The 132,332-nt window shown below is 24.2% G+C and overlaps 12 protein-coding genes, 1 non-coding gene and 2 further genes across 19 annotated transcripts; 6 read left to right on the plus strand and 9 right to left on the minus strand.

The window, feature by feature from the left end:
• Window positions 1–4,507: 4,507 nt before the first annotated feature.
• On the plus strand, window positions 4,508–5,710 carry Bm5070 (Uncharacterized protein; the record flags this gene model as incomplete). The annotated part of the gene is made up of 2 exons (XM_043077594.1): window positions 4,508–4,556; window positions 5,619–5,710. The coding sequence occupies 2 exons, from the start codon at window positions 4,508–4,510 to the stop codon at window positions 5,708–5,710; spliced, it is 141 nt and encodes a 46-aa protein (XP_042933528.1).
• Window positions 5,711–6,493: 783 nt separating this feature from the next.
• Window positions 6,494–7,542, minus strand: Bma-nhr-38 (Uncharacterized protein; the record flags this gene model as incomplete). Of its 3 annotated transcripts, XM_043077595.1 has the most annotated exons (3): window positions 6,494–6,633; window positions 6,809–6,900; window positions 7,340–7,542. In XM_043077595.1, the coding sequence occupies 3 exons, from the start codon at window positions 7,540–7,542 to the stop codon at window positions 6,494–6,496; spliced, it is 435 nt and encodes a 144-aa protein (XP_042933529.1). The 3 variants fall into 3 exon arrangements, with proteins under 3 accessions (XP_042933529.1, XP_042933530.1, XP_042933531.1); XM_043077596.1 differs by lacking the exon at window positions 6,809–6,900 and having other exon boundaries at window positions 6,595–6,633; window positions 7,414–7,542; XM_043077597.1 differs by lacking the exon at window positions 6,494–6,633 and having other exon boundaries at window positions 6,789–6,900.
• A 6,877-nt stretch (window positions 7,543–14,419) lies between these two features.
• Bm6567 (iron-sulfur cofactor synthesis protein IscU, putative,NifU-like protein, putative) lies at window positions 14,420–14,797 on the minus strand (the record flags this gene model as incomplete). Its single annotated transcript, XM_001893084.2, has 1 exon — window positions 14,420–14,797. The coding sequence occupies one exon, from the start codon at window positions 14,795–14,797 to the stop codon at window positions 14,420–14,422; it is 378 nt and encodes a 125-aa protein (XP_001893119.2).
• A 647-nt stretch (window positions 14,798–15,444) lies between these two features.
• Window positions 15,445–15,466, plus strand: Bma-mir-5873. Its single transcript, XR_006228176.1, has one exon. The product of XR_006228176.1 is annotated as a pre-microRNA Bma-mir-5873 (primary transcript).
• Window positions 15,467–18,841: 3,375 nt separating this feature from the next.
• On the plus strand, window positions 18,842–19,566 carry Bm1231 (Uncharacterized protein; the record flags this gene model as incomplete). The annotated part of the gene is made up of 2 exons (XM_043077598.1): window positions 18,842–18,973; window positions 19,405–19,566. The coding sequence occupies 2 exons, from the start codon at window positions 18,842–18,844 to the stop codon at window positions 19,564–19,566; spliced, it is 294 nt and encodes a 97-aa protein (XP_042933532.1).
• A 264-nt stretch (window positions 19,567–19,830) lies between these two features.
• On the minus strand, window positions 19,831–53,670 carry Bma-unc-80 (F25C8.3 protein, putative; the record flags this gene model as incomplete). The annotated part of the gene is made up of 68 exons (XM_043077599.1): window positions 19,831–19,925; window positions 20,105–20,187; window positions 20,536–20,617; window positions 21,181–21,276; window positions 21,500–21,676; window positions 21,846–22,017; window positions 22,116–22,300; window positions 22,393–22,515; window positions 22,676–22,822; window positions 23,154–23,277; window positions 23,360–23,530; window positions 23,704–23,923; window positions 24,078–24,157; window positions 24,469–24,682; window positions 25,157–25,282; window positions 25,395–25,555; window positions 25,771–25,890; window positions 26,433–26,540; window positions 26,658–26,855; window positions 27,256–27,435; window positions 27,699–27,851; window positions 28,046–28,214; window positions 28,587–28,819; window positions 29,082–29,234; window positions 29,468–29,554; window positions 30,740–30,840; window positions 31,086–31,223; window positions 31,431–31,641; window positions 31,854–31,994; window positions 32,113–32,294; window positions 32,475–32,694; window positions 32,937–33,104; window positions 33,412–33,624; window positions 33,930–34,144; window positions 34,848–34,909; window positions 35,293–35,398; window positions 37,047–37,247; window positions 37,547–37,645; window positions 37,911–38,088; window positions 38,403–38,506; window positions 38,677–38,806; window positions 38,960–39,117; window positions 39,240–39,479; window positions 39,700–39,817; window positions 40,340–40,428; window positions 40,900–41,062; window positions 41,651–41,786; window positions 43,504–43,611; window positions 43,722–43,852; window positions 44,139–44,335; window positions 44,716–44,939; window positions 45,276–45,475; window positions 45,712–45,835; window positions 46,093–46,218; window positions 46,439–46,581; window positions 46,707–46,934; window positions 47,102–47,229; window positions 47,389–47,545; window positions 47,851–48,029; window positions 48,229–48,352; window positions 48,512–48,774; window positions 49,060–49,180; window positions 49,338–49,517; window positions 51,908–52,045; window positions 52,261–52,380; window positions 52,818–52,866; window positions 53,162–53,284; window positions 53,495–53,670. 68 exons carry the CDS (start codon window positions 53,668–53,670, stop codon window positions 19,831–19,833), a joined length of 10,269 nt encoding a protein of 3,422 aa, XP_042933533.1.
• Window positions 53,671–69,284: 15,614 nt separating this feature from the next.
• Window positions 69,285–74,906, minus strand: Bma-mapk-15 (Serine/threonine-protein kinase C05D10.2 in chromosome III, putative; the record flags this gene model as incomplete). The annotated part of the gene is made up of 9 exons (XM_043077600.1): window positions 69,285–69,439; window positions 69,662–69,978; window positions 70,472–70,714; window positions 71,159–71,286; window positions 71,703–71,894; window positions 72,135–72,261; window positions 72,891–73,040; window positions 74,144–74,302; window positions 74,809–74,906. 9 exons carry the CDS (start codon window positions 74,904–74,906, stop codon window positions 69,285–69,287), a joined length of 1,569 nt encoding a protein of 522 aa, XP_042933534.1.
• An 822-nt stretch (window positions 74,907–75,728) lies between these two features.
• Bm14101 (Uncharacterized protein) lies at window positions 75,729–76,480 on the minus strand (the record flags this gene model as incomplete). The annotated part of the gene is made up of 2 exons (XM_043077601.1): window positions 75,729–75,835; window positions 76,426–76,480. Coding segments are annotated over 2 exons (162 nt in total), but the record flags the coding sequence as incomplete, so codon positions are not given.
• A 6,962-nt stretch (window positions 76,481–83,442) lies between these two features.
• On the plus strand, window positions 83,443–84,358 carry Bm8877 (Uncharacterized protein; the record flags this gene model as incomplete). Its single annotated transcript, XM_043077602.1, has 3 exons — window positions 83,443–83,520; window positions 83,891–83,990; window positions 84,324–84,358. The coding sequence occupies 3 exons, from the start codon at window positions 83,443–83,445 to the stop codon at window positions 84,356–84,358; spliced, it is 213 nt and encodes a 70-aa protein (XP_042933536.1).
• A 1,676-nt stretch (window positions 84,359–86,034) lies between these two features.
• Window positions 86,035–87,501, minus strand: Bm250 (Uncharacterized protein; the record flags this gene model as incomplete). Its single annotated transcript, XM_043077603.1, has 3 exons — window positions 86,035–86,059; window positions 86,388–86,478; window positions 87,432–87,501. 3 exons carry the CDS (start codon window positions 87,499–87,501, stop codon window positions 86,035–86,037), a joined length of 186 nt encoding a protein of 61 aa, XP_042933537.1.
• A 2,302-nt stretch (window positions 87,502–89,803) lies between these two features.
• Bm4278 (Uncharacterized protein) lies at window positions 89,804–93,473 on the minus strand (the record flags this gene model as incomplete). Its single annotated transcript, XM_043077604.1, has 7 exons — window positions 89,804–90,163; window positions 90,526–90,769; window positions 91,024–91,168; window positions 91,496–91,611; window positions 91,951–92,045; window positions 93,078–93,193; window positions 93,440–93,473. 7 exons carry the CDS (start codon window positions 93,471–93,473, stop codon window positions 89,804–89,806), a joined length of 1,110 nt encoding a protein of 369 aa, XP_042933538.1.
• Window positions 93,474–109,319: 15,846 nt separating this feature from the next.
• Window positions 109,320–109,353, minus strand: Bm16676. Its single transcript, XR_006228072.1, has one exon. The product of XR_006228072.1 is annotated as a pre-microRNA Bm16676 (primary transcript).
• Window positions 109,354–109,389: 36 nt separating this feature from the next.
• On the minus strand, window positions 109,390–109,450 carry Bm16675. Its single transcript, XR_006228071.1, has one exon. It is a non-coding gene; the product is annotated as a small nucleolar RNA Bm16675 (small nucleolar RNA).
• A 2,438-nt stretch (window positions 109,451–111,888) lies between these two features.
• Window positions 111,889–116,768, plus strand: Bm6606 (Uncharacterized protein; the record flags this gene model as incomplete). Its single annotated transcript, XM_043077605.1, has 10 exons — window positions 111,889–112,035; window positions 112,217–112,413; window positions 112,988–113,223; window positions 113,925–114,002; window positions 114,215–114,354; window positions 114,643–114,829; window positions 115,223–115,281; window positions 115,470–115,579; window positions 116,001–116,180; window positions 116,609–116,768. 10 exons carry the CDS (start codon window positions 111,889–111,891, stop codon window positions 116,766–116,768), a joined length of 1,494 nt encoding a protein of 497 aa, XP_042933539.1.
• A 1,703-nt stretch (window positions 116,769–118,471) lies between these two features.
• Window positions 118,472–128,608, plus strand: Bma-twk-39 (Uncharacterized protein; the record flags this gene model as incomplete). 3 transcript variants are annotated; one of them, XM_043077606.1, is made up of 18 exons in its annotated part: window positions 118,472–118,525; window positions 119,079–119,223; window positions 120,569–120,691; window positions 120,782–120,871; window positions 121,480–121,598; window positions 122,316–122,442; window positions 122,771–122,984; window positions 123,314–123,483; window positions 124,071–124,215; window positions 124,506–124,577; window positions 124,944–125,031; window positions 125,401–125,470; window positions 125,695–125,827; window positions 126,137–126,334; window positions 126,771–126,952; window positions 127,222–127,323; window positions 128,049–128,152; window positions 128,483–128,608. In XM_043077606.1, the coding sequence occupies 18 exons, from the start codon at window positions 118,472–118,474 to the stop codon at window positions 128,606–128,608; spliced, it is 2,262 nt and encodes a 753-aa protein (XP_042933540.1). The 3 variants fall into 3 exon arrangements, with proteins under 3 accessions (XP_042933540.1, XP_042933541.1, XP_042933542.1); XM_043077607.1 differs by lacking the exon at window positions 127,222–127,323; XM_043077608.1 differs by lacking the exon at window positions 118,472–118,525 and having other exon boundaries at window positions 119,206–119,223; window positions 120,565–120,691.
• Between the last annotated feature and the right edge of the window lie 3,724 nt (window positions 128,609–132,332).

Raw genomic sequence — 132,332 nt, forward strand, 5'->3', positions numbered from 1 at the left:
TTATTTATACTGTCAAATGGTCACAATGTATGTGGCCAGTTCCAGCACTACGCATATAAAATAATCAATTAAATTGAAAAAAAATATATTTTTTAATGAATTGGTATTTTTTAATAGTTTTGACAAAATTTGATAATACTAGGATTTATTTCCTAGTTTAATACACAAAAACTCTTACAAATTGTGAGGTTTTGACTCATCGGCAAGGAAATCCGGATTGATTGGTCTGATGGTACCATTTCAGAAAGTACTTTAGACCGGTTTTATTAAATGATGAATGTGGGAAATTTCAAAGAATTTTAAATTAGTTTACGGAATTTTTGAGAGCTATTGGTACGTACAGTGTTTGCTCTACTCAATTTTTTTCTTTTTTTTTTTTGCTGGCCAATAAATACCAACTGTTTAAAATGTACCAATATCGAATTATTAGGTCACGGAGTAAGAAAAAAATGAAAATGAAAATCAGGTTAAAGATATTTCAAATTTTATTCGATATAACCTTTTTTTTCCTTCAAGGCTCAACATTTGGCTCATTTGGCATATTTGCATTGTTTCTATTTGCCTGCCTGGCTCACCATTTGACTCAAAAATTATAGATTGTTTCATTTAATTTTAGAGAAATTACTTTCAGTATTTTATTCATTCAACCAGTGAGTACACAGCAATTTAAATTCAAGTCAAAAATTAAATGAAACAATCTATAATTATTCTCTTTTTTCAACTATTCGATATATTCTCATAATTCAATTTTTTTGTTTTTTGTGGATGAATTTAAATGACAGTTATATCTCTTTTCTTATACCTTTTATTTAACGGCGAAGTTAGAACCTTTTCATAGAAAGGATTGAATTTCTATTTAAGTTATTACTAATTGTCGTAGATTACAGCAATTAAAAGATAGTTTTGCATTTGTTCGTGATAATAATGAAATTGAAACTGGTGGTCCAAATGATATTGTCTGGTCAACATGAACATCAAATAGACATTCTATTAGCGCTTTTACACCACTAATAGATATAGCGGTAGCAAGATTAGGTAATATGCTAAAATAAAAATGAATTTATTTCAATCATTAAGCTTAACTATAAAGAATTTTAAACTTATCAAGATTAAAAGATTCCGAATTAGGAAATGGTGATTAAATGAAACAGTGATTGAGTAATAATACAACTTTTTCCTTTTTTGTTTTAAGTAAATAATGTTTTACTCATGCATCAGTTATCAAGTAATATATGTAAATGATTCTTTTTATAGTATCAAATTAAAATCTCTAAATCCTTTGCAGTTAAAAGTTAGATGATTTTATGAAATTAACTTTTAGGCTTATATATGGAAGACTAGCCAATTTCACAAATTATGCAAGAAAAAATATGGGAAAGAGTTTTCGGTGTACAACATTCAATAGCACAATTTTTTAGTGTGCTCAAAGTAATTCTTTGCAAAGAATCTTATTTGAACCTTTACAGTATTCGAATTATATATGATAATTGAAATTATATCAACAATTAGAAAGATGAACTCATCTGCAATCTAACAAAATCATAGCGAGATATTTTCTAAGATTTTTAAAACGCTGCAATTAATTAGTGCAAATTATCTGATTGGATGTTCTACTTAAACATAAATATGATTTCCATATATCTTTCATCTTTTTTTTGTATATATAGAAGTCCTCTATTTCAATGCTAAATTGTCAAAATTTGTTAGTTTTTTAGGGTATCCTGAAAGTGCTTTCTTCAGGATGTCTTAAACATAGTATTACGAATAAAATACAAAAAATCTTACAATTAGTAAGACTTTAAAAAAAAAATTAATTTAAATTTTTATTAAAAATTAATTTCAATTGTAGGAATGATTTATCTGCCGTGAATAATTAAAAATTTTACTAATTTCGCTACTGAAATATTGTTCAATACTTCAAGAATCAAGTTCCTTTCATAGTTAACTTTATTATTATTGCTGTGAAGTGACCAAACGGAATATGACCAACACCCAAAAAATGCATATAAAATAATCAATAAAGTTGAAAATATCTATTTTTTAAAATGAATAGATATTTTAAAATAGTTTTCACTCCTAATTAAGATAAAATTTAACATTATTAGGACTTATTTTCTAATTTGATATACAAAAAATCTTACAATTTGTAGGACTTTCAAAAAAAAAAAATAAATAAATAAAATTTAAATTTTTATTAAAAAATAATTTCAATTATAAAATGAATTTGTATTTTCTTAAAGTTTATTTTATTATTATTACTGTGAAGTGACCAAATCGAACATGGCCATCCCCCAAAAAATGCATACAAAATAATCAATAAAGTTGAAAATATCTATTTTTTTTATTGAATTAATATTTTTGAATAGTATTAGCATTTAATTAAAATAAAATTTAATATTATTAGAACTTATTTCTCAGTTTAATATACAAAAAATCTTATAATTTGTAAGATTTTTTAAAAAAAAACAAAATTTAAATATTGGTTTTTATGAAAATCGTATATTTTTTAAAAATTTTCGTGTATTAAACTGTCAGATAAATCCCAGTATTGTCAAATTCCATTTTTTTTTAAGTGTAAAGACTTTTAAAGAATAGCAATTCATTAAAAAAAATTAAAAAATAGAACTTAGTTGATTATTTCATATGCATAGTGTGGAAAGTGTCACATACATTGTGGTTAATTGACATCATTAAATAATAAAATAAACTTTAATAAATAAGTATTGAATGATATTTCAGTAGCGTAATTGATAAAATTTTTAATTATTTGTAGTTTTACGGTTTAAATTAACTTTTATTTGAAATTTAAATATTGATTTTGATGAAAAACCTACAATTTCTATGAGTTTTTGCATATTAAACTGGGAATCAAATCCTAGTTCTATCAAATTTTCTTTTAATTAAGTGCTAAAACTTTTTAGGAATAGCAATTCATTAGAAACAACAGATATTTTCGACTTAATTGATTAATTTGTATGCATTGCATGGGTACTGGTCACATACATTCTTCTCATCTGATCAGCATAAATAATAGAATAAACTTAAATTATTAAGTTTTGATAAATGTTTGAGTACCGAAAATCTAAAAAATATTTAATTAGTCACAGTTTTAATTCATTCTTATATTTAAAATTAATTTTCATTTCAAATTTTAATAGTGGTTATTATGAAAATCGCATAATTTTTAAAAGTTTTTGCATATTAAACTACGAAATAAATCCCATTATTGTCAAATTTCATTTTAATTAAATATTAAAATATTAAAAAAAATCAATTCATACAAAAGAAAATAGATATTTTGAGCTTAACTGATTAATTTATATGCATTGCACAGGTGCTGGCATTTACGTTTGACAACTCAAAATAATAAAATAAACTTTAAAAATTAAGTTTTAATCAATATCTGACATTCAAAATTAATTAAATTTTAAATTTGTCACGGTTTAATTCATTCTTACAATTAAAATTAATTTTTATTTCAAATTTAATTTTTATTTTAATTTTAATTACAGTTCTAGTACGGATATTTAAGAAATTTCGACAATTTTTAAAAGCTTTTATAAATTAAATATTAAAAAATGTTTTAATTTTTCTAAATTCTGTTTTAATTAAGTGTCAAAGATGTTAGAAAAATATTATTCATTTTAAAATAAATATATTTTGAACTTAACTGATTACTTTTATTTGCATTATACTTGATCTGGTTACATTTTGTTAAGGTTTTTTGACATTTTATGCAACTTTAAAGCAAAATTTCAATGATGAATGAAATGTTTTGACATTCCGCTTGTATATGGTATTGTTTTTTGGACGAATGGGAATTAAATTAAGGCACAAATAGAAGTAAGATGAAAACAAAGTTTAGCTATAATGGCTTGATTAACATTGATTAATGCAGTTTTTTTAGTGTAATTATATATATATATATATTTTGTATTGATGAAGGCGAATGTGTGTGCCTAGCCGCTGTGTGCGCCCACCCGCCCCCTTTTGCTCATTTCCGTCCTAACTTTATTGAAACAAAAGACTTTCTTTGTCTACGTGCGCACACAGCCAAAGGCGCAGAAGGCGTTGCACACACAAACAGTCTCATATATAGCTATATATCCTCATTTTGAGTCATCAACGGGTTAGAGCATTTTTTTATTACTTTCCATTAATTTTTTTCAAGTTGGTTTGTAGGAGCAAATTTTTTTTCATTTTTAAGTTATCAGTTATTAAACTTGCACTCTGTTAATTATTAAAAGCGTAAGAACATTTGGTTGGGAAATGCATGAAAGCTTATGTGCTTAAATTTGAATTTTGTTATACTTTAAATTCGGTTTCACTTTTTTTGTATTTTTTTTTTTTTTTTCATTAGCTAATTGGATGCTTTGTGGAACGGTTTTTGGCAAAGTTCTATGTTTTGTTGTATTGCTGCACAAATTTGTTGCGTATTTCGTTGGTGATAACTTAATAACTTATTTAGTGTTGTTGGAGATATTTCATCTGTTTCCTGTTCGACGTAATGGGCAATGAAATCATCAAGCAAGACCTCGAGAAGAAGGAATACCCAAGTTAGTCCATTTCTCATCTTTATGTTAAATTTTCAGTATCTGTTGTACTTAACAGTTAAATGCAGAACTAACAGTTAGGTGGAGATGCTTTAGGTATATCTCATGTCATAATGAACCACTAATTAGACTTTCTTGTTAGGCTTATTATTATTTTATGGTTTTTTATACTTCTGTCCGTTAAGCGTAATGTTTTATAAAATCTTACGCCTTCATTAGTTATTCCAATTATTTTAGTGTATTTCTCTTATATTTTTTTTGTAGTGATGAAGGCGAATGTGTACTCCCACCCGCCCCATTTTGCTCATTTCCGTCCTACCCTCATTGAAGGCGAACGGAGTGTCTGTACTGTACGATTTCTGCAGATGTCTCTGCTCACCCGTTCGTTCCTTCTCACTCATATGCACACAGTCCAACGCCCCAATTCACTCAACCATTGATTAGCACTATACACTCTTAGGGTTTATACAGTTTTTTTAAAATGCCCATCCGCCCCCTTTTGCTCATTTCCGTCCTAACCTTATTGAAATAAAAGACTTTCTTTGTCTACGTGCGCACGCAGCCAAAGGCGCAGAAGGCGTTGCACACACAAACAGTCTCATATATAGCTATATATCCTCATTTTGAGTCATCAACGGGTCGGAGCATTTTTTTATTACTTTCCATTAATTTTTTTCAAGTTGGTTTGTAGCAGCAAATTTTTTTTCATTTTTAAGTTATCAGTTATTAAACTTGCACTCTGTTAATTATTAAAAGCGTAAGAACATTTGGTTGGGAAATGCATGAAAGCTTAAGTGCTTAAATTTGAATTTTGTTATACTCTAAATTCGGTTCCACTTTTTTCGTACTTTTTGATTACAATAACAATCCATATATGATTACAATAACAATCCATCTACAATCTTAAGAAAAAAAATTCACACTTAAATAAATAGTCGTAATCCCAAAACGTTCGTTTGCTCTCTGGTAATTTTTCATATCATTTCAAATTAAAATTTCTCATTTTTTTTTATTTCAAATTTTTTTTCAAACAATTTCAAATTTCAATTTTAATTAAGTTTTCAGCTATTCGCTACTATCATTTGACACATCTAATATACTATCAACTCCTTCCATACCACAACAATCTGCACCACGGACAATTTCTTCAATTATAACAAAGAAAACGACCGGAGAACAACTATGTCAGGTTTGTCTTGATGCTGTTTCAAACGGATCGCATTTTGGAGCAAAAACATGCGCTGCATGTGCTGCATTTTTCAGGTTAACTTATTTTTTTTTTTTGCTAAAAATAATTTAGCAAAATATTATTATTTTATCCAATTTTTCTAAACAATTCGATTTTTTTTATTCGCCATATTTCATAATATCAATTTTTTGATTTCATATCCAATTTTGATTTTTTTGTTCAAAATATTTGATTGTATCAGTTATAAATACTTAATGTTTTTAAAATTTAGCTTAATATTTTATTTTTCTTATACTTTGTCTTATTCATTTTTTTTAATTAGCATTGCATGCAGGAAGATGAAATTACTATGCTTAGTGCTAGACTTTCGTATCAATTCATTTTCAATGACATATTGTCAAGTTTTAAATTGCTGTCTAATTTTAGAATTTCATTTTCGAAAATAATACTAAGAATTTAAAATCATTAAGTATTTATAACTGATACAATCAAATATTTTGAACAAAAAAATCAAAATTGGATATGAAATCAAAAAATTGATATTATGAAATATGGCGAATAAAAAAAATCGAATTGTTTAGAAAAATTGGATAAAATAATAATATTTTGCTAAATTATTTTTAGCAAAAAAAAAAATAAGTTAACCTGAAAAATGCAGCACATGCAGCGCATGTTTTTGCTCCAAAATGCGATCCGTTTGAAACAGCATCAAGACAAACCTGACATAGTTGTTCTCCGGTTGTTTTCTTTGTTATAACTGAAGAAATTGTCCGTGGTGCAGATTGTTGTGGTATGGAAGGAGTTCATAGTGTATTAGATGTGCCAGCAATACAACAATATGAAGACATCGTTTCATGCGACAACTACGGCATATCTTTCGATAGCCAGTGGCTGAAATTTCAATATAAATAGGATAATTGAAATTTGGAAATATACGGTTGTCATATGCTTATATCTTGAAATGCTTCAAAAAAAATTACTTGGAAAATTATGATCTGATTAAAAAATTTTTTTAACAATATTATTCTAAAAATATGTCGTAATGATTAAACATTATCATCCTCACCATCATTCTCATCGTACATACCGTAATTTAACTTTACATAACAACGCTGTGATCGCTCGCAAATGTAGCTCTTTTCGTCGCTAACTGTTCGTCTGAAATAAACATTAATGCTCTGAATTTCTTCAGTATAATGAATATCAAATAATAAATTAGTATTATTTTCGAAAATGAAATTCTAAAATTAGACAGCAATTTAAAACTTAACAATATGTCATTGAAAATGAAATGATACAAAAGTCTAGCACTAGGCATAGTAATTTCATCTTCCTGCATACAATGTTAATTTAAAAAAATGAATAAGACAAAGTATAAGAAAAATAAAATATTAAGCTAAATTTTAAAAACATTAAGTATTTATAACTGATACAATCAAATATTTTGAACAAAAAAAATCAAAATTGGATATGAAATCAAAAAATTGATATTATGAAATATGGCGAATAAAAAAAAAATTGAATTGTTTAGAAAAATTGGATAAAATAATAATATTTTGCTAAATTATTTTTAGCAAAAAAAAAAAAATAAGTTAACCTGAAAAATGCAGCACATGCAGCGCATGTTTTTGCTCCAAAATGCGATCCGTTTGAAACAGCATCAAGACAAACCTGACATAGTTGTTCTCCGGTTGTTTTCTTTGTTATAACTGAAGAAATTGTCCGTGGTGCAGATTGTTGTGGTATGGAAGGAGTTGATAGTGTATTAGATGTGCCAGCAATACAACAATATGAAGACATCGTTTCATGCGACAACTACGGCATATCTTTCGATAGCCAGTGGCTGAAATTTCAATATAAATAGGATAATTGAAATTTGGAAATATACGGTTGTCATATGCTTATATCTTGAAATGCTTCAAAAAAAATTACTTGGAAAATTATGAGCAGAAAAAATAAGTTAACCTGAAAAATGCAGCACATGCAGCGCATGTTTTAGCTCCAAAATGCGATCCGTTTGAAACAGCATCAAGACAAACCTGACATAGTTGTTCTCCGGTCGTTTTCTTTGTTGTAATTGAAGAAATTGTCCGTGGTGCAGATTGTTGTTGTATGGAAGGAGTTGATAGTATATTAGATGTGTCAAATGATAGTAGCGAATAGCTGAAAACTTAATTAAAATTGAAATTTGAAATTGTTTGAAAAAAAATTTGAAATAAAAAAAAATGAGAAATTTTAATTTGAAATGATATGAAAAATTACCAGAGAGCAAACGAACGTTTTGGGATTACGACTACTTATTTAAGTGTGAATTTTTTTTCTTAAGATTGTAGGTGGATTGTTATTGTAATCATATATGGATTGTTATTGTAATCAAAAAGTACGAAAAAAGTGGAACCGAATTTAGAGTATAACAAAATTCAAATTTAAGCACTTAAGCTTTCATGCATTTCCCAACCAAATGTTCTTACGCTTTTAATAATTAACAGAGTGCAAGTTTAATAACTGATAACTTAAAAATGAAAAAAAATTTGCTGCTACAAACCAACTTGAAAAAAATTAATGGAAAGTAATAAAAAAATGCTCCGACCCGTTGATGACTCAAAATGAGGATATATAGCTATATATGAGACTGTTTGTGTGTGCAACGCCTTCTGCGCCTTTGGCTGTGTGCGCACGTAGACAAAGAAAGTCTTTTATTTCAATAAGGTTAGGACGGAAATGAGCAAAAGGGGGCGGATGGGCATTTTAAAAAAACTGTATAAACCCTAAGAGTGTATAGTGCTAATCAATGGTTGAGTGAATTGGGGCGTTGGACTGTGTGCATATGAGTGAGAAGGAACGAACGGGTGAGCAGAGACATCTGCAGAAATCGTACAGTACAGACACTCCGTTCGCCTTCAATGAGGGTAGGACGGAAATGAGCAAAATGGGGCGGGTGGGAGCACACATTCGCCTTCATCACTACAAAAAAAAATATAAGAGAAATACACTAAAATAATTGGAATAACTAATGAAGGCGTAAGATTTTATAAAACATTACGCTTAACGGACAGAAGTATAAAAAACCATAAAATAATAATAAGCCTAACAAGAAAGTCTAATTAGTGGTTCATTATGACATGAGATATACCTAAAGCATCTCCACCTAACTGTTAGTTCTGCATTTAACTGTTAAGTACAACAGATACTGAAAATTTAACATAAAGATGAGAAATGGACTAACTTGGGTATTCCTTCTTCTCGAGGTCTTGCTTGATGATTTCATTGCCCATTACGTCGAACAGGAAACAGATGAAATATCTCCAACAACACTAAATAAGTTATTAAGTTATCACCAACGAAATACGCAACAAATTTGTGCAGCAATACAACAAAACATAGAACTTTGCCAAAAACCGTTCCACAAAGCATCCAATTAGCTAATGAAAAAAAAAAAAAAAATACAAAAAAAGTGAAACCGAATTTAAAGTATAACAAAATTCAAATTTAAGCACATAAGCTTTCATGCATTTCCCAACCAAATGTTCTTACGCTTTTAATAATTAACAGAGTGCAAGTTTAATAACTGATAACTTAAAAATGAAAAAAAATTTGCTCCTACAAACCAACTTGAAAAAAATTAATGGAAAGTAATAAAAAAATGCTCCGACCCGTTGATGACTCAAAATGAGGATATATAGCTATATATGAGACTGTTTGTGTGTGCAACGCCTTCTGCGCCTTTGGCTGTGTGCGCACGTAGACAAAGAAAGTCTTTTGTTTCAATAAAGTTAGGACGGAAATGAGCAAAAGGGGGCGGGTGGGCGCACACAGCGGCTAGGCACACACATTCGCCTTCATCAATACAAAATATATATATATATATAATTACACTAAAAAAACTGCATTAATCAATGTTAATCAAGCCATTATAGCTAAACTTTGTTTTCATCTTACTTCTATTTGTGCCTTAATTTAATTCCCATTCGTCCAAAAAACAATACCATATACAAGCGGAATGTCAAAACATTTCATTCATCATTGAAATTTTGCTTTAAAGTTGCATAAAATGTCAAAAAACCTTAACAAAATGTAACCAGATCAAGTATAATGCAAATAAAAGTAATCAGTTAAGTTCAAAATATATTTATTTTAAAATGAATAATATTTTTCTAACATCTTTGACACTTAATTAAAACAGAATTTAGAAAAATTAAAACATTTTTTAATATTTAATTTATAAAAGCTTTTAAAAATTGTCGAAATTTCTTAGATATCCGTACTAGAACTGTAATTAAAATTAAAATAAAAATTAAATTTGAAATAAAAATTAATTTTAATTGTAAGAATGAATTAAACCGTGACAAATTTAAAATTTAATTAATTTTGAATGTCAGATATTGATTAAAACTTAATTTTTAAAGTTTATTTTATTATTTTGAGTTGTCAAACGTAAATGCCAGCACCTGTGCAATGCATATAAATTAATCAGTTAAGCTCAAAATATCTATTTTCTTTTGTATGAATTGATTTTTTTTAATATTTTAATATTTAATTAAAATGAAATTTGACAATAATGGGATTTATTTCGTAGTTTAATATGCAAAAACTTTTAAAAATTATGCGATTTTCATAATAACCACTATTAAAATTTGAAATGAAAATTAATTTTAAATATAAGAATGAATTAAAACTGTGACTAATTAAATATTTTTTTGATTTTCGGTACTCAAACATTTATCAAAACTTAATAATTTAAGTTTATTCTATTATTTATGCTGATCAGATGAGAAGAATGTATGTGACCAGTACCCATGCAATGCATACAAATTAATCAATTAAGTCGAAAATATCTGTTGTTTCTAATGAATTGCTATTCCTAAAAAGTTTTAGCACTTAATTAAAAGAAAATTTGATAGAACTAGGATTTGATTCCCAGTTTAATATGCAAAAACTCATAGAAATTGTAGGTTTTTCATCAAAATCAATATTTAAATTTCAAATAAAAGTTAATTTAAACCGTAAAACTACAAATAATTAAAAATTTTATCAATTACGCTACTGAAATATCATTCAATACTTATTTATTAAAGTTTATTTTATTATTTAATGATGTCAATTAACCACAATGTATGTGACACTTTCCACACTATGCATATGAAATAATCAACTAAGTTCTATTTTTTAATTTTTTTTAATGAATTGCTATTCTTTAAAAGTCTTTACACTTAAAAAAAAATGGAATTTGACAATACTGGGATTTATCTGACAGTTTAATACACGAAAATTTTTAAAAAATATACGATTTTCATAAAAACCAATATTTAAATTTTGTTTTTTTTAAAAAATCTTACAAATTATAAGATTTTTTGTATATTAAACTGAGAAATAAGTTCTAATAATATTAAATTTTATTTTAATTAAATGCTAATACTATTCAAAAATATTAATTCAATAAAAAAAATAGATATTTTCAACTTTATTGATTATTTTGTATGCATTTTTTGGGGGATGGCCATGTTCGATTTGGTCACTTCACAGTAATAATAATAAAATAAACTTTAAGAAAATACAAATTCATTTTATAATTGAAATTATTTTTTAATAAAAATTTAAATTTTATTTATTTATTTTTTTTTTTTGAAAGTCCTACAAATTGTAAGATTTTTTGTATATCAAACTAGAAAATAAGTCCTAATAATGTTAAATTTTATCTTAATTAGGAGTGAAAACTATTTTAAAATATCTATTCATTTAAAAAAATAGTTATTTTCAACTTCATTGATTATTTTGTAAGCATTTTTTGGGTGATGGTCATATTCAGTTTGGTCACTTCACAGCAGTAATATTACTCCTACTGTTCCAACACCGCAACCGTAGAAGCCAACCCATAACTATTACTATTATTATAATTTGTTATTATATACGACGAAAGTATTTTTTTATTTCAATTTTGCTTGTAAAATATTTAACATTTTAACAGAAACAAATTTTAATTGCTTTGTGTCTATGCTAATATTTTGGTAAATCAATTCAATTAATTCAAACAAAATTTTATACCAGACAAACATCTTCCGATCTCAAACATCTCATCCACAGTATCCGTTCAATTTTAATTTTTCAATCAGCATCTTTTACAGTATTCTTTCGGCTATCGTATCATCTCCATTAGATATTTTCAAGTGCTAGTACAATCATGTTACATTAGGTAGGTTTCCTTCGTGCATATCTGCTACTTTCAGTCGAATTACAACATAAAACTGCTTCATTAAGATTGCTATTCAATAAAACACAAATTTTAATCGTAAATACATAGATATGTACAATAACAATCCATCTACAATCTTAAAAAAAAAAAAATTCACACCTAAGTAAGTAATCGTAATCACAAAATGTTCGTTTGCTCTCTGGTAATTCATCATATCATTTCAAATTAAAATTTCTCATTTCTTTTTTTAATTTCAAGTTTTTTCTATTTTTGTTTCAATTTATCTCTTAAATATTTTCAATTTTAATTAAGTCTTCAGCTATTCACTACTATCATTTGACACATCTAATATACTATCAACTCCTTCCATACCACAACAATCTGCACCACGGACAATTTCTTCAATTATAACAAAGAAAACGACCGGAGAACAACTATGTCAGGTTTGTCTTGATGCTGTTTCAAACGGATCGCATTTTGGAGCAAAAACATGCGCTGCATGTGCTGCATTTTTCAGGTTAACTTATTTTTTTTTTTTGCTAAAAATAATTTAGCAAAATATTATTATTTTATCCAATTTTTCTAAACAATTCGATTTTTTTTATTCGCCATATTTCATAATATCAATTTTTTGATTTCATATCCAATTTTGATTTTTTTGTTCAAAATATTTGATTGTATCAGTTATAAATACTTAATGTTTTTAAAATTTAGCTTAATATTTTATTTTTCTTATACTTTGTCTTATTCATTTTTTTTAATTAGCATTGCATGCAGGAAGATGAAATTACTATGCCTAGTGCTAGACTTTTGTATCATTTCATTTTCAATGACATATTCTCAATTTTTAAATTGCTATCTAATTTTAGGGTTTCATTTTTGAAAATAATACTAATTTATTATTTGATATTCATTATACTGAAGAAATTCAGAGCATTAATGTTTATTTCAGACGAACAGTTAGCGACGAAAAGAGCTACATTTGCGAGCGATCACAGCGTTGTTATGTAAAGTTTTAATTACGGTATGTACGATGAGAATGATGGTGAGGATGATAATGTTTAATCATTACGACATATTTTTAGAATAATATTGTTAAAAAAATTTTTTAATCAGATCATAATTTTCCAAGTAATTTTTTTTGAAGCATTTCAAGATATAAGCATATGACAACCGTATATTTCCAAATTTCAATTATCCTATTTATATTGAAATTTCAGCCACTGGCTATCGAAAGATATGCCGTAGTTGTCGCATGAAACGAACTCTTCATATTGGCATGCTTCCAGAAAGTAAGCAACTTTGTAAATAATTCAAATTTTTATATAATCTTTTAATTTGTCAATAATCCAAAAATCATTACATTATTACCGCAGTTTTCGTGATAAAAGAAAAAAAAGTAAACAAATGGCTATCAAAAACCGGTAAAAGAACTTTTGTTGTTGACAGACTAAAAAAGTTAACAAATATCTAAATAATAATCAAAAAAAAAGGTAGTTAAGAAAGGTAGTTATCTAGTAGCGAAAATCTCTAACTATTCGTTTGAATATGTCATTCTTGTATAATGTTGATTTAAATCATCATAAATTAAAGATTGAATTTTTGAAAAGAAAATTTTTATACTTTTTATGTCACTCCCTATTTCATGTCTTTGTTCCTCCCTCCATCGTTCTCTTCCTCCGCTCATACTAAAAGTATGTTTCGATCTGATTACCTAAATTATTTCAGGCTAAGTTTAGTTGTAATTTAGGAACAATTACGTTCGCTTAACTTTATTTATTTTTTTTTTTTTTTTCTGCTTTCAGATGTACAAAATAAAGGACAAAGGAAAGAATACAATAAAATCGAATAATGTTATCATCAGTTTGTTCTACATTTACCATAATTTTAACAAGATATGTTACAAATTATCCAGTGATATATTACTCTGATAACTGAAATAAAATAGTATTTTTTTTTTTTTGAAATAAATATAATATTTTTAGGTTTCTATGTCAATTATAATTTATTGTCTAAATTTTGAATTTTATTCTCTTTCTATGATATAATAATTAAGATAAAGTAATTTCATTTAAAGTTTTTCAAATGTGTTAAATATCAATAAAATTACTCTAATGGTTAATTTTTTTGATAAATAGTTTTTTGTTGCGATTTCAAAGGAAAAAAAGAAAACAAAAGGAGATTCACAATAGAAGTTTCAATAAATTTCTTAACTTTATCTATTTCTGGTAATTTTTTTCCATTTTTCCTTGAATATTTGCAATATTTGCTAGTGGAAAACACTAATATTTATTCATTTTTAACAAAAAGCGTTTCCTTAGAAAAGAAAAGAGGAAAATAATAAAAACAAAATTATTTTTATAAGAAATAAAATTCTTTGTGCGGTAATTTTTATTATTATTATTATTATTATACATATAAATCCACGATAATTTATTAACTAGGAAAAAAAAAACTCCTTGATATTCACTCATAACTTCTTAGCTTTCATTTTTTACTATGTTTACTTTGATAATCATGAATGGCGGCTGTTATAGTGTCTTCAGCAAGCACTGAGCAGTGTACCTTCACTGGGGGCAAACATAACTCTTCCGTTATTTGGGTGTTCGTTATCTCTGTTGCATCTTCAATAGTTTTGCCTTTGATCATTTCTGTTAATAAAAAGCTTGAGGCAATAGCAGAACCACAACTGAAAGTTTTAAATTTTGCATTTTCAATAACATCTTTGTCATCGACCTTTATCTGCAATTTCATCACATCACCGCATAATAGTGCATCAATCAAACCGGTGCCAACACTCGGATCATTTTTGTCCAAAGAACCAACATTTCTTGGATTTTCATAATGGTTCTCATTATAACTCATAAGATTAACCTATAAATCACCTGCATTTTAATTTAAAAATGCGCATAAAACATTGTATTTAACTTTACAAATACACGTAGTGCATATCATTCTTTATATTGTAATTTCAAAAGGTGCATTTTCTTGAGTTTGTTTAGTAATCTTTATAGAGGCTTATTAAAAACTTCTCGCTTCAGTGGTGGAGTGAAAAGTACTTTTTCTCGGAAAAAAAAAGTTAGATCAATCGCTTTTGAATGAATTAAAGAAATTACTCATTAGCATGGATATTGGTCATAAAACTTCCAAAGTTCGCAAGCATCAAATTTGATACAGAAGTTGAGCATAATATTATCATGACACAGCAGCTAATGAACGAAATAGAAGCGATATTAAACCCTGTTATGCAACCACTAATTTTAAATAAAAAACCACGTATAGTAATGGTGGTATGTGGAGTAATGATGATAAAATCACAACTATAAGTAACGCTTACGTATGAATATAAGAATATGGGATAATCCGTCATGCTCGTTACGTAGGACACGTCTAGGGCTGCTAATAGTGAACGGCTAAACATGTAGGCAGGAGATTCTGATTGCTTTATTGTTACTTGAGAATACGGTAACGATTCTGCAAGTGTGACGTATAGAGCTGTAAGTCAAGCTATAAAAGCATAGATGTTGTTCTGATTGATAGAGTAGGCAGGCTACAAAGTAATGTTAATGTTATGGAGGACTTATCAAAGATATATAGAACGATAAAGAAACTGGATGGCATTGTTCCTCATGATGTTATTTTGGTTCTTGATGCGAATACCGCTCAAAATGCTTATAGCTAATTAGAGGCATTTAGTAAAATGGTTAGTTAGTGCCACAGGATTAATTATTATAACAAAGCTAGATGGTACTGCTAAGGGAGGAGTGGTGATTGGACTTGCAGAAACTTATAAAGTTACACGCTATAGGAACTGGTGAAAGGATAGAGGACTTGAGAGAGTTCACTAATTAAAGAATTTGCTAAAGCGCTATTTCGCTGTTATTAAGGATCTTATTTAATTATGTGGCCAAGTTTAATTATTTTGATATCGTGAGAAAAGTAATTGCCATTTTGAAGCATAATTGCTTTTTTAATTTTTTTTTTTTTTTTTTTTTTTTGCTTCTTTAGCCTCAGATCAGCATATGAGATATATATAATCTTACCTAAAAGTGGAATTTCATGTGCATATTATTGAAGAAGTTGGCAGCGATAAACTTACTATGTTTTAAATAAGAGAGAGATCAACCGATGGTTGTTATATTTTCAATCCTCATACAATGTTCAGACACACTTCTTTTTTATGCAGAGACATTTTGCAACAAGCATTTAGCACTGCAATCATAATAGTCAATAGGTTGATATTTCATCTACTTGTTAACAATTAAACTTCCATTAAAATCGGTCTGGAATCCTCAATTCCTACAAATACAGCACTGTCAGCAACTTTCTTTATGTCTTCTTCATTCAAAAGTGGAATCGAAACGAGCCTAGATCGGATCCACCTTCAGTACTGATTGAATCTATAACTTCTTTAATGAATTCTCTTAGTCCATCAACGGTATTTAAGTGTTCTCTCTTTATGTAAAGGTATAGAGGCCTTACTAATATATATTTCTCCGATGATATATTTTCATAATTTGGCTCAATTTCTGTAACCATACTCCCTTTTATCTTATCTTGGTTCCTTATTAAAAAGCTGAAACCAAATATTTCTGAGGCATTCTTGTTATTTTTCAATTTTTGTATTGCTATGTTCTCATTAATTCCAACTTCTGTATACCTTGCATCATCTTTTATATTACTGAATGTTTTCTTTCTTTTTTTCTTTCTTCTGGATCCTCATAACTTTTTTTAAAAATTCTTGACTTCATGTATGAGTATTGATCAATCAGTAACAAAATTAACCAAAGTTTCGTATGTGCCTGTATTCTGATGTGGATCACAAATTTCAATTCCCGTTTTTGGTAAGGTTTCATTTATATCAGATCAAAGTTTCTTGTTATTTTTTCTCTTGAGAATATGCGGATAAAGTTTCAAATAAATCCTTTTTAAAATCAAATTTATGGCTTTGATCCGAATTTGCAACGACATTCCAGTACAGCTAATAATGATGACGTCTCTTTCTCTCTCTATTTCTGCCTCTTTTACAGGGCGAGATGAAGTAGCGATATCTAGCGCATTTTCTCGTATTCCTGAACAGAAAATTTTAAATTCCGGCCTGATTTCTATTGATTCTACAACCAGAGTCTTAAAAGAGAATATACAATTGAAGTCCTCGGCTATAAATGACATAAAAGGAAAAACGATTGAAGATCCAACAATTCTGACATATTTCCTTGCATCAGGATTTGACAGTCCCTTTAATTTACTTCTTGTAACTTCCATAGTGCATTTGTAATGTGCAAAATATGCTACTTGGCTATAATAGCATATTTTGCAAATAAACAAAACTATTTTACTAGAATTAAGTTTGTTCTACAATTACAATTTATCATTTTTTGAAGTATGGCGTAATTCCAGTAAATAACTTGCAAATTTCACTTTGGCTCTGAAACGAATCAAGCGGTATTTGCTTCAATACTTACTCCATGAGATACAATACTTGGATTATCAGTAAGTTCTGGAGGAAAAAATATATGTTTTTTTAAATGAATTGCAATTCTTTATTAGTCTCAACATTTAATTAAACAAAATTTGATAATATTAAAATCTATCTCCAGGTTTAATTTACAAAACTTATTAGAGGTTGTATGAATTCCATAAATCATACATAAATATCCATACATAAATTTGTACTTAAAATTATTTTCAATGTTCGAAATGAAACAAAACTATTATTAGTTATAATTATTAATTGTAATGTGGTAATAGATCATCTAATTTCCGGTAAAGATTTTTTAGCAATATCAATATAAATCACTAAAAATTTTAATTTTAAATAATAAAATGATAACAAAATAAGTATAAAGATTTCTAGCCTAAAACAAAGGATAAATCAATGAAATCAAGATATTTCTAGTACGAAAAATGAATAATAATTTTAGCTTTTTCTATTTTAAAATTACCACTTTATACCATTTTCTATTACTTTTGACAGTGTATTTGGTAAGTTTAAGGCGCTTTAATAACAGCAAAACTGATTTGTATTTGAATTAGAAAAGAATTTTGGATTTATTTAGTATTTTGCTTGACAATCCATATGATCGTCCAATTTTCGGCAAATAATATTATTATTATTATTATTATAATTACCTGAATTTTTTTTCACGGTATCATTATAAATTATTTGAAGTGTCAATTTTAAATAATGAAATGGTAACGAATGATGAATTTCAAATTTCCTTGTCACTAATCGAGTCATAAATTGGTGAAATTCTACAAATTTCTACTACAAGATTTAGTTTACTTATTAATTTTGGCCTGTTATACTGTAAAATTTGCGTTGATATCATTTTCAATTAATTTCGACAATAAATTTGGTAAAAAATATAATTTTCAAAATACAGGGAAGGTTGGAAAATTGAATTTTTGTTGGATTATGGAAATGTTTGAATTTATTTAGCATTTTGGTTGACAGTCGATTTGATTTTCCATTTTCAGGTAAAAATTTTTTTTTACAATTTGTATTTTTTTCTTGTATTTCGCAGTGCTTACACAAATTATAAATCTGATATTTACTTTTTTTTGATGTTTATAAATTTAATATTTACAATGCGGTCGTTTTGAACATGGTTGGATTAAAAGTTGTTTGAAATTAATAACTGGTTTCGGCATATTCTTATAAGATACTATGAATCAACTATGAATTTTTTTAAATTTTCTTCTAATTAACTCACTAATTAATCACATTTCATAAATTGAAAATTAAATGTATTTTTGATAGTTTTCATTTTTGAACTATTGCTTGTTTTACCATGATGATCTAATTAATCTAATTTTATCTAATAGTGTTTAATAAAAAATTTTATCTAATAATGTTTAATAATAGTTTTTTGTGCTCATTTTATGCTATAATTTTAGAATCAATTAATGCTTGATTCATCCTTTTATGAGATATCAAGTAAAAATGAATTAATGTTTGTTATTGCTATTACATCTACAACTTTGGCATTTATGGCATTGCTGATTAACTTGTGCACGTATGGATATATCATGTTGAAAGTAAGAAATAAATGATTACCTCTTTTCTTGGCTCTAATCTATCGAATTAGCTAAGTAGCCAAGTTTTTCCCGATAATCAGGAAAGTGTCTTTCTTTATTTTATCTTAGTCCGAAATAAGGTAATTGTTGTCAAGATTTCTTTAGGATACTATGTGAATAAATAGGTAAAATGCAACCAGTTATTGTAATGTTTGATATAGACTTCCCTTATTCTGTAATACCTGTATTCGATCACAGTTAACATGGGCAGTAATCCGGAAAATAAAATGGGAACAAATTTTTGCAAGATTTTTTACATATTTACTTGTGACAATTCTTCAATTGCATTAAATATTTCTTGATTTCTGACTGAAATAAATTGCAAACTTGATTGAATTGAAATTTTTACATTCTTTTGCTTTTTTTTTTAATGAATATATTTTTTTATTGAGGTTCATCGTGGCATGTTGTTATTTCGAGAAAAGACAATCTTAGCGGAACAATCACTATCACAACGACGTTTTGCTGATGATTTGATGGGAGAAATGAGTAAAGCTACGCATTTTGATTTTGCATCAAATCAAAGAGAAATAAATTCATTAACTCATGGATAAATAAAAACAATATAAGCTCTTGAAAAAAACTTAATTTTTGAATTGTTAAATAAGCAGAATAGTGAGAAGTTTTTTATTACTATCAGACAATTATATACAAATTATAAACAATAAAACCATTGATCATCACAATTAATATGTTGAATAATTAATTAAATCATACAGTTTGACACTTAATTTGTAAATATTTTCTCGAACACGAGCTTGTCAAATGATACAACCATTATGAGACCGTTAAATACGCAACATGCACGGTAAACAACTTCATACGTAATGATGTCGTGCCGTGATACGATCCACAAAATCTTCGTCATCACTTGAATTACGTCGATGTCCAACTGGAGTTGTAAATGAAACGACTGAAAAGAATGCAAGTGACGTGTCTAAAAATCTCGGAATTTTCAAATTTGACAATCAATCTGATCTCATTATTTAGTGCTGATATAATAATTGTGCAATTATTTCTTATCGTATAAGGAATTGAAAATTCTATGCTTGAATTTTCTTCTGTTTATAAGATAAGTAATCGATTGATTACCTTTTGGTTTCTCTGATTCTGAAGGCGTATTAAGTGGTTCTTCCAACTTTAGTGGAAGCACAAGAGTTTCCAATTTTGATTGCCTACAAAATTTTTGCGATTTTTTAAGCAACGATTTATTTCCTCAAGTTATCACCGAAGCACCTGTTTACTAGCTGTCGATTAGCAGGCGAAATTTATCAAAAACTTTGAAGTAATAACATAATATCTCTTCAAATTTTAACTTCCATTTTTTACTTTGAGAAGTAGCCATTCTTAAATTCTTAATAATTTATATATATATATCGATACAGTTTAAGGTTTTTTTCTCAATATTTAGTATATATGAAAAATCTTTTTTCGACATATATAAATTTTTTTTTCAATATGTTTATAAAAAATTTAAATTTAAGTGGACTAGCTAAACATTTAATCATTACTGCACGATTTACCTTTTCTCGATATTTGGCGATTTACGATATTTCGAAAATAGCGGCAAATCATGCAATTCAACAACTGTACGTTTTTGAGAACCTGAAAAACAAGGATTAGATATTAGTAAGGTTATTTAGCTCTACCAACAACACTTACTTTTCCTTTTAAAACAAAAAGAATTTGGCGGAATAAATTCAAATGATGAGAACAATAATAATGAAAGGAACTACAAAAGTATATTGATAAAAAAAATTATCAAATATACCCCTTTTATCTTTTACCATAAGTTTTTCGCCTAAAAACTTTTTGACCAGTTCGAAGCTACAAATAGCATGTCAGATGAGTTAATTTGGTATAAAAAATGAAAATAAACAGCAGTTAAAGTTGTTTGAAATTCATTTTCTATTCTTTATTTAACAAATTGTTTGATTCAAATTTAGGTTATTTATGATTTTATACGATTAGCATGAATGATACTAAGATTTAATTGCTTACATATTGATACTATTTACACTAGCCTTTCTTTCTCATGCTGATAGCTAATTTATTTTGAATTTTTGCATTCATTTTATAAAAACAATTCATATGGATATCCTTTCTTTGGTATTACTTCACAAACATGTGCATTAATTAAAGGGTTGCTAATTAAATAATATGCTAACCAGTTGAATAACTTTTTGCTGCAGGTGTAGATGAAGATGTCACATGTAAATTGTCCTCTTCCGTACCTTCAACGATGGTTCTTTCAGGTACTGCTTCTAGAAATTCCTTTCCTCAGTTACATTGATTCCCAGATGACTTATTGTGCACTTTGCTAGAGCAACAATAAAGGTTAAAAACTGAATAAAAATAATATTTTAAAAAACTCGCATAACACTTATATTATCATTCTCAAAATTCAATTATCGTAATTTTCAAATAGAAAAAAAAGAAAAAGAAGCTGCTTCATAGGAATTATGAAGCAATATATATGAGGAAAACCTTTACGATGTACTGAAGAAGCAATTCGATGTAATTTTGTAATTGTTGTTGTTGATAAGCGTCTTGGTTCATTAGCATTTGATCTTGTATTTGAATGACGATGTCCAACGGTACTTTGTGAACTACCCGAATCACTATGAAGTTCCGTAATTGTTGGTGTATGAGATCGAGCAATTTCTAATAGAAATATTTTAAATGATTGAGACAAAGTTATTTCATGGATAGCATGAATGAATGAGTGTGAGAATTAAACATTAGATGAAATGAAATATCGAATTATTGGAAAGTACTGACAGAAATTAATTAACCAAACGATAGGAGTAAAATAAAGCTTATGAAAGCATACCAAAAGCTCTTATCGAGAAATCTTCCTTCATTATCTGTAACTCTTGTGACAATTCCGCTAGCAAGGAACCATATCCACGAATTTTATTCCCAGATGCACCTAATAGTTGCATGCGTTCTTTAAATTCTGCTTGCCATGCTGCTTCCTGTTCAGTTAAAACTTTCTGTGCCATCTATAATTATGCGCCAATAAAATAAATTAACAACATAATTGAAATTTGCTAAGACATTTAATGTTCTCTTAATTACTTTAATGAAACAATTAAAGTACTTTGCTTTGCAGGAATGGTAGAATGATTAGTGATATTGGCAAGTTGATATCGATCATAAAATCAATAAATGAATATAATGCAGTGCCACCAATTTTTTTGCCAAGCAATTCACGGATTACTTTAAACATCCGTGGCCAAAGTAATGTTAACTGCTTCTCGAATGCTATTATCATCACTTTGAGAGCTAAAGAAAAAAAATAAATTTAATTTGAAAAATCAAGAAAAGATGATTGGTACATTTCATTCTTTTTTATTTTAATTGCAGGAAAAATATACCCAAAAATATAGCTTGACAAACTGTTTCACGAATAATACGATGCGTTGTTACAGTAGCAGAATGTCCACGTTCTGTTACGGATACTGAACCCTGTCGTCCAGAAACATCAATAATTGTTGAGCCTAGAAGAAAAAAAAAAAAAAACTTTTCAATGTAGAATCTTCAGTTACTCGAGAAATCCCAATTGTTAAAATAGAAAATTGAAAAGTTTTCAATTTGAATTTTTTGTGAAATATTATATTTATAAAAAAGGAAAAAAAAAAAAAAAAAGAAACATTTTACCATGCGCATTGGTTCCTCGTATTAAAGTGGATGCTAAATTTGAACTCATTATTGGTGCGACACTTTGTCGTGCCAATGGAGGATTAATAGCATTTTGCATTAAATTTAAGCAAAATATTAAGTCTTTCGTTTGAAATTGTGGTTTATCTGCAATAAAAGTAATCGAAAAAGCTTAAAATAAATAGAAAGTAAAAATTACTTATAATCACATATAAATGATCTTATTAGTCAGTTAATTAAATATGTAATAGTTGCATCTATTTATTGGTGTATAATGTATAATTACTGCCATAAAGTATTACTGTTGTAGAAAAGAAATACATATAAATTTACTCCTCTCAATTTATTTCCATCTATTTTGTATGAATGATAGCATTTTTCATGATGTAATCGAATGACTAAACATTTTAAATACAAATTCTACTTTAAAAATGTAATAAATTACAATCCGAAATTAAAGTAATAACTGAAATGAAACCATTTTTAGCAACTGCAGCTTGAAGAAATAATGGAATTAAAACATGACACAATACAACTTCTAATCGTTCAGCTATTGGTCCAATTCCTTCACTACTACATAAATATTCCAATGAAAATGTTGCCTAAATAAACTGTAATTTACTATAATTATAATTTTAAAAAAGAAAATTAAAAGTTGAAAAATTTATTATGCAAATTTTGTACCTGACCAAGTGCTTGCATTAAAAAAGAAGCAAGTTTAAGAACTGCATTACAATATGGTTGTGGAGGAGAAGTACCATGCAATACAGTCGAGAAAACAGCATTGGATTGAGTGAAAAGATCATCATTTAATGGATCACCGATCATTATTCGTAAACACATCAATGTTATGGACTGAAAATGAAAAACGAATATAATAAATTAACAATCAAATGATTAATTATTCGTTTATTTGTTTTTTTTTTTCTTTTCTTATACATTTAAAAAAGTGCGATATTAAAGTTTTACTTATCAAGTAGCAAAAGAATTTTTTTTAATTTAATTAAAATATTTAAGTAATAGGATACTTTTAATGGATGTGAATGAGCAATATAAGGATAAGCAACAAGCGTTTGGTGTAAACCATTAAGCCAATTTGTTAATGCAGTCCAGTTTGTTCGCCGTCGAAAGACAAATTTTTTGCCAATCTTTTGAATTGTCTTATCCAAACGTCGCAAAACAAAATTTAAAGTTGGTCGATTACTTTCCACCGACCAATCAGTTATTAATAGAATCACAGAGAAGTATCTGTTAAAATTTTAAAATTGCTATTTCGAAAACAAAATTCATAAAATGAATTTAATGAATTTTAAGCTTAGTGCAAAAATTATAAAAATATTTCGAGAAAAAAAACAGAAAGACATGCGATACAAAAGAGATTGATATAAATGAATAAAATTACTTTTGCAATCCAAGGCAAGCTATTGTGCTTAAATCGTAAGGCGCAATTTTCAATAATGCAAGAGCAATTTCATTCAGTTTCTGAAAAAAAAAGTCAAATTTGTAATGCATTTTATTTTCGACAGATCTTTTAACTCCAAAAATAATGACAAATTATGATAAAACAAATAAATATCTTTGAATTAAGTAAATGTTTCTATATCTACAAAAAACACATTATGTCTTTTTTTTACAGATCTAATTAAGTGCTCATTAATTTTCAACGTTACTAAGAGTCGAAGACATATTTTTCAGTGGAATTTATAAAATTGTCGGTATATATGATGATTGATTTAATAAAACTTTAACATTTATGAATTGTTCTTGAAAATTTTGCATCTTAATTAACCCACCACATAGCATTTATGATCGAATAATTCCGGGATTTTGATATGTTCAATATTTGATGCTAATTTAGTAAGTTCCTTTAGCCGTGGTTTTGCTTTCTCGATAAATGTAGCTGCTAGCACGAGAAGAGCATCACGTGGACGACGAAATACTTCACGTTGTCCCTCAGTATTATCCAAAGCATCTGATCCAACAACATTCTTTTTATCCTTCAGACTTCTACAATATTAGTCTTTCCATTTTCCCAATTAATTAAAATATAGGAATCTTCTTTTTTTTTTTTTTTTTTTTTTTTTTTGTATGAATTAATAATTTTGACCTGAAATTTACTTTACTAAAATTATGGTAGAAATTTTTCTTTTTTTCACTGAAAACTTGTGATTACCTAAAGAATTCTGCTGCAGTAGGCTTTTTATCTTGATGTGAAATAGTCAAAATATCTTTCTTTTGAATCAAAATTTAACATTTTAGTCATCATGTTTTACTTAACTCAATTTTTAATTCGAATGTCTATATCATTATTCCATCACCAGGAAATGGTTGATACTTTGGAGATGGTGTATACTTGAATTACATTTATTTCAGTTATTTAATGAATAAATACCCAGTCGCCTATGTAAAGAAATTCATTTCGATTATTTTTAATTGTTCAATCAGAACAACGACAAATTTTGAAAAAGGAAAAAAGCTTACGAATAATGCATTTTCGTTTCATCTTCGATTAAAGTTGGTGGATCAAAGAATTGAGGTGAATCTGCAATGAAGGATTTTCCACGATCGCTGACACTATTAACAATATCAAACGTTCGCGTTGGTCCTCTAAATTATTAATCAATGAATGTTTATCAAAAATTATTAAAAACAAGAATATTAATTTCTATTATAAATAAATCTGTATTATTCCTCCTACAATTAAATTAACAAAATAAACCTGGCAAGAATATCACAACAATTCACTAATGCTTTCATTTCAATACATAATGTCGTATAGATAGATATTTCATGTTTGACAGCAACCATACTGTTTTCCTCTTCTATCGTATCCTTTTCAATTTGTTCCAAGAAGTATGGTATCGTTGCTTGCATTACTAACTAAAACAATTAACAATAATAAATTAGCATAATTTCATTAAGATATGAATTTTAGGTAAGAAGTTATTTGTTAATAAACTTTTTGTATATTTGTAAATAATTAAACAAGAAATTTCACCATATTTTCCATTTTTATTATCTTATTATAAAGTAATATATGATAAGAAATTGAAATAATTTTTAAAAAAAGTAGAAATGTGAAAGTAAAACATTACCAACATCTGATAACAACGTCGTGATTCAGGCGCAAAAGCACATACCGTTACAGCGCTTGCTAAAGCATCTGTTAGTAAGCTAAACGTATTAGGATCATCACGATAACACAAATCTAACGCCTAGAATTAGTTAAATATCATTAAGTAAAATATTTTTCCTTCTTTACTTTGACTGAAATTATCAAAATATTGTGATATCATTTGATGAATCATAAGAATAATCATAAATATCACAAAAACATGTCAAAAAGATCATTTCCTTTATCAAAATATAGATTCATAATAATTTTATTGCAAGTAGTTATTTCATTTGAATTGTGTTGTTTGATTATTCTACACTAAAAAATTTGAAATAAACGAATAGTTTTTTTTACTTCTTCTAAAAAAAAAAAAAAAAATTGTGCCTATAATTTCTAGTGTAATTGAATGAGAAGCAGATTTTGATGCATTATTAATCAAAAGTTAAGCTGTGCTATAGTTTTATAAAATTTTCAAACCGAAATTTCTTTGATACAAAAGAAAGTAATGAAATACGCATTATATAAGTGGATGATAATGTATTTTATTCTAAAAATACTATCCTCTAAATATTATTTAGTAAAGCAAGAAAAATGAAATTTTATTTTTGAGTTTAAGAGTAAAAAATTCAACTATCAACAAACTTTTAATGGTTTTGTTTCATTAATTAAATCTAATAGATCAATTGGATCATCCATATTATTCATATCTTCCATACTATGCAATAAATTAAACCAATATTTCGGTTTCACCTGTAATAAATTATTAAATGAATTTCAAAAAAGAAAACAAATATTCGACAAATTCATTCTTCATATCGATTAATGAACAGAGTTAAAATATCAGAATGAAATAAATAATACGAATACCTTCATTGGATTTACTTCAAAATTATCATCATTAATATCAAGAATATTTGCCACTGAACCAGCCATTTGTAATAAAAAAGGTTTTCGATGAAGGATATAAAATTGTTTGCAAACATATTCAATAGTACGACAAAGTAATGGATTAGTTTGTCGTTGACTGTAACAAAGTAGTATTGTTGGCATTATCAGGAAAAAACCCTGAAAGAAGGAAATAAGCATTCATAATTTCAATATTGCAATTATTTGTGTAGAAAATTTAATTCTCAAATGAATGACAGATAAGATAAACTTTACAACAATTTTATCAATTTTTCATTTCACTTCATTTCATTAAAAGAAATAAGAATGCAACAATATTATTACAAACGAAAATTTGCTTAATCATTATTTAACTCTCTCTTTCTATCTCTTTCTTTTTTGAAAATTTTTGTATGTGAAAACTCTTAATTTAAATTTTACAACAAACTATCGCATATTATATAAGTTGAAAGTTTCGCGAAAAAAAAAAAAAGATAGAAAGTTAATAATCATAAATATGAATTAACATTACTTTTGAAGGAAAAAAAAAATTTGGTTTTTAAATTTTTAAAGAATTTACCTGATTAGTAAAGAGAGTATTAAAATGTATAGCCATGGATAGATATGTTGCCATACAACGGCGTAAAATTGTTACATTTTCACAATGTAATAAGGTGACACCATTAATAACATTGATAAATAAATGTAAATCACCGAACATGAAAGCATTTTCCATTTTTGCGAACATATCAGACATTAGCTTAAAGTTAAATTCATTTTTAAAAATTTTTGAAATCTAAAATTTGAAACTTTTAAATTCTAATAGTGAAATATAAGATAAAATGAAAATTTGTAATTAGGAAAATATTCATCTTTTTCATTTATATAATGTTATGAAATTTCTCAAATTTTAAAACATTTTTTAACATTTTGTCTTTTATACAACAAAAGCCATTGTTCCAAAGCTTTCTTCAAAGGTGTGAAAAATTTTTAAGGCATAAAAGCAAAGTGTTAAAAATTTACCAAAGCCCAAACAAATTTATGTGTGCTATCGATGGAATATAATTCACGGCCTAATGGGCCATTATACATGCCAAAGCATGTCTCCAAACTTTTTCGTGGAAATGATGGTAAATGGGTAAATTCATCGTGCAAGAAAAATATTCGCTGTGGTATCTGAAAAAATTATACTTTAATTAATTTTTTCTTTTTTCTTTTTCTAAATGGAATTTATCAAAATAAAACTTTTCAGAATTTTTTGAAAATTAAAAAAAAAATTTAACAAAACTTTAAATTTTATAAATAAAAATTCATTTAAAAAAAGAAAAGAAGAAATTAGGAGAAGAATGGAATAAAATTTATTAACTTACAACATTTTCAGGACTATGAGCAAGAGCATTATGCGTTAGTAATACTTTTCCCATTTCTATAAGCTTATACGTAAATGCTATTTGACGCATTCGAAAATGCGCTTCGTCAGGATTTAACTTAACCAACGTCAATTGCGGATACAACGAACGATGAAAAAAGTAAAAATCTCTAAAGGAAAATTAAAATTAGTCTAATATAAACTATTTAATGTAGCATTAATATTTCAAAATCATAAATGAATATTTCATTTTCTCTTTTATTATTTTATCTTTTGATCATTTCCTGTTGATATTTTCATTTAATCTTTGTCTCTCTCTCTCTCTCTCTCTCTCTCGTAAGAGTGTTTCGGAATTGGCATTTACGGAACTGAATTTATTCTGCTATTCACTAAAAATTAAATTTTACAAAATTGCATATGCATTGCTAGCATTGTGATGAGAATATTATTTAGGTTCCTGAAAATGCATATATACCAAATCGATAAACCGGATTATAATTTTATAAAACAGAAAAAAATCAAAGAAATCATGAAATACTTACCGAACGTATGATGAAGGATTATGAACTAGATTTGTTTTAGCATCAATAAGAAAATAATATTGACTATCGTTTTCGGGAATATTAAAAAATTCGATGCTATCCTTAAGTAATTGTTGAAATTGCGTCTCTTCATGAATCGGAAATTGTGATGGAATTCCACCGGAACCGCTATCAGGTCCATGAATAATAATTTTTTTTGCCGATGGAACGTTTGCCGTTATCATTAATGCTTGCTGAAAATGAACAAATTTTTTTTTAAAGGTAAAAAAAAAAAAAACATTGGTCTAATGTATATCATTCGTAGTTAATAACTTTCTTGTCAATTTTATCGTTCTATCAAATTTATTATTTCCATAGCAAATTAGGATAGCATTCAGAAATAAGTGCTTATCCTAAATGAATTAATAATTTTATTAGCTTTGATTCACTAAGTGAATTAATGTTAACATGAAATGCTTCAACTTGAACTTATCAAATAGATTAAGTATTACTTACATCACATTGTTCCTTCTTTAATGTTTGCTTTAAATCTTTAAAATATAATCCATGAACATTTGGAATAATAAGCCATATTATGCTTAATGCCATTGCAATTGCTCGATCACTACCATCGCAAGGGCTTCGCACATAATGCATCACAAAACCGAACTGTAAAAATATTTGTTTATTTTTCAAATAAATAAATAGAATAGAAATAACTAAAGAAAATTTTGATTCTTTGAATTGTAATTATTTGACAGCTATATTTCAAATAATACCTCTCATATTAAAAAAACAGAAAATTTTTTAAATTAGATTAAAACCGAATTATTGTTTCAAATTTTAAATTAATATATTTGTACATAAACTGAAAAAAAAAAAAAAAAAAAACAATAACTTACGAAATAATTCATTAAGGTATAAGCAGTTTGACATGGCAGTGGTTGAAAACGTAATATTAATTTTCGTAAAAGTGATATTAAATGTTCCTAAAAAGTGATTCGTCGCATTGTTTGTCATTATCACTTACTGGTATCAATGTATACAGGAAAAAAAATACGACATGCATTTCTCCAATTAAAAAAAAAGTATCAATTTAAATTTTACAATAAAATGAAAATTCAACCAAATTCTTTCACTACTTTTTTTTTTTTGTAAGCATATTTTATGAATAAAATGTTAAAATGAAATTATTTAATTTTCTTTTGCATGAAATATTTGTTCAAAAATTTTTTATTGTTATCAATGTGTAAATATATATGTGTGTGAGTGATTGGAATATTCATTGCTAGGCACCTTTTATTAATGCTTCACGTACGTATAAAAAATTTTCAACTTCCCTCAAACTTGTTTAAGTTAAATTTTTCACATAGTTAAATTGTAACGAAATGTTTTGATGAAGTTTGTCAGTGACATTTCCCGGATATTTCCTTTTTTTTTGTCATCATAAATTCATGAATTTAAAAAAAAAAAAAAAGAAATTTTAATACATCTGATTTGTTACCTTATCTTTCCAATTTTCATTTCTTTTAAAATGAAATGTCTGATACTAATAAATTTCAATCACACTAATTTCTCTTGCGTACAACACTGTCGTCAAAATACAAACATGCACAATTAACGTAAAGCAAACTACGCTTAAAAAAATGTGCAAAAATAGGTAAAAAGAAAAAAAAAAAACTTTCAAATATTCAAATCTAAATATTGACGATATTCTGACAGATTATCTTAGAATTTGTCAAAATTTATAAAAATCAAACAAGCAAATATGAACTCGTGAAATATTTCTCATCCAGTGAATATTCGTATGAAAGTCAACATTTGCTGACTAAATATTTCAAGAAAGAAAGGTCATATATTTGCCTAGACAATAAAAATTTTTCTAGAACAATAAGCTCAAGCTAAAGCATAATCTCTAGCAAAATTGAAATAGATTTTTCTCTCTATTTCTACTAATAGGTCGATGATATTCGTTGGATATTACTCAAAAATTTATTTTCTTTATTATTTCTTTTCATTATTTTTTTTCTATTTTTTTGATAATAATATCATTACTAAGCAAAAATGAATTATCTAGTTTATTTTTAAATAAATGATATTTTTTAAACAATGTTATTTACATTTATTTATTTTTTTGCTTTGTTATTTAGGCTAAAATGAAGCAATAAGCTTACCTGACGTTCACGATTGGTTAATTTTTCTAAAAAATGACGCAAAAACAAAGCTGGATCTTCCACAATACAAGACCAAATAATCTTCCTTACTGTATCACTTACTGAAATTTCATCTAGATTTTAAGAAGAGAAATTAATGAAAAAAAAAAAATTACATAAGTTTTTTAAATCTTAGTTAATCTAATTTCTTATTATTTACTCTCTGATTTGCACAAGAATTGTTCATAATGTTTTTTTTTTTTTCTTTTTTTGAAATTTCACATAAATGAATTATCGTGTAAGACTGTAAAATAATATAAATTAAATCTTCCTCAAAAAATAATAATAATAAAAAGAAAAGTATTACCAGATTTTCCGGAACTATCCAATTGTACATCATCTAACATTTCGATGATCATCGGTACAACCGAAAGTAGCGATGAGGGAAAAAGTGGTTGCGCAACTGGCATTTGTTGTCTTGATGAACTTGGATGCATATCACATTCTGAAATGCATCATTTAAATTTTGATTTTGATAAAAACAGATGCAATACGTATTTATAAATGTGGTGACATTAAATTAAATTAATGAAATATTGTCAGACATATGCATAGTTTAATTGACAGACTTTTTTCAGTTTTCAAATTATTAAAATTTTTTTAAGTTTTACTTCTGTAAAATAAAGCAATAAATAAAATTAAAAGAGTAAACCTTCTCCGGTACTATCGGCCATAACTTGTTGCGTCGTCTGATGATGAAACAATGCCGGCTCGTACGCTGCTTGCTGTACAATAGCTGTAGCACGAAACGGAAATTTTTGACGTAAAGAACTTTCTCTTTCATTTGCTTCATGCGCTGCTCGACGTACCATTTCTTGTTTTTGTTTTCGACGTGTTCGTGTCATTGTCATTATCGTTTGACTCTCAAATGCTTTTCTTCTTTTCTTTGTTTATAAATTTGATTTTTAAAAAAAGAAAAAAAATTTACCAAAAAAAACTTTTACTTTTTATTAAGCTAACAAAAAAAAAAAAAATATAATTATTTCAGATTTCTTTAATAATTAAATGAAAGGAAGAAGAGTTACTTCAACTATTTTTAAGCATTATTTTAAACGAATAATTTCACATAACCTACCGTTGCTTGTTCCTCTTCTTTTAAACATAATTCTTCAACTTTAGTCTTCGTATGAGGCATCCATGGTGGATCAACAACAGCTAATTGATTTTGGCCAACAGGAGGAGAAGGTAATGTAAAGTCAATACCTGGTGGTGGAACCTAACAAATCATAATGTAGCAAAAAGTTTCCAAAAATAGAAATTAATTTGAGACAAACATACTACTGGGATATTGTAGAAAGCTCAAAATATTAATGAAATTCTAAATTTTAACTAACTTTAAAGACGAACTGTGCTCCATCTTCCATTTTCAACCAAACATGAAAACGATTACGCCATAAAGCATGAAAACGTCGTAATCCTTCTGTACGTATATTTGGATCATCATTTATCAAACTATTCCTTATCACGTTAACAGTACCTTCTGGACTGCGTACTGATGATACAATGAAAAGAGATGCTAAAATTATCAAATAGATAATCAAATAATTTTGTTTAAATTCCAACTACTAATATTTTAAGTTCTTAAATTTAAGCTTCAAATTTAAAAAAATCATTATTTGAAAAATCTAAAATATTATTTTTTGCTCACATTTCATATTTGATATTTAATTATTGTAAGAAAGAAATGAAAATGAACCAGCTGAAGTGACAATATGTTTATTACGATGTATTAATAAATGCCAACAGATATCCATCACTTCTCGATAATGTTCATTACGTAATATAAGACAACTTTTAAGAAGTGTTGAAAAAGGTGAATGAGCTATACATAACATTTGTGTGGCAATATAAGTTAGCATAGGAGATGTTTGTTGATGTTTGTTAGCTTGGCTTGCTTCGATTAGATCATCTGAATCCTACAAAATTTTAACATTAATACAATTCAATTGGATATAAATGTTAATTCATACACTTACCGAAATAAATTATATAAATATTTTTATATCGAAAGATAATGGAAGGAGAAGTAGAAAAGAAATGAAGGGAAAAGGAGAAGGAGGAGGAGGAAGAAGAAAATAAAAGAAAATAATTCATAATATTTAAGATTAATTACAATTAAAATATTCTTGTGAAAAAAGAAGAAAGAAAGAAATATTACTTGAGAATTATTTTTTCCCATACGTCCTTCTCGATTTTCTTCCATTTCATTAAGTTTTTCAATAAGTAAACTTCGTAATGCCATTGGTGGCTTATCAAGCATTGCACCTTGCCGGACAGCAGCATTTTCTCGACGTGCTGCGAATAATCCGGAAAGTCGTTGTGTTGCCTATAAAGTCAAAAAGTGGATAGATTTGTTGAGAAAGATTTGTCTTGTTTACATTAATGATAATGATAATGATAATAGTCAAAGCAATACTGTAGCTGTCAAAATAAATCCAAATTTATGCAATTTATAGAATAAATAATTATGTCTATAGCAAATTAATTAAATAATACCATAATGAGATTAAGTTTAGCTTTAAATTAATGTTTTACCATATGAAAATAAATTATTATTAGGTTAATTAGATATTTTTTTTTTTTTAAAGATAAATTTATTTTAACAAATAAAATTAACAATAAATGCGTCATACTTTTTTCACATTATCATGACGATTGATCCATGCATCAGTCATCGCTTTACGTTTATCAAGATGTCCAAGGGGCGGTAAATCTTCACCGTACACTTTCCGAAGTGCTTCTGTCAAACGGTAACATTGTCGATAAACTCTTTCAAAACACCATGGATGACAGAAACGTTCATGAGTACATGACAAATTAAATGAATTTGCCATTTTAATTACCGTCTATAATCAATTATCATTCTATGAAATTTTTTTCTATGAATTTTCTATGAAATTATGTCAAATATTTGATGTACTGCAAAATGTGTTACGTAATAAACTACTAACGTAACTATACGTCAAATACACGCATATTATAACATTGAAATTTTTTGTCCATGAAATCTTACGTTCATGGACAAATTAGAAAGAAATTTTGATCTCACTATTGATACTATCGTAATTATTATTCACCTAATGATTTAATTTAATTGAAATCTAACTCTACTGCAATTTTAGCTTCAAGTTACAAATAAGAAAAATTAAACCTTTAACCAAGGAAAATTTCTAAACATCAATTCTTCGTCTTCATCAAAATTTGTTTGTGATTGCTGAATGCATGATACAGCAGGTCGTGATGTGCTATCCTGTGTTGATGACGGTATCGGCGTTATCACACTTATCTTTGATCCATTTTCTGGTGATACTACAACTTCATTCGATTGTTTAACTCCATCTCGTGTTCCTTCTATCCATCCTCCAACTGCTGTTAATACATCAAATCAATTAAATTAAAATTTTTCATCATCAATTGGTAGGCGTTTAAAATTTTATATTCAAATAATAATATTTTAATAAATGAATGATTAATTTATCATCCTCTCAAGTTTGCCATTTCAAATACTGGAAAACTTTAAGTTTATTACCTGTAAACTTCTTAAAATCGCAACGAAAAGTCAAAAGTGACAATTGGATTAAATTTGATCTCAGTAAGAACTCGTGCATTTAATTTAAAAAAAAAAAATTGTTTTATTGATAAGAATGTTAAGACATTATTGTAATAATTTTAACGCATTCAAAACTTAGAAAAGCTGAAGATGCATTATTGTAATTTTAGGCTTTATTTATTGAATTATTTCTACTTCATATTTCCTTTAAATGAAGGACAGTGTCGTTTTAAGAATAGCAAAAGTTGAATTTTTTTTTTTTTTTTTTTAAATTTTAAACGGTGGCAAAAACAATGATTGTACAAAATGAACGATTTTAATGGTTCTTTGAAAATAAGTGCATGTAAATGAACTGAAAGATGATTGAAAATTTTGAGTTAATCTAAAAATTAAACTGAGATTTGTTTTTGAAATTCCAAGTGAAAGACATAAAGTGAAATGTTGTTGTCATTTTGTTGTGAATTTAAAAAGACAATTTAAAGAAGCAATTAAAAGTAAATAATAGTATAAAAGACATACACATTTCACCGATCCCATCTTTTTCATCATCAGTTTGAATATTTCTTGGCGATTTTAGATTTCTGCAAAACCGATAATATTATAAGCATCTTAAAATCTAAACAGCAAAGTTACAAATAATAATTCTGATGACTAATTAAACGATGAAAATGTATTTTATAGATAGATAAATTGAAATTGTATTTTATAGATTAATTTAATTATGAATACTTTTCTTTTACAAAAACAGTAAATTAAATTACTTTAACAATAAATGACACCAAACATTTATTTGCTATTCAACTTCTTAAGTAAATTTTTATATTTTAATACTGCAACGGTTTAATGTTATTAAGTAAGTTGTCGTTATTTTGAGAGATTGAAAATTAGATAAAGACTGATAATTTAGTAATGAAATTAATTTTTTGATAGTACGTTGTGATAAAAGAATGAATTGAAATTGTACTTTGTAGATCGATGTGTTTTCTCATTTAATTCAAATGGTTGTGATGATGTATTAGATGATGAACCATACTTGAATAATCGTTGACGACCTTGAGCTAATCGTCGAGCTGAAACAAAAATGGAATAACAGAGAATAACACTGAAAATTTTCTGATCTAAAAATTTAAAAAGTCTTTAAATGTTACTTTTCAATTAAATGAATGAATAGGAAAAATTGTAAAAAAGGATTCAAAGTTACTTTCAATTATGTATCAAAATTTTTTAATTTTAAACGTACATGTACGTGCAGTAAAAATTCAAATCAATCGTTTGAATAAAATAACGGTTAAAAAAAATGAATTAATGCATATTTTTCACGTGTTTAAAATAAATAAAATTTTTTAAATTTACTATAAATAATATTCTTTTTCACCGAACAAAAGAAAAAAATAATTAAGTAAAACAGAAAAAAAAAACTATTAGTTATGACATTAAACAGTTAGCTGAAAAAGATGGAAAAATTAGTAAATATAAAGAAAAAAACAAACACAAAATATATTAATATAATATGCAAGCAGAATTAATTCACTGAACACAAATCAAATAAACAATAAAGCAACATAAACAGATTAAGAAATAGTATAAATTATTATTGAAATTTCACCTGTTTTCTTCGTTGGTCTTTTTTTTTTTTTCTTTTTTCACTTCATGTTTAATTTAATTTTTTGAGAAAGGTATCAAGAAAATATAGCATCGGGCAGTAGAATTCCACGATGGAATTACTAAGGTAGGAAAGATTCAAGCAGAAGGATTTTCTAATAGAATTACTAAGGTAGGAAAGATTCAAGCAGAAGGATTTTCTAATAGAATTACTAAGGTAGGAAAGATTCAAGCAGAAGGATTTTCTAATAGAATTACTAAGGTAGGAAAGATTCAAGCAGAAGGATTTTCTAATAGAATTACTAAGGTAGGAAAGATACAAGCAAACAAGCAGCTTATTTATTGTTAAATTTTTAAATTAAACTAAAGAAATTCAAAAAATCTTCACTGATGAAACTCCTTCTCTCTCCCTCTCTTGCTTCCTTTTTCCACATTAAATCTGCATGAAAAATTTTCATTTTTTTTTTTTTACTTAATAAACGTTTAGCAATTAGTTTGTTTAATTTCTAACGAAAAAAATAATTATGAAATAAAATGTCAAATTTAGGAAAAATCATTTGTACCATCAATTTTATTTTTGATTTTTCTATATTTAAACTAAATTAAATTAATTTAAATTGCTGATAGCAATAAATTGCCTATAAAATAATTAGTATTATTTATATGAAATTAGATTTTAAAAAAAGAACGATTAATAATGTTTTTTTTTTCAAGAAATATTTTCTAGTCTTTTAATACATGCAGAAATAAATTTAGCACAAAAGTCTTATTTTTCCATTCTACTGCTTAACAAAACTAATTAATTAACTTTAAATTAACAATTTTAATTTAGTATTTACCCTATCACAATGCCATTTGTCACACTTTAACAAGAAGGAAATACCATTTGATATTATCTCGCTAAATCATTAATATTAATTTCTTCTCATTAATACAATTTTGTACTTTTGTTAGTTTTTAGAATTAAAACTGAATGAATAGTTAGAAAAAATTTAAAAATTGAAATTGAAAAACAAAAGGATAGCATGAAAATTTACTTCTACAGAGAGAGAGAGAGAGAGAAAGAAAGAAAAAGAAAGAGAAGGACAATTTCGATTTTTTTTTTTTTTTCAAAACCTGATTTCGAGATAATTGTAGTGATGACCATTGAATGTGTTGGAACAGTTAATGTATGGGAACGTTTCACGTGTGAACACTTTTCCCCGACTTTTCGTTCATAGCTTGCTTTGTTTTTACACGCAAGATGTTGATCACTTAGCGAAATAAGACGTTCACCATTCGTATAATACGTCATTCTGTCACCATTCGAATCAGCATCTGTGGGGGGTCACTTTTACACCGAAAATTTGCGCTTAATTTTTATACATTGTATTTGATGATGAATAGATGAATTAATTCGATTCAATTCAAACTATCCAATTGTTTTTCTTTTTCCCTATTAAAATGAAGACAATCGATCAATAATCAATCATTTGTATCATTTATTCCATTATAGATCAAAGAAATGCTCACAATAAAGCTTGAGAAGCAATTCAATTTATGCAAGCAAACAAATTTTAGCATAAGCGATAATTTATTTTGAAGGAAATTTGATAGATTACCATAAATGTGCAAACCTTTTTTATCACTTTGTTGTACAATTTCTTCGGTATGTTCATGTGAACTTCGTGATGAATTTTCTTCATTTGTAGATAAACTAATTCGTCGATCATTTTCTGTAATTTATTAGATAAGTTAAGATAGTTATTCAATTATTTTCCTATTACATTAATAATTTTAAATCAATTTACTGATTACTTTATTACTTCTTGCTATTAATATTTGCCAATGCTAAAATTAAGTAATCATTAAATTTGCATGAATTTAAAGAGAAATGAAATTAAGCAAATACAACGAATGCAAAAGTTTACTGAGAATTAAACTATTCATGAACATCTTATTTTTTTAAAACTTAATTTTAAAAAAAATGAAATATATTACGATGGATTGCTAAATTGACGTCCGTAATACTTTGTATACTGCTTGCTCTTTGCTGTTGTTGTTGTTGCTGTGAGCTAAACATGTTGGAAAGAATAGACCAACGTCGATTTGGCGTTAACTTATCAAAGTTTAACGTACCTGCACTAGCTCCTTTGTTACTTCGAGAACGAGGAATTGTCTTAAATTTAGCAAAATAATAGTAAAATATGCCAAATTAGGTGAAAGTTATAGGTGAATTAAAATTGTTAAAATATATGAAATCAATAGTGATAATTGAATGTTGCAAAAATTCAATTTTTTTAAGCAGAAAATTGTTATTTTAGATAATTAATTTATGTGAGAGAAATTTTATCAAATTAAAATTTAAAATATTTAAATATAGTATTAAGAAAAGGTTGGGGGGGGGGGGGGGGGGGTAATTTTGTAGTGTTGTTATTATTATAATTTATATGATTAGGAAGGAAAACTTTTAAAGTTTTAAAATATTTGAACCTGAAATGTTTCTCTCAAGAAGGCGGTAATTTCATTCAATAAAAGACATGCTAGAAATAAAATAGCTGGTGGGCAACGCTCACCGCTTTCATCATTTACAATTCCTGAAAATTTCCACCTTTTTTTTAAAAAAATTTTTTAAATAATTCTCTAAAATAACCCTATTTATAAACACATGCAGTCCTTTTTCAATGATTATCAACCACTGAAATTCAAAATAAAAAGTTTTGTTGTATTTTTTCTTTTTTTAATTTAATAGTACAAATTAAAAAACCTTCATCAAAGAAATCTTCTAAATTATCATGTATGACAAGTTCACGTCGATTCAAATCAATATTTTTTGATGGAGTTTTATTAAGCATTGCTCCACTAGTTTCCATAATCTTATAAATTCGTTCACCAAGCTAAATTATTAACATTGAAAATGGTAAATAGTAAAGATTAAAAAAAAAAAACTAAAGCAAACAGTTAGTCAAAAATTTCTACAACAGAAATCTTTAAATGAAATAATAAAAATATATTTGGCTTACTCGAGAATATCATTTAATTCATCAAACCTGACATCCCCAGTCATAGAAACAACGAGCAGCAGCACGTTGCATCATATGCATTCGACGTGTTGCGCTTGGCGTACCACGGCTTCCAAACGTATTTCCAATAACGAAAGCACTTAATTGAGATGCATTATTTGAACGTATCCATTCAGGCCAATCTCCTAAATTAAGTCCTAAGCACATTCGAGAAGAAGTGAAATTAAAACTTGAAAGGATTTTTTTTTTAATTATTCAAATTGTTAACAATTAACACATTAATTAACTATATATAAGTATATCATACCTTTATTACATCGATGAACAAAAAAAGCACATTCGAGAAGAAGTGAAGCTCTTGCTAGCACAGGAGATTTCAAATCCAATAATGCAGCTAGAAGTGGAGGATCCGGATAGCTTCCCGGACGGCAAGTTTCAAGAAAAAATGAAAAACGTCGTACACCTTCTTGAATACCACGCAAATTGACAAATTTACGTAATGGAAGATTTAAATTTGTCAGAGAGGTTTGTCTGGGATGTAATTGTTCTGGAATTAAATAAATTCGAATAACAACAAATGCATTCTTTTGAAAGTTCAAGAATGAAGAATACTATTCATCTAAAAAAAGAAAAAAATCATTCAAGTTTTTTTTTTTTTTTTTTTTGTAATATATTGGATGAGATCTCATACGTAATTCATACAGATTACAATTTGAAATTTCTAATTTCAAACTGCAAATTAATTTATTGAACAAAAATTAGAAAACCTTGCTTGTCGTCCATGGATTCGGTAGATTTCTGATGTGCTATGAGAATTTTCGACGAAGACAACTTCTGTACTGTTAAACCTTTCGAACGACGTTCCTCATGCATTGAAATTCCATTCTAAACATTCATACTTATCCAAAAAAAAAAAAAAAAAATCGAAATATGAAATTTAAGAAAATTGTTAACTAAAGAGAAACAGCATAAATGTCATTTCATATAACGAAGTAACACATTTCATTTTAGACTTTAATATTTTCCGTAAATTTCAATTTGTAATTCAATATGTGCTAATTTTGAATGTTATTTTTTTAGCAATTTTAGAACGATAAATTTTTTTACGATAAATTGCATTAACTTTTTTTTTCTGGTAAATAATCAGTAAGCAGGGATAATCAAGAGATTTCAAGAAAGCACTAAAATGACTGGTACTTGATAATTAAGTGTAAAGGTGTTCAATGATGAGCATTCAAAATAAATATATTTGTTGCGATATAAAATTTGTTAAAATTAAATTTAATAAAATTAGTCAGTAAATTAATTTAAATTAAGTTGAAATTGATAGAATAACAAACCTCATTTGCTTAAAATTTGGATTAAAAAAAATATCATTTTAATATAAATTTTAAAACATCCATTTACCTGACTTTTATCATCATCATTTATTTCACCATCTGAACCATTGTCATCGTTATTGTCAGGTCGTACTGACGATTTTAACAAGTTCAGAGCTAAATGAATAATAATTAAATGTAAATATCTCGAACTGTTTCCAAAAGAAATAACTTTTCAATATTTCTTTTGGTATTTAAATTAATTTAAAGCTAAATAGAATACATAATTTATGCTTTATCATTGTACTAGTCTCAATTATATGAATTTTTTGAAATAATAAAAAGAACTATTATCGTATATTAATCATAAAAATTATAAAAATTGATGACTTAAAACAATTTGTTGGTGATGATAGGAATTGACTTAAAGCATATTATTATCAATAAAGAAAAATAAAATAGAAGGCAAAAATATTAGTTCTCATATTGTTATAATATATTCAATTAAAATAATCAAAGGTTGTGCTTCTATTTTCTTTTCTTTTTAATTCTTACAATGTCTCAATTTAAGAAAACAAACAAACAAAAGTTAAAATGTTTAAAGTAAGTAGAAATTTGCAGCAATTAATTTCTCTAATTGTCATTTACCAAAATGAAGTTTTCCACCACTTCGCTTCTTCACAACATTTACAGGTAACAAAGGTGAAGCAGATAAGCTTGCAATAGTCACTTCATCACTTCCTTGTACATTTCTTGGTGTCGAAGGTGAGGAAGAATCCAAATCACTTTCATCAGTATTTGAAATTTGCAACTGAAATAAACGATTATTCCTTCCTTTATAAGGATAATATTAGATGAGAAATTGCTATTTTAAGAATGTATATTTCTAATTTAAATCTAAATTTTAATTTAATAAACTCTATCAGTGAAGCGTTTTTAAATTGAAACTAAATGCATAATCATCTATGAAATTGTATGTCAAAGATATTGCTTGTACACGTACTCCAAGTACACGTACGCTATGTAAACACTAGCATTGATCTCATTACGTTGATAGAATGAAAAGATTTTTAAAAACAATAAATAAATAAACCACAACTATTATTAAAATCAAAAAAATAAATCACTGCTGTCATAAAAAAAAAAGCATAAAATGAAAAAAAGATTTAAAAGAAATTACAATTCCTAAAATTCTATGTCAAAATTACTTTTGGTAATATTTTTAATTCAATTTTTTTTCTTCCCCCACCCCTTTTTTTTTTAGAAAGTTAACATTTGCTTAATATAGAATGAAAACAAAAATCATCATTTTCATAATATTTTAGTAATTATTCAAATTACCATCGATAATTGTAATTTGAATAGCTGAATATAAAAAAAAAAAAAAAAATGAAAATACTTTTTCACGTTTTTTAAATAAGCCTCGTCTCAAGGAAGCAGATTCACGGGTATGCATTGGTGTTGGCACTGCTGTACCGCTAATGCTTGATCGTATACTTTCATCTTCGCTGTTATTATCCGATTTTAATTCAATTCTGAAAAAAAAAAAAAAAAAACAAACATTCAAATGAAATGTGTAAATTTTGCAAATTTCATGCATAAAACTATATGTAATATATCAAATAAAAAATAATAATAATAAAATATTTTGGAATATTTGCATTTTTGTGCTTAAAACAATAAAATTTAAAATTATGTAGAATTCATTCAAATAAAAATTTTTATGATTTCTTGTGTTAACATCAATTACTATTAGCTATAATAACACTTTAAATTATTATCATAAATTATTTTAATTAATTATTAACTTTCTGTATAGAAATTGATAAATTCAGATAGTTTGCGTACACAAAAAATTGATTATTTAATTTTTCACAAGCAATTCACTTTTAATTATTAGTAACTTCACTATTATTTTGATTAATGCAATTAAATTTTTCGTCTATTTTAAATTAACTAATGAAATGACTCTTTTTTCCCATAAATTTTATCCATTTTTCATTTCTGACTTCAATATTTAGGATTTAGATTTTTATTAAATGTTTGTCAGTTATCATTTCACTATTATTACTAATTTTCATTATTATTAATTTGCATAAATTGCTTATCTAAATTATCAGCAGTAAATTATTCACTAATATTGTTATCTAACATATTATTTGTGCTATTATTAAATAAAATAAACAAAAGTGTTAAGCTGTTCATTGGAAGCTTTATGATTACTGAGGAGCCGTCCATACAGCATCACTAGTTGGTGACAGAATTCAAATGTGTCAAATGTCATTCTTCTAAGAAGTAGCAACAAACAAACAAAAAAAAAAAAAAAAAGAAAGCAAGCAATTTCTTTAACATCAACAATGGTTGAAAGTTTATAAAATATTTAAATGGTGCTATTTTTTCAAATAAAGCAAAAAATTTCTAAACAAAAAAAAAATTAAAATTTTATTTTTTGGTGCATGGAATATGCAAGCGTATAAATTTATTAATTAATTTAAAAAAAGTTTATGTATGCGTGGGTATGTGTATGCATGCAGTGTGCAATTGACTAAACTAACCAACATTGAAATACATGCTATAATACTTCATTAGTGTCCTTCTTTTAAAAAAAAAAAAATGGAAGATAATAAATGTTTCGAGAAATTGACAAATCATTTAAAGCATCAAATTTATGACAGCGATGATCAGATTTCAGATCAATTTAAAATGATCTGATTCAAATGAATTTGTGACAGAGATGATCAATTTTCAGATCAATTTAAAATGATCTTATTCAAATATCATCTGGAATGAAATTTTAGTAAAATTCACTAAGAATGGATTTTCTGAAAACCATAAAATATTATCATTTTATCATTATCATTTAAAATTATATCATTTTTGTTATCACAAATGACTGTAATTGATTAAAAAATTCTTTGCTTAGTTTATTCTCAATTATCATAGCTTTGACAATACATTTCATATGTATTGTAATAGGATAAATGAATAATTTTAGGTAAATCGATTTCTTGTGGATGAAGCAAAAATTGTAACTGTTAGTAAACTATATAAGAATAAATACAGGTAAATAATTTTTTTAAGTTTAGCAAATTAATTCATATTTAAACAGAATTAAATCATTTCAAAATTACTCCACAGTAACTGTTAATGAAATGAAATTAATTTAATTATGGGATGTTATGAGTGGGAAAGGAAACGTATAGAAAGGACACTAAAGAAGTTTAGCATAATATTATACTAATAATAATTTACTCGTTGTCATCGTTGTTTGACAGTTTTGCATTTCGTTCGGATAGAAAGATTTCAGGGAGTGGACACAGTAAGGATGTCCGACGGGAAGAATACAGTTGTGACGTACCACTAAAAAAACAATGAATTGTTTGTTTTTTGTTTACATTTAATTTAATAATACTTTTAATGACAAATTTGTATTTTAATTTAAACTTTAAATAATGAATTGTAGAACATACACATCAAGAAATTGACTTTGATTTTCCGGTGGTCGTCCATCTAATAAAGCACTCAAACCTACACATCTAAATGAATTACCATGTTGTTCTTGAATAAATGATACAAATAGTCGTACATCTTGATATAAACTCTGAAATTTATTAGAAATCTTAGTATGATGGATTTCTTTCTAATTCTGTATTAAATATTATATTTACAATATTTATTATTAGGAAAAAAAAATAGCAATAATTATAAATATTTCAATCATATGTAAAAAAAAGAGAAAAAAATTAGATGTTGCCTTATTCAAACATAAAATAATATGTGAAATTAAAAATAAAAAAAAAAGGATAAAATTATTTTAATTTTTAAAAATGACAAAAATTGAAATCTTATGGAAGTAATTTGCATAGTGCAAAGCTTTAATAACTAACCATATTTTCGGGTTGTAAAAGTTCATCCATTGCATTCATTAATTTTGATACTACTGGTTTAAGTATGACTTTGATAACTGTTCCTTCAATTCCCTTCAAACTTTCATTAAAATTATTTTCATATGAAGGTAAGGAAGAATTTAGTATAACATTTCGACGACGTGGTGATGAACCGCTTCGTGTACGATGAATTCCGGCTGTAAATAAATGCTTGAAAATGGAACTAATCAGGAATCAACACTAATTTTCAAGAAAGAATATAGGCAAAAATTCATTTTCAGTAGTCTTATGAATCTTGAAAATCAAATTTTTACTTTAAAAAACATGTAGAAATGTACAATTTGCATTATTCTTCCACAATAAAGTCGGTAAATGAGGGATTTAAGTAATTTCAAATAATATTAAAATGAGTATAAGAGAGAAATTATTTTATGTTAAGATTAAATCAGGAAATTCATAGCATCATAAGTCAATTACTTGTATTGTAGAACACATTACTTATGTAAATAAATTATTTACAATAATGAATTCAGGATAATCTAAATAGTTTTGATGCAACACTTCAAGAAATACTCACCAGCTATGCCACATCTACAGAAACCTGTTACGGAATGTAATGTATCAATCAGCATTTGTGCATTATATTCTTCAATATGGCTAATCAATAAACTACAAAAAATTTCCGGATTAATATGAGAAATGATTGCGAGAATAGTTCGTGCCTTAATTCTCAGGAAATCACCATGCTGTGAGTTTAAGCCATCGTTGCATCCGTGTGGACAACCTAACCATAAATAAATTCTGAAAATACTCCAATTCATTATTTGTTGAATTTCATATATTATATTTAATAGCACAAATAGCAACAATTGAAATTCAGGAATTAATAGTCGGAAACGAAATCGAAGCCACCGGTTTATTAATAATTCATTTCTGTGATCATCGTACATAGCCCTTTCAACAAAGCAGGTATAAAGTGGACATTTTTTAATCAGTTATCTAATTATCTAATTAATAAAAAAAAAAAAAATTATGAACATTGTTCATTCTAACTAAAGACTATGCCAGAAAAGATAAGTTCATGAATAAATTATTGTTCACTACACCAAAGTATGTGAAAAAAGAAAACTGAAATACCTTAGTACTATACTGATAGAATCATTGAAAAATGATTGCAACTCCGTTTTAGGCATTTCCAATAAACTTTCACAAATATTTAATGCTAATTCATAAATTCGAGCAGAAGAACGTCGTTCGATAGCAAAATAAATTGCTTTTAACAACACTATGAAACTAATTTGTCCATTTTGTTCGATAAAATTTGTACTTCCAAGTGCCTAAAGTAAAATGAATAATGAGAAAATGAAATTTAAATAATTTCAAAAAATCAATTGGTATGAATTAAATTATTATTTTCAGTCAAATATGACAGAATAATGTGAAGCATTATCCGAATATATATTATTATTTATTGTAGCTTTTTTGGTATATTTTAAGCATTTTTAAATGAATGACAAACTATTTTCTATTTTTTTTTTTTTTTTTTTAGTTTTAATTGGTAAACTTTATAAACTTCAGGAAAAAATTGTGGAGTGCTAAGTTCATTGGTAATTTGTTTTGGTAATCCAATAACAGAAGCACTTCTTGTGTCATGCATTGAAAGACCATCAAATGAATTTGTTGCTGAAGGATCACTTCTGTAAACAAATATTGTTGATAATACTAAGGAAAGGTGTTTAAATCAGAGAACTGAAAAGGGAAAAAAAGAAAGAGAGAGAGAGAGAGAGAGCTATTTTGCCTGTTTAATTAAAACTATTCTTTTTTCATAATTTGTATTGCTTATGGAATTAAAAAAATATATTTAATTTGAATTTCCATTTTAAATTTAAATTTTCAAGAAAAATTTAAATTAAAATCAAATTATGTGTAATGAAAAGTGTAAAAGATTGTTTACCTTTTCCTTTCCAAATAACAACGATTACTACGACTTCTGAAGAAATTCCTTGATATTATCATATCTCTTCGTCTTGATAAAGCTATTGTTTGCAGCAATGAATCAGACGACAAACTACGGCGTCTTCTAATCAAATTTTTAATTTTCATTTAAAGTTCGATTCATTTAAAAAACATTTCTTTTCACTAATCAGAGAGTATTTTCAAAAGTTGCAAAATAATGACAGCATGACGACAACTTTCTCAAGAATGAACTAGATTTAGGGATATGAATTTTAGATCTTAGATTGATTTTGCTCATTCCTCTAAGATATTTAAAAAAAAAAAAAAAAAAAAAGAAAGCATACTTTTTCCTAAGTGAAAAAGATGAAATTTTTTGTTTGCTCTTATCATTTTTGCATTTTTCCAGCTTTTTGGCAATATTTCCTAACTGTAAATCATCCCAAACTGGTGGACGATATTGAATTTCTTTTACAATTTTACGATTATCCTGAAATTTAAAAAAAATTTTTTTTTTCATTCAATTATAACAATAATTATGAATATTTTAATTTTTCCAAAATAAAAAGGGTGAAAATTAGAAAACGAAATGCTAAAAATTGAAATAACTTAGACCATTTTGCTAGCATATAGTTTCAAATGTGGAATTGTTGACATCGAATTAGCACGTGAACGTAAACGATACGTTATAGTTCGTGAATTTCGATATATTTTAATTTCGAATAAGCGATTTAACAAATATTTCATTGCCCAGTAAACACCATCTTCAGCCCAATGTTTAATTAGAAGACAACGAATGACAGCTACATCCATATATGTTGCTTCTTGTGGATCAACAAATGACTGCAATTGCAAATTAATCATATTTATTAATAAATTTATAAAAAATGATTTCATTCTAATCTCTTCATCTACTCTCTCTCTCTCTCTCTCTCTTCCTTGCTTTTGCTATAATAAAATTGTTTAGCTTTTTATTATATTTTAGAAATTGATTGAAGTTTCCATTTTACCTGTTGTTGTTGTATAGTATCGCATTCTTCTGAAGTACTTTCTAATGGATCAAATACTTTGATCGATTCAGTATTTTCTTCTACTACTTTAATATTTGTTTCATCGGTTAGCACTGAATTTTTTCCCTCTACAATTTTTCCTTCTACATTAGCATATGATAGTTTGAAATGTTTGAATGAAAAGAGAACATAAAAGGAAAAAATTAAAAATAATTGAATTTCTTAAATCGTTAAAAAACAGTACGAAAAAAAAAAAAAAATGAGAGTTGTTGTAGTTATATCAGTACGTTGTCTGGATTCCGGTAAAGAAGTTATGTCGGAATGAGTTGTTGAACTAATCGGAATAATTTTTAAACGTGAAATGATCGGTGGTTGGTTGCATTTGCATGCATTTACTGTTGAACCATTGCGATATACTACTGAACGACAACTTTCACAAATAATCTAAAATGAAATTTTTTAAAGTTTGATTAAAGTGTTTTTTTTTTTTTGATAACAGAAAAGAATTTTATGTTGTAAAATATTTAAATAAGAAATTACTTATGTGATGTAAGATAGAATGCTTCTATGTAAAAATTAATGAAATTGTATGATAATTTCTGTAGTATTACAAATTTATTATTGAGAAATTACAAAGAAAAAAGAATTCGAAAATTTCTTCCAAAATTTCTAAATAATGATAATACTTCATTGTTTTATTTTAATTTAAAATATGAAAAAAAAAAAAAAATCTGAGAAATTAAGCACACCTCACAAGCATTATGTGAAGTGTTTTCAAAATCCGCTGAAATACCGGAACATATTTCCTGCAATGCTACTAATGGTGCTTTTTCCGCAGACACTTCCGCATCATCCATTGCATTGCTAAGTGATTTATCATCCACAAAATTAAGTGCATCATCAAGTTCTTTCATTCCTTTGCATAAACCTGAAAATAGAAAATAGAAATAGGAAAAATTTAGAATTATCTAATACTAAACAAAAAAAAAAAATTCTATGAAACTTTCGTGTTATAAATATAAAATTTGTTGTTGCCTTAAATATTTGGTAATTGCTTCAGCTTAATTAGTCTTTTTAGTAGATTTATCATTATAAAAAGTATTTAAGTAATTAATTACAAAACACACTTGGCGATATTTCATCAAATGTTGCAGTATGACTTTTTGTAAATATCCGTGGAATATCACTTGTATGATAATCACTAACACTTCGAACAATTGCGCTTGATCGACTAATTTCCAAATTATTTGGCTGTTAAGACATTGAAGATATGAAGGAATGATTTGAAAGTTTTGTAAAATTTCAAAAATATTTCAGGAGAATTTTTACTTTAAAACAAAAATTCATCATTTACTTGTTGATTTCCTTATTTCATGAATATAATAATGGATGGATTTCTTGTTATATTACTTTTTTTATTGATAACATTTGCTGCTGCTGCTGCTGATGTTGTTGCTCTTGTTGTTGTTGTTGTTGATCAAAGCTTGAGGTAGCAGTTACTTGAATTTTAGGAATTTCGGCTTCTCCACCTTCTTTTTGCTTGCTTAAACTTGACAAAACAGCCAAATAGGGACGAGGTGGTTTAGGCGGTGGTACGTCGGTGTATGGCGGAGGATTGGTAATTTGAACCGGAACGTTTGACAAGCGCCGTGTTACCGTTTCACCTGCATCGCCTAAAGTTTCACATTTACTTTCTATGAAACATTAACTGATTTATTATATCATCAAATATTAACTTAAAGGGAAAATAAAAGTTAACAGTATCAGATATGAATTAAAAAAAGCTTAAATTTGTCCATTCAAAGGTGAAATTTCTTCCATACCTTTGTAGGTTAATTAAAATTATTAAATCATATAAGTATAATTGTTGTAGCAATAAAATTAGCTATTAATATAATTGATAATATTTACTGTCATATTTGAAATGAAATATGAAAGTTTATTATTTTAATTTATACCAAGATAAATTCCTTGAATTGCCGAAGTTGGCTGTTCCTTCTTGACAATCGTTATAAATGGAAAACGTATACGGCGTTGTTTTACCGGAGCACAGAAACATAATACATCCGGTTGTCGATACTGTAGTATAATATAAATAGCAGATTAGTTAATTTAGATGATAAAAAACAACAATAAATAAATAACGTATTACTGTTTTTTCATTATTATAATAATGGATTTTGTGATATTTTGGAAATATATTTGGATGGAGTAAAAAATTAAAATAATTTTTTACCTGCCAAAGTGATTGCCAAATTTTTAAGCCACTTTCTAGACGAAAATTTGATGTCAAATCTTTTTCAGTGATAACTTTTAATAATGGAGTAATCATATACACGAATAATTGTATACTATTAATTGAAAATGCATACTGTCGTATGGTATGTGGTGGGAAATCCGTTGATTCGGTTAAACTCTAAAATAAAAATATTTTTTAATTTTTTTATATGTATTTAAAAAATGATAATTTTCATTGATTTCATTGATAAAATTTTTATTTTTCCTTTTTATTATGATAATTTTCGAAAAAAATGATAACAAATTTATTTTAGTTTATAAATTTGCAGTGCTTTTGTGATAACAAACTTTTGTTTCGTATGATAAAATTGAATGAGCAGAATTAACATTCTTAATCAATTCTCATAAAATTCCTAAAATTCTATTTTTTATTGGAATAATACTGATATTTTTTTTTAGATGAGTTTCTAGCTAATACTGCTAAAGTATTTAAGTATAAAATGGCATGGACTATTCGTCTCACTTCAATCAATCATAACTTAGCTAACATAAACAATATTGAAATTTTGATTTCGCATTGAAAATTGGAAGCAAATATAAAATTTTTATAGCAATATAAAATGAAATTTTCAGCTATATATCAAATTAGCTAAAATTTTTAAGTTTAGAATTAATTATTTAACACTTATATTTTGTGAAATTCTAATGATCTTAAAGTAAAACAAATCAATTTTGAAATTTTAAATTGTTTGATTTAAAATAGCTTTCATAAATTTGTTTTATAGCTGCTGCCAATATTTCATTGTTAGTAATATGTTTTAGTTTAAAAAAATTACAATAATTTTATGATAATAAATTTTTATTTCGTATGATAGAATTAAATGAAAAGAAATAACATTCTTCCATTAATTCTCATAAAAAAATTTCCTAAAAAAAAACTTTTTTTTTTTTTTTAGTGGAATATTTATTAAATTTCATTTCATTTTTATAATAATTAATTTTGTGAAATGTTCATTAAATTTTATTTTATTTTTATAATAATTAATTGGTCTAAAAGTATATATGATTTTATAGGAATCAAACATATTTTTCCATAATAAAGAATTTTTGCTTATTGATTATAATTAATGATATATTTATTATCATTTATATTCATCTAGCATCTATTAAATGCATCACTTAAGTTTAAATCATCAATTATATGAATAAAAGTGGAAGCGTCAATTAATTATGCATCAATTTTCAATTTGTAAACAACAAATATATTTATGATGAGAAAACACTTCCTTAAGCCTAAATATAAAATTAATTCACACCCTCTTTCTGCTAATTTCATGCTGCTTTTAAAATAAAATTGAATTTTAAAGTATTTTAGTAAAAATAAATGGAAATTTGATAGTTATTTTGCAGCTATAAAAGAAAAAAAAAACGTTAAACTTATTTATATATTAATATAAAATAAAACTTTTTTGCAGTAGAAATATTCACTAACAGATAAGAATTTACGAAAATTAGGGAAAAGAGAAAACAATTTTTTAAAAAATTTTATCTGAAATCCCTGAGGTTTTGAAAAAAAAAAATCGATCAAAAAAGAATTCAATCACTGGGATAAGTCTTTCCTACCCATTCCATAATACTTTAATATTACAATCAATCGATTATTAGAATTGATCAAAAATATTAGAATTTGAATAAATTCTTCTTCATCTCATGTAGTTTCTAAAAAAAAAAATAAATAATACAAGACTCAATGGATTCATATTGCTTTCTTATTATCACTGATAAAATGCTTATATCATATTTACTGATAAATCTTAATGAAGATTAAAATATAAATGATTAAAACAAATTAACAGCCAAACAAATATCAACAAATACAATTGAATTCAAATTATTTGCTACATAAATTTGTAAAATGATTTAGAAATGAAATTAAATAATTTATCTAATAAGCTTGAAAATATTATTTATTTGTACATTTGAATTACTTCGATAGCAAACTTTTCTAATGCTAGCAAATTTGTCAATCAATCATAGCAATGCTTTGCAGTAAGTAATTGCTTACTTAATGAAATGTGATTTACCGCTTCGCTAAACTAATTTCATTATTTGTCAATCGAACTGTGACACAGAGAATATAATTATTCATTGTTAATTACAAGCAAAAAAAAAAAAAAAAAAGAAAAAGAAAAATCTTTTAAATATTTGGAAATTTTTCAGCAACAATTAATTCATTTTAACTAAATCATTTTTTAAAAAGTAACAAATTTGATATTTTCAATCCTAGTCCAATTATTTTTATCGTAAAATATATGTATAATTATACACAGATTAAAAAAAACCTAGTATTAAAAAAAAAAAGATTTAAGTAAGATATATTTATTACTCTTTTCTGTCAGAAAATAAACAATGTTTAATCAGTAAAATTAATTCATTTTGACAATTTCACTAATATGTATAAAAGTTTTATTTTATTTAACAATTAATATTAGTTATTAATTAATTGAATTTTAAGTATTAAATTATAGAAATTAAAATAATGAAGAGATAAATGCTAATCTATCATACCTTTCTACTTTCAACATCATAACATTCATTAGCTGAATCAAGGAGAAGCCAATGTAATATATACAACATTTTCACCAATGATCCACTCATCGGTTCACCATCTCGATCAATTGCTTCCGATAATAACGATGCACAACACTGCATTTTAATTCAAAATTTAATAAAATACCTTTTTTAACACAAATACATAAATATCTCAAAGCGTATGACACGTACGTAATGCTTAAATTATTATACTTTACTTTAATTTAGCATTAATTTATATCACTTTATTATATATTATCAAAATTTTTAAGTAAGCGTAGAAAAAAAAAAAAAACAAAAAGTATTTTTGAAAAATTTTGCTTACTTACTTGTACAATATGTGGAAATGTTGCACGTACGAAATGCCAACGTGAAATGGAATTAATTGCATCAGAAAGTGATGGACTAAGTCCGTGAAGTATATTTTGTACAACAACTCGTTCAAATGTCTGAATAATTTTCAAATTTTTATTAAATATTACTACCTTATCTCTTTTCTTAACATAGTATTGCTTAATTAATTTATTTCATTAAGCTAAAAATTTATCAATTGATAATTATTATTAAATGCTTTTTTTTTTTTTCTGAATTTAATTCATAAATACTTTTAAAAGAAAACAAAAATTAAAATTATATTTTGATATGTAAAAAATAATTATTTGACATATATATATATATATAAAATGAAATTTTCTTGAATTCATTTTTTTTTTCTTCTTTCTTAATTTCAGCCTATTTACATTAGATTTAGAGACTTCCGATCTTTCTGCATCTCCGATTAATGGGCATTCTTCTTTTCAAGACTAATCAGAAGTCTCTTGTCTAATGGATTAAATGCCACAATAACAACTTTTGAAAGTATTTTACAAAGCATTGAAATACTTACCACGCATGATGCCTCATGAAGTTTGCCAATTTTTGCACCCAAGAATGGACTAAAATTTATTTAATGCTATTTAGCAAAAAAGAAATGTAATTTAAAAGAATAAAGAAATGAAAATGTAAAAATAAACTCAATTTTTTTTTTCCGATGTATCTTAAATGCTACTTAATATTTCATTTATAAAATCTTTCATATATACTCTCTCTCTCTTTTTTTAGTTGTAAAATTTGTTATAATTTAAATTTCAAACTAACTTTCAATTTTTGCAAATAAATGTTATTCATTTAATGCAAATATAAATTGAATCTTGTATGAAAAAAATAAATAAATAAATAAATAAATGATACTTTGTTTGACGCCATAAAAATGTTTGTATTGGTAATGGAATTGATTCTAATTCATTTTCGTCATCATTTATCGGTGTTAATTGATCCATTGATTTGGAATGTGATGATAACGGATCCGTTGACCTGAAATATGATAATAGCGAATCCATTAATCCATGATATTGTGATAATGGATCTACTGACCCATGATATTGTGATAATGGATCTACTGACCCATGATATTGTGATAATAGATCAACTGACCCATGATATTGTGATAATGAATCTACTGACCCATGATATTGTGATAATGGATCTACTGACCCATGATATTATGATAATGGATCTACTGACCCATGATATTGTGATAATGGATCAACTGACCCATGATATTGTGATAATGGATCTACTGACCCATGATATTGTGATAATGGATCTACTGACCCATGATATTGTGATAATGGATCTACTGACCCATGATATTGTGATAATGGATCTACTGACCCATGATATTGTGATAATGGATTCATATAATAGCTTCTATTTTTTTTCTTCTTTTTTTTTTTTGCAAACATTCATCATTTTATTTCTCTTTTCTTAGATGTAAAGAAGAATAATTTTTTTTTTTTTTTTTGATGAAAACGAACATTTCGCCAAATGGTTTGTAAAATTTCATTTTTACAACAAATAATGGATAAAACCGAGGAATAATTTATGAATTAGCTAAGCTTTAAATTAGCAATTCTTTCAAATAAAGATCGTTTGCAAATGAAATTATTGAAATATAAAATGCTTTAGCTAAAGGATTTAAAATTAAATCCTTTTGATTGAATGAGATGAGTAGTGAAAAGCAGAATTCATAAAAATTGATTTTCTTTTTTTTTGGTTTATTTAACACCATCACTTCCTTCTATTTCTTTCTTTTTTAAAGATACAAAATACCAGAAAAGAAATTTTTTAAAAATTAGAAATTTTATTACTAAAAATGAGAAATAAGTAAGATACATTTTTAGTAGCAATAATAAAATAACATTCTTTGTAAGAAAAATTATTAAATAAAAGTTTGCTTTCATTGATGATTGTGAAGAGATTGATATTTACTTTCAAATAAGTTAGAAATTAAATTCAATCAAAAATATTCAAAAAAAAAAAAAAAGTTTTTGTCATATGCCAGTTCTAATAGAGTGTATAAATTTCATATATTATATTTGAGTTCTTATTATTGCTAGTATAATTGAGCAAAATTTACATTTTTAAATTTATCGAAATAACATTATGTGATAATATTCAGATCATATTTTATATTAGCTTTGTAATTAAATTTAAATTTAATATAAGGTTCAAAAATACACTCAGTTAGTCAATTTTCGACAAATTATTATATGAAAATATTATCATTTGATGAAAATATGTTGAAAAATAAAAATAGTTATTTTTATATTTCTTAAAAATTTATTATATTTATTCTTAAAGTTATTATACTTATTTAAAAGAAATTAAGTTATCATATATTCCTTACTTATCAAAGAAATGAGGAAAAGATAAATAATATATGCCAAAATGATTTTACATATGAAATTGCTTATTCACTCACTTATTATTCCTTTCAATAACTATTTAAATTTAAAATAAACTACCTTTCTAATGCCTTTTGTTTTTGTTTTTTTTTTTTTTTTAAATAATAACTCTAAATTAATTCTTTTTTTTTTAAAAAAAAAGTAGTTTTAAATAAAATTAAAAAGATTAAAAAGATTAAAATAGTGTGAAAAAATGAAAAGAAAATATTTTAAAGTAATAAATATTTTGAGTATTATTCAAGCATATTCTCTAATCAGACATTTGTTAGCCATCTGTTCAAAATTGAAAATGAAACTTGTTTAGTGATTGCATTAATAAAATAAAATAAATATTAAAATCATTGAAATTTGATTGAGAAAAAAATAAAATAAAATGAAACATAAACAAAACCGTATTGTATTGCTTCGAATTGAATCAACCGTTCCGGTAAACGGCATCGGAATTCGTTGCACTTTACCCTGCTGTAAATGCTGTAAGTATCGGATATGCATTTTGTTCCAATTCTTTTTTTTTCCCCCTTTTGATTAAAATACAAAAAAGAAGGAAACTTGTAGATTGATAGGATGAGAGAAGGAGAAAAATGTATGATTAAACTGATTAACTGATTAAATGATAAGTAGAAGAATTGATCGATATCAATTCAGTAGACAGTAATTGATCAGTTGAAGTTGATTAGTTTTAAAATTTGGTAGTAATAAAAATGAATAGTAAAAGTTTTGTTGCAGTAATATCAGTAATAGAATATGAATTAATATTAGCCAATAAATAATTTTGATGAAAATTTATGAAATAAAATTGAAAAGAATAATAAAAGAAATCGTTCCGGATGAATTGAACTAATATATTTAATATGAATCCGTGTACATTCATACATATTTATATATATGTAAATGTATTTATATTTGTATTTATATATATCAGAATGAGAGATGAAAGGAGAGAGAGAGGGAAAGAGAAAGAGAGAGAGAGAGAGAGAAAGGATGAAAAATGATGATAATAACACCGCCCTTTTCCTTTTTGGATATTTTTAAGTCCCTCTTCTATCTATCTCAGTGTAAGTCATTTATTCTTGCAAATGGAAACCAATTCGACAATTCAATCATTTCTATTTATCTTTTACCTCTCTTCTCTCTCTCTCTTCCTCTTCTTCATTTTTCTTTCTTTTAATCTTATTTCCTTCTTTTCTTAGTAAATTTTTTCTTTCTTTCTTTTTTTTTTCGTTTCCTTTTAAAGAATTTTTCTTTCTTTTTTTTTTTTTTTACAAATTCAATAATTCTTTTCTTTTTTTTAAAAAAAAGGACTTTAGCACTTAATAGCTTCTCATTGATTTCAAGGCTTTTCGTAAGAAAAGAAATTAAAAAAAAAAAAAAACTTTTTTTATTTCTTTTTTTTTTTTGGATAGCAATTTTTTTTTGAAGTAAGTAAAAAAAAAAAAGTTAGTTATGAGGAAGAATGCCATTAAAAGTATTTTTCTCATTTCATTTCTTTCTTTCTTTTCTTTCCTCTCTCCCTCTCTCTCTCTCTCTCTCTCTGTCCCTCTCTCTGCTTCTTTTTCTTTTTATTTTTCAAACTAAAAAAAAAAGCAAATAAGTCAAATGTGATGATGGAAAATAGTAAAAAAAAAAAAAAAAAAAAGGAAGCATTGCTAAAAGATTCATTCATTCAAATCTGTGACACAAACAAATTTCTTTCTTTTTAATAATTTAGAAGGATAGGAAATTCCATACGAATATTTTATTTCAAATTTCATACTAATATTTCATTCAAAAAATGACGATAACAAAAGAAGAAAGAAAGAAAAAGAAATAAATATGAAATGCAAAAATATGATTGACAGAATATTTTTTTTTTTAAAAAAAAAAAAAAGAATTGAAAATAATATTTAAATTTATTAAGTGTGTAGTTAAAATGATTTGTTACTAATTGGTGCAAAAAAAAAAAAAAAAAAAAAAAAACAGTGAATTGTGAATTGAATTAGTTTGAAATGTTGAAAATGATGAAAGGACAGGGAAAAGAAAGAAAGCTAAAATTTTAATTTAATTTCATTTCATTTCAATTTCAATTCTAAATTTTTACCACAATTATTTGTAAATTTTTAATATCAAAAAAAGAAATATCAAAATAATTGAAAAAGATAGAAAATGTAACTAATTGTTTTATTATTGTTATTATTATTATTCAATTACAGTTATTTACTTCTATAAAAACTTTCAAATAATTTATTGTTTTTTTTTTTTTTGTTTGTTTGTTTTGTTTGTATTGGATGAAATTAAATTTGCAAGGCAAAAGATATCGTATAATTTGAATTTGTAATTGCATTTTTACTTCAAATTATTTATTGAAAGTTAGTTAAGCATTAATGTATAATTGATAATTAAATTAAATCTGTTGGATTAATTGAAATTTTGAAAGGATTGAAATGCTGCATTGCAAATTATTGCTTTTTTTTTTTCTCTCTGTCTTTTAATTTTGATGAAAATTCTAGGCTATAAAGCTAATTTCTATCATATTTTTGCTTAGCTAAAATTGGTCGATGGATGCTACTAAATGGATCGATCAACAAATTAAAGCTAAAATGCAACATTTTAGAGTTTCTCAGAAATCGGAGGATTAATGTTGTTTGTTGTTTATGAGAAATGGATGCTACCATATTCAAATTTCTCATCTATCATTTGTTATTCATTTTTAAATTGCTATTTTAATATGAATTGACAAATTTCAATATGAATTCAGTTAGTAAAAGTTTTGAAACAATTCGTCTAGAAATAGCTAAATTGTTGAATTTCCCATTTTACTACTAAAAAACGAAATTATTTGAATCTTTTTGTTAATTTAAATTTTTAGTCAAATTTAAGTCAATTTCAATGCACATTCATTAACAAATTTGCTTAAAATTATTAATGTTTTTTAGAAATTTATAAATGTTTTTCTATTCATAAATAAATTAATTTTCTTTTCTAATTACTTAATGATTTCGTTAATTAATTTTTATGGAACTCTAAAAAAAAAAAAATTCTTTTTTATAGAAGATCAAAACTTTTTAATTACAATTCGAAAAAGTTTTTTTTTATGTTTTCAGATAAAAAAAAAAATGCAATTTTGAGGATAAGAATGAAACTTTTTTTTTTTTTAGTTCTAATTTAAATTCTAACTTTCTCAATTAAAATCAATTATTGCAAACAGTAGCAAATTAAATCGATCAATCATAAAACAGATGAATTACACAAAAAAAATCTTAGTTTATTTAGGTTTTTTGTTGTTTCTTTCTTTTCTAAGTTAATTTCGGAAGTTAAATTTAATTTAAATATGGAAAAAATATTATCGATTTTTTTTTGGATCAAAATAGGCAATTTTATGAAAATTTAATAAAATGTAAATAAAATTTGCTCCAATTATTAATTCAAATAAAATTTAACTTAGCATACATTTTATGCAAAATACTATAATATCAAGTGAAAAAGTTTAAAAGAACAATTAGTAAAATTAATTTTCGATAAAATTTCGAATAGCACAAACTAAATAATAAAAAGAAATAAAATAAAAGCAAAAGCAGAAAAAAAAAAGATTTTTAATTTATTAAAGTAAAATGGATGTAATGAAAATAATTTTAGATAGTTTATTACAATTATCTAAAATAACATTTAATGGCATTTAGTAAAATACTAAAATTTGCCCTTTCAGTCATTATCGTAGCACTTTTTGAAAAAAAAAAAAATTTTTTTTAAATCAATTTAGTAAGCTTTTTAAATTTCAAATTAAGAAATTATGATAATACTAAATGTGCATTACTTAAAACTATCAAAATTTAAATTATTAAATGCACAAATAAAAGATTTAATTCAAAAATATAATTGCACTGTTTGTTAAAAAATTTAAATGAATATTCTGAAATTTTCAAAAAAAATTCATTTTTATTTATAGCGTACAATATCTGTGACATGAAATCTCATCATTATCATCTCGAGAAAAATTTGAAAATTTTACCCTTTCAAAAAATAGAAAAAGGACAATTCGGCTTGGTTTTATTTTGAAGAATTATTAAAAGTTTTATCCATAAAATGATTTCCTGAAAGAATTTTCCGTTTATTTTGTTTATTTTAATTCACAGTGCAATGTATATTTGTCAGTCTGTGATAAATTGAAAATTTTAAGAAATTTTCATAATGAAAATATATATAAATCATTGAATAAACACAATTTTTGAATAATATTTATTGATTATTACTGGTATATTTGATGGTAGACTTCCCGTACTCCCGCGATTTTCATCAATTTTTTTAGAAAGTTATTAACTTAAATTGTTTTATTTTTAAAATTATTCTACGATATTTGTTTTTCAATCGAATCAAACTTACTACATTCTGTAATTGAATAATTTAATCAATTTTTATTTTTAAACTCTTTATGGATTAGACTTTATCATTAAGAAAATATTTCTATTCTAAAATACATTTTATTAGCTGTTTATAATTAATATTCAAAAAGAAAAAATTATAATCAATTTTGACATTAAATTAAATTTTTGCTTCTTAATTAATATTAGCATAGCTACCTTTTCATTAACTATTTTTTCAGGTAAAGAAGAAATACCTAAGCTAATTGTTATTTTTATTGTGTTACAAACAATTGTCTAGGCAATACGTTACGTGTAGGTTAAAAAAAAAGCGTAAGTACTCACGTGATTAAAGTTTGCAAATTACTGAATTATCAGACAGTCATTAAATTTTCATACGAGAATATAAATCATTTTATGACATTATTCTCGAGAAATTCATGAATATTTACCCTATTTTCATCATCTTTTAGTATCTTCCTAATTGCTTATTTTTAAAAATAATATTGAAAAAAAAAAAAAAAAAAAAGAAGAATCAGAGTAAATCTACCAGTAATAATAAGATTTTATGGAATAAAATTAATTTATCAAAAATAATAAACAATCTGAAAAAAGTTTTCATCATTTTGTCTGAAAAAGAATTATTAATTCAATGTAAATCAAAAAGAAGGAATAAAAAAAGAAAGATGAATTAATTCAAAAATGTTTTATTTCATTAAAATTAATTCTTACTAATGTGTGATAGCAATAGAAATTTGTTTTTGTTGACATTCAGTCATCCAAGCAAACAAAAATACAAACAAACATTCTTAATGTAAAACTAATTTAATTACTGAATGTTTTCCTTTTCGCTAACGGAAAATTCAGCGATTAGTAAAGAAAATTAAATCTAAACAATTGCTCGATTATATTTCCAATAAAACTAGCATTCATTTATTTAACAATAAAATACATTTGAATAATTTAATCCTAATTTTAATTACTTTATTTCCAGTATTTATATCATTGGTACTTCGTGTAATATAATTTAGTGCTTCAGGAAATTATTCATTTCTAATTAATGTGTAAAAGAAATATTGCTTTAAATTTCTAAATGTCAAAAAATTGAAATGATCAAGCATTTTTTTCTTTAACTGAAATTTAACCGAAAAAAATATATTCAATGTTTGGTTGCTGAAGGAATTTAAAAATAATTAAACAGATAATTAAACAGAAAATTACATCATTATGTGGTAGAATTAGAAATAAAATGGTAAATAAGATTTGTTAAAAAAAAAAAGAAAACATAAAAATTTTTTAAAAATTAAAATTAAAAAATTGACAAAACTGCAGCGATAGCATAAGAAGGCAAAATCAATGAGCTTTTACACTTCACATTTTGATTTACATAAAGAGGAATGAAATTTAATTTTAAATTTGTAAGAGTCAATAAGCAAATCCACTTTTCCTCCTAAGTATTCACAACTGTTTATAATTCATGGATGTGAAAATTCTCACAAAAGCTTAATTTTAACTTTTAGCAATGTAAATAATTTGCAAATTTAATGGGAAAAAAAAAAAAAAAAACATTTTCAAATACTTTCAATTCTTTTTTTTTAACTAAATTAGACTAACTTTAGTTCTTAATAAGTAAATTGAACTAATTTTAGGTTGCATTCATCTAAATTAGCAATTAATTACATCAAATGCTAACGCATTATTTCACTGCTTGCTATTAGTAAAATTTAAAAATTTATTTCAAAAAAATATCTAATCGATTTTAACTTTTAATTTTTTATAAGAGTGACATACTCAACAACTTAATACAATCTTCTTTGAATTGATTTTCTATTCTATCAATGAATTAATCAATAAATTTAAATTTTGAAACTTTTTATCGCAACTGAATGTAATTTAATTTTTTCAATTATTCATTTGATCGTTTTATGTTTTTTCTTTTTTTTTTTTCTCATTTTTCTTATATTCATAATGAATTTACTTTATTATTAACTTTTTATTATTTTATCATTCTAAATAATTTATCAATTAAAACAGTGTTGTATAGAAGTTTTATTACTTAAACTTAGTAATTTAATGAGAATAATTTTAACTAAAATAATTAATTTGATTTCTTCCACTCAACTTTCTATGTATTTTTATTATACGAATGAGTTTTCAAGTGTAAACAAAAAAAGAAAACAAAATAATATGATGTCAAAGGTCAATGCGATGGACGAAAAAGATAAAAAGACATTCTATCCGAAAAATAAAAAATAAGTAATTTGAATAATCGATGAAAAATGGAACTAAGAAAGAATTTATTTTTTTGTTAGTAATTAATTAAATCAAATCATAGTATAAATAAATGTAAACTGAACTGCATAAAGCTAAAGAACTCAGATAATTTTAATAAAATTTAATTTAATTTTTAATTTTTTATCTTTTCCTCTTTTCACATTACTTATTTTGATTTTAGTTTACTTAGAAAAAAATTATATCATTGCTGCTAATTCCATTCTCTGTGCAAAAATTCATCATTTTCATCTTCTTTGATTCAATTAAGAAAAATAATAATGTTATATTAAAATTTAAAAAAAAAAAAAAAAAACTAAATAGTCTCTTAAAAATAAATAAAGAAGCAAACCTTTGCAATTTTTAATTTAAAAAAATTTTTATCAAAAGTTATTAGTTTTATTAAAAGTTATTAGCTACAAATTAAAAAATAAAAACGAAAACTGAAAACGATTCAGAAATTAACTTAAAATTGCACATAAGTAAAAACTGCAAATTGCAACCTAATTATTCTTAAAATACACTTTTAAAATTTATATTTTTGAAATTTCTTGAAAGTATAAAATAATTTGAATTTAACTTTTCTTTGATTGATTACTTTTTCCATTTCTTTTTTTAAAATGAAAGTTTATTTTTTGTGGAAATAATTCAGAAAGAAAAACTTTTGAATTATTCTTAATTAAAATATTTATATAAATAAACTTTATCATAATATGAATTAAATTCTACAATGAATTGATGACAAATAATTTTATAGCTAATAATTATTAAAAATAGTGAAAAGAAAATTAGGAAAAAAAATCAGCGCTCTAGAAATTATATGAAAATATTTGTTTTTATTATAACAATTAGAATTTAATTCGAATTTAAAAATACTTCTAATTACAATAGAAATTAAAAAATTGATAATTGATCAAAAAAAAAAGGAAACGCTTGAAATATTTGAATTAATTTTTTAAAAAGAAAAAAAAAAACCAGTTGTAAACGAATACTTTAATTCAATAATTCATTTTTAATTTTTATTTAGCAATTCATATTGTCATATTGTCATACGACTAAAAATTATTGTTTATAGCGATTTGATCTTAAGAATATTTTAAGTCTAATTATTACATTTCAATTTTGTACTTCAAAAAAAATTTTCAACTGCAATTTAATTAATTACCCAATAAAATTGCGGTAAAAATGCTTTCGTTTTTTTTATCGCATTTGTTGATTAATTAAATATAACTTTTACATTAACAAAAAAGTTATATTAAATTTGTCAATTGAGCTAAAAAAAAATTTTGCTTTTTTTTGAAACAAATTTAGCAATTTATACTGTCATATTGTCATGCGGCTAAAATGTCATAAAGAGTAAATTAATATTTTGCGCATTGGCATAAGCTTTTATATGAACGAAATTTTATTTCTTTGTGTCTTTTAAGCATTTTCAAATAAAGAAAAAAAAAATTTTTTTTTTTTTCATAAAATCGCATTTTATTGAATTTGAAAAGAATTTTTCGTTTTTTGTTTTTGTTTTATTTCAATTTGAAAGTTAGAATGAAAAATGTCTCAAATTTCAGTTGAAAATTTTTCATTTAAACGTGTATTTTTATGCTACAATAGATGAAATATTTTCATATAGGAAAACAATGAAATATCCGGAAATATAAGAAAGTAACTGAAAATTTCTGATCAATTATCCGGAAATATAAGAAAGTAACCGAAAATTTGTGGCTGAAGATCCGGAAATATAAGAAAGTAACTGAAAATTTGTGACTGAAGATCCGGAAATATAAGAAAGTAACCGAAAATTTCTGATCAATTATCCGGAAATATAAGAAAGTAACTGAAAATTTGTGACTAAAGATCCGAAAATATAAGGAAGTAGCCGAAAATTTGTGAACAAATATCCGGAAATATAAGAAAACAAGCAAATATCGAAAATACAAGAATGCAATTCAATACCATAGGATATAGATAAAGAAGATTTGATCAACGAAAAAGCAATCAAATATTTTAAGATGGATGAGAAATCAATTTAATACTGTCCGTGAGAGAGAGAGAGAGGGAAAGAGAGGGAAAGAGAGAGAGAGAGAAATGATATCAAAAATAATTCTCTAATATAAGAAAAGCAACTTAATACCTAGAAATGTATGAAAGTAACAAAATATTTGTAACCTTATAGTCTGGCATTTATGATAAATATCTGATCTTTGTACTTGAATTAAAATTAATTACAAAACAATAAAATCTAAAATGATATTATGCCAGAAATTATATAGTAATAATGTTGTAAATATAAATTAAACTATCAAATATGTTTTATTATCAAATAATATAATACTTTTAGTGATATGATATCACTAGACATTATCAGTTGTTTATAGTTTCAGCTCTGAGATTTAAATGTTATAAATGGATTCACAGATGTAGCTGAAAATTTTAAGAAAATAAAACAAACATCTGTTAATCGCTTTGAAAGTTAATTTGTTGTGCGAGCAATTGGAACAAAGTTTTTTTTTTTCTTCAATGATTCAATGTTCTAAACAAAAACAAACAAACAATTGGTGGGTTTGGACATTTACAATGGTCAAAGAAAAGCTAAAAATTCTTTTTATTACATTTAATATTTTTAAAATTTCAAACTAATCATTGAGAAAAATAAAATCTAATTAATATTTCAATAATTTTAATTATTGAAATAATAATTTTAGGAAAAGAATTTTGGAGAAAAAAAAGTTTATAAAATTAATGATGAATTATTTATTAAGAAAGAATTGAAAAAAAGCTTTTTTTTTTTTTTTTTTTTTTGTAAAATCATTTTATTAGCAAATATTAATGAATATATTTTAATAAAAGATTTAGAAATTTAAGAATTATCATTGATTGTTAAATACTAAATGTTATCAAAGATTGTTATCATTAAATTTGATAAGCTTAATCAATTCACTAACAAAATTCTAACAAAATTTTAATGTAAAAAAAAAAAAAAAAAATGAAAGAACCATAAAAAGTTTAAACATTTCATGAAAATAACAACAAAATAGAGCTTAACAAAGTCTCTGTTATTTGCAAAAAAGATAATAAATTTATGTTCGACTTTCGCAAAGAAAAAAAAAAAATTCCCTAAATCAATAAATTTAAATGAAAAGAAAAAAAAAATTGGAAAAAAGAGAACGACGAAATGATTGTTAATTTGATAAAATTTTTTTAGAGATAGTTTTTTTTTTTTTAAAAAAAAAATATAAATAAATCATTTAATATTATCAATCTAAATCAATTATCCTTTCCGTTCTTTCAGTCCAAAATTCATAATTCATCGAAATATCATTTTAATTTAATTTAGATATTATTATTATCGATTGAGAAGTAAATTAATAATAAATTAATTTCATTTAGATATTATTATTATTATTATCCATTGAGAAGTAAATTAATAATAAATTAATTTTTAGTAGAATTAATAGTATTATTTTTTTTCATTAAAGGATAACTACGATTAATTTAATCTATCTTGATATTATTATTTCTTTTTTCATTTTGACTTTTATAATTTCAAATATTCATTTAAAAAGCAATAATTAATTAAGCAACAGATGACAGTTTTTTTTCGACGAAATTCTTGACATTTTAAGTTTATTATTTATTTTATTCGATATAAAAATTTTATTACAGCGTAGATTGAGTTAATTAATTAATTAACATGTAATAATTAAAAATGGTAATTTATGCAAAGCCAACAAATAAAAATGAAAAATGTAAAATTTAATCTTCTAATTGATAACATGATTATAAAGCTGATTAATATTTCAAAAGCATTATTATAGCAATTAAATTTTATTATTTTTTTTTTGCATTAATTATTTATAATTTTTTTAGTTAAATAATTTTTAACCTCTAGTTAATATGAAATTCTTTGTCAATCGAAAAAAAAATATTTTAGTTAATGTGAAATTTATTATTAAAAGAGAAATATTATTTAAAAAAAGAAATCTAAATCATATTTTTAATAATTAAACTGCTACCATTTTACAAATTTAAATAATCTGTTGCAAAAATTTAAATGATAAATCTAAATTTGTTGCTTCATTAAAGCTTATAGGAACATCTAATGCTGCAAATAATAAATGAAAAAATATTTTTTATGCTTTAAATAAAGGATTTGAATAAATTTCAGTAATCAGTGAATCTTGAAAATAGCTTATTAAAATTATTTTAAAATTGTTGAAAACAAATAATATTAACAAATGTATAAAAGATTATAATCAGAAAAGTATTTTATGATATAATTTAAATACAAAATGTTTAATTCATTTATTTTTTCACACAATTATTCTTTCATTTTTCTTTTTTCTTCGTTTTATAAGAGAAAATAATAAAATAAAGGAAGGAATTATTTAGGAATGAAGTAAATGTGCAGGTAGATAAGTTGAAATGATAAGTAATAAAAAAAAAAAAAAAAAAAAAAAAAAAAAAAAAAAAAAAAAAAAAAAAAAAATAAGAAATGATAAGTTAGTATTACTGAGAAAGGTAGATAAGTTGAAATGATAAGTTAGTATTACTGAGAAAGGTAGATAAGTTGAAATGATAAGTTAGTATTACTGAGAAAGGTAGATAAGTTGAAATGATAAGTTAGTATTACTGAGAAAGGTAGATAAGTTGAAATGATAAGTTAGTATTACTGAGAAAGGTAGATAAGTTGAAATGATAAGTTGGTTGATAAGAATGATAAGAAATAGAAAACAAAAAAAAAAATGTAGAAAGAAGGATAGAAAAAAAAGGAATGAAATCGAAAAACATTTCCCTTCTGATGTGGAAGCTTCCACTTCATACAAATAAGCAAAAGCTAACATCCATCAAGCATTGATCGAAAATGATCGTTTGCTAAAGTAATGCTCAAATAATTCATAAATTTAAGCAAAAATTTGTTGAGCATAAAAAAGATTAAAAAACAACAAAAATTGCAATTGTTGTGAATGAATAAAATTAATTATTACTCTAACAAGAAATGTATACTTTTAATTTCACATGTAATTATCATATTTTAATTATTTATTAAATTTATTTACAAATTAAAAACAATGAAAAAAAGTGTTGTACAGAAATATTTCCATTCAGAATTTATCATTTTTAATTTTTTTTTTCCTTCTTTTTTGTAATAAATTTGTGAAAAATTGAAATTATAAATTGGTTCTAAATATAAAAATAATCATATTAATTCATTTAAATATAATAGAATTTTTCTTTCTATTATAAATTTTAGTATTAAAATGAATGATTGAGTGTTTGAAATATGTGAAAGATTTATAGTAAAATGTATTATTGCATAATATTTAGTAGTTTAATAATTAAAAATTTTAAAAATTGTATAAAAGAAAGATTTGAAATTTTAAATTCATTAGCATTTCTTTTTTATGGAATGAATAATAATTATAGCATCGATAACACACACACACACACACATCAAATAGTGCGATGAAAATGATAAAATATGCAAAGGTTTTCTTTGAGAGAAAAGAAAAAGAAATGAAAAGGCCTAAAAAGGCGTTAAGGCTGAAGTACTCGTAGCTAGGCCTTAAAGCTGAAGTACTCACAGCTAGGCCTCATCATTAAGGAAACGAATTTAGGCCCATTCAGATGGATTGCTGCAAGGCGTTCCAATTCTATTTCACTTCTAAATAGTTAGCTGTCAAAAAATGAAAATGCTTCTTCTAAATTCTCCTGAATATATATATATATTCATATAAAGATATTTACATATATATATATATTGTGTGTCTGTGTTGTCTTGTCTAGCCTAGTTCAGTCTAGGCTAGCCTAGTTTAATTGGAATGCTTATATGGCTTCTTCTTGGCCTAAGCATCCATCCTCTTTTCATTTCTTCTACGAAAGCTCATTTACACTTCTTCATATTTATTTCATCAAAAAATTTCAAATTATCATTTCAAGTGCAAAAAAAAAAAAAAAAAAAAAAAAAAAAGAAAAGGAAAACTTTTTATAAATTATATATATATGTGAAAATTTATGAGAAATACATAATAGTAACTTTTATGATAATTGTTATGAGATTAGATCAAAAATAATGTAAGTGATCTGTTATATTATTTTTGTTATTTTTATTTTTATCGATTGATTGATTTTATTCATTGATTGAAAATTAATTACTTTATTGATTCATTAATGTTTGTAAATATTTTGTTGATTTCTTACATTTGAGCTAATTTTATTCGTTAATTAATTAATTAATTAATTTTTTTTCATATTGCTTCAATTTTTGATTAAAAGCATTTTTCAAATATTTATGCATGCATATAGACTTAAAGGCATTACAAAACTAATTTGATTAACATTTTTCTTTCCTTTTATTTATTCACACTGAAAATTTTCATATTACTTTTTCATTTGTAAGAAATAAAAGAAAAAAATGCTTAAAATTTTTTTCTTCATTTAAAGCTAAATTGATTCATTCAATGCGCATACAGTCCTGAACATTTGCGCATCTATTATAAAGTTATTTGCTAATTGCAAGAATAAATTACTGATGAAAAATTAACATAAACAAAAATTATGCAAAGTTTATTTCAATATTTCAAACTTTTAAAATTAATTTATACTTCAAACTCAACAAATGATAAAAAATAATTGTTTCAAACTTATTTAATTCGAGAAATTATGGTGGAATACGTTAAATGGCAATTTTTTATTGTTTTAATTTTTTAAATTTTGGTTTTCACCTACTTTTTACTTATTTTTTTTTTCTTTGCCTTTGAATTACTTTCTCAACAATGAGAAACAACAATTTCAATTTATCATTAACATTACTCTATTAACATTTCAAAAATGTCAATCTAAATTCTTTTCACTATATATAAGTTAGCTATTTCAATTGAAATATGTCCATATAAGATTTAATTTACTGAATTTACTCTAATTACTTCGTTAAAATTTAAAGTTCAAAAGTTCAAAAGGTATTTCATACTATGAGAGAGATAATTTGATATTTTATATATTTTAGTTAGTTAATGATTTATGATGCAGTTCAATCTCAAATGCACAATTCATACTAAAATTAAATCTCTAGAGTTTTGGGAAAGCCAAAAATTTAGCTTTTATAAAACTTAAATTATATGCAAAAAAAAAGTAAAAAATAAAAACAAACGAATTTCCAATGTTTTTTGAATGAAATGATTAAATTTATTGAATTTTAGTAATGAAAACAAAGTTTGTTACAGACGAATAAATAAATATACAGGCACCAATTTCAAACTTAAATATTCAATTTTATACATATCAAATTCCTAGATATGTATGTTTTAAAAAAAAAAAAAAATGAGCGAGAAAAAAAAAAGGAAATCCCGAAATTATAATTATGTTAAAATTTATACATACACAATTAACAACTGCAAAAAATTTGACAAAAAAAAAAAAAAAGAATTTAGCAAAATCTATCAAATCAGATTTGCAACTTATTTATGTTACAGTAATATAAAAATACTAATTAAAATTTACATTTAATGATTACAATGCATTCTTACCCGAAATACTATAAAATAAAATAATGAAAAATTTAAATTTAAATACAAATGTCTCTAATTATATGTATTATATTCTATTTCATCACAGATTGTATTAACAAAAAAATATGATCAGTTGTGATCAATTGTGATCAATATGATCAATTGATCAGCTATATTATCAAACATATATTTATTGATGGTTCTTAATATCATTTCGAACACTCAATGATAACAATCTTATCATTCAATCTTAGGAAATTGTTTTAATTTTTATACAAAATAATTGAGAATTTAACTTATCTTACTGAAATAAGAAATTTGAAAAAAATTTATCACATTTGTTGCATATAAATTTTTTCCTGAAACGAAATGATAACTAAGACAATTCAAAAATGTAAGCTTAATTTTAAATAATGCATAGAAAAGCTAAACATTATTACGTTATCAGGAATTTCAGCATTTATGATGCAAAATGCTGGGTGGATTTCCGGAATGATGAAAAAATTCCGGTACGATGCTGTGAACGACGCCTTGGGCGAACTTTAGATGATGATGAAGCTGTTCGTTCTCGAAAAACAGTTCCGTTTTGCGGAGTTTCTACACTTTGAGCTCTTTCTATAAATCAATAATTAATCAGGAAATAAATCCGGTCAATTCTATTAAATTTTTCTTTTATATTATAAATAGAATATTCAATTCATTGATGAAAATTTTAGATATTTAGAATTATTATGAATGAAAATTTATTTTTTTTGCTTTTTTTTTTTTCTATAAATTATTTTATGGATTATAATTTAGAAAGAAAACAAGTTAAAACGAATTTCAGCAAAGAGTAACCTCTTGACTGTCTATTTTCAATCATTGTTGTATCGATATTCTTAGGTTTATCAATCGATACAGGTCGATTAATCGATCGAGCTGTGTCGTAATCAGTATCACTGCATTCCGCTTGCGCAATGGGCGCTTTTGGTTCCATTACTGATTGCTGCTTCATTGTACGTATCGCATTATTTGAGGATGATCGACGAATGACAGATGACAAACGACCATTTGTAGCAATAGTTTGTCCATTTGTCTTCATTAGTGGTGTCGCTGTCATTGTTGTTGTTGCCATTGTTGTTGTTGTTGTTGTATTGTGTGATTTAAATTTCTGACTAAAATTTCATATTCAAATATAAGTTTCCTTCAATTTTATACGAAAAAATTATAAATAAACATGAAGTAAGTTCAAAATTAAAATTTAAAATAATTTTAAACTTTCTCACTGATATACAATTAATTTATTTACTTTATAAAAGTTCGCTCCCTTTTACTTTATGTATCTTTCCTTCTTTTCACATCTAATTAATCAAGATTTTTAACTTTTTTGTGCTAAAACAAAAAGTATATATCAACTAGAAAATAAAGCATAAGTTTAGAATTTACTTTAAATATTACTCAAATATTTATTATTATTTCAATATTAAGTATTATTTGAATGTATAATATTTTGATAGTTCATTGAAATTATAAAATTACTAATTGTAAAAAAAAATATTTTTTGCTAAATTTTTTATTTTTCAACAAAAATCTTAATTAACTTAACAGCATTTTCGGGAATTTACTAATAGTTTATTTATCTATTATTATTAGTAGTAAACTTTTTACTTGCTATTATTATTGATGACTCGATTGTGTTGTATACGTTTTACATATGTTCTATTTTCCTGTATCATTTCGTACAATTTATTCCGGTAATCATCTATACTTAGTTGAATATGATCCGGTAATGGAAGAAGGATATCGTAATTTAATGCCGGTTCATCTATTGGTGAATGAAATTGCAGGACATAAGGATGTACCAAACATTGATCAACGTTGAGACGTTTATGTGGAGCAAATATCAGTAGCCTGAAATCAATTTCAAACGTTTACGTAGAACAGTAACCTGAAATCAACGTTGAGACTTTATATGGAGTAAATATCGGTAACCTGAAATTAACTTATCACAATTATCACCAATATAATATCATAATAAGATTGACTTACATCTTTCCTATTTTTTTTTGGTTATAAAAGATTTCGAAAAATATATTTGAAATTAGTTAATTGAACAAAAGTAATCGATGTCAAATTTACATCATATTGTGTATTTTGATGAGTTCTTATTAAATTATATAATATCTTTTTAATTGTTTTATTTTTTTTTTTTCAAAATTTCATTTTAATTTTTCGATTCTTTTTTTTTTGGAATAATCTTTTGTGTTATTTGTGTTTTTGCACATTGTAAATAGAATGAATTTATCTTTTTTTTTAAAAAAAAAAAACAAAAAAGATGTGAATTTTAACAAAAACCTTTGAACTAAATCAATAGCTTGGTGATCTGAATTTGTCAAATATAATTCCAATGGCTTTTGTGGCCTTCGTGGCATTTTCTCTAAAACGGATGACGCATATTGCGATCCGATACTTTCGATATCTAACTGAAAAATACTTTTAATAATTTATTTTAGTCCATTTAAAATTTCACAAATTAAACTGTCTATTCTTGCTAACTTCCAATAAGTTTTAGAAAGCTTTTTAAGGAACTGATAAATTATTCAAATTAAAAAAAAAAGCTTTAACTCAAATTGAAAGGCATAAAGTTTTCAATTATAAAATTTAAAATAGACAGCAAAGTTTTCTTCTTTCTTTTCATTTTCACGAAATATTCAAAAGTTTTTTTTCGATTGATTGATTGATTGATTGATTGAATAATTATTAAAGAAAAAAGGAACAAACAATAATGAAATGTAATGAAAAAATTTTGTTTTTTGTTTTCTGAATTTTTTTTAAAAAAAAAAAAAAATTTTTTTAAAGAAAAAAAAGAAAAAAAATGAATGAATGAATAAAAATGAACTTTTGATGGTCTCGAAATGGTATTCATAATTCGTTCAATTTGATTAATAGTTGATGTGCCTGGAAATAATGCATGGCCAAGAAGCATTTCAGCTAGAATACAGCCTAGGCTCCACATATCAACACCTTTTGTGTAACATTTTGCGGCTAATAAAATTTCAGGTGAACGATACCATCGTGTCGCAACATATTCCTTTAAAAAAAAAAAAGGAAACATTCTTTTTATTATAATTATTTAAAAAAAAAATATTTTTATATTTGCACTTCACATTTCTTGGCTGTATCTTGGCTATTTACAAGACTAGGCCATATAAAATCTTAACTATTAAATTGTTTTGCTAACCAAGTTTTTATTGTTTTAATCTTTAGCTGATTTTTTACACTAATTTTGAAAGCAGAAGATAAGTTTTTGAAAATTTAAATGAAATGTTACTGTTAATTCAGGCATATTTTGTCCTTCTGGATAGTCTTCAATTTGAGATAGAGATCTGGCCAAGCCAAAATCAGCTAATTTCACGCGACAATCAGCATCCAATAGGACATTCGATGGTTTTAAATCACTAAATTTTAAATTTTACTAATTAATAAGCAAATAATTAAACGAATAATTAATGTGCAAATTTGCATAAGAAATCATTTTTATTACTTTACAAAATGTGAAAATAAAAAAAAATTTTCTATTGCTAAAGCAATTACTTTTCATATAATTTAATATCCATTGAATTTCAGTTTTTAATTCCTTTTAGAAGTAAGTTCAAAAGCATCGGATATTTCAACAAATATTTGTTAAACAAAAGTTACCACTTTTTTCTTTTATTATTCTTACAATTATTCATTGCAATTTAATAATTGAATAATTTGCAAGTATTGGTAATACTTTAAATAATAATAATAATTAATTAAATGATATACTTTAAATAATAATAATTAATATATTATTAGATGAATGATATATTGATATTAAGATATTCAATTATTATCCTACAAATTTCAATAGTTTTTTCATTACAGTTCAAAAATATAAATTTCACATTGTGATTTAATTGCAAGAAGATAATCATAGGTTTTATCTTTAGCTAAACAATTATCATTTTTCTGAAATTAAAACCTATCATTATTGTACATTTTAATTTTCTTTCTTTTCTCTCTCTCTCTCTCTCTCTCTCTCTCTCTGAGGTAAGCAACTAACCGATGTAAGACATTTCCGCTATGCAAGAAGCGCACAGCTCGAAATAGTTGACACATAATATATTGCTTATGAATATCTTTTAAAATTGTTAACTTCTTGATAACATTATGCAAATCAGCTTCCATAAATTCAAATACTAAATAAATATCTCTGAAAATATATGAAAATGCAAGTAAATATCACTGAAAGATACTTTTCATTGTAAAATATAAATAAATAAAAATACAAATTTAAAAATATTGTTTGTTTGTATAAAATTTAATTGTTTTATTTACAATTGCATATTTCATTAATATAAAATTTTATTGTTAAGTTTGAGAATTAGCTTAGTTTCATTTTATGGCAAAATATAAATGCCAACATTTTATACTTAAATAAACAGTAAGATATTATTTTTAAAATTTAATTTTTTAATTTTTATGCTAATGAATAATAACTTTTAAATTTTAATCTTTTTATTTTTAAATTTTGCTATATTCATTTCATTTTCTTTTGTAATCATAGCTACATTTTTGCCCTAAGCCTAAGCCTAAGTCTTACGCAATAAACGAACTATTTGAAAATTTTTAGAGTTGAAATTCTCGAGGGAGAAATGACAACATAATGTGAAATTATAATATCTAAACTGATAGTAAAGAAAAAGAGAAAGAAAGAAAAATATTTGATAAACAAATTGTCTTTCATTTTTTGTTTTTGTTTTGTTTTTTTTTTTTTTTTGCTTTTTGTTTTTTGAATTTTTTGTAAAATAAAATAAGTATAATGTTAATATAATATATTACATATATGTATTTAACAATTTCTTTTTCTCTTTTAATTTTTTAATTTTTTTTTTTTTTTTTTTTTGCTAATAATTAATCAAATTGTTGAAAAATTTTTTGTATAACAAAAAAATAATACTGTTCTAGCAATCATTCAAATTGTTTAAATAAAATTTAATTTTTTTTTTTTTTTTTATACTATTTTAAACTTTGTTACTTTTCAATAGAATTACCTATTAAGAATAAACAAAAAAAAAAATTTTTAAATTATAGTTTAAATTTTTTTTTTGTTATTTTAAAACAAATAATTTTTATGAATTATTTTTTTTCTTATTTGTTGATTTTTATTTTTAATTTTTATATTTGATGCATATTTTGTATAATTTTTTCTTTTAAAATTTCATATAAAGAAAAGTTTTTTTTTTTGGTAATATTTGAAATTTATACTTCTTTGTGGATAAAATTAATATCGGTAAAGGTAAATGAAATGTATACCTGTTATTATCAGCTTTAAGAACATTGTATAATTTGATGATATTCGGATGTCGTCCGAATTCCTGTAGAAACATTATTTCACGGAATGTTCTCTGTGCATCCGTTTGATTCCGGAAAGCATCAAAAATTTTTTTCAGTGCTACCGTTTCACGTACTCTTCTGCAATTCTTTCTTTCTTTTTTTTTTTTTTTTTTTTTCTATATTCATGAAATAAATTTAGAATTTCAAAAAATTTTTTGGCCATTAAATTTATAATAAAATGAAAATAAACTGAAAAATTTTCTTTGCAAAAAATATTTTAAAAATTAAAAATTTATTTCTTTGTTGCATTCATATTAAAATTTTTACAGCATCAATGTAATTAATTTAAAAGTATACATTAAGCGAATGAAAATAAAAAATAAGAAATTTATGCTGTGAGAAAGAATTATTTTAAAAGCTTTCGTTTTTTCTTTTTTTTATTTTGTTTAAAAAAAAAAATTTGTCTTTTCTTTTTTTTTAATTAAATATTTTATAGAAATGGAAATTTTCCTTTAGTTTGAGACTTTCAACAAAGCCATTTTTCTTAATTACTTTTTTTTTTCTTCTTTCAGAATTTTATAATTAATAAAAGTATTTGCATAGCATTCAATAATTCATAATTAGCAATTAAGAAACAAACTTACCTGTCGACGGCTTTCCAAACGATCCCATAAGCGCCCTTGCCGAGACGTTTATGTAAATCGTATCGTTCAATGATATGCGTGTCAACGTCTTCGGACATTGCATAAATTAATGGTAGAAGACTTGCTTTATCACGTAAATAGCGTATGTCGAAGTATGTATTGTCAGAATGTATGCAGCAATTACACGTAGAACGTGAAACAGCGGTAGTAGAATTAGTAGTAATAGTTGCAGTAGTAGTAGTAGTAGTAGTATTAGTAGTGATTGCTGTTTGGAAATTGAGTAAGGTTTTACTATTTTTTTTACTAATATTAATCAACTGCCAACGATCCCGTTCACGTTTTTGGCGTAAATTTTTTTCCGTTGAATAAGACGTATGATAAGATTGCTGTAGTGGGACAATATTATTCTTATAAGGAGGAGAAAATGAATTTGCGTGATATTTGGAAATGTTTGGTTGCTATTTGTAAAATAAGGAGGATAGAGAGAGAGAGAGAGAGAAGGAGAGAGAGAATTTTAATAAGGTACCCAAAACTAATTCGTCTTTTTCTACTTCTCACAAGTTGAAATTTTTATTTCAACGTTGTGAGCTAGGAAACAATCATAAAATAAAATGAAGGACAAAAGTTCTTTTTTTTTAAGTTGGTTGATTGGTTGATTGGTTGGTTGGTTGGTTGGTTGGTTTCGTTTTATTGATGTCAAATTTTAGGGCTAGTTGACAAAAGCGACTGGTTGCTATCAAACAACTTTCAACTTATTTTTGAATTGCTCGCTATAAGCTTTGTAATATGCATTAATCATTCCTGTTTCATTTCATGATGACGGAACGAATGACAACGATAACAGCAATGTTGGTGACAATATTGGTGACAATGTTGGTGACGATGATGATAATGACGATGATAAAGAATTTGGCTAATAGCTAGCAGCTAAGCGAATACAATTTTCCAATAATTTTTATTGAAAGTTTGAATGAAGAATCATTGAATGTTTTACTGCTAAAATTGCTGCTAGTAAATTTTAGCCATCCTGAAATGAAATAAAATAATAGTAATAATGAGAAAAGTAAAATTGAATTTGTTCAAAAATCCATATATATGTACCTAAATTCTTTTATACAAAGTCTCCCACCCTCTCTCTCTCTCTCTCTCTCTCTCATTTGCAATAACATTTTTAACTTTATTCTACCTTTGTTTATTGTTAAAACATTTTAATATTCACTTCCACAAATTTATAATTGCAAAATTTATTAATGAAATAAAGTAATTTCTCTAATTTTATAATAGTTTTATGAAATGCAAAAAAAATGTTTTGAATTTGAATTTTATTATCAAAAATGTTACCTATAAACTAATCAATGAATAAACATTGATTTCATTTTTAATTTCATTAAGAAGTATTGATTGCTTAATTTTATTACTTTACTTTTCTTTTTTTTTTTTTTTTCTAAATGACTGTCTGTCAAATCTGTTTTTTATAAAAATCTAAATGGAAACAAAAAAATATTAAAAAGAAATAAGTAAAATGAAAAGTTTTGAAAAGTTTTTTTTAAAACTATCCACAAACAAATAGATTATGTATAAATAAAATGTAAAATATATCGTTTAATTTAAATTAACCGATCCAAATATCTCCGGTAGATATTAACTGGTGCAAGTATTTCCGGTAGATATTAACTGGTGCAAGTATTTCCGGTAGATATTAACTGGTGCAAATATCTCTGGTAGATATTAACTGGTGCAAATATCTCCGGTAGATATTAACTGGTGCAAATATCTCCGGTAGATATTAACTGGTGCAAATATTTCCGGTAGATATTAACTGGTGCAAATATCTCCGGTAGATATTAACTGGTGCAAATATCTCTGGTAGATATTAACTGGTGCAAATATCTCCGGTAGATATTAACTGGTGCAAATATTTCCGGTAGATATTAACTGGTGCAAATATCTCCGGTAAATATTAACCGGTAACTAGAATATTTTCCGTAATTATGCACTACTAATAAATAAATAACACTTACATTTGCATACATATCCGATATTCATAGACGCAAAGATAGTTTGCATATGATCCATAAAGCTTCTCAATTTCTCTACCGGTGACTATAGCAACCACTATGGGAACACTCATTAGCCTAGCTAGGCTAATATATATATATACCTTAGCTATTGATATCATTCCTCTATGAGCCTAGATTGAAATGGGCTCCTAACTGTTTCTTTTACTGGCTAATTTGACCAGTAAGCGTTGCTTCCTGATGCCATCAATTATTTTAATTGCTTTTAAAACGAATGAAAAGGAGAAAAAAAGAAAAAGAATTAATTATGCATTAAATATGTTAATAAATGCTAAATAAATAAAAGCTAAAATTTAAGATGAAAATAACAAATAATTTATAAAACAATTTTAAACCTTTAATTTAATTTTGTTTATCAGTTTTAATTTTTTATTAATTTATTATTTCAATTTTTCTTTTTTTTTTTTGGCACTTTACATTTACTCCATCTTTTTTTACCTTACATCATTTCTTTTTTTCTCTTTCCCTCTCTCTCTCCTTCTCTCTCTAGTTATTCCAGTTAGAATGATAATATTTGATTAGATTTGATGGCTTAAATTTTCGAGAGCAGAAATAATTTATTTATTGATTCATATAAATTTCTTACTTTTTGAATTGAAGAAAAAAATTTCACATATATATATTATTTACAAACTATTTATATTTACTAATTTAAAAAAAAGAAAAAAAAATTGGAACATAGTTGAAATTAAAATTTTTGAAATTTCCATGAAGCCTAGATTACTTTTTTCAAAACTAAATTTAAATTTATTTCAATTAAAATCAAAATTCGGTATTCCTACAACGGAAAAACAATGAATTATGTAATTTTGATCAATCAATAATTTTTTTCTTTTTATTCCGATAATTTTAGTTTCATTTTGATAAAAAATAATAGCAATGGATGCAAAAAACAAAATGAATTAACTTCGTCCATTTTAGTTTTTTTTTTTTTTTTTTTTTTTAAATTTTTAATTTTCAAATATTTGATATGAAATTATAAAATGAAATTTGGATATATTTAAAGCAAAAAAAAAATTTATTCTTTCATCTTAAAATACATACATTAGAAAATCAATAAATCAATAAATCATTGAGCTGAGGAAAACGTTATGCAAATTGTTTACAGTGAAATAATATATTTACAACAATACGTCATTTTTCAAAACAGAAAAAAAAAAAAAAAATTCACTAACTAATAAATTGCTGCTAGGACAGGAAATTCGATAGCATTTCTTTAGGCTTATTTAGATATAAGCATCTTAGCCATAAGTCTGCTTAAGCCAAAAAGCATTTGAATGAGTCGTTGTCATGGAAAATAACAAATATTTCTTAATTGAAATCTAAAATTCTAATAATTTCATAGTGAAATAATATTCACATTTGTTGTTCCAACTATTTCATTTCAATTTAGAAATGCAATGCTATAAACTGAAATATAATTTAATTCTGCTTTAAGCTATTTGAAAAAAAAAAAAAAAAGACATCGAAGGATGGATTTTTTAATAATTTTATCAATTTTAATAAGTTTTTTTTTTTTTTTTGATATATAAAATTTTGCTGATAATAATGAAAAAAGAAGTTTCACTATGAGAAAACTTTTTTTGTAATCATTTTTATCATTAAAAAAGAAAAGATCAAAAGATTAAAGATGAATGTTATCAAAAAAAAAGAAAAAAGAATGATAACTTAGATGTTGTAATTCTCTAACAATTGCAAAAATATAATAAAATTCCAATATTGTAGTGACAGTAAGAGTTGCATTTAAATAATTAATTCTATAAGTACTTAAATATTTAAGTACTAATTAATTAATGAATTATAAGTACTTAAATATCGAATTAGGTATTACTATGCAAAGTTAATTAGTTATACTTTGTTGTTTATTGCCATTTATATCTCAAATAATACCACAATAATAACTTTTTCAATTTAATTTTGCACAAAATCTCTCATTATTTTTAATATAAATATAAATAAAATTCAATTGAAAGAAGTAAAATTTAATTTTTCGATTTCTGTTCATAAATAATATTCAATAAGATAGCTTATTTCTTTTCTTTTTCGATCCAAAATCGTTAATTCATACAAATGGAAATCATTGAAAAATTATTTTTTAAAAAATTTTCAAAAAACAAAATTGGTAGAAATGATTTTTAAATTTTTTTTTTTTTTTTAAAGTTTAGGGAAGTTGAAATAACCTAAATAAATAATTAATTGTTTACTTGTTTCATCTCTTTCTTGCTTCCTTCTCTCTCCCTCTCTCTCTCTCTCTCTGCCCCTCTCATTCTTTTACCCTTTATAGAAATATGCATTATTGTTTTATAGAAGAAATTAAAAAGCTTTATGCAATTTAAAATAATTTATATTTGGGTAGCAAATTTGTGATGAAGAAAAAAAACAATAATTTTTCAATAACAAATTTTCATATTCCGAAATTTCAGCAAAAATTTTAAGAATAAAAATTAAAATTTATTAATTAGAAATCGATTCGAAAAATTGTATTTTAAGTTAAAATCTTAATGTCATTATTTTTAATCATTAATTTTATCATTGCTAAAATTATCTTTGAATGATAATTTTGTTCACCGAAGTGATTCATTAAGTAATTTGAGATTAGATTTACACCTATATTACTCTAAAGTATTGATAAATTATACTTTTAGTGTTCAAAATTTTATTAAAAACCAGATTGCAATTATATGAGAAATAATTTAAATGTAATTAATTTTATTTTATAATCAATTTTGGCAAATATATTAATCCAACCTTTACAAAAAATTTACCTGAAAAAATAAAAAAAGAAAAATGGCATAAATAAAGTTCAAATTGCATGCGTATATTAAAGTTAAATTATTCTTTAATCAAAGTTAAATTTGATAACAAAAAAAATTATCCTTAAAACTAATTTAATTTGTTTCTTTTTCTCTCCACGAAAAAGGAAATTTAATTTACTAAACTGACTAAATATCATTTGTAACTCTCTAAAATATTTTTTAAATTCTATAAATTATAGAAGAAAATTAATTTTATAAATTGAAAACATATTTGAAAGATTTGCAAATGATGCTTTGCTACAATACTTTCATTACTTCTATTATATTTCTAACTTTGTAAACTAACAATTAAAGTATTTGTAAATTTTTAATTAATAATTGGACCACCTTTTGAAGTTAAAAATAGACCGCAATTTCTGGAATTAGAATCTTTTGATTTAACCGCTTTCATTAATTGTTTTTTTAATGCAAATTAAAATTCAAATATACTTTTAGTTAGAATCTACAAAATTAAATGAGAAAATCTGCCAATTTTGTCACCAATTGTTTGCGTTGACATTGACTGTGACAGCAATCTTTCAACAAATGTTACATTTCAGACTACTCTCGAAACTCTCGAATTCAATCAATTAGTCCTAAGCTTATCACTTATCACCTTATCACCGGAATATCTGTCTCTCTTGGCCAAACTATTAGCATAATTTATGCTACATTTTAAAAAACATTTTAAAATTCCTTTTTCTAAATATGTCACATTTTTCAATTGTGTCTGATATGCCTTGGCTAAGTTTTATTAAGAAAAGAAGAAAGCATTTTTGACTACAAAACTTTTTTTCTAATCCATTCATTTTATTAAAAAGAAAAAAATTCAAATCATTAAATTTTTTTTTTTTTTTAAACATTTCAAATATACTTTGGCAATTAATTGAAATAATTAATTTGATGCTGTATTTTAATTCAAAAACGTAAATGAGTTCGTACTTTTTTTTTTTTTCATTTCACTCATTCATCCCAAAAAGATTGCTATTATCTCTTTTTTTTTTTTAAATTTCAATTATTTGAATGACAAATTTAACATTCTTTTATAGATTTAAATTATGCATAATTCTTTTAGAAATATTAATATCAATTATAGCATTATCATTTTCAGTTTTAATTATTTAACTTTATTCATAATTATATCATCGACATAGTACCATTACAGCTTTACACAAACAAAATGATACAAATACAAAAGTTTTGCACAATTTATTTTTTAAATTTAAATTACAAAATTTTATTGATTATAATAATTCGATGACATATTTTTTTTTACACATTTTAAAGTTGACAAACTGTCACAAATGACAACAAAATATATATTAACAATTTGTTAATAATCGGTCTTACTGATAGTTATTCAGTGATATATAACTGATAACAAAATACTATCAGTCAGATCCACTTTATTTATTTTTGATAAATTTAAAATTTAACTGAATTTGCAGCATTATTAATTATTTGAGCGATTTATACACAATAGTCCACAGTGATTTATTTGCTCTTTTCTGCAGATTTATTCTATTCAATGTAAAATTAAAAGGTTAAAAGGTCATCTTTTGTCCTGTTGAAATTAACAATGACAGAATAATTAATTAAATAAACTGAGCTGACACATTCAGGTGACAAAACAGCAGTACTTGTCGTTCAGTTTTTTCACGTTTTCCGTTTGTTTGTTATGCTTACAGTAATTCTGAAATATATAATAAACAGGAAAAGAAATACTGAAAGAAACTTTAGGCTGAAAAAATGAGTAATTGCTGATAATATAAAACTGAAAATTGGAACTGATTTATATGTGTACATGAAGAATTGAAATCAGAAAAGAAATTGAGGAAAAGCAATAAAATAGTAAAATAAAATAAATGAATGTAACAGAATGATCAGACAGAAAAATGAAACGATTAAAAAAAAAATTGAAATTTTATAAATTCATTTTAAAAGCATTCATTATGACACTTATTTCATTTATAATTCAAGCTATATAAATGAAATTTCAGATGAAAATTTCTAAAATAACATGAACAAAAGTTATGATAAAATTTAAAAAAAAAAAAAATTGGTGTAAAAATTTAATTTAAATGAATGAGAAACAAAATAAAATGAGTGAAATTAATTTTTTTACATTTATTAGTTTTATATTAAAAAGAATTTCAAATAATTTGCGTAAATCAATTGTTGATTGTTTGCTGCAATTGTTTTATTTAAAATAATTTTATTATTAACAATATTTCATTTTTTTTTTACATTTGATTCAAAATTTTTGCAATATCAAATTAATTACAGGTGAGAACAGCAAATAATTAATGTTAATTTCAGGTGGTAAAGTAATTGAGAAGAATAAAAACTCTAAAAGATTCGGAAATTGCATATAAAAGATCCCAAAAAAAAAGGAAAAAAGGAAAAAAATAAAAATAATCATAGCGTAAATATATGCTCGCAAGGATGGTTCCGGAATAAGGCAATCCTTTGATCTTTTATTGATTAGAAGCCAATGAATTCCGGAATTGGACCAAAATGATTTGTTGATGATCACTTCTAGACACAGATCAAAAATTAAAATTACTTCACTGATTTTTATGGCTTATAATGATTAATCTAGCCTAGGAATACTTTAGCCTAGGATTACTTTAGCCTAGAATCACTTTATCAAGTTGTCACACATACAATCTAATTCGTAATACTAAAATAATTTTCAAAGAATGCAAAATTTTACGATACAAATTTTGCAGCAAAACACAACAAATCATTTATACATTTGCCTTTTGTATTTCAAATAATTATCAATTATTAAAGTAAAGTAATATCGATTAGAAAGTTTCAATTAAATGAACAGTGATTAATAATAATAATAATAATAATAATAAAATAATAATAATAATAATAATAATAATAATAAATAATAATAATAATAATAATAATAATAATAATAATAATAATAATAATAATAATAATAATAATAATAATAATAATAATAATAATAATAATAATAATAATAATAATAATAATATTAATAATAATAATAATAATAATAATAATAATAATAATAATAATAATAATAATAATAGTAATAATAATAATAATAATAGTAATAATAATAATAATAAAGTGATTACATTATCACCTGAAAATATCAAATTAGACAAATATCAGATTTAGATGATTTATATGCATAATTGATTACTCATAATAATGAGTTCTTTGACATGTCACAATTATTCAATCCTGAATGAATGGCACATTAAATGGTTGTTTATCACTTTCTAACACGTCACGTGACTTACTCGTATGCAAAAGACGGGAAACAAGTTTGACAGAGATACATTGTTTACAATATTTCAATAAAGAAAACATCCGGCAAGCACATCAATTAATTATTGTTGGCATCATTAACACATTACGACATCAAATCATATTGCAGCATTTACTTTTTTCTTTTTATTTTTTTATTTTTCTTTTTTGAACTTTTGAGAGAATAAACAGAGAAATAATTAGTTTTGAAGAAAAACAAAAAAAAAAAAAATCTTACAAAAAGGAATCATTCAATGAATTACAAAACAGTGAAATACTGAAAGTAGTTATGAACCTAATATCAAATTAAGTACTGAGGAATAGGAAATAATTAGCTTTCTTGTAATATGAATCAATTTTTTTTTTTCTTTTAATTTTTTATTCGAATGTGAAATTTTCAGCAGTTTAAAATTTGTAGTAATTGAAATAAGATTAAAAATTAATTTTGTTTTTTCTTCCAGAACGGAAAAATGTTTAAGAAAGCGAAAGATATTGTATCGGATGCTGCAGATACGATTAAGAAGACAGCAGACAAAGCATATCATCAAGTTTGTTAATATAAATTTTCATTTTAATTTTTATAAATATTTTGATAATTTAAATCTTTATTCAAAAAAAAAAAAACTCTTCCTATATTCTGACTAAATTTGTTTTTAAATTAAATTCAAAAAAACAATAAAATTGTTATTTGTTTCAGTACAATCAATGCAAATTTTAATTTTGCAATATTTCATCTGAAAGAATAATAAATTAATACTCAAATTGTATATACAAATTGTTAAAAAGAATTCCAATAACGTATTAGTATTGCATCTGTAGCAAAATGATTTCATCGAGAAGTTCGAAATTCTAAATTTTATTTTAATTTTAAGAATTTTGAATTTTAATATTTTCAGTTCTCCAACAAATTTATTATAGGTGAAAAAGGGTGATGATAAATGCAAGGAAGGTGTTCAAAATGCAAAAAGTGCAGCAGGTGAAATGGTTGAAAAAGCTGGCGAATTACTTGAGGAAAGCGGTAAATGTTTTAAATTAAATTTAATTAAAACTTTGATGATTTATGATTTTTATTTTTTGAAAGGAGCAAAAGAGAGACGAAACTTTTCAAAATGAAAGAAAAAAAACCCATTAAAATTAAAATGTTTAATCGATATACTAATAACCAATAATCGTAAATATTTCACTCGATCATTGCTTTTAATTTAATTACATTTTAAAAATAGACTGGCAATAAAAGTTTAATTTAAATTTTATGATAGCGATTAAATGTGATTGATTGATTGATTAATATTAGAACGATAAAATGATTGATAAGAAATAGAATATTCCAGTTTAGCTGATCAAATTTCAGGTGAGAAGATCAAAGAGATTGGAAAGAAACTATAAGAAAACATTTTTGTTCGATCATTTCTAGTAGTAATAGTAATACTCTTTTTTATTTCTTTTTTTCAATAATTTTTTTTTTTTTTTCAATGAAATTGTTAGGTAATTCATCATTTAATACAAAATTATTCCATTTTAAATTTAATTGTGATTTTATATTAATCCATTTTATGAGTTATTCATTTCTTTTTTACTTTGTTTCTTCTTTTTTTTTTTTTTTTGTAATCATTAACAATAAACTGTAAAATTTTTAATGAAATAAAGTGACATTATCAATTTTTGGTACCATTTATATATGTTTGAGAATTTTGTCCCTTTTAAATTTAAAATTTAGAAAGAAGGATTAACTTCACCGAAATAAATCGATGAAAATTTTTTGCAAACTAACAGAAATATTTTCAAAGAAATTTTGAAAATTTTCGTTTCTAATTTCGAAAGAATTAAAATGGAAAATTATGTAATTCTATGAAATTTATTAGCAATACCAATGAATACATATGTAAATTTCAGTGCTGAGTTTTAACAAAGAACGAAAGAAACTATAATGTCGCGAAATCGGTGACATTCTCGAGAGAGAGAGAGAGACAGAGAATTAAACTAGCGCAAATCGTTTCAATTCCCATTGATACTTTGAATTTAACAATTTACCCCTTTATCAGCATTATCGATAACATCGGGTGGGACATTTAACACTGTTAAATTAGGAGGACATTCCCTGCCTCATCCTTACTTGAGTAGCGTAAAGCACTCCTCACGTACGTTGCGTGGTCGTATACCGTTCAGATAATGTAGGTAAGTAAACCAAATCATTACACTTTGTTCACAGAGAGAGTTCAAACAATCATCAGTACGGCACCGAACCTTTACTCATCCAGTGCTTCAATAATGAGCTCTTTACCAATACACTACCAGTCATGACAGAAATGAGAGGAATATTCGTTACCCAAATTTTGCCCACGATTTCAGTGTGTAATTTGAAATGCCTAAAAGTTTTTTTTTTTTTGTAATTGGCATATTTGCTTTGTTAGTTGTTAAAAAATAAACCAAATAAATCTTTTCAATATGACATCATCGATTCGTATGGTACTTAATTTTAGGTTCAACCTGCTACCTTTCCCATTTAAATGTAATGTCTTTAATTATAAATGTTTCTCTAAAACATATGTAATTTTATGTGAAGAAATATAATTGGTTATGAAAATTGTTTGTTAATTGAATAAAATGAATAATTGAGAGAAAAATAAGAACAAAATTACATTATTTAAAAATTTTGTTTAATTATATAGAAAGATAAAATTGAAAAAAAAAATTTTTTTTTAAAGTGTTTAATCGTTTCAATTTGATATTTCATATGTAATAAACTAAATGTGCAATAATTGATGATTAAATTTGATTAAACTTGAATTTATGAAGAAACAGAAAATATTATGGTATGTTTATATTGGAAATGAATAAATAAACACTTCTCAAGTTGATTTTTTTTTTCTTTTGAAGTTTACAATGTTTATTTGTAAACTGAATTCAGTTTAATTTCTGAACAAATTTTATTTCTCATAAAAAAATATTGACAAGTATATTTTTAAAAGGTGAAAATATGGATATTTTAGAATTTCAAAGTATTACTGAAAAATCGTTAATGAAATATGCGGTTGGCGTAAAACGATTGCGCTTCGCTTGCGCTAAATGTCCTCATGTTTCTCGTAACTGAAAAAAAAAAAAAGCGATGAATTCATGAACTGAATTTTGATCTAAGAATTTTAATTAATAACAACTTTCTGGAATAATTTCAAATTTTAAGATATTTCAGCAAAAATAACAAAATATCTTTCTTTTTGATACATTTAAACAAAAAAATAACAGAAAGAAAAGTGGAGAGAATTTTTAAATTTATCAAAATCAGAAAATTAGATAAAATTTTGAACATTTCTCAATTTCGCTTAAAGATGACAAGTAATATTTTATAAAATTCATAAAAATGAATTAACTTTTGATCATTTGCTTACCGTAAGATTACAATTTATTAAAATCTTACAGTAATGCAGGTGTAACTGTAAGATCTTGAATACATGTATTAATGGTCGCATTGCATGCATATTTCTCTGGACAATAACCATTTACACAAGCTAAAATAATTAAACTTACATAAGCTAAAATAAAAACAAAAAATAATTAATTAAAAATGATTAAATACAAGCTAAAATAAAAACTAAAATAATTAACTAAACACTTTTTTCATTTTTTAAATTTTAATTATAGAAAAAACAAAATTAAATTAATTCATATTCATAAGCTTAAATAATGATTTCATATTTATTAGTTATTTGTATTTTAGCAATTTTTCATTTTTTTTTTTCTTTTAAAAGAAAACCATTTAAATTCACATTCTTCTATTTAAAGCATTTCACTTTCTAAACATTCAAAATATATTTATAGACAGATTGCTTTCATTTATTTTTATTAAATTAAAATTGTTACTCACTTTTCTTCCTCTTTTGTCTAATCAGTTTTAATTTGAAACAAAAAAAAATTTGCATAATTTTAAAAATAAACTACCTTATCTTATCTAATAAATCAATGATATCACTGCAACAAATAACTTCCGTTTTATTTTAATATTACTAATAGTATGGGAATTTTTATAAAATTACTTCCGCATTTTGTCATGAAAAGTTTAAAGAATTTTCTTTTTCCATGCATCAATAATTGTTTAAACTGATGTATAGCCATAGCTATTAATTTTCAGGTGGAATAAGTTGAATTTTAACCGGAACTATCATGAATTGAACATTCAATTCATTTTTCAAACATTTTTATGAATGCATATGTGAATAATAGATCAAAAAGTATGAATTGATTATGTAATGCTCAAATACTTTTTAATCACTCATAATACATTTATCTATTGCTTATTTATTGATTAACAATAAATTTGTGCATTGATTCAGATAATTTTAGTGTAACAATTATTGCTAATAATTTTTAACTTTAATTTTCTTTTTTTTTTTTTTTACAAAAATTTTAGCAAAGAATTAAAATAAATTTTGCAAAAAAAAAAAAAAAAAATTCAAAAACTTACGCATTGGATTATTAATAGCATTAGAAGTTGTCAACAAAGATGCAATAAGTACAAAAATAAGAAATGTCATAGTAATAAGTTAGAATTTAATAAATTGTCACCAATAATTGACAATGCTCAAAAGTATCTAACTAACTGTCCTTTTATGCAAAACAATAATGCAATGTAATTGTTTACAAATGACATTGTATATGTCAAAAATAGAAAATTTATAATTTGTTCAGCTGTTATCCATTTGAATGATTGTGTATTATCGCAACAAATAATATTTCTTACTACTATACGATTTAAATAATTTAATTGAAGCAAACTATTTTTACTTTGATATATGTGAAATAAAATTATGAACGTTTGAACACGTACGTGGCAATTTTAATGAAAAGATAAGCATGAATACAATATACGTCAAATAATAAACAGATTATTTCACGTTTTATTTTTACATTAGTTAATGATATTAAAAAATTTTTGAAAAAAAAATTTTTTTTTTTTCTTTCTTTGATAAATTTTGTAAAATTAATGGAAATTTATTGAAGCTTTTAAAAAGCTTTTCAAAATCATCGATAAATTCTAAAACGATTTAGGAAGTTGTAGAATATATTTTTGAAATTTCCGATACTTTAGATAATTACCGGAAATATTGAAATTTTGGAGAATTGTAAGAAAAAAAAAAAAATGGTGAAAAATTCTAGTAGATAATGATAATCATTAGAAATTGTTAAATTTTTCAGAAATTTCCTAAAATCTATTTTTAGAAAAAAAAAATGACGAAATTTTAGAAATTTTTAAAAACTTTGAAAAGTGTAAATTTTTATTTTTTCAAAATAATTTTTTTTTATTGTAGATGTATAAATTTTTGTATAAGTTTTTAGATATTATAAAAATTATTGATAGATTATTTTTTATTCAGTCAAATTTTACTGAGCAATTTTTAATCAAATTTAATAATGAAAGCATTATCAAGATTGCCTTCATGATTTTAAAAAAAATTTAAATTTAATTTTAATCTTTTCTTTTCATGGAAAAGTGCTATTGATAACAGTGTAAACTGTGAATTGGTAATTTATCATTCTTTCCAACAATTGCAATGAATTATTTTTAAAATGTCGGCATTTCCTACATGAAATAAAATGTAGCAAATGCAGAAATATAATAGTGAAATGATTAATTTGAAATGATAATCTGAAATGATTAATTTGAAATGATAAATTCGAAATGATTTATTGCAAATGGTGAATTTAAGGTAATAATGTATTGGAGTGCATTTACATCAATGTATGATTGATGACATTTCCGCTCTCAAATAATTCAGAGACAAACGATTATCTTAAATTCATATGAGTTCAGCAAAATGACCATCAGATAAGCTAATTAGCAAAGGTCAAAGGTTAGCTAAGCATAAAGTATGAGAAGCTCATCACTGAATGATTGATTTCATTTGGCACAAAATTTGATATTACTCACTTTACAAAAATTACTTTCCCTAATTCAAAAAATAATTTAAATGAAATTAAACAATTAATCTATTTACAATTTTTTTTTTTTATTTTTTTTTTTTTGCATATGTGTTTTTTAATTTTCAATAAACTCTTTGCATCATTTTTGTTATTACTTTAACAGATGGACAATTTTTGATGATGAAAATTCACCAACAAATTGAATTACTTTCTTTTCATTTAAATTTAATAATTTTTGTTAAAGTTCTTTTTTATTTGCAAAGTTCTGTGTAATCTTTTTTTCTAAGGCAAATCTTTTTTCTGATAAAAACAAAAAAACAGTTGAAATTATAAGAAATTATCATTAAATTTATTAAATAGTAAAAATTGCAGCAAAGAATTTACAATGAACTGATTGAAAAAAAATTGGGTAAATGAAAATTAATAATTGATTCTAAACTTTTTTACAAAATGAAAAGAAATTAAAATTGAATTAATTTCGTTATACCATTAGTTGCAAAAATTAAAGTGACCAGTCATTTTACAATTTTTGACAACAATTATGCATTAATCGCATAAGTGACATATATTTCAAAAATTTTTAAACAAATCCTAAGGAAAGAAGAGAAAATAATACCATATAATTAGCAAGTAAAAGTAGAAAGTTCAGAGGTTACTGATATGATTAGATATGATAAAAGAAATTACTTTTGCTCAAATAATGTGAATTGTATTATTTAAAATTAAACTAAAAACTTTGACAATTTTTTGAATACTTTCAAATAAAATGGAAAAATTTAAACAAAAAATGAAACATAATTTGTAAATTAGATAAAAAAAAAAAAATGCAAAAACGATAAAATGAATTATTTATGGCTTAAAATAATTATAAAATTAGCATTTATTCATTAACTCATTAATTAATGAACCCATTAATTAGCAAATTTTGAGAATGAGCCAACAAAGAGACAAATATTGCGCAAATATAAAAATGAGAGAACGATTAGCTGAGTTAACTGTTAAGAAGCTACTGCTACTAGCAGCTTCAACAAGATTATCACTACCGTTATCATAATAACTAATATCAGTATCTCTGTCAATAAAAACATGTCCACGAATTTGACCTCTTGACCTTTCACCTTCACTGTTTATTGTGCTTCTCACTTGATCAGCATCAAGCCCGGATGACAATTCTTCGGGCAATTTCTTGCTATTGTCATTATTCATCCCAAATACTGAATTTGTTGTTATATCTTCATTAGACCAAATTATTTCTGCTTTATCATTTAACATCTCCTAAATATTTTAATTCAATTTTCAAATTAATTACAGTTCAAAATTTGCTTTTGCAATTTTATAACTTTTTTTTTAATCAAATCCTTATTTACTCTTTCTTAACTCTCTTACTTTCAAAATCTTTTTCACTTTCATTTTATTTTAAACCAATTTCACTTTATTTCAAATCACTTTATTAATTGAGTGTAAGCAAATTGAAATTTCACACATATAGGAAAGAAATTATTTAAAATTCTGACTTAAAAATCCTAAATTCTATTATTATTATTTTGCACAAATCGAGTGCTAAAAAAAAAAGTTATCAAATTAAAATTCAAATTATTTGATTTTAAATTGAAATTAAAATGAGAAAAAATGACTACCCTATATCGTAAGAAATCATTTTCATTATGAATAGCAGCAACAGTGGTGGTAATTGTAAATGGAAATGCTTCTGATAGAGAAGGCGGAAAATGCTCGGTGAAGACGGAATGTCCTATAAATTGACATTTTGGCAGCAGTGTATTAGTTGTGTCCCTGAGGACACGAAATATCATTGTCCAAGCTTCAGCACCACAGCCATATGATATCGGTCGTTCAACACAACTGGCAAAATAATTGAGTGCTCTGAAAAAAAAAAAAAAAAATTTAATTTTATTCCATATGAAATTAAATTGTAGTATTTTTCATCCTTTCATAATTAAATAAGAAAGCAAGAAATTTTATTGAAATATATCTTAGAAATTACTGAACGACAAAATAGAATTTAATATTATTAACTCAAAAGTAATCAATTTAATCAATAATAAAATTATTTGTATGAATTTAAAACTTTGAAAAAAAAAAAAAAGAAGAATGAAATTTTAAAAATGATAACTTACTGGCACATTTTATCAAAACGATTTAATGTTGTTGTGCTAGGTTCAATATTAGCAGCTTCAATATGTTTTAAAGTAATTTCATGGCATTGTTTTACTGTTGGTTGTCGATCTAATTCAACTAAACACTCTGCGCTTCCCATAAATGCTAAAAAAAATTATTAATTAATTAATTAATTAATTGGTATTCATAAATAAATGTGACATATTCATTAGATCAATAATCATTCATCACTTTTTTCTCTTGTAATAAAAAAAAAAAAGAACAAAATTAACTAATATTTGTAATAATTTTTTGAAGTTCTTTTTTTTTTTTTTTTTTTTTTTTTAGGAAAAGTTATGCTTTGAAATAATTTTATTCAAAATAATCTTTTGAATAAATTATAAACTTTTCAATTAAATAAGTAATTTAATTTTATTGTTTAAACTATAGATAAATTAGTGAATTTTTAAAAAAAAAAAAGAAAGAAAGTACTTTCATATCCTTCATTGCATAAGAATCCATAAGAAGCATCAATTAGGCTCACTGTGACATGTTCGGGACACTGTTGGCGCAATTTGTGAACGCATTCATTGAAATTTCGAACTAATCTTTAAATTAAAACTAACACATCTTTTGAATATCGCTTAACAATGAAAAAACTAATTGGAATAATTTTTAATTGCACTGTTAAGCATCAATTTCAGTTGTTGTTTATAATTAATCTTAAACTTTTCTTTTTTTTTTTAAGCAAAAATTATTTTAATTTCAAAACTTAATTTTAAAGACATTTCGGTTTTTTTTTTTTTTTTTTTTTTTTAAAGACATAAACTTTTGTAATTTGAAATAATTCATAACAAAATTTAAAATAATAATGCGTCGTGTTTTTTGTTTGTTTGTTTGTTTTTTTTTCAATATAAAATTTGTGTGAGAATTAAAAAATAATAAACCTGCAAAGTTCACGAAATACATATCGTCCAATTTTTGGTAATGCAATCGCTTGACCAAAATTATTTTTTGCTGCATTTGTTGAATTTTGATCATCCTTTAAACAATAATTTGATAAGTTTAGTTTTTTAAAAATTTTTTAAAACAACAAATCATCAATACAATTTAGCAAATTGATCAATGCACAATTGAGAAGATAATCCGTGTTGGTCAAATTTCAAAAGTAAAGAAAGTTTGAATCCATTCAAATAATTTCAAATGAAGATAATTCTAGCAAAACTTCTGGTCACTCCTTGACCATAAAACATTCTAACATTTTATAATTAAATATTCTTCTATCTATTCATATGCTAACTTCTGCATTCATATTTTTACATTTATATTAATGTTGTTAGAAATAACTATAAATGTTCAAATAAATGTAAATGTTCAATGTTAAATGTATAAATTTGAAAAAATTCATTCACTCATACTTTGGAACTAATTTTCAGAAGAAATATTTCTAATATTAGTACTTGAAATTTAAATTTTTATAACTATAAATGTTCACTGCTTGATTACAATTTTCTATTAAGCAAAAGATTGACTAAGGTTAGCAATCTTTAGTTTGAAGCATTTAATTTCCTATTCTAATTTTATTACTTCTCATAGCACAATTTAAATTTTTCATTCTAAGAATGATGATTTTTACTAACAACTTTTTACCTTGATTTTTGAATTGTTGAATTACCTTGATTTTTGAAATTTTTTGAAGCAAATTTTTGAATTGGAAATGTAAAATCAAATTAAGAATTTGAAGATTGATAATTCAATTTTGTATGTATTAGTCCCTTTACTATGTTTTAGTTATTTTTTTTTTCTTTCCCTGTTAAAACTGAAAGGTGACACTCATCCGTGTCACTGCGACATCCCTTATAAGTATTCAAAGCTTGACCACTTCATCGTCTTTTTAGCGATTATTGGATTATTCCTGGCATACATCACAGCTGCATGAACTGATTTTTTTGTTTTAACCTTATGTTGCAGTTCAAATTTTATTTAAATCAATCAATCAATTTGCATAATCTCGAAATAGCTTCTCGAATTTTTCTTTTTTTTTTTTTTTCAGTTAAAAAGTTTAACTACTAACTTCTTGATTAAGAACTTTAGCATACTGAGCAATTGGTTGTACACATCTTTGAACAGCTTCGTTAATTCGATGAGAACAATGTAGCGTTGCAAATTTTGGATGTATTAATAACACACCTGAAATTAAACTAATTATCTATTAAAATTTCAAATTTTTTAAATTTTGAATATTTCTAATTTTTTTTAGACAAAATAAAAAAAAAAAGAAAATTTTGAGATGATTTTATTTTTGCATAGAACCATAAGTAACTATTAATGATGAATAAATTTCAAAAAAAAATAAATAAATAAACTCAGTATTTGTCATTAAAATTTAAAATTAAATTTAACAAAATAAACAAATTTATACTAATAGATGCATACCAATAATAAAAATAAATGAATAAGTGTGTTGCATCTCATAAATAGCAATTTCTTGCCATCTATCTAAATCGTTATTCAAACCATAATAAAGTAAATTAACATTTCAGCAAATTTCATCGCTTTCAATTTTCTGAAATTAATTACATTTATAAATTAGAAATTTCAATTAAAATACGATGCATTTTTAGATACGAAAGTTTTTTTTTTTTTTTTTTAACCTGAAATTTATATTATTAATTTTTTCTTCATCTCATTTTTTTTTCCTCAATATTTAATTTTAATTAGGCAATAAATAAAGTATGATTAATAAATTTTCTCAAATTCTAATTTTATTAAATTTAATGGATGATAAATTGCAAAATAAATCTAAAGTAATAAAACTGAAACGTCATTGTATTGCAAAATAGATATACGCCTGAAGTTTCACGTGTGAGGAGAAGAACGTGATCGTAATTTTTTTTAGTAATAATTTTTTTCTATTCAAGTGACTTTCAAGCTTCCAATTTTGTTTTCTTTGGAAATTAATGAGAAATGTGCAAAGATTCTCACGGAAATAACTTGACACGTAATATGAAGTAAACACAAATAACAGATGACGTGACCTCACTGCTTTCCCATAACTTGACACGTAATATGAAGTAAACACAAATAACAGATGACGTGACCTCACTGCTTTCCCATAACTTGACACGTAATATGAAGTAAACACAAATAACAGATGACGTGACCTCACTGCTTTCCCACTCATAATTCACCACAATTTTCCTTAATTCTTAAGTAAACACTAATTTACATCTCATTTCTCTCTGCAAAAATTATTGTTGTCATAAAGTTGTATGGTATGGTATATTCGGAAAGTTCAAAGGTTATCCTAGTAGAAGGTTATATTTTGAGGAAAAAGCATTACCGTACATTATTACATCTCTAGCAAAATTTATATGTTTACGTTTTATTAGCCAATGCTAACACTTGTCAAAACTGGTGACTAACAAATGGATGCAATGAAAAGTAATAATTAATGTCATCAAAAAAAAAAAAAAAAAAAAATGAGGTGACATTTTAAGAGATAAACTAGATTAGAACATTTTTAAATCATTTTTATGATACATTTTCTCAACTATATTTTCAACATTTTGAAAACATTTTGAAAGAAAAAAAAAAACTTTAAAGTGGTACTTATATTAATAAAATATGCTTATAAGTAAGATTTCAAATATCTATTTTGAAAAATCAATGGAATACTTGAATGAATGAATCATTTTAATATTAAGATTAAGTGATAGACTTATGCTATCATTGAACAATAAACTAAAACAATTTTGGTATGCATAAATTATTCACTGCTAAATATAATTTCGAACGAATTTTTGACAATTTAAAAGTTCATTCATGCATGTCAAGTCACTTTGAATAATGCTAATGACACATTTTCTGGTAGACAATTATCAATCTATCAACACCAAACATTTAAAACTCACTTTTCAATATTTCCGTATGAAATGCTATTTCTGACAATGAATAATACTAAAATTTGAAAATTGAAAATTTTAATAATGATTATCATCAATCATTTTCATTCTCGATATTTATAAATTATGGTTTCGTTTAAAAAAAATTTTAAATTGTTTAACAATAATGTGAAAATGCATAATTAGCCAAGTAAAACATTCAAATTTATCACTTTTTTTAAATCAATTTTATTCTAAAAAAAAAAAAAAAAGAAGAAGTAATATAAAATGTGAGAGATATTTCCATTTCGAGAATGAGTAAGGCAAATGTTAATTAAACTCTTTGAATTTTTGTTTTGCTATACATTTTCCTAAAAAGCTATCAGTAATCATTAATATCATAATTATAAAAATATATTTAATATTTTTTAATTTGAATAAAAGAAAACAGAGAGAAAAAAAAAAGCACTCATTCCATTTTAATGAATATATAATATTGACAACAAAATTTTAGTATAAAAGAAAAAATATTCCACTTCTAATTAATGAATTTTTTTTTCCTACAAAGTTTGTTATTTATTTATAAACATTTCACATCAAATATTTATTACTTTAGCTATTACATTTGTAAATAAGTGAAACAATGTTTACAGTATGCATATTTACGGCAAATTTACGTTATTTAACAAATTTTATTTAATTATTTCATATCGATAGGATTAGATAAGCATATGAGCAGCTAATAATCTTATGCATATTCAAAAAATGTGAAAAAAAAATTAAATTGAATGCATCATTTGGATTATAAGCACTTCAATTTTCAATTTTAATATTTATTAGTTATAAATTAAATTGATTAAAATACAGTAACTGTAACATTGACATAAGTTGAAGTTTGCAATAATATATTATTGATGAATATAATTAGCAATGATTATCATTTCAGATGACATTCTTGTCTCATAATTACTTCATTAATGACATAACTAACATATGTCTATCATATAATTCTAACTATATTCTATTTTATCAAAAGCATAATTACTAATTAGTTATCATTCTTTTAGTTTGATAAGAAGAAAAGAGATAAATAATTGATATAATTAATAGCTATTATTTTAGCTTATATAATTGAAATTAAAATCGTTAAGAAAATAAAAAAAAAAAAAAACAAAAGGACCAAAGTTTATTTGCAGGAATTGCATCTATTTATTTCTATAAGTAAGTAGTAGTATTGTCGTCCTTTTTCTTTTTTTTCTTTTTTTGTCTCTTTGCGCTTACTTACTTTTCGCTTTTCCTTTGTACTTCCGCCAATGCCTTTCTCATTTTTCCTTCCTTTTCAATTTACGCCATCGCTTGATGTACATGCATACTCGTTTTGTAACGCTCAATTTAATCAATTCAATCTCGGGAATATACTCGAGACTGAAGCGCTTAAGAAAAGCTTTCTATTACACTTCTTCAATCTCATAAACATATATATGCATGAGTCGTGAACTATGAGCTATGACTTATATTAAATTTCAATGTAATTTTCTTTTTTTTTTTTTCTTTATTAGAAAAAAAATTTTTTTTTGAATTTTCTTAAAAACTTTTATTTACTTTTATCTTTTGCATATTTTTATTTTTAGTTAAAATATTTTCCATTAAATTTTTTGATTAATAATTCTCATTGAACAAAAAGAGATCAACAGAAATTACTGTAAAGCATAATTTTTAATAATCAAAAAAAGAGTTTTTTTTTTTTGAAATAAAACTTTGATTTTAAAAATAAAACACTTTTGCTTCTTCAGTTTATCTTATTTCTTTTTTTACAATGATTTCTACTTTTTTTTTGATGATGGAAAGGAAATGAGAAGTTCAAAAATAATTTATAATTGTTACAATTATCTTTTTTGAACTGAAATATTCATTAAATTTAAGTTACTTAACTTATCTACTGAATGATTAGAAACAAACATAAATGCTCAAAGTTCTTATCAGTTTAATCTTTCGAAAAAGTTTGATTTATCAAACGCTTGTAATATAGTATCATTATATTCTGAAAGCATAATTACAAACTAAATTTCAGCAATACCAAATTTGTACTTAAAAAAAAAAACTTAGTGTTCAACAAGATTGACAAATTTTACCAGAAAAAAGTTCTTTGAAAATAAAAAAAAAAAGGAAATAGAAAGTAAATTCATATTATACTTCAATTTTTGACTTAGTTAAATTATTTAAACTTCAATATATGATGTGAATTTTGAAATAACAATCTTCTATATTTTTCTAAAATATTTCAAATTCATTTTCAATTTTTTTCGAATCATTTTTTTTTTTTTTTTTTTTTGCTTAGTTTAATGAGTGGTTACATTAAATTATTCGATGAATTTGACAGACTATAATTTCATTTAGACAATATCATCAAGAATCAAGGACATTTGTTGAGATTTGAGGATAAAAGACGAGACGGGTCATTTTGGTAGAGGACAAAGAAGGGAATAGGTCGAGGTTAAACGGATACTGTAGACAAGGGGTACTGTTTATCACTACCTGATGAATTCAAAATTCACATCAATTTCTTGATTTCTTGAAGTAAAAATGATTTTTACTCTTAAAAAGTAATCTCATGAATGGTCCAATGATGAGATAATTAATTTGCTAAAATAGCTAATTTAATTGTAAATCAGAAAAAAAAAATTACAGTAATAAAACGTAAAATTTAAAAAAATTTAAAAGTAAAATTTTTAAGCTTTCTAAGCATAACTTAGCATAATTAAGAAGTTAAATGATATGTAATTTAGTAATAGCAATGATAATTTTTGAATAAAGAGAAATTGTCATGGACAGACATAAAATTGTCAAATCAATCATTGAGGAACGTTGACAGCAATGCATGAACGATTAAAGAGTAGGCCAGAAGTATCGAACATTCATTGGGCTATGATTACTTCTTGGCTCCATGGCTATACCAAAGACATAAATGAATTTTTCAATAGCAAATGTTCAATTTATTGATTATAACTTACATTTATGCATCAATAATGATGGAACGTTATATGAATCATTGTTAAATGTTAAATTTTAGCTATTAATTAATGTAAATATGAAATTTGTACAGTGATTGAAATCATTTGATAACAGTGAATGATGTTTTAAAATAATATTCACAAAATTAATATTAAAGAAAAAATCTATGTTTAGAATATTTAAAATATAAAGAAACTTAAAAACTAAGTATTAGTTGAATTTGTTATAGGAACATTTTGAGGCCTTTTAAGAGCCTTAAGGCTTTTTCAATCACAATTGTTTGCTATTAAAACAGCACTTCAAAAAAAAAAAAAAAAATTTCCGAGATAAAAGACTGATTAAGCTTTAAAAAAGTAAAGGAAAATAAATTTGAATGTATTTTAGTGATGAGAAAAAAAAAAAAAAGGAATATGAACACAAAAGTGACCACAAAAGAGGCAATCAAAGGAATGGGTAATAAATAGGTTTAACTGAAAAATGGAAGGAAAGAAGGAAGAGGAGAAAGAAAGTTGAAAGAATTTTTAGAAAGAGAAGAGAAGACGAAGAGAAGAGAAGAGGGTTCTTATTAGGTAGATAAGGATTCTCAATCAGTTCTGTTCAAGGAACGATTTTACCCACTTGAAAACAAACTGGACAACAATTGACCGTTGTCCACTGATGACCATTACTAAGTCTTCTTACTTCATTACTTCATTTCATCCTTGGAAACCACTTCAGAATTCAGAGAAGTAACTAGCAAATTTTATATGCTTTTACAACGAACGAACCTTTCCGGCAAATATTCTTTCATCTTTGCTAGTCATTCAACCTTTTCTCTATCGTAAATATATCGCTTTGACCAGTGATAATAATCGATTTCCAGTATGTTAATTTTAAATTTAATCCTATAATTATATATTCAAATATTATTTAGGAAAAAAAAACAATAAAGTAAAAGAATAATATAATATGGAATAAACTTTAATTAATAATTTATTTAAAAAACTAAAAATAGAATAAATAAATTTCGGTATAATTGATTACAGATTTAGAATCAATGCCAGGAAATATTCACATATGATAATGATTAGATACTCCTTAATATTCAATATTCATTATCTCATATTTAATTTAAACTTAATAATCCATTCAAAGATATCAATGAACAAACTGGGAAATTTTATTTAGACAATATTATCAGTATTATACTGTATCAGTAATTTCAAGAAATAGAAAATGATAACATTTTATCAATGTTCCTTTAATAATCATTCCTTGAAGCTTCTTTTTCTTTTCTTTGGCTTCAACTACTTTTAACTGTAAAATTTCTTCTGCACTTTTCCTCAACCAAAACTACGAATAATCAATTATCGTTACAGAACTTATCAGAAGTTATCAGTATAACCTGCAAGTAGGAATAATTCATTCTGTCTTATTTTGAATTTTATATTTCTTCTTTCTATCCTTTCTTAAATATCCCTACTTCATAATAATCATTTAAATTCAACAAATTTGATAAATTAAACGAATTTACTTGACAATAATTTAAAATGATAAATAAGGTCTAAGGATGTGTTCTTGCAATGATTCAAAATTATCAGTTTTAACAGATTAATGCTTATTCCATTTGTTATTTCAGAAATTGAACAAATGTATTCTTATTACAAATGCATTATTATCATAAGTGGCTCTTTTCTCCTTTTCATAGAAGAAATTGATAAGTTATCAGACAATTCTTTTATCTTACTGTTAATGAAAGGTCAAATATGACTACATAAAGTAAGTTAGAGAAGCTTAAAGTAAGTTTGAATGTTGCTATTTCATTCAATGTAAGTTTCGGTTCTTTGAAAACTGAAATAATTTGTGTAAAATAATTTTTTTTTGGACACTTGTTATCAGCTGTTATCACTTCCATATCACTTCATTTATAAAGCTTTTCCTACGGATACTTTTTATCATTTAGCATTTTAGGAATTTCAAGGAAAAATTTAATGCTAGTAGTTTGGAGTGAGAAATTATTCTGAATAATCTATAATCAAAATCAATAAATCAAACTTGAAATAGCAAACCATTTATTTTCGTTTCTTCTCACAGTGATATGATGGAGCTGTCATTTTAGGATTTAAAAAAACACTAAGTGGAAAATTGAAAAAAGTAATAGCCTCTCTTGCGCAAATTTGAGAAAGTCATTACCGCTCGATGGATATATCATTGATAATAATAATTTCATGCTTCACTGATAATTTGGAGCATTTTTAAATTTAAGTTAAACTTTTTCAAAAGCAATTTATGTGCCGAAGACGCTTATTTACTAACTAATGTCTACCATATGCGTCAATTTGTAATGAGCAAAGGAAATAAAATTTAATTACAATTTATTATTTAATATTTTAAAATTTAAAATGAACTGAATTTCTGCATGAATATAAAATACAAATAAAATATGATAAAGTAAGCATTTTTAATTTGCGCTTATCTAGTTTAAAAAAAAAAAAAAAGAAAACATTGTTAAAACTTGAAATGAAGCGTAGTAGTATGAGAAAGGGCATATTTTCCACTTTTTTTTTTGAAAAAAAAAACGGATAATTAACTTCCGGAAATCATGATTGGTTTAAGAGGGAGAGAGAGAGAGAGAGAGGGAGAGGGAGAGAGAAAGCATAATAATGATCTATCTTTCAACAGTCAATAAATTTCTATTAGTCCTTGGGAATCAAAATACAATAAGCTTTTTCATTCGAATCACATTTTAAATAATACTTATTAAAAAAAAAAAAAAATTCCAAGAAATGCATGCCAAGAAGAAATTTTACAGGAAATGATAACCATAGAGAGAGAGAGAGAGAGAGAAGGAGAGGGAGAGATAAAAAGAAGACGAGATATGATAGGTTATAATTTAATTGATTTTATTCCTGTTTTTTTTTTTTTTTTTTTTTTTAAAAAAAAAAACATAATTGTCTTTGTGGTACTGTTTTAAAATTGTAGTTAATTCTATGATTTATGATTAGGATGATAAAATAAATATCAAATGGTAAAGTTATTGTTTTTATTTCTAAATCAAACATAAGAAAGTATTGACAAAACGAATTAAATGGTTTCTAGAATCGGATTTTATTTTAAAAAAAAGGGAAAGAAAAAACCTTATTAGAATGTTTTATATTCGTATAAATTTATTCATTTATTGTATAGAAAAAAATAGTTATTATCAATAAATCATTAAAATTTATAAGTTTTTTTTCCTTTTTTTTTTTTGGTTTTTTGTTTTTTAAAAATTACTTAGTTAAAAAAAGGAATGAAATGAGAAGAAAATATAAATTTTCAATATTAAATATGACAAATATTTGAATCTTCAAATAGTAGAAGAAAAAACATTTTATGTGTGGATAATATGAGTGCAAATTATAGAATTTATTTAATTTCAACAAATTTCCTAGGAAAAAAAAAAAAAAAAAAATTCGTTTTAATTTTCGATACGACAAAATGAGAAATGAATTTTCGAAAAATGAGAATTTTCCTAAGAGGAAATCCATTTAGTAGGGTTGAATATTCATCAAATAATTGTAATTTACACAAATGATTCCAAAGTGCGATGATATTAACTGCTTAGTATTTTCAAGTCTTTCCCCTGACACTCAGTAAAATTTAGGTTAAAATGACAATAACAGATGGACTAAGGTTGATTGCATCCATTTATTCAACAAGTTTAGAACCATTTGGTATAATAGCAGCTTTTACTTAAAAGGTATATTCAATATGTAAATGACTTACTTAATAACTACTAATTAAAGTAACAGTTAACTCTAAATAAGTAATTTATGCATATTACGATAGAGTGAAAAAGTATGCTATTATTATTGTGATAGGATGGATGAACATAATGACTAATCTTTTGGTACAATAATTAATTGCTAATTTATGCGATGAAAAAAATTTCTCAATGATTTTAAGATCGTTTGGGTCAAATTTGATCTCATCGTTGCATATATTTAAAAAAAAAAGGAACGAATGTACAATACAAAGTAATTATGAGTTATTTTAAAAAAAAATTCAATGAATTTTTTTTTTTAATTTAGAAGAAAAATTTTTTGTTTTTTATTTTAATAAGAAATAATTTTTTGCATTTTTTGTTGAATTGTTTTTTTTGTGCAAAATTTTTATTATTGGTAATTTGTTTATTTATGAAATGAAAAAGCAATTTTTTAGGAAATAAAAATTATTATATGTAACTTTATATGAATGAATATAATTAGAGTGGACAAATGACCACACCAATGTTTTGTTTATTTTTGGATGATCGAAAGAGTAGCTACCATCGATGCGTATAATGGACGAATGGATGGGTGGATGGACAATTGATATAAAAGATCAAATTTTGTGGAGGTTATATGGGAATGCAGGATGTCCACTCTTGTCCTAATCTGTTCACTAAACAATAAAAGTGGACGACATCATGTCAACAAAAATATCCTAAAATTAAAAACCATTTCAAAATTTGGTGTTATTCATTCATCAATCAATTTCATGAATTTTGCAAATGGAAATTTTATACAATAATATAAAAATTTAGTGAATTAAGAATTAAAATAAATTTAGTACATTTTAGTGATAGTAAATAATAGGAATAAATGTAAGTAATTCGATGTGAGAGGAAAATGTTTGGAAGTAAAAAACTGTTAAAACACACAAAACGATCATTTAAATTATTTATTTCAGGTTTTTTGGTCGAATTTTATTCATAAAATTGTGTTATATTCAATTTAATCTTGTTTTCGATACTTTTTTATGTTATTTTAGAATAAAATAATAACTTAACAAATGCAATAGGATGTAGTCATTAAGTTAATGAATCTAAAATTAATAATTTAAACAGAAAGATTTAAATAAAAGATTGTTCTCATATTGAAATACAAATGTAAACAAATATAAAATAAAATTCGTTGATTATTACCAGCTATGTTTGAATTTCATTCAAATAAAACAGCTTTAAGCTTCTTTTAAATAGAAAATTCACTACTAAAATAATACAAAAAAAATTTTTTTTTAATTTATGAAAGTATTTTTTTAATAAATTTCATTTTTGTTGATATTTACACATTATTATTTGAAAACGAAAAATTTATTTTCATTTTCTTTTTTTGTTGATAAAATTATTTCTACACTAAATACCACATTATTCATAGCTGTTTAACATTATTTGATAAGCTAATAATGCTACCAATTAGCTAAAACATTCATTGGTGGATTAGAATAATAATAAAATAAATGAGGATAAGATGGATTACTTTTATACATTATATATTAAAGTAATTACTTACTTTATTACTCTGGCAAACATATCGATAATCTAATAAATAACTTAAAGTAATGAATTAATTCACATGGAAAGGATAAAAATTATGCATAATAAATCTTAATTTTGAACATATACAATGATTGAATATATTTTATTTTTATTATGAATAACAATCAAAATCAGATAATTAAGAATTACTCAACTTTTAAAAATTTGAGTAAACATACTATTACGATGACATATATATATTAACTGTTTTATAAATTAACTATTAATTCAAAATAAATTACTCAATTTTAATAAATTTGATTTGCGTAAATTGAAAAAAAAACTTTTCAAAAAAAATGTAAACAAAAAAAAAAAAAAACGGATGAAAAATAAAACGGAATGAGATGAGATTGCTTTACCGGAAATAGTTAGTGAAATAAAAATATACACTGAAGGAAGGAAGGTGAAATGTGTTGTACACAGCAGGAGGTAAGGTCCATTTAATTGTTTGGTCCAATAAAATATCGAAACCAATTTTCATCTCTTTTCAAAAAAGATAGAAAAGTCATTCAAACATTGACTATTGTCCATTTCTTATCATTTTTCTCTTTTTTTTTTTGCCTTTTTTTTTATTTGCAATAAAAATTTCAGGTTGACAACACTTAATTACTTCTTTTAGTAGTTTGTCACCAAAAATTACTTTGACAAAATACATTAGTGCAATAATTGGTTGATTAAGATTTTTTTTTTTTTTTTTTTTCTATAAAAATAGATGGTAGAAAAAAAAAAAAAAAAGAAAAATGGTAAAAATATTAAGAAAGGAAAAAACAAAAATAATGTAAACATAATTTTTTTTGAAATTTTTTTTTTTTCACAAATAATTACATTTTGCAAAATTTAATTAAAACAATATAAAATTTATTGAGGGTAATAATTATTATAGTGATTTATTATACTGATAAAAAATGATAAAGAGAATGATAGTTAGTTATAAAGTGTAAAAAATAGGTTAAGTAAAAAAGGTTATGGTTAGGGCAAATCGGAGGCATATTATTATCATCAAAGGATGATAATGCAAAAAGATTTGATTGATTAGGGAATGGAAGATGATCGCTGTATGACATGTCATCTTTAAAAGGTAAATGAAATGAAGTCTACCTAACCTTTCCTTCGTAACCTTTCACCTTTCTTTATGTTCACTGATAATTATTCATTATTTTGCAATATTTCATCGCATAAATCTCATAAATTAACATTCTAAACAATTTTACAACTTCTAAATTGCAAAAAAAAACAAACAAACAAACAATTAGTGACAAGTTTTAAAACTATGAAATATATTACACAAATTTTAAATCATTTCTTTTTAGATTTCATTTTACTTAACGAATAATAAAAAAATAGTTCTTATTTTGTTATTAAATGAAATTTATGACAAAAAAAAAATCACTGATAAGGTTAATGTTAGTTGAAATATATATATATATATATATATAACAAACGAATGAAAGAATAAAATTGTGTGGCAAAAAATTTTTAAAAAGACAAATCTAAGATTTAACTCAAATCGATTAGACTAATTTCTTATCTCATATTCTATGCTAATTTCTTTTTGTTCATTTATCGTTTTTTGGATAATAAAATTGAAAGAAAAAAAAAATGAAAAATTACTCATTCAATTTGAAATGCAATGCATAAAAGTGATTAAAGTAACGAGCAAAAAATGCTTTATTCTCAAAATATTTATCATTTCTTAGCAAATGATAACTGATTTGAAGTGTTAATATTGTTGATTTAAAAGTAAACAATAAACTGAAATGGATTAAACAATGAAATTGAATTTATGAAAATTTACATACACCAAATAATCATTTTCAAAAGGAAATTATTTAAGCTTTGAAGTGAAATACAAATTTGAATAATTTCAATAACAATTTTAAATCCATAAAATGACAAACAGCCAAATTTTCATCAATTCTTAATTTGCATACGAAGAATATTAATTAATGATTAACAATATTTTAAATTCTCTAATTTGTATACTTCAAATCCTTTCACTGTCTCATTCTCTCATTCTCTCAATGAAATATTATTTTCTTTTTTTTTATTTTCAATTACTAATGCATGCTATTTCTCTTTTTTTTTACTACTTCATTAATCATAGCAAATTTTGTTTTCATTCAAAATTACAGTATTCATTTACTCCCTTAAGGTTTTCTTAAAATTTTGATCATTTAAATTTTTTCCTTTCCTTTTTCTCTTTTTCTTTTTCTTTTTTTTTTTTTTTGAAAATGCATTCTTCCGTATAATGTCAAATGGCAATGTCGTATTCATGAATGGGCAGTTTGTTTGTTTGTTTTTTTTTTTTTTTTTTTAAATTTTATGGTTAGTTTTTCTTTTTCTTTTTTAAGAATTTGAAATATTGTTTGATGATTGTTTGAACTGATAAACTTTCTTATTTTTTTTTTTTATTCTATTTTAACTAATTCAAATGTTTTACATTAACTGATTTTGACTATCTTTTGTTGGAATTTTTAAATTATTAATAATTATTTCTCATCAAAGAATTTTAACTAATTCATAAAATTTCCAAAATCTTAGAAAAAGAATTTGAATTATTAAGTATTTTGAAATTTGTTAATATTGTATTCTAATTTCGAGTAACATTTGCTAATTCAATAGATAAAGTTTAATTTATTCCCTTTTATGCCTTAAGTAATAAATAATTTTCAAACTGAAATTCATTTGCTCTTTTTTTTTTTAAATGATAAGTTCAAAATTATAAATATGACATTGTGAGAATTATTTACTTTTAAATTTTTATAGAGTTCGTTTGGATAACCTAAATATAAAAATTTACTTAAAGTTTAATTAAGAAAAATCAATTACTAAATCGTAGCTTTTAGTAAATTTATTTAATGCAAAAGTGCCTGGAATACTCAGGAATTTTAACCTATGCATGACGTGACGTACGTGAGAAATTTTCAAACTTAAGTAGCAATTGATGCATACAAATTATAACAAACAGATTATTAAGCAATATATCAAATTAATATTATCAACTTAGTCTTCAAATGATGTAAATTAGATTACTTAATTATGTTATATACACTTTAATTAAAATACAACATACTATAACTTAGCTTATTTTTAATTAAAATATGAAGAAATATTTTAATTAAAAGTATTATATTTATAATATTAATCATAACATAATATATTGTACTATTTCAGATAAATATAAAAGATGAAATATCATGTTGAAATGAAAAATTCAAATTAGGAATTAACATTTCTACAACAAATCCTTTGTTCTTTCCGACGAAATGAAAAAGTTGACTTAGTGACAAAAAAAGATTAAATATATGTGATGCGATCAAGAGAGAATGGAAAAGAAAAAAAAAAATTGAAATAATTGGTGGATGAAATTTAAATGAAACCAATTCTGATGGATAAGGCAATTTTTATAGGCTCAATATATTGTCCCCAAGAGAATACCCATTGCTTTTATGGCTTAATCATCATATCTGTCTCTCTTCAAATTCTTGATTAATTAAGTCTTTTACATCGATTCCTTTACTTTCAATAAATTTCAAAGAAATTTATTGAAAAAAAAAAAACTCTATTTCACAATTTTTACTTCCATCGTATGCAATTTGTTTGAATTTCAAAATAGTTTGAAATTTAATTGCACTAAAGTTAAAAAAAAAAAAAAAAAAAAAAAAAAAAAGAAAGAAAGTATCTGAAATGTCCATGCAATCAGGAATGAATAAATGAATGAAATACTAAACCGGATAAACGGATATAATTTACTGACAGATGTCTTTCCTAATTTTCCTATTGATTTTCTATGATATAATAATGATATTTGCATTGATAACTGCTCAAAAATTAATTGAAAATTAAAGCAAATCTAATCTTTTTTCTATTTTAAGCACATAACAATAAATTAATTCGGTCGAAATTATTCACAAATTTTAATCAGTAATTTTCAGTAAATAATTAAATAATTGCTCGTTTTAATAAATTATCTTTCAATAAAAACAATTAATCTAAATGATTTTAAATGCAATATAAGGACGAAATTTATTGAAATATTTAAATTTGCTTATATTACTGGAAGAAATAAGATATAACATCAAAAAAACTGTCAAAATTTCAAATTTCATCAACAGCTGCTTGCTTTTTCAGACTGATATGATTAAAATGATATTACTATTATCAATGCATTTGTAAAAGAAAAGGATGAAAGGAAAGAAATTGTAATTCGAAATGTTTGTAATTTAAAAATGACAAAAAGAATATCCGACGAAAGCATTCGTCCAATAAACTTATCATTTGTGTAATGAAAAAGTTAAAGTTGACAACAACTGCTATATCTCATTTTAACTTTCTATTAAATTTGTTCTTTAAAAAAAAAAAAAATTCAAAAACAAACTATTTCTGAAATAAATGTTTTATCGAATTATCGAAATAATATTTAATGATTTTGAGTGCATTTATTCTGACTTTCTGATCAATTTTTCGAACGAATATAATTTATTTTTTAAATTTATTTATTATCATAAATAAATTTAAATCAATTTTATATAAACTTGTTTGATGGTTTTATTGGGTTAAAAAAAAAAAGGTGAAATGAATGAAATAATCAATCGAAAAGTTTAAGAAAAAAAAAATTCTGAAAATTTTTATCAACTTCTAGAAAAGTCAGACTCTTTGTGTTGCTAAAGTAACTTATTGTGATAAAGCAATGTGATAAACTAATTGTTAATTCATAAACTAATAAAAAATTCGTGATAATGATGAATAAGTGATAATGATATAAGTGATAACGACAGATAAGTGATAATGATATAAGTGATAACGACAAATAAGTGATAATGATTTCTCTTCAAATCATACAATTTTATCAAACGTTGTAAATACTGATAATACATATCAAATCACCGATAATTTATCCCAAATTAATAGCTACGTATAAATATACTACAATAAATATTTATTATTATTTATTACTCTGAGTGATAATCTATCATAAAAACTATCAAAATAATCATTTCAATCGTATTTAAGTATTGAAGTGATTATTTGATGGTATAAAAATAAAAGCAAAAAGTATCTGAGAGTGAAAAAGGAAGAAAGAAGTTTTCGGCGAGAAAATACTAACTTATTTAACTAAAATAAAAAATGAAATTCAATTTATAGTGCTAATTTAATGATTTCATATGAACTAATCATTCATTTAAATTGATTACATTTTACCACCAAATAGTTTATTAATTTAAGGATAATATACAAAATATAGTCTACAAATTTAGCAATTTATTATGAGTAACAATAAAATTTAAACTTTTTTGTTAGGCATTTAGGTAAAGTAATTTTTTTTTAACTTTTCAATTTTAAAAAAAAATTTCAAAAAATACTATGCAAATTATACATTTAGTGTTTAATTTTAATTTAATCAAAATTTAAGAATTAATTTGAAATTAATTTATGATAACTTACCTATAATGTAGCTCATGCTGAAAAAGTAATAGAGATAATGATAAATGATTAAAGTGAATGAATAAATGATAAGAAGCAATGATAAATGATAAATGATAATTCGATAGTAATGTTAGGAAGAAGTAGAAAGTATTAATTCAAATAATTACAATGATAAATGATGATGGAATGAATGTTATTTGGTAAATTGATGAGACAATTGGTTGGACAGTGTAATTGAGCGCTGTTTAACACAAACGGTGCCTTTGTGTCACTGATAAATTGGGCACATTTTAAAAATGTTAAATTAAATTAGGTTATTTTATTTTTGTCAAATGAAAATTAATCAATAATTTGAGGGACACTTTTTCTTTTTTTTTTTTTTTTTTTTAATTGAATAAATGTACTGAAATTTATATAATTTCAATTATTGCAGAGAGAGAGAGAGAGAGAGAGAAGAAAAGACAGGAATTGGATCAATAACTATCCATCAATCAATCAATCAATTAATATTTTTTGTGATCAAATTTTGAGAAAATTAAATAAATAAGCTATGAGTAAATAACTATTTTAATTAAATAAATAACTATTTTAATTGCATCTTATCATTTCAACAATAGAAAAAAAAAACCAATCTAAGAAATTAATTATCAACATGAAATATCGAATTAATGATTATTTGATCAATCGATGAATATTTAAATTTATCGATTAAATATTTAAATAATATTTTTCAATTCTTCCAACAAATAAATTAATCAATGTTAAAGGTGATAACATAAATGGTAAATAGCGGTTGATAAGCATTTCATAATTAATTCTTAAAGATTTAATAATACAAAATTTTTTATTAATTTTCATTTGTTATAATATTTTGGATAAGAAAAAAAATGCAAAGGCGATTTATCGAATTTAAAATATAATAAATTTTAGCTTTTAAAACAATTTAACACCTCTTTACTCTTTTTTTTTTTTGATTAAATTTTGCGAAGTTACTTGTTATCAGTTTGCAATAAATTCAAAATACCATCGAATAATATTATCATTTTGAAGATGAAAAGTTCATATTTTATAAGACAATTTACTTTCTTAATTTTCTAATAATTCTCAAATTAATGTTCAAACTTGAAATTAAACAAAAAATAATGAATGATTATTTGGCTGAATAAAAGTAAATCCATTTTTTGGTAATTTTAAAAAGTTAGATTATTCAATATTTATTATATATGCAAATAAATTCTTTAGTTCTGCACAATTTTTTTTTTCACATATAAGAAATTTTTTTATTTCTTCAAAAAAAAAGAAAATTTGAATATTTTATTTACATTTTATTTATTTTTTAAAAGAGAAAAGAAATTAGCTGATATATTTGATATAAAAATTTTAGTAAAATCATTGCTAATTTAATTCAAAAAAAAAATAAATATTAAAAATTAGTTTTCTTTTTTTTTTTCAAAATTGGATGAGCTTTTTTTTAAATATTAAATATTAAAATATATAAAATGTTACATATTAAAATATAAATTATGCATATTTGCATCATTTAATGAAAAATAATTTGCATAATTTTGCAGACATCTGCAAACTACAACTACAGCACTGCATGCACATGCATGCACGCATATATCAAATAAATATTGCAATCGTTTTTCTTTATCAGTAATTCGTTATCACTATTGCATTCCATCAATTTACTGCAATAAAATGTTAAATGAAAATAAAATTTAATGCGAAAGGTTGAATGATATCATTTGACAAGGACATTTGATAATCGATGATGACAATGACACCGAATTTCTGTTTCAAAATTTTAGTTTACAACTTTTCTTGTATCCTCGTTAGCAGTTAACATTGATTCTTATCGATAATCTGATGCATCGAATGATGTTAACAATTATAAAATCAGTTAAAATTCGAAAGTTAATAAATTCCTGATCAAGAAAATTATCATAAATCACAGTAAATAATTACAGCAAATCAAACTTATCAAAATTGTTAAAGTATTTTTGATTTATCTAACATCATAGCATATTTGGTAGACGAAAGTAATCACTTTTCATTATTTTAAATCAACCTTTTACAACTTTATTATTACTTTTTTTATCTTCAATTGAAAACACTTAAATTTGTATGAGAGAGAGAGAGAGAGAAGGAAAGTAGAAATATTATGATAAGAGAGTGATAAGAAGATATATGTTGAAGATATCATGGTCACTGATAACACAGGAATGAAGGATTATTTGATGAATTTAATCTCTTTTGTTTCTATTTTCTCTAAATTTCATTTCCTTTCATTGTATTATTTTCATTTCTTAATTTTTTTCTCCATTTTATGAATTTTTTTAAAGTTTTTTAAGGATATTTTAACGATTTTATTTTTAAAATTTTAAGCATAAAATTAATAATAATAAACAGAAATTAAATTACTTCTTTTAGTGCAAAATAAGAGTGATAACTTTTATAATTTTGTAAATTTTTTAATTCCACTGATTAAATTATAAACGAATTCACATTCAAACTTTTTTAAAAAGAAGGTTGAAAAAAATAAACTTAGCTTTTTTTAAAGTAACAATTTTATCTCATAATTAATTATCAACACATATTGTTAGTGATATTTTCTTTTCACTAAGTAACTGATCATACTTGTTTACTAAAGTTGATTTTTTTAAATATGCTTTCTTGAAATTTTTTTTTTTAGTTTTATTTTAATTGCATACATTTTTATTTTTGCTGCAATTTTTATTTTGCACTAAATCTATTTTTGGTTGTAATATTATCAAAAATAGAATTCTTATTAATTTAAATATTTTTATTATTATTATAAATTAGCCATACGCATTTATTCTTTTCAGTTATTTCCTACTAATCTAATTTTTAAAATATTCACATATGCGTGCAAAATAATATTTATTAGATTTACTTCATTTCTTCTTTTTTTTTTTCTTAATGCTAAATTCAATTATATTTGTAAACCAAAATACAAACCCAATGCATAAACGAAAATAATTTCATTTATGAAAACAAATAAATATTTTATGAATTAAAATTGATAAAATCAATAAAAAAAATTTGCAGGAATGAAATCAGTTCTAATTAATATTTACAATTTCAAATAAACATTAATGGCATTAATTCTTCGATGTTTATTTCATTCATTCTATATGCCATATCAATTACACTTCAATTTTCTTCCTCTAATTAAATTATTTTTCAAAATTTGCATAATACTAGTTGGATTACTCTATGCAATGGCACTTTATTATCGTACCACCAATATATGGACATTAAAAAATATTGGTGATGCATTTTTATCACGAAGAAATCCATCTCGATTAATTATCATTGGTGCATTTTATCGAAATCAATTGGAACAAAATATCCCAGGAAATTATGTGGTCAATTGTTTTAACATTTATAATTTGAAAAAAAAAAAAAAAATAAAATAAACAATAATTATTGACTTGTTTATATTTGCTAAAGCTATTTGCATTTTTGAACTAGCTTTTGACAAATAATAGCAGTAATAATAATAATTTTCAAATAAGATTGTAATTGCTTTTATTAATTTAAATTTAGGTAATTCAATTTCTTGGTGATGTACAACAAACATATCGTTTGTATTGCTTTTCAACAACACAAAATGGTAAACAATTTGTTTACCAAGCTCACATTCAACGAATACATCAAGGGAAGCGATTTGTAAACAATATTTGTTCAATGGCTGGTTTTATTGCTGAATGTCGCGTTACAAGTCAATTCTTGCCGTTTGTACAGTAAGTACTTTCTTTAATTTGCAAAAAATGATTGTTGTTTAATGTAAATTAAAAATATCAATCAAAATGTATGCTTATCACTTCAATTATCATAATATTATCATATCATTAATTTTAATAAACATTTACTGGCAATTCTTTTATTAAAAAATATTTTTAAATATGTTTAAAAGTTTTTATGTTATAATACAATTTTAAAATTAAAAACTTAAAAGCATATACAGTTGAAATATATTTTGAGTTAATTCGCTTGAAATTTTAACTATTTTTTTTTTCTCGAAAATGTTATCGAATAATTAAATTATATATATATGTAATTAGGAAATTATTAATTCTGACAACGATATTTAATATATATGTAAAGCATTCATTAATAATGTTCACAATTGAAATTGTTTATTTTATTTTAAAAAATTTCAAATTTGCAAATGTTAATAGTTTTTATTAATTAAATGTTTTAAATGATACAAATGCATTTCAAAGTTTAATTTTTCAATCATTTTTCCATTGTTATTGTTTCTTTTTTTCAGAGTTATCATTTGAAATTTAATTCAAAAAAAAAATTAAATTATAGAATAAGTACGAAACGTAATGTAAATGAATCACTTAAATTACCAATTGAAAAGATATTCGAGAAGAAACGACACAAACTGGTAGTTTGCATGGCGCCAACATATGCGCTTATGGAATGGCGCATATTGCTTCTTGGCATTGAATTATGGCTTGCACTTGGCGCCAGCAAAATTATCATTCCTATTCAATCCATTTCGAAAGATGCATTTGACATATTGCAGGAATATGAAAAAGCTGGTTTCTTCTTTTATTTTATTAATGTTTTTTATCATATCTCTGCCAATTTAACTGATAAGTGATAACTGATAGGTGATAACTGATAAGTGATAGGTGATAGCTGCCTATCCAATTCATTTCGAAAGATGCACTTGATATATTGCAAAGATATGAATGAGCTCGTTTCTTCATTTATTAATGTTTTCTTATCATACCTATGTCAATTTAACTGATAAGTGAAAACTGATAAGTGATAACTGAATGAGTGATAATAAAAGAAAATTTTTTGTTCCAATTTTTTGTTTTGAAGCAATATGCGCCATCAGTGAATAAAGTAATTTTTTTATAATGATTTTTTATTAAGTATATTTTTATTAAATTTTTTATAAGTGATTTTATTAAGTATATTTTTTTTATTAAGTATATTTTTATTAAGTATATTTTTTTATTAAGTATATTTTCTTATTAAGTATATTTTTATTAAGTATATTTTTTTATTAAGTATTTTTTTTATTAAGTGATTTTTTATTAAATTATTAAGTATATTAAGTATATATTTTATTAAGTATATTTTTTATAATTGATTTTTTATTAAGTATATATTAAGTATTTTTTATTCAGTATTTTTTTTTATTAAGTATGAATAAAGATACAGTTTGATGCATTCCTTTCATTTTGATTTAAAAAAAAAAAAAAATTGTTGAAAAATTCAAAATTTTCAGGGTTAGTCGTTTTACGTCATTGGCCGAAATGGCCTTTATTATCAGATAAAAATCCAAATGGTTTAGTCTTATCAAGAGGTAAAATATTTAATCTTGTTATAATTGAATTTGCAAATAAAAATAATATAAAATTAAACCTTCATAATTTTTTAAATAAATAAAATTTCATAAAAGATTTGTGAAATTTTTTGAATTATTTTCTATTGATGTATGCAAATATTGATTGATCTTTTTTATTGTTAATTGAAATAGTTTTTTGCATTTTTATTTTTTCATTTTTTTTTCTGCAGGAATTGAGGAATCTCATGTGAATTGTTTATTTTTTGCTAAGCCATGGGCTGAAATGGTAGCATTCACAGATTTGGATGATATTTTAATTCCAACACAACCATTAAAGGTTTATTCAACTGCCAATATTGATATATTACAGGTTAGTAGTGTACCGGAAATTATCAAATAACACACTACAATCAAAGTATTTAACTCTTTGTTTTAATTTCACTTAAATTTTAATTCCTTATATATAAGCAAAAAGTTAAATTAAATTTTTGTTTTAAAAACTTTGAAAAATTAAAACAAAATTTGAAAACTCGAAATCTGCATTTAACTGATTAAATTACTAACGAATTTGCATTGAATTTTATTAAAATGAAACATAAAGTGAAGATAATTATTCGTGAAATAAAATCAATTTTATCTTAAAATTTTATGCTTTTAGAATCTTTCAAATGAGCATCCACAAGCTGGATCTTTCCTGTTTGAGCACCGTGACGTACGAATGGTACTACCCAAAGATAAACCAATGTCACCGTTGGACAATTTTAATTTCAATTTTTTAATTAATGCTAATAAGAAGAAAAAATGTACAGTATGGCGTATGAAAACACGAGTTATTGTGAATGCAAGTAAATTTTGGACTTCTTTTCACCCTTAAATTTGCTCCGAATTTCATAAATTTATGAATCTCTATGCTTTGTTAATTGTAAACAAATAAGCATCATTTGTTTATTTTGAAAAATTCATCGATAACTCAAAAATTCAAACTCAAATAACAAATTTTTCAAAAATAAATGAAATAATTGATTAAAAGAGAAAATAATTTGTTTGAGTTAATTCCATTTAACAATTTAAAGTATTGAGTGTACCGTACGTGAATAAATGTTATAATTACGTAAGAGAAATCTTTTGCACGTGAAATTTCATTGATAAAAATATAATATTTTAAATTAGTCGCATATTACTATATAACACTATTTATTAATTATGTGAAAGTAATAATTTAATGATAGTAATTTCAGGTCGCGTGGATACTATCAATATGCATGAAAGTGGAATTAATCGCTTTGGTTACGTACAAGTATATTGGAAAGAATTATAAAATTGAAGAAAAAATTACTTTCCAATCATTTCTTATCATTTTATCAACTTTAATACTTAATTTATCAGTTTTGCCAATTTTTTTGAAATGTAATTTTCTAGAAAAAAAAAAAAAGTGATACTACTCATTAATTATATGTAAGTAACAATTTGATGAAGTAAATTCAGGTTCGAATTCCGTGTCATCAAGCACATTTCTACCATATGCGACATTCGTTTCGAGAACAAACAACAGGGCAATTTATAGATATGAATAATTTAGTACAATTGCTAAATAAGTAAACATTTACTTCCTTCTAATTTAATTTTTTTCTCTCTCTCTCTCTTTCAAATAAATTTAAAATTGTTGAAAGTTCTTTTATGTTTTAAAAATTTTTTAGAGATATAATAAAAATGGTAAAAAAAAAATCCGGAAATGTTTTAAAAAAAGTTAAAGTTAATTAGTTTTAATTAATTTGGTAGATCAGGCGCAATAATTTTAATTTATTCGATCAGATTAATTTTAATTTGTTAAAAATTCTTCAGGAATATACGGTATTGAAGAAGATAATATCAGGTAAGCAAGTAAAGAATGCACTAGCAAAAACATTTCTCATAAGTTTCTCATAAAGTTCAGTGAAGTGAATTTTATGCATTTCAATTTTTAGCTAATATAATTACTTTAAAAAAAAAAAAAAACAATAATTAATTAATTTTTAGGAATTTTCAAAAACGACTCAAAACAACGCTTCGATTCATTGCAAAACAGCAATTGAATAGTTCTTTGACTGAAACATTGGATGATTTTGATAAATGTATAATTGAAATTAACAAAGAGCACTTTAAACTAAAAGTATCACGTTGCATGACACCTCACGTTTGCTACCTGAAATTGAAAAGGTTAAACTGTTTTTAGCTACTGTAGGTAGAAACACTGAGAGTAATTATCTTTCTTTTAACATCATTAAAAGTGATTATCAAATATTTTTCTGAGTATATCCGGAAAAACTAAAAATTTCAGTTTTGAATTTCCATAGATATAGCTTTGACATACTGAAATTCTTGTTTATCTTTTAGCTACTTATGAAACATCTCTAGCATTTCCTTGAATGAACTAAAATTAAATTAATTAAATTAGACAAATTTAGGAAGGATGAAATAATTTGTTCTCAATCATGTCCGATTCATATATCAAAATTATTTAATTATTAATTTACAATTCATTACTTAATTATGTATTTACTGCAACATTTAAATTTTCTAAGTAATTTCTTATAATGGAAATGATTTTGTTTTAGCAAGAAATTGAATATATATATTTTTTTTAGTGAAGTTAAATGCATAGCTTCAGTTGGAAGTTACGAATTTGCATATGCATCTGGCGATTTCATCCTGCGATTAATGAGTGCTCGATTTATGGACAGTGACCAAAACTGTGATGCACCAATTTCAAAAATTATTAAAGGCAATTATTTTTATGCTCCATAATTTAATTATTCAATAAGAACAAAATAGATTTCATGTTATGCTGATGTATTGTTTGTGGTTAAATTATTTGCTAAAAATTTAATGTGAAAAATGAAATTTTACGATGAATTAAAATCAATGAAAAACTTTCAATTCATTTGTGCCTTTCATTGTAAAGTTAAAAATAATTAAGAATTAACTGACTTGCAACTGTAATTAACCTTTCCAACACCATTTTCATATATTAAAATTGCTAAATGATATGCATATGGTACAGTATGCACCGATGTAAATTACAGTAAGAATATACAGTAGACACAGGTACTGTATTCATGTTGAAACTTTTGAAAAGAGGTGACAGTTGATGACATAGTGAATTGATTACATTGCTAATGTATTTGTTGTTTTTTTTTTTTATAATAGAAATTGTTATTTTAAAAATTGATTTAAATGAATAAAACTGTTAAATTCATTATTTCAAATTTGCTTTTGATTTACTTTTAGCTATAGTTTTAAGTTTTCTGATACAATTAGTGTTATTATTTACCACAATATTTCATAAAATGAACTCATTGCAATAGTTTTGTAATCGTTATCAGAAATGAAATACTTTTGGACTGAGAGAAGTGATAAGTGAATAGGAATGGATATTTAATATTTGGTTTTAAAATTACAATATTGTATTGATGAGCGTTTTGTTATCTTTATGAATGTACTAATGGCGGATAATCATCTTTCCGGATTATAGCAAGATGAATTTGTCAGTGGAAAGATAAATTGCTGAAGATAAAAGGGAAAGAGAGAGAGAGGGAGAGAGAGAGGAGGTCTGAAAAGATAAGGATGAGGCTACTTTGGGACTTAGGATGGATACAACTTTGACAACAAATATTGCTAAAATTATAAAGCTATTAAAGCTTTACTTCCTTTTTATTTCAATCTATACTCTTTCAATTCCTTCCAATAGTGTTATATTTTGATGGGCCAAATTGTCTTGGCCAAGTAGTCTAACGCTATGTCACATAATTCATGCTTTATAATTTTTTACAACTTGAAAAACACAAATAAGTATGTGAAACAGTAGGATGAAAAAGAGATTGCAAAAGAAGTGAAAGTAAACATAAATGGCCTATGGCCTATAGATGAAGAAGAGAAAATTTGTAAGTTTAGGAAGAAAATTTGGATGAATTTAGAATGGAGTGGTAATGCGTTGTTTGTGAGAATAACAAAATGACAAGATGCTATGTTGCGCCTATCTAAATTTATTCTATCCCATACAACATAGCCTAAACTTGGCCAACCAATTGCATTGTAAACGAGACTAAGCCAAGAATGCCAATCCCTCATCCGTTGATATAAGCTTATTCGTTTTCTTCTTTAAAACTAAAACAGATAACGACAACAACCATATAACGAAACAATAACCATCGAATTTTTCACATCTTTTCTTCATTTCATTCAATTCTCTCTGTTCCTTCTTTTCATTTCTATTCTTATAAATTAATCATAAAAAATAAAAAAAAAAAAAAAACGCTATGAACTTTGATCATATTTATTTCAAAAAAAAATTTCAAAAATCAAATTTAACATTTTTTTTTTTCTTTTTTTTTAGCACAATCAAAACTTTTTCTTTTCCATTATTTTATACAAATTTTAACAATAAATTGGAATTATTTTGTCGCTTAAATATTTTTTTTGGGGGTGCGCATGTTACGCACCCATTGGAAATGCGTGACGAAATTCGATCATGCTGTTTACGAATTATCAAATTCCTACGAAAGGTATCTTTTCAAATTTTTAATTTGCTAAATTCAATTTAAATTATATCACGCAAAGAAATAATTAGCATTATTTTTAATTTCTATTTATTTATAATATCAAAATTTAAGTTTTGAATGAAATAACACATTACATATTATCTTCAATAATGCGATAGATTTAATTTAATTTAACTTTTTTTTTTTTTTGTTAACGAATTGAAGATAAGAAATAAGAATGATTTAATGGTGAATAAATTATAGTAAAATAATTCTTTTTTCGAATTGTAAATTTACAGCAAAATTTTTTAGTTGATATTAAGAATCAGTAAAATAAATGAGAATGAATTTTTGATTCATTTTTTAAAGGTTTATAAAATATTTTTGTTATTGCATCAAAGATTGTTATTTTAGTTTCCATTTCCATTCGTATATCCAATCTAAACTAATTTTTTTTTTTTTTTTTGCTTTATTAAATTCAAAATTGACAAGATTATATGAAGAAAATAATTTCTTAGGTCTTTGCTTCAAACAAACAAAAAAAAAAAACGAAACTGAATTTATTAATTTCTTATAGTTTATTGGATTTACCATTTCGCATATTGGATTGTGCGCATTAGTCGCTGCATACGCTGTTCTCGGAGCATTTATGTTTCGTGAAATTGAATATCCGGAAGAATTGAAATTTCAGGGACATATAGAAAATGATACATGGACGGCAAGTTTGTTGAAATATTTGTTAAATTCCTATTTTAATTTTGTTTATCTTTTTCATAATTGAAAATGGACTTTCTGAATTTTGAATTACTTATCCAAAAAGTTGTAAATGTATGAATCGTAATAATTTGATTATAAGTTAAATCTTTTTTCTGAGACTAAAATTGGTATATGATAATTTTAAGGTAATGAAAGGATAAATCATAATTCGTTTTCCGTTGTTTCTAATTTGAAATGGGTGGGAAAAAATTCATTTTTAATTAATTAATAATTACTGAAGAAACATTACTTTTTAAAGTAGTTGAAAAAAAAAATGTTACGACATAAATTAAAAAGTGAAGTTTTAAATCTTTTGAACTTATCGGACAATCTTCCCAAAAATTGTAACTTTAAATAATCAACAAATTTCCTATTTTCATAACTTTCATATTTAGTAAATCAGCTATTCAATAATTTGTTGAAGAATTATATTCAAAAATTCTTCCTTAGATTTTACTCCTTTTCAGCCATAAATCAATTTAAATCTCCCTCAGAGACAATTTGCGCATTTATTTTCTTTTTTATCTTTAAAAAAAAAAAAAAAGATTTTTTTTTATTCTGTTGAAAACAATTGCTAATGATAGTAAAACTTCGTCGCTAACTTTTCATCTCATATAATGAAATTTGTTCCATCGTTAATTTCATACAATTTTATAAATTCCCAAAAATAAAAAGCTTAACATAGGTTATTACATTTTATAAAAATTGTCTCAAATTTGTTTTGAAATTCTCAAATCTTGTTCAGAGATTTGAAAAAAAAAATATACATATCAAAGAGATCAGCAAATTGCAATAAGCACACAAATTAAAATTTTAATTGTTAGTTCATCATCCTTTGCTTTTTTTTTTTTTTTTTTTAAATTTATAATATCAAATAATCAACTATCTAATTTAATTTCTTTCTTTTGAATCAAATAAAACTTTGAAAGATTTTCTCAAAAGCTTTCATAATTAATCGAACTTTCTTTTTCACAATTTCCTTTTTTTTTTCTATGCTTTAAGGCTATTTTGTGTTGTAAATGCAATAAAACTGAGAGTTAAATTTAATTCTGACCAATTGCATAATTAAATTACATTTGTCAAAATTTTTTGCTAATATTATTTTGTTTTAAATTTAGTTAAAATGAATAAAACTTTTGCAATTTTATCCAATTTTAGATTAATTTCTTTAAAATATATTCAATCATTACTTCTCAATAATTTTATTAAAACTTTTATTTGTTTATTAAGTTTTTTTTTTTTTATTTTATAAGAATAAATTTAATCGTGATTTTATCTTCATCTTAACATTATTCTTTTCATTTCAGGTAGTAAACGAACTGTACAGGTTTATCGATTCAAGTGATGTGATCGAAGAAGCGGAAGTGAAAAACAAAGCACATCAGTTGCTCAAAGTTTTTGAATTACAACTTGTTAATGCTATCAATTTTGAAGGTTACAAATTTTAAACAATTAAATTTTCTCTCAAAATAATATGAAATTTTTGAAATTAATTACTTATTGAATTATTAGCTTAATTTTAAGGTTATGATGATAAAGATGTGATAACACCAAATTATCAATGGACATTTTCTGGTGCTTTATTATTTTCAATAACTGTTTTCACAACTATCGGTAAGTTTTTTTTTTTTTTCATTTATAATTAAATATTTTATTGTAATTTCATTTCTGTCACTACATCAATTAATCATTAAAAATTTATAAATAATAGTTGCTTGGATAAAAATAATTACCAATTAAGGAAATAAATAAGAAATGATCAAATTAATTTTCTATCCAAACTTGATTCGTAAATATTTTTCCAATTTGATGAATAGCCGTAAGTGTAAGTTAACTGTAAAAATTTATGGAAATTTATTTGAGTTTGAAATAAAACAACTATCAAACTTTACTAGACAAAATTGACATAGGTGACATGGTGACATATTAGCATTACTTTTGTTTGGTACATTTATTTTTTCTTGAAGCTTAAAAAAAAAAAAAAGGAATTACTATTTTTGAGTTACAAATAAAGTAACAGAATGTTAGTCTTTCATTTTTTTTTTAAAAAAAAAAAAAAGTTATTTGTGAAAGAATTCAGCTTCTCTATGAAATTTAAGAGTTTTTGACTACATAAGCAACATAATATGACATATTTGCATTTTTTTTTTTTCAAATTTTACAACTGTCCATGTTGAAATTTAAATTTGGGAGTGAAAAGAAAAAAGGGAAAAAATTTTTAGGGTATGGGCATATCTGCCCAAAAACGCCTTTGGGACGTGGTATGACAATGTTATATGCAATGATTGGTATACCTCTCATGTTGCTCTGTTTGGCAAATATTGCCGAAAGCCTTGCTCAGGTAGTAATAATTATAATTATTAAACTTTTAAAGTAACTTTTTTTGAAATTAAAATAACAATTTACAAGTGAATTTGCATAATTCCCTATTCATTAAATTATCATAATTATCTAAAAGCAATATGAAATATTCAGTGGAATGAAAAGTTTAAAAATAATTAATTTTTCTTTTCATTTGAGAGAGATTTGGAATTTACTGACTATATGATAACAATGATTTATTCCATTTTTTTTTTCTTTTTATTAAAATAAAAGTAAAAATTTAAAAATTATATAATCTTATCAAAAATAAATAATTTTCAAAGTTTCATTTCATTCCATTTTAACAGACACAATTTTGTCTCATACATATTTTATTTTACTCTCTTCTATGTTTATTAATAATTATCCAAAATTAATAAGAATAGCTGTCGATGAGAATGAAAAGTTTAAATGAGATTTATTGGAAAGGAATAAGTTAACAGTCTCGAAAAGAAGTTTATTTATGCAATTTCAAATATTTATCTTAAAAAGAAAAATTAGTTCTCTTAAATAGTAGCAAAGAATTTGAAAGAAAAATATCATAGAATAAGTTATAATTACTGTAATTGTCTAAAGTAATCACTATTTTGTACTAAGATAAAAATCACTAAAATCATTTGAAATGATTATCATTTCATCAGGTGATATATTTATTGAAATATTTATTACAATTATCATTTGATAAAATTTATTGCAGGTGTTTACATTTGTATATTTCAAAGTGTGCTGCGCATATTGTCGCTGGCAACAAAATCGCCGTCGCATTTGTCGCTCAGCGATCAGTTTTCGCTATCATCCTAATGCGCCAATAAATGCTAGAAGAGGTTAATTTCTTTTTCTTCTATCTTATTTTTCAATTTGAATACACTAATGTTTTTACTAAATTTACTTATTAATTTTAATTTGAAAATAAAAAAATTAATTTTATTTTTCTTTTTAACTGAAATTAGAAATTATCGATTTTATAATGAACTAAATGAACAAATTTTATTGAACCAAAAGCTATGAATCGTTTAATTTGATAAATTTTCAAATTTCATTATTTGAAATTTATTTATATTAAATAAAATAAATTTTATTCTCGCATATAAAATCTGAACAATAGTAATATATTATAAATTTTAACCATAGTAAATAATAATAAATACTTAGTTCCACCAAATCGCTACAATCAACGTTATCCTGGAATTCGTCGACACGGAAGTTTGACACGAATACACGGAACACGTATGAAGAGTACTTTTAGTGATTCGAAAAGTATTCGTAGCTCACGAAGCTTTAACAACAAATTTGATACAGTTTCATTACCAGGACGTCGAAATTTCGCTGCTCATAACGTTCGAACAACTTATGATATCAATCATAAGTAAATTATTTCATAAAAATTTGTCAAAAAAAAAAATAGATGACAAAATTATTACTTAAAAACATTTGAAAATTCTGCTTTTTTTTGTTTTGCAAAGGTATAATTTTAAAAAAGTATCTAATTTTAATTTTTTTAAATTTTTTTTTTTAAATTTTATTTAAAACAAATTTGTGAATAAAAATGAAAAAATTTTTAAATGATTGTAGAAAAGTATACAAATGATTATTTATTTCACTACTGTTTTCAGTGATTTATCATTGAATAAAATTGATGAAATAAATTTTTGACGTGAAATACGAGCATTTCAACGTGAAATACGAGCATTTCAGACTGTCACTAAGGAAGTGCACGGGAATAGCAGCAGCAAGTCGTATCCGTTCAAATGAAATTTCATTACGTGACTCATCACTTCATAGTATCGGTGAATCAAAGCAAAAACATGGCTTTTGTAGCTTATCACCGAGATCTGCCACTGAACGTCCATACGTTTATTCCAAAGGTATAAATTCATTCATTTTTAAATTACAATTGAAATTATTAAAAATGAAATTTTCGTATATTTAAAATATGACAATTTGAATTTAGCATGCAAATGTCTGAAATATTTCATTGACAAAATACTTTAAAATTTAGATAACGAAATATTAATCAGTGATAATTCTTAAACTAATAAATTATTTAGCTTTTATTTGTTGCATTTACTAAATTTATGCATTTTTTAAGTTTCATTTCAATTATTTATTATATTGTTAAAATGAAAACAAACATATTATTTGGAAATATTAATTTTTTATTACCACCGTTCTTTCGTTATGAGGAAAAAAATTATTTCAAACATTTTTTAAATTTGATTGCTCAAAATTTTAAGTTTTGCAGTAAAATTTTAATTCTGTATTTATACGCTTTTTACAAATAAGCAATAAATACAGTACCATTCTTTTGAGTAATAATTCGATTTTAAATTAATTAATTCGAAATTAATTCATCACATTAAATTTGCTTAATTCATTGCATCATTGCATTAATGAATGCTCTGATTTTATTTAAGAAAAAAAGAAAAAGAATGAAAAATTAGAATATTTTGAGGTGGTATACCAGTACGTTATCAAAATGACGGCAAATCACGTGGTACCTTCGTTGAAATTAAAAATTACGTCCGTGGTACCACGGCTGGAACATCAAATAATTTACATTCCAATGTCACCGGTCACATTTCTGTGCCACAACTTAGGTTTATCATTCAAAATTTTTGAATTTCTAATTTACAAAAATTTTTTCTCTTTTATTTCTTTTTCTAAATTAATTGAATTACTCCCAAAATATAAACATTTGGTATTATGAAGTATTAATATAAAACGCTTACTTAAATGATAGTAGGAATTATTTAATTTCTTGTTTAACTTTAGAAAAATATCCAAATAGCTTGACCTTTTAATTAGACAAATGATAATTAATTGATAAGAGAAATAATCATTTATCATCGGTGAACTTTGAATTATTATTATTACTTATTATTGTTAGAGCTAAAGCTCGATTAAAAGAAGAAAAGGAAAAGGATACGTCAACAGTTACGCAATCACGGATTATCTCTAAGTAAACTTTTATTTCAATTTTTTTTTTTTTTTAAAAACACTGCTTGGTATCACTTTAATTCTAAAATTATTAATGTTGCAAGTGCAGAAAGATTGATAATATCAATAATTTTTACTGTTCTGAGATAACTTATTGAATTATAACTTTGAAAATTAGTTTGTCTTGAATAACTGAAAATCTTGAAAGTTATAATAAAATTTACTAATATTTGAGTATTAAAATACCTAACGAATGTGAAATTTGTTACCAATCATCAAATGCATTAACAGAAATCGTTGAATTTTGTTATCAAAATATATTATCATTAATTGATCTTTCTGGAAGTTGAAAAAAAAAAAAAATAAAAATTAAATTTTCTATTTTCAGTCAACGTTCAAGTAATTCAAATAGTAAAGAAAGTGATTCTATAATTCTACCACAGATTACACTCAATGATAATGAAACTAATCATCAGGTCACCTTTTCTCATTTAAATAAATAAAACATATATGTCATCAAAATGCTATGTGACATTTTGCTATGACAATTGAATGCATTTTAGAATAAACAAAATTGAATAGATTTTTATTTTTAAATTCAATCATATTTATTTACTTATCTAAATTAAATATTATATGATATATGCAATAGTTTACACATTTGTTTTCGCTAAAATTTGATTCAAATAAATTTTGACATTTTTTTTTTCTTTTTAATTACTCCTTAATCGATTTCTTTATCAATAAAATTTATTATAAACAAATGTGAGTTTTAATGGCTGAATAAATTTTAATATTTTTTACAAAATTATCATAAAAAAAAAAAAAAAAATTGTTAATTGTAGAGACGAAGTTCAAATAGTACTGAACAAACAAGTGCTACAGCAACAATTAAGGAACAAGAACAAGCAGAAGGTATTCTTTTTTTTTTTTTTTGCTTTTGCTTTTGCTTTTGCTTTTTCATTTTAATCTTATCTTTATGACAGTTTAATGCTAATTTTTTTGATGATTATTTTGCAAAAAATTGACACTGTTGACAATGTGACATAAATGAATTGTTTTAAATTGAAATATTAAACTTAATTTTATGATAATTTTAATAGATAATAAATTAATTATTGATGTGATTTGTATTTTAGCGGCTGAGAAATTAAATTCAGTAGCGTCATCTTCACAAGAATTAACCCAACAACGATCATCAACAGGTGTTATTATTGAACGTTTAGTAAGGAGAAATAAGACTTCATCAGTGGACAGTTCTCTTTTAAAAAGGTAATTTTAAATGATTGTTTCAAGCAAAAATAGTAGTTGCAATGTGTATTGACAAATTATACCTCTTAAAATATAATTTAACCAATACTTTTGCATATTTTCTTTGTAATTTTTGTGAAAATTTGCAAATGAAATTAGAAAAGTTCAATGAGAGATAAATGTTTTACTTTTCAATAGATCTATTGCTAATAATAATGAAATTAAAAAATAAAACTCTCAAAAATGAGTTCATTTTTCTTCTTCTTTCTTTTTTTGCTTTTTTTTTTTTGGAATTCGCCAAGAAATGTTGGATAGTCGATCGTTCCGTAGTGCGGGAAGTGAACGATCCGATGAAATGTCACTACGATCAATTAGACGTGCAGGTATGCCGTACAGACGTGAAAAAATGCCCGTTTCGGTTGGAATAATCACGGTGATTTTATTTATTGCTGGTGGCGCTATTTTATTTGCTATTTGGGAAGATTGGAATCTTTTTGATGGCGCATACTACTCATTTATTACTTTAAGGTAAAGTTAATAGTAAAGTGATAGATGATAATATCGATTTATCATTTATCATTATTTGATTTCATTCAAATAAATAATTTTGTGATAAATGACTATAAAATTAAAATCATTCTATAGATATTATAACGTAACATTATGATTTTTTGTTTCTGAATAGAAAAACAAATTATTCTATTTGAATATTATCACTTTTGTTTTGTTTATCATTTAACGGATAATAGTAATTTCCGGATTATAATATATCAGATTACTGATTGTTCTTTTATATAGGCAATATTTATATATTGCAGTGAAATTAAATAATCTAACAAAATTTGTTACTAAATATTTTTAATAAAAATGTAATGCATATTTATAAATTTTCAAAAAAAAAAAAATATATGAATTCAAAATTTTGTATATTTCTCACACAAATTGGATCATTTTTAATTTGTAGTACAATTGGTTTTGGTGATATAGTACCTGGACAAAGTCTCGGTGAAGGATCACAAGAAAAGCTAATTGTTTGCGCATTATATTTGTTATTTGGTATGGCGCTAATTGCAATGTGTTTCAAATTGATGCAAGATGATGTCGTTCAGAAAGCACGTTGGTTGGGACATAAAATTGGAATTCTTGGTATGGTATTTTAGCTGTAAATTTTAAATAATTTCATTCTGAGAGAATTTAAGTGGTAAACAAAAAAAAAAAAAAAATGAATGAAAATGAACAGTAGTAGTAGTCGCAGTAGTAGTTGGTGTGATTTTGTTTTTTTGTTTTTTTTTTTTCGTTTTTGTTTGTGACAGGTAAATTTCTTTGTCACGTACGTAGTTTGTCACGTAGTTCGTTCTTCACCAAAAGATGCACTTATTATAGCAGCTTTACTATGCTTCTTATCACGTCTCCAGGAAAACAAAATGAAACGTCGCGGTTGGGTGACATCTTAACATCACCTATACTGCGCATTCTCGAATTGCAATCCAATATTGCACAGCCACGAGTTCAAGCAAGTCTGCTTTTTTTATTCATTTTCATTTTGCATTTCTTTTTTTTTTTTCATTTTTGCATAGCTTTTTTTTTTTTTAGCTTACGCACGCCATTTTCATTTCAATGAATTTTATTGAAATGAAAAAAAAAAAAAAAGTTTGCAAATTTTTGTTAATTCATTTATGCTACAGAAAGAAATTATGGAATAATAATTTAAATTTAATTTCAAATGTTGCCAATTTACTATAATATTTATTTGATAGGCAAAAATTTGCAAAATATTATTTAAAATGCTTGCTTTCAACTGTGTTCAAAAAAGTGATAACATATTTAGTTATCATTAGGTTGAATTAATTTTAAATCGATCAATCAATTAAAGTATATCTCCGAGCATTTAAAATGTATCTTCAGATTCAGTTCGATTGATTAAAATATGCTTTTTGAATTTCTTGCTAAGACAATTTTCAAGCACTTAAAAAAAAACTTTGTTGAATTCGCTCTATTTGACAAATTTGAATTTCTGTTTATTGAACTCTCAGTTTTTTGCTGAGTAAAAACAAAAACATTTTTTTCATTTCTTATTTTAAAAAAAAGTTTTTTTTTTCTTTTTCATTGCAATTTGCATCAAACTATTTTTGCAACATTTATTTAACTTTTTTATCATTACACTTGCAGAAATAGAAATAAACTTTGGAACGATTATGTGTTACTGTCATCGTTGTCACAAAATGAACTTTGATGATTTCAGTGAGAGAAAATATGTCAGAATCAGAATCTGAAATGGATGATGACAATTTGGTAGAAGAAGATGATGAAGATGATGATATGATATCTGAAGAGAAAATGGATCAAGTTTAATTTAAATTTTTTATTTCAGTTTTTTTTTTTTTTTTGTTTAAGTTTGGTTAGTGTTATGATAAGATGAATTTGTGCCAAATAATTTTTCTTTTTTGTAAAATCAAAATAAGCAAACAAAAAGAAGTTTTAAATGTAAGCTTATTTTTTATCGAAATCTCTATATATCATTAGAAATGGTTGAGTTTATGAAAAATAATTTTGTCAAAGTAACTTATACATAAAATCAATAAGTAATAATTAATTAAAATGAAATACTGCTAATTTTAGGAATATCTTTAAGAAAAAAAAAAAAGGTGACAGTTATGATATCATTTTGATTTTTAGGATAAGCCTACTTTGTCGAGCAGTTCGTCAAAACGTGATGACGATGAGTCACACTACTTGACTATACGTGATGAGAAGAAATATCAAAGTTGTCAGAAAAGTTCACAAATCGATCGTATAAGTTAGTAAGAGTGTTCCGATTGTCCAAGACGATTTCAACGTTTTCCGCTGAAATAATTACTAATTATCTGACTGAACTGTTCGATATTGATGTCACTGATAAACGATGAAATGTTAGGGAGAAAGAATTAACAGAATAAATGAATGAATGAATGAAACAAAAAGAAAGAAATTTGTTGCAAAGTAATGTCAACATATTAGGTCACGTTATATAACGTAAAAGAAATTTGTTATAGCGTAATATTAAATATGAAAACACGCTATATAATGTAAAAGAAATCTATTACATCGTAATGCCAAATATGAGGGTCACATTCTATAACGTAAAAAAAATTTGTTAGCTTAATATTAGATATGAAATCACGCTCATGACGTAAAAAAAAAATTGTGATAGCGTAATATTAAATATGAGATCACGCTCATGACGTAAAAAAAAATTGTGATAGCGTAATATTAAATATGAGATCACGCTCATGACGTAAAAAAAAATTGTGATAGCGTAATATTAAATATGAGATCACGCTCATGACGTAAAAAAAATTGTGATAGCGTAATATTAAATATGAGATCACGCTCATGACGTAAAAAAAAATTGTGATAGCGTAATATTAAATATGAGATCACGCTCATGACGTAAAAAAAAATTGTGATAGCGTAATATTAAATATGAGATCACGCTCATGACGTAAAAAAAAATTGTGATAGCGTAATATTAAATATGAGATCACGCTACATAACTCAAAAGAAATTTGTTACAGCGCAATGTTAAGCATAACTTCACGCTGTATGACGTAATTTCACATAATGAGTTATAAAAAGAACAATTACTTATATTAGACGTCTAAAAAAAAAAGTCACGTAAAAAATGATGAATCCATAATTCATTATTTTATGATACAATCTTCAATTCATTTCCAGTTAATATGAAATATCAAAATAATTAGTTTAATACTGAAATTACAGAATTGCAAGTTGTAAATTTCTGCACCAAAAAATTATAAAGTAAAAGGATTTTGACTGATTTCTTTATCAATAATTATACTAAAATTGAATATTTAATTTTTACTAAGAGTGATAATTGTATTATTAAAGTAAAACCTAAGTGATAATTTTATCATTAAAGTAAAAGACAAAGTGATAATTTTATCATTTAAGTAAAAGCCCAAGTGATAATTTTATCATTAAGGTAAAAACTAAGTGATAATTTTATCATTAAGGTAAAAACTAAGTGATAATTTTATCATTAAAGTAAAAACCTAAGTGATAATTTTATCATTAGGGTAAAAATCTAAGTGATAATTTTATCATTTAAGTAAAAGCCTATGTGTGATATTATCATAAGAGAAATGAAAAAGAAATTATTATCATTCAAAATGAAAATTTTTTCTTCTTAGTTTATTTTTAGTAGCCTTTTTAAAAATTAAATTCAACATTTCTTCATTCATCACTAGTATTTTAGTGAAAAGTAATAAAACATTTACACGAACTAAGCTACTTTTGCATTGTTGGAAGGAATTTCTTATCCTTTACATTCTTTTAATTATTTATTTCAAATTCAATTGCTTCAATCTTTTGAACAGAAAATTTCATCGATTACATACATCAAAAGATTAATTCTGATTATTTTCTTGTTTATAACAAATTTAACTTATTTAATTTCAATTTAAAATTATTATAACAATGATAAAGGACAATTGGCTGTTGAAAGATTAAAAATTATTTGATTTTTAATTTGCATAAATATCATTCACCAATCAACAAATGTATTATCATTTTCTCATCTTTGCTTGTAAAATCCATCTTTCATTTTAATTAAACACCTGGAAACACCTGTACAATTTGTCGTTTTCAACTGTAAAAGATTTCATATGAAGTTGAAATTCAATTTTTGAACATCTGAAAAGTTTTTTTGTTGACAATATTTAAAATATAATTTCATTTTATCTATTAGATGAAATAAATATCTATCAAATAGCGTTTATGTTGTAAAAAGTGAATAAGCTATTAATTAAGATTATTGAATTTGAAAATATAAAAATGACGCATGCATTTTAGTGAATGGCAATGAATAATTGCGTTCTTTTGTTTGATTATAAAAAAAAATTTTTTTTTGTTGTTGTTATTGTTATTGTTGTTTGTTTGTTTGTTTGTTTGTTTAACTTTTTAATAAATAAGCTTTTGAGAATTTTTCAAGAATTTTCATTTTCAGAAGGCAAATTGCACTGGTCATTTCAATAAAACAGCCAACAGCCAATAGGAAAAGTTTGTAATATAATAATTTAATCAAAATTTATTACCTTTAATATATTTATTCATTTTCACATTTTACTATGAATAAAAGAAAAAATGAAATAAATAAATAAATAAATAAAAATGCAATCATTGAGATAATTTGACAGATACTATAAATTATTAAAAAAAAAAAAAAACAAACAAAAAAAAAATGATAAAAGAAGAAGTGAAAACATTTTATTTTTAATTTTAATTTGATCTAAATTTACACTGAAAAAGAAAAATCGCATTTATACTTTTTTTTTTTTTTTCTATTATTTCAATTATTCAAATTTTATTTGAACATATCATTTTATCTTCTTTCTTCTAAATTTCTTATTGAGCGCTATGATTTACCTAATATTTTAAATGTTTTAACCATCACTTCATTTCTACCTTTTATATTTAAATGTTATCTTATTTTTATCTTTTCTGTTTAATGTTATTTCATTTTTTTATTTGTTATATTTAAATATCATTTCATTTTTACTCATCATGCTTAAAAATTATTCCATTTTTTTTTTAATTTGTTAACGTCATTTATATTCTAAATTATTCTCATTAAATTTTTTTCTTTTCCAAATATAAGTGATGGTTTAAATTTCTAACTAATCTTTAAACTTGATTATAATTATTTAATTTTTAGTTAATTTTGAATTGAATTGAAGTGAAAGCAAAATTTTATCAGTAATAGTTAAAATTTTTGCTCTGAAAATTACCTGTTACATTAAATGTGTAATTGAATGACAACAGATAATTATAATCATTGCTAACAGCAACACTTATTTATTTATCGCGTCATGAGTTTAAATTTCAATCTAATCTTTAAACTTGTAAATTTCATCGGTCATTATGGAACTAAACTTTGTGCATAATTCTGTGGTCATCATATATAGATATTTTTATTCTTAAACCATAAATATTTATAAAAAATTAGCCAAATATAAAAGAAAAAAAATAATCAAAATTTTGCATATTTAATTATTTCATAAAAAAAATTATGCCTAATATTGCTAATTAAATAATATTATAAAATTATATGTTTTTTAAACATTTGATCTTAACTATTTTTTCAAATGAGAAATTCAAATCCTACTTATAAAAATTGCAGTTTGATTTTATAAAAGTAGATTTTTTGTGAAATGCTAAATCAATTGTTAATTTAATTTCTGAATTAAAAAATTAAAATAAAGTTATTTAGCTTACCATTTTTTAATTTTCATATTGTTTTTGTGCTAAATTTGGTTTTATTGCAAAAAAGAAAATTTTGTAAAATTTTATTTGTAAAATTTATTTCTATGCTAAGAAGCAGAAAAAAAGGAAATTATATTTATTTATGAAATGCAAGGAAAGCAAAAAGTATTGCTATTCGGTTTTCCGATTACTATGAATTGAAAAAGCAGTAAATTAGATTTTCTACGACTTAATGCTTACTTATAATTAGTTTTTTTTTTTTTTT

The sequence above is a fragment of the Brugia malayi genome (genome assembly GCF_000002995.4).
Source record: "Brugia malayi strain FR3 genome assembly, contig: Bm_v4_Chr1_scaffold_001, whole genome shotgun sequence".
NCBI lineage: Eukaryota > Metazoa > Nematoda > Chromadorea > Rhabditida > Onchocercidae > Brugia > Brugia malayi.